Source organism: Diadema setosum, chromosome 1, assembly GCF_964275005.1.
Source record: "Diadema setosum chromosome 1, eeDiaSeto1, whole genome shotgun sequence".
Lineage (NCBI taxonomy): Eukaryota > Metazoa > Echinodermata > Echinoidea > Diadematoida > Diadematidae > Diadema > Diadema setosum.
This window is the reverse complement of record NC_092685.1, coordinates 5120135-5241881: the sequence shown is the minus strand read 5'-3', so window position 1 is coordinate 5241881 and position 121747 is coordinate 5120135. Positions and strand designations below refer to the sequence as shown.

Here is a 121747-nt window from a genome sequence, read left to right as displayed (position 1 = left end):
CGAGATTGAATTATGCGCATGCTTGGTTATATTGTATCAAAATGTTGAATTGCCAAGCAACTGTGGGTTTACAGTGATTTAACAAGAGGAGATTTTCCCCTTAAATAAATACCAAAGTAAATTTATGAATTTGATGTAACGGTTGTTTAATTTTTGTCCTTAATTTAATTTAATTAATATTGCTGATGATGTGGCAGGTGTGTCTATAAATCCGAGTGCACTAACCAAATCCCCTCGCGCCTTAACAGACCGGGCGCGAGCCCAGCCATCCCCTGCCGCTGGTAGCCCCAGCCCAGGGCGGTGAGCTGGGGCGGGAGAGTAGAGGGTTATATATATATGTATATTTATATATATATATATATATATATATATATATATATATATATATATATATATATATATATATATATATATATTGTGACGAACTCGCCTTCTCGTCGTGAAGTAAGAGAGTGTATTCGACTGTTTGTACAAATGTCTCCGCGAGCCGTGTCAGGATGGCCGAGTAGGCGGGGTTCGTTTTGTTGCAGTTTACAACGATCCCTTTAAATTACTAAAACTACAAGTCTGTACGCTACCATGTATTATGTTGTGTCAGAAGCAGCTCACCAACACAAGCGACACACATACCGAGTTCAGCATCACTTAGAGTATGTCACTCCCAAGCGTCACTTGTAGAGGATGTTGAATTGGTATACTTATTTTGTTACCAACTTTTGCTACCAACTCTTGCTACCAAGTTCTGCTACCAAGTTTTGTTACCAACTTTTGCTACCAACTCTTGCTACCAAGTTTTGTTACCAACTTTTGCTACCAACTCAATTACGCTAACGTGGAACACCTTTCACAACCATATGGTGGCACAGGTGTCGTTGATGGCACGGGGTAAAGTGCTGTATCGCGCCGTTACCAACTTCCTCAGGCGACGACTGGAACTTGGATTGGGCACGGACTATGCGACAAGTCATTACCATTATGCCTGAAATCCAACGGCGACGACTGGAACTTGGATTGGGCACGGACTATGCGACAAGTCACATTACCATTATGCCTGAAATCCAATGACTTGCTGGTTGGTCTTCTCAGGAACATGTACCACCACTCTCCTAACTGATGTATTGTGGTAGAACCCTCAAGAAGACACAGTGAAGGCAGCAATAAAGGAACACATGTACATTTTATTACACACAGAAGTAAACATTAACAACACATTGGAAATGTATCATACACGGTCTGCTTGTTGCGGACTATGTCACACAACGGCCACTTTATATGCCTCTCCTCCTATCGCGGAATGAGGAGGCAATCCCGCACGGCCGTGAACGACGCAGAAAATACCCGCAGTAGTCATTCAAATTATTTACAAAGTTGGCGTGGTTATCAAATTCGTATAACGATGATATATTTCGGCAGTATCTCTTGTACATGGTTACTACAATTCGGCATGTATCATCGGTCTAAACCGGAGTTGGTATTAAAATAATCCAAACTTGCCCATCACAAACAAGTAACCACATATTTAATAATAAATGTTAGAACTCATAATAATGCACTACCACATTAAAATGTTTGCCCAACGTTCCGATAGTGCCCCCTTTCTATGCTATAGGCACAATCGATCATAACAAATTATAATCGAAACGGTTAAATCGAATCGGTTCCACCGAATTTCGTTACATGGCTTCCCTCCCCATGCAGGCTTCGTCCCTGGAGCCGAACACATAGAGAGCAAAAAGTGACAACAAAAATGTACTACTAGAAACATTATTGAACGTTTTGCTCCTTTACAAAACTCTACGTACAGTCCATAACAACGTTATGAGACAACTACAGTCTTTTATATTTCAAAGCTGTCCAACTGTCATATACACATTGTTCGTCACAAACTGATCTTTTAAGAGTTCAACAGTCTCTTCGTTTGATTTCCTGACCTGGCTGCTCCCTTGCAGCAGACAGGTTGACACGAAAAATGTCACATTTCACCCTGGCATGGTGTGCCAGAATGAATCCGATGTATGACGAGAGGAACAGACGTGCCTCAACGGAGATCGGCTCCTCGATCGGGGTAGATAATCAGGTGGCCTTCCCGGTGACCGAGAATAGCGTGCAGGTGAGGAAGAGTCGTCACACCGGCGATGTCCACTAGGTAGCTTTCCCGCAACCACTGGTGCTGTTGTGCTGACGCTGACACGTTTTTGAAGTGTTGCCTTTCTTCCTAACCCTGTTCGGCCTGTGGAGAACACCTCTGAGTCGTATCTCAGAAGCTGGCATGCCGATAAATTGCTTTCTGGGGGAGTTCCTGTCAAACTACATTGACAGAAGTCCACCAGATGTGGCGGCACACGATTCTGAGATATGCCTTCGTCGAGAGGCGTGGTCTCCGTGTCGTCCTCAGCAAGGCTGGTAAGGTTGGCTGGCGCTGTCCCTTTTACCAACATCGGTGCTGTCGTTGCTGCACATATCTGTTTCTCATTGTTTATACATGGGAGAGATACCCATGGAGTATGCAGCTGCATGTTCTCGAAATCTAGCGTGGTTTCCAGACCAATCAAGAGATCCAGACCGAGGATGCCCTCAGCTCTTATGTCAGCTACTACCAAGTCAACATGGCACAAACAAGAGCCAAGCTGAAGTTCCATGGTAGCATGTCCCTTTGTTTTCAACCGAGATCCATCTGCTTGACGAACGATGCTTGTCACTGGTTCAAGTGGTGGCTTTCGCTCGGGTCTCATTCGCAGGTACATTCCTTCTGAGACATATGACTGCGATGCACCACTGTCTACCAGAAACATCACCTCCTGCCCATTCACGTTCAACTTCACGTACAGTCCTTTCTGGAACGTGGATGACAGAAGTGAAGCTGGGGAATTAGGTAGTGGTGGTTGAGATGTCTCTGGTTCAGGTGCCTTTCTGGCTGGTGTGCACCCGTCGTCTGGAGGATTCGTACCCTCCTTGGATGTGTCCTCCTTGTTATCAGAAGGCTGACTGTCCTCCTTCTGTTCGCTTGTAGGGAGTGTCTCAGTCTTTAATGCCAAGTCGTTTCTCGCGGCACTGGCGCTGGTTGCTCCTTCTCTCTCTTCTTTATTAGATCGTTCACTGCTTCGATCATGAGAGTGGTGTTATTTTCAGACACCCCCATGGATTTGTCAGCAGTGTCTCCATCCTTCACAGCCACGTCTTGTTCTTCCTCCTGTGACAACAAGACACGGTTATACTGCCGACGGTCGCTCTCCATCCGCAGGAAGGCTTCTGTGTTAAGAGCAGCTTGGATTGCCTCGTCGAGCGTACGAGGCTGAGCCCGGAAAAGGCCGATTCGGATATCCCGGTCAACTATAGCATCGAGAAAGTGACCTCGAGCCAATTTATCTTGGCCCGCTTCCTCAAATTCAGGATATGCCATGGATGTAAGCTCGCGAATACTCTGTCCCAGCTCCTGCAAACTTTCCTTCGGTCTGCGTCGTCTGGTGCGCAGTTCTGCCAGGAATACTTCTGAATGCGAAACAGGTCCAAAGCGATGCTTCAGGCGGTTCACGAGTTCTTGGTACGTCAGTTGACGTCCCGTCTGCTGTGCTAGTACTTTGACAGCAGCTCCTTTCAAGCTGGCAGCCAGGTACTGGAGAGCCTCCACTTCCGTCCAGCGGTTTACTCCAGCGCAAGCTTCGAAATGGCAAAGATAATCCAGCACAGGTCCTTTGCCATCATATCTATCTGGTATGACAGCCGGTTTGCTGGTTCCGTTGCCCTGAACATCATAATGACGTCTCTGGTCCCAGAGCTCTGTTCGACGTCGCTGGTTCGGGCCAAACTGGTGTGGCATTACATCTGGTTGTCCTCCAAATGTAACAGGCTGGATACTTGTACGAGATGAATGCGACTGCTGCATTAGAGTTTGATGCTGCTGAGGTAGTAGCTTTGCCGATGGCGGAGCTGACAACTCCACCTCTCCATTATCATCTCCAAACAGCTGAGGTGACACCACAGGCGAGCGTGACAGTGACGACTGGTTGGGGAGCCCTCCAAGTGTCATCGGTGAGCAGCGTGAGTTTGAAACCGAAGGTGGTGCTACTCCAGTTTGTTTGCGCACCGACTCTGACACCTTAGCAATTAAGTCGTCGATTTCGCTGATCTTGCTCTCCAGCAAAAGTGACAACTCAAACAATGGCGTTTCGCGTGCCATAGTGAAAACACAGTTAACTACATTTATTCATACATAAGTTACAAATAGGGTTCCCACTCCTGACACCATGTGTGACGAACTCGCCTTCTCGTCGTGAAGTAAGAGAGTGTATTCGACTGTTTGTACAAATGTCTCCGCGAGCCGTGTCAGGATGGCCGAGTAGGCGGGGTTCGTTTTGTTGCAGTTTACAACGATCCCTTTAAATTACTAAAACTACAAGTCTGTACGCTACCATGTATTATGTTGTGTCAGAAGCAGCTCACCAACACAAGCGACACACAAACCGAGTTCAGCATCACTTAGAGTATGTCACTCCCAAGCGTCACTTGTAGAGGATGTTGAATTGGTATACTTATTTTGTTACCAACTTTTGCTACCAACTCTTGCTACCAAGTTCTGCTACCAAGTTTTGTTACCAACTTTTGCTACCAACTCTTGCTACCAAGTTTTGTTACCAACTTTTGCTACCAACTCAATTACGCTAACGTGGAACACCTTTCACAACCACATGGTGGCACAGGTGTCGTTGATGGCACGGGTACCGTTACCAACTTCCTCAGGCGACGACTGGAACTTGGATTGGGCACGGACTATGCGACAAGTCACATTACCATTATGCCTGAAATCCAACGGCGACGACTGGAACTTGGATTGGGCACGGCCTATGCGACAAGTCACATTACCGTTATGCCTGAAATCCAATGACTTGCTGGTTGGTCTTCTCAGGAACATGTACCACCACTCTCCTAACTGATGTATTGTGGTAGAACCCTCAAGAAGACACAGAGAGGGCAGTAACAATTTCAATACCATTCCTGCCAGTAAACATGATTGAGAGCAGCTTGAGAGTGAATTCCCCATCATGTTTTAAAGGCTATAAAAAGCTTTAATTTGAATTCATGATGATGTATGAAATCGAGGCAATGTCTGATTCATTCTTTCAAATCTAACTGGAGGATTTATGAACCTGATTAATTTAGTTATATTCGATTTGGAAAACTATTCAAAGCTGTCCATCTGCTGATGTATCTTATCAATGCAGACAATAGTATAACTGACTTCATGAGAAACATTTTTTTTTTCAGAGAGAGAGAGAGGCTAACTTAGACTGTAGGGATTTATATTTTTTATATTTTTAGGGAGAATGTTGCTGCCATTCATTACTGTGGCACACTCGATATCTAGATAAACATGAAAATGTAATTTTAACTTTGTAAATGTTTCTATTGGAGAAAAGACATGACATACAAACAAGAATCAAACAAGGCTTTACACATTAAACATGAACTTAGTAAAGTAGATGCCAAGTTTACTTTTTTAAGGCAATGTTATACTGCTCTCTTATATTCGTGTGAAACAAAAAACAGAGTACAGCTGTATAACATTACCATTACAATGTGAAATTGGGACATTTCAACATAAAGCACGGTGTGTGACCTTGTGTTTGTTCCATAAGGGTTAACGTATACTGTGTTGGAGGTAATCCTCTATGTATTTCTGAATCCTTGTGGAACATATCTTCAGTACGTGTACCTTGGATGGCAAAATCTGCACACCTTTCGAAATTTGCTTGCATTCAATCAGAAAGGAGACGGATTTGTGGACAACGATAAAAAATTTGAGAAGATTGCAGCCGCCGTGGCATCGGCCAAGGGTAGTGAAGATTGATGTAATTCACTGAAACAGGTAAGACGTCTCATCTTACATATTTTTCAGGATCTGTGACATCAGCCCTGATAAGTTGTTGTTTTTCGACATCGCATAGGGAATCTATTGTGCCTTTCTAAATCATAATCCATGTGTTTACTTTCAATATCAGACTACAATATACATTGGACACACTAAAAAATTTTTTTTATCTTATCCTTTGTTGGTTGCCACGATCATTCTCAAGAAAACTTTATAACCCATGCCGTGTTCGCTCTGAGGAAGACAGGGTATACGCTGCAAGAAATAATTACTGCATTGTATAGGGCCTACTTGTCGGATATAGTCGAAGTTCATTATAAGTCTGATCCCTAAAGTTTTACCGACAGCAAGCTTGAAGATTCACCTATAGTGTTATCGGTTTCATCTTCATTTTTCTTTCTTTTTCTCCTCCAATTCTATCATGTCTATATACTTTTTTTCCAGCTGTTTCGTGAAGCTGAACGGCTCCAGCTCGTGCATTGTGGCTATCCTCATCATGACGGATGTAACCCAAAAGTAGTTCCAGCTGCTCGGTTTCATCTCGAACATTCCAGGAGGAGACACCAGATTGTCCAAGCTTGAAAGATTCAGTTATGCATCAACCTTTATGCGTGTGTGTCTGTGTGTATGCATATTCTAGATCCAGTTCTGGTCTTACACCAGAAGAATATACACGAGTGCAAAACAAACTCAATATAGTTATTATTAGTACGCAACCATAATGTTTCAAAACGAGTTCTATAGCTGTGGCCCGGATTCTATATAATTATCGTTATCCCCATTATTTATCTAATGAACTATTTGATGTATTCCATGTCGTAATGAAATATATTGTGTCGATTTAGAGTATAATTATAGATAGAACATTCGTTTTTATTTGGAATATTGTTTCTGCGTTCATGACTGTAACATCTCGGCGTTCTTTAAATCCATTAGAGTCAAAACTGCACATTCGAAGTACGCAGATATTAGGCCCTCATGCCTTTTAAGATTACCTCTTACATTCCATTCTTAAAAGAATTGAACGTTAAAGCAGGTTCTTTCTTACGATCTTGTATTTCGAGTTGTCTCTTGTATTTTTTAATCTCAAAGCTGTGTTCAGGCCTATACATACTATACATATCTATGTCTGCAGATACCCTTTTTTTTTTTCAATAAGGCCAATTTCTTATAAAACAATATATTTGTGGTGGCACTCAGGTATTGGTTTCATACGTTCATTGTCATACTTTAATGTAATATATTTCCAGTATCATCTCATAACATGTATCATGGGAATGTATAAAAGGATGTTTATTTTGAAGGCTTTTCTATCACGGACATTGGTCATCAATATCGATCCCAAGCCATTTGTTCGTAAAGGCATAATTTACCATTTGCAGATGAAACAAAAACCCAACTTTAGTGCTTCAAAGTAGTTCTAAAATGTGAGTCAGGGATAGAAACAACCAATGTAAAAATATGAATCAGTATAATAAATGTTAAGTATTGTTAAATTAACAAAATGTGAACAATAGTTATACAGCTGTAATGTTACTAGACTAAACCGTCTACCGTCCATTTAATTCCACTTACCTGCCTGTGATGGGCAGGTAGTGATCTAGGATTGTTTATTACATGCTTTGATTTGTGAAGAAATAAAGTATGTTGTATAATGGTTTATTGAGAAAAATAATGATATCTCCTTATGTTTTAGGCTTTAAATGCGAAATTTTTGCATGATAGGGTGTTTTGTGATACAACAGCACTGACCTACACAATCATGCGTCAAATGTGATATCTTGACCATTTTTTAAATCACTGCTCCCAATGGTAAACAGTACCTTTAATAACACCATTCAAGTACTGGATTTCACCATGTTCCCAGCAAGAATTCTATTTCCCTCAAATAACCAAACAAATAACCAAAAAAAAAAAAAAAAATGGAAATCTTAATGTTTTTTTTATGCAAATGAAGTTAAATCCAGTGTTACTTTGATTGGCAGATGACAAATAAACACATCAAAGTCATACCGAATTTGGATCATTCCAGCACTTACATACAATCGTATAACCAAAAAATATAACAAAATGCTCAATAAATCTGCTGTCGACTACATTGTGTATGTGTGTTTTGTTGTGTGCGTGTGTGTTATGGGTGTGTCAGTGTGCGCAAGTAGATACACGTACATCGTACAAATATGTTTAAGTGTGTCTTGCTATACTGATGTTTGTATCATATGTACAGGATGTATGTGTCATTCTTGAATGACATGAGAGCACAAAGAGTGTCCCATTGTCCCTTGCCCTCTCCCCTATTTTTGGCAAGGAACGCAAGGGCGAATGTACTGAAAAAAAAAAACCAAACAACTCACACAATTCGCTATACGTATATTCGATGCACACGCATGCACACTTTCCGTGAATGTAAATACATGCACCGCCATCGATACGCTTTTATACATGAGTTCTAACCGTGTTGACTTTATTTTAAGTTAAATTTCATGAAGATAAATCAGTCGCACACTAAAAAAAAAAAAAAAAAAAAAAGAAGAAGAAATAAATAAAATAAAATCCCAACCGATAATCCGCGTTTATTTCGAAGAGAAGACGCGGAACCACGGCATCTCTTCAAGACAAACATAGAATTATTCGACTATGTGAGATAAAAATTATCAGGAAAAGATGAGAAAGGACAACGAGGCAAATGCACTTTCTGGATGTCCTGTGCCATTTCTGCCGCTAGACGGCCGATATCCTTGCAAATCTAGCGTTAACTGTCCTCGCTTTGCTGCTTAATTAAGAGCAATTATCATATTCACAATTATGGTAGACATACACTCTAAAAAAAAAAAAAAAAAAAAAAATCCGGGTCAGAACTAACCCGGAACCGGTTCCGTTGGGGTCACACCCCGCGTTCAGGGTAAAAAAAGACTTGGATTTTGGTCATGACGACTCGGAATGGGGTCACCCTGACCCAATTCATGACTCTGAATGGTGTCATATCTCACCCCATTCCTTGTCATTTCTGACCCGGAACGGGGTGTGACCCAACGGACCCTTTCCGGGTCAGTTCTGACCCGGATGTTTTAAGAGTGTACGTACTTCGCTTTAGGAGTTTGCGAGTTAAAGCTGAAGTATTGGCAGAGGTGATCGACTCCCAAAGGGTTCTATTCACTGAGGGGAGCATGCAGCCCCGAAGTGAATACATGTAGTACATACTTTTGGAGGCACCGAGGCCCATAGTTTTGACTAGAAACTCGAAATTAGGCATACAGAGTATGTTGTTTAGATCAAAGATTTAAACAGAAGAAGGGGAAACATGAGGTGAGAAGTCGTGTGGTGGATACGATGTTATGGAGGGATCTGACAGTGACCGCGGTTTTGACGAAGCATGCATAGGCAGGACGCGAATTCTGAAATAGTTAAAAATACACGAAATCACGTGAAGATCTTTCAACCAGTCACTACAGGATTAATGTTTGATCCAATACATATCATCATAATCATTTAATGAATTCTGACTGATGAATATGATTGGTCAAAACCTTTGTTTCAAATTCAGGTGCAGTCACTTATATAGTTTTCTCTACATGCCCGGCAGTCTGCTAGCCGTTTTTCAAGATGCCGGTAAGCATGGTCTTGCGCGCAATCTATCTTGAATTTACCTTGAATTTACCTTGAAGTGCCACACCTCCATCTTCACGTAGATAGATTGCAAGTGTGGCAGGGTTTAGGGAGCTTTTTAGCCCATTAATAACCCAATTTAGACAATTTCATTTTGAAGGTGAGGAGTGTCTGTGACTGGATGACATCTTCTGGGAGTTTATTCCAGCTGTCTACCACTCGTTGGCTGTAGAAGTGTTTTCTTACGTCCAGTCTAGGACGTGTCTTTGCAAGTTTCTGGGAATGCCCTCGGGTACCTTGATATATTGTTCTCTGGAAGATGGAATTTGGGTCGATGTTGTCTAACTGTGTTATGATGCGGTACGCTTGAATGAGGTCGCCCCTCTTCCTTCTGACTTCCAGAGAGGTGAGGTTGAGTCTTCTGAGTCTGATTTCATAAGGTAGATCTTTTAGGTTGGGGATGAGTTTAGTGGCCCTAGCCTGCACTTTCTCCAGTGTTTTCTTGTCTTTCTCTAGGTATGGACACCAGGCCTGCATACAGTAATCCAAGTGTGGTCTTACAAGTGATTTGTAGAGTTTTAGGATAACTTCTCGACTTCTGTATTGAAAGCTTCTTTTGATCATTCCCAGGACTCTGTTTGCTTTCTTTGCGGCTGCTGCACACTGGGTTGAGACTTTGAGGGATTGGTGTATCAGCACTCCCAGGTCTTTTTCCTCTGGTGTTACTCTTAATGTGTCATTCCCCATGTGGTAGGTGTGATGTGGGTTGTGGTATCCCACATGCATCACTCCACACTTGTCAGCATTATACCTCATTTGCCACCTTCCAGCCCATGAGTGGAGATTGTCGATGTCTTTTTGCATGTTCTCGATATCCTCTTCTGTTCCTACAGGGTGTGCTATCTTAGTGTCGTCGGCAAACATACTAATGAATGAGTTATCACCCATACCACATGGTATGTCATTCATGTACATAAGGAAGCAGAGTGGTCCCAACACTGAGCCTTGAACGACGGAACTTGTTACACTTTCCCAGTCCGACTCAGCTCCTTGCGTAGTAACCTTCTGTTTCCTTCCAGTTAGCCACGCCTTGATCCAGGCGAGCACCTTTCCATCGATCCCATGAGCTTTGATCTTGGCAATTAGTCTGTTGTGGGGTACTGTGTCGAACGCTTTGGCTAGGTCTAAGTACACCACATCTACTGGGATTCCGTCATCAACGAGCCTGGTTAGGACTTCGAGGTGTTCGAGAAGATTTGTTAGGCAAGATTTTCGTTTCCTGAACCCATGTTGTGACCTGTGGATCAGATTTTGCTGTTCTAGATGTTGTGTGATACGATCTTTGATAATGCTTTCCAAGACTTTGCCAATTACAGAGGTAAGACTTATGGGTCTGTAGTTTCCTGGATCTGACCTTGATCCCTTTTTGAAGATGGGTATGATGTGGGCAACCCTCCAGTCTTCAGGGACTACTCCTTCTTCGAGGGACTTGTTGCAGATCCAGGCAATCGGTTCACTCAGTTCGTCTGCTAGGGATCTCAGTATGTAAGGGTGAATACCATCTGGTCCCGCAGATTTTGATGGGTCAAGCTCCTGTAATCTTCTCTTTACATCTTCCTCTGTAACCTCCAGGTCTACTAGTCTATCATTATCAGGTCCCTTGTATATTTGTTCAGGCTCGGGTGTTTCATCTCTTTCCACAGTAAACACTGATGCAAAGAACTTGTTGAGGGTGTTGGCGGTTTCCTGTCCTGGTGGAATAGTGTCACCTGATTTGTTTTTCAGAGGGCCAATGGAATCTTTTACCTTTTGTTTTGATCTCACATAGGCATAAAAACTTTTGGAGTCCTCTTTTATGTTTTCGGCAAGTTTCCTTTCAAAGTCACGTTTGGCTTTCCTCACTTCATATTTGGCTTCCTTTTGGCACTTCCTGTAGTGTTCTTTGCTCTTAGTAGTTTTAGCCTGTTTGTACTTTCTCCAAGCTCTCTGTTTGCGGCGCACAGCTTTCTGAGCTCTTCTTGTTAGCCAGATCGCTTTCTTTTTCCTCTTGTTTTCCTGCTTAATAGGTACGTTCCTCTGTATGAGGAGTTGAATTTCCTCTCTTAAGGATGTCCATGCTTGTTCGGCTGTGCAGTCTCTGAATTCCTCATTCCATTTCTTCTTGGATAGATTGGCTTTGATTTTGTCGAAGTTGGCTTTCTTATAATCTCTCTTTGGCACTGATTCCTCAGGCACAATTAGGTAATTCAGGTCCCATCTCAACATACAATGGTCACTGGATCCCAAGTGCGCCTGTACTAACACTTCGTCAATCACGTCGGGGTTAGAGGTGATGACCAGGTCAAGTAGAGAATCTTCTCTCGTGGGTTCTGTCACATGTTGTGTCCACAAGTTGTCCTGTATAACATCGAGAAAGGCTTCTGCTCTACCAGACCTGGCTTGTGTGCTTTCCCAATTGATTTCTCTGTAGTTGAGATCACCAATAATCATGACATCCTTTTGCTCATCGCCTAGCTTCAGGAGTATTCTATTTAGGCAGTCATTTTGATCATCTGTGTTGTTGGGGCTTCTGTAGACAATACCTAGTAGGAGGTTGAGTTCAGTTCCTTGACACGAGATGTCACACCATAACGCATCTTCGTATTCAGCCAGTACTGGATCACAATCACGTGGGTGTACCTCTATATTGTCTCTTGTGTACATAATTACACCTCCATGAGCCTTGCTGGTTCTGTCACGGCGAGTAACTTGGTAACCTGGGATGTGTACTTCAGCGTTACTTACATCACTGTTGAGCCATGTCTCAACTATACCTATTACATCTGGCGCCTCTTCATCGACGTAGCACTGCAAATCATCTATTTTGTTGACTAGACTTTGTGCATTGGTGAATGCACACTTGAGTTTTTTGCTTTTACTTGGGTAATTCTCCTTCCATGACTTAGTTGGCAGTGTTGCTGATTGGTTGTTGCTATCTCTAAATGCTTTAGAACCGTTCTGAGCCCATCTTACATGTACATCTTCACTGCGGTCCGCTGGTTGGTGATTTTCCTCCTGAAACTGTGCAGTAAGGCTACCTGTCCCCTCACGTTCTGGCTGTTGCATAAACACATGTGACTGGTGCATTTGTGCTGTATTTACATCGTGCATTGTGCCAATGGGGGATGTAGTGGTAGTTATTTCTCTAGCAAGGGGGGAGGTCTGGTCTTGACTATTTTCCCCCTCACAATTTTCAAGTTTTTTTTTCCCCTTGCTCTTTGCGATGCCTCAGTTCTTGCCGCAGGTCTGCGTCTCTCCTTCTCTGTTCATAGGTGAGGTCTGGTTTGAGGTAGATGTCTTTGTACACCGGGTCATCATGTAGGTTCTTGGCGTTGAATAGCGCCTGTTTCTTCGCCGCTTTGGTTTTCATCTGGACTTTCACAAAATTTCCTTTATCGGTTGGGATTTTATCAGCTCTATCAATGTCGTTTGGATTCACCTTGAGCTTGGCTTGAAACAGGTCCTTTACTGGTTTCAATGTTGTACGTGGGGTGCTGGTGTTTGTGACTTCAGGTAGGTTGCTTACAACAACGTTGAGCTGTCTTTTTTCTTGTTCCAAAACTTCTCTGACTGTTCTGTGCAAGTCTTGTCTTTCGGCGGCAGGGGTAGCATCTCTGCTGTTTGTTTCGATAACTCTCAGTCTGTCTTTGATCTGTTTGACTTCGGCTTCGAGGTTATTATGTCGTTTACGCAGATCAACCATTTCTCCAAGTAGTGCTTTGGCATACCTTTTACATGTCTTGCAATGCCATGGTATATCATGTGAGCCTTGCATGCCATATTTATTCAGTATTGCAAACAGATCGTCGGAGAGGCCCCCACAGGACTGGTGGTAGTATGACAGACATATATCACATACAACTGCATCTGGACTACTCTGACCTGGCTTGCAGTCAATAACTTGGTCACACTTGCCACATGTTACAGACTCTTCATCATCATGATCATCCACCTTGTTTTCAATTTCTCCATATTGGTAACTGTCAGACTGCATGTGCTCTTCATCATGACATTCATGCATATTTTGTTTTGATTTTACACTTCTGCTATCTTCATGTGGTATAAGTCCTCCATCATACTGTCTCAATGTGAATTTCAGTGACATTCTTTCATCTGGTAGTTTTTGTTTGCTCACATCAGTCACTCGTTCATCCGTGCTCATACTGGCCATTGACATTTTGCTGGCTGCTGTATGTGTACCAGTGTATGTGGCAGCCATGTACCTTCTTAACACATGCTATGTGTAGTACATTCACTCAGTATGACAAGTTGTATCTCACATAAAATCTTGGGTTATTGGGCCCCCACACCCTTGCCACAACAAACAATAGGCCTATCTACTACGACTTATGTTAGGTACTTGCGTGACTCCTGGTTGGTTTGATTTCCGTCGATGTCGGCTGATGACCGCTGATTTTCGCCGATTTTAGCTTGGTTTTTGCAGAGCTTCGCCAGAACACGTCCTCACCCTACAGCGCCCTCTATTACTTCGACTTGCACATTGATGTGAAATTATACTTTATGTATTTATGACTGGAAACACGACAACTTCACTAAAATGCCGCATGTAACATAAATGTCTTAAGTGATATGGGTTACATATGAAACAAATTGACCGTTTTTTTTTCGGTCAAGGTTAAAACTATTTACCCTCTGTGATTTCTCAACAGTGCTCTGCCCCTCGATTTCGACTGAGGTCATAGCACTGTTGAGAAATCACCTCTGCACGGCCAATATAGTTTTAACCGTGCCCATCGAAGTAGTCGAAAATTTAGTCTATGAATTTCACTTTGGATGGAACATTAATCCTGTAGTGTTTGGTTGAAAGAGCTTCACTTTTAATTTCAACCACTTCAGAATGTTGGCCAGTTTGACACTCCATTGTATTTTTGTACTATTTGGAAAATGACGTCACTGTTCATGACGACATTTTCCAAATACATTTGTGAAATGTTGTCATAAAGCAATTCTGACATGGCGAGCTGCTTCCATATACGGTTATGATATTGTGAAATGTAACAAAGCGATAAAATTTATGACATTACAAAACCATTCTGACATCGCATACTGCTTCATACGGCCACTCAGTGAAATGTAACAGAGCAATAATGTATGATCACAAAGCAATAATCGACATCGCGCTCTATCGGATACTTCATGTGCTCACTGTAGGAATCCGCCACAACATCTCATGCCGATACACCACATGATTTCTCGCCTCATATTTTTCCCCTTCTTTATTCAATTTTGATCCAGAACCGAAAGGGTTTATGCTCTGCGTAATTTTGAGTTTTTGGTTAAAACTTTATGGGCTTCGGTGTCTTTAAAAGTGCCTTCCGATGAGTCTTTGCCTGGACGTGGACATAGTCTCTGCGAGCTCTTTGATGTCGAATAATCAAAAGTTCGACTATATTTGTTATTCTGTATAGAGTCTAGTTATCCTGGCGCATTGGATGTACGCATGAGGATAATACGGAGTAACGGAGTTTATACATGTATCGGCAGACTGAGACTGTTTGACTGTTCAATAAAATCTATGCCACGTCAACTGGAGACTGTCAGCGTCATCATTAACCCGGATTACAACATTTTGAGTACATATAACAATGGGATCAATTTCAACATACCAGGGACACATCTCTAGAAGTAAAAAATAAAACAAAAAACAAAAATCAACAACAACAAAAAACTTTGATCGAGTGTGCCCTTAACATAAATGAACATGATATGATGCAATAATAAGCGATAGCATGATAGTAAACATATAAAGGTAAGGGACAAAAGCAGCGACAAAGAGAGACGGATACAGAGACGAAGACAGGGACATAATAGGGTCTATTTCTTTTTACATTAACGGACTTTGACATTGACGGGGACGTAAACATGATGGACCATTATAATTATAGCCTACAGTGAACAATAAAGTAGGGACATGAGACTTAACAGACGTGCAATATACAGTGAGATAGTCGATGGTGCAGCATGGACAGGCGATTCGTACAGCTGTAGGGTGACAGTGAAAAAAGATAACCCAACAACATAGGCCCAGGGGCGTCACCAGCTTTTTTTCAAGGGGGGTGCGTTTTGACGCCAAATGTAACGATATTTTTTGGACAGACATTTGGAATTCAGGAAGCTCTAAATCCCCAGACTTTTAGGGTTTTTTAGGGAAACCAAGCGGGGAAAGGGCACCGGCGTAGCTAGGATTTCATCTCTTTTTTTTGGGGGGGGGGGGGACTGTTAGTTGCGAGGGAGCGAAGCGACCGAGCCCGAGCGAACGGAGCGAGCAAGGGGGGGGGGGGAGGGTGTGGGAGGGGGTTTCCCCCCTCCCACGGTGAGAACTTTTTGTATTTTGACGTAGTAAATGGTGTTTATTTGATGCATGTTTTTGCTTGTTTTATCGACTTGAAACAGTCCCACTTGTTTAAGCTAGCAGTATATTTTGATGTAGATTATAATTGAACAATTTGCCTATAAAATAGTATCATCTAAACAAACTTCCTGTTTTAATATTTACACTGAATATAAACGCGACCAAGCAAGAGCGAGCGGAGTGAGCAATTAAGGGGGAGGGTGTGGAGGGGGTGTCCCCCTCCCACGGTGAGAAGATTTTGCATATTGATGTTGTAAATGGTGCAATTTGATGCATGTTTTTGCTTGTTTTATCGACTTGAAACAGTCCCACTTGTTTAAGCTAGCAGTATATTTTGATGTAGATTATTATTGAACAATTTGTCTATAAAATAGTATCATCCAAATAAACTTCCTGTTTTAATATTTACACTGAATATCATGAACGCGACCAAGTAAGAGCGAGCTGAGGAAGCGAGGGGGGAGGATGAGAACTTTTTACATTTTGATGTTGTATGGTGCAATCTGATGCAGGTTTTTGCGTGTTTTTTCGACTTGAAACAGTCCCACTTGATCAAGGTATAGCAGTACATTTTGATGTACTAAGGCTTATACTCATTCAGAACATAAAGAAACGCCAGCTCCCGGGTGCCCCGGTCAAGTAACGTCATCATCTTATTGAGCATTTGTCACGGGTTACAGGCAGATGTTCGTTAATCCAAAATGATTTTTTTAAGGTTCGTTAGTCTGAAAATGAACTTAAGGCTTGTTATTCCGAATGTTCATTATTCATTTATTTATTTATTCATTTATTTCCATTTCAAAACATAACGCATACAAAATCGAAATACAATTGCCTTGGTACAATTTATACATTTTGAATGGAGGGGTCATAAAATCAAGAGATCAATAAATATATCGCATTACGTGGGATGATGTATATGAAATAGATATTGCTTGTTTCTTTTCAGGTCATGGTTACAACGATTTGCTCTCGATGATTTCTATTGGTGCTATGCCCCTCGACTTCGTCTTGGGTCATGGTACCGTTGAGAAATCACCTCTGAGCAAGTATAGTTTCAACCAAAGAGTGTGGAAGCTAACCGTGTCCATCGAATACTGCTTAGTGGAAGTAGGACACTGCGCCCTGTTTTTATGCCTCCGCCACGAAGTGGTGCCGGAGGCATTATGTTTTCGGGTTGTCCGTCCGTCCGTCCGTCCGTCCGTCCTTCCGTCCGTCCGTCCGTCCGTCCGTCCTTCCGTTCGTCCGTAATGAATTTTGTGGACAAGGTAACTATCAAAACCTGTTGAGGTATCCTAATGAAACTTGGCATGTATGTGTATTAGGGGGTGAAGTTGTGCCTATCAACTTTTGGGTGCACATGCTCAAGGTCAAAGGTCAAAAGGTCAAGGTAAAATACATAAAATTTCACTATTTCCACCATATCTATTGAATGCCTGAAGATATTTTCTTGAAACTTAGTGTATACATGTATTACCCAATTAAGATTCTCTGGTGAAAGTTTGGGTCATGAGGTCAAAGGTCAAAGGTCAAAAGGTCAAGTAAAAATATCAAAACTTCTTTTTTTTTTTTCTCCGTGCCTTGGAAAATTGTTCAAGGTATCTTCATGGAACATAGTATATACATGTACTGACTGGAAGTGATTATCTAGAGAATGTAGGGTTCATGGGGTCAAAGGTCAGGGGTCAAAGGTCAAGTGCAACACTTCAAAATTTTACTATTTCCCTCATATTTATGCAATGCCAGCAGGGTTATTATTTTTTTGCACTTGGTGTATGCATGTGTAACCTAATAGAAATTCTCTGGAAAGTTTTTTTTTCTTCTTTTTTTGCCTCAAAGGTCAAAAGGTCAAAGATCAAGTGAAAGTGCTGAACTAACTTTTTCCTCCATATCTCGAAGTGGCTCAAGTTATCTTGAAACTTAGTACATATTATGCATGTTCTACCTGAAAGTGATTATCTTATGAATTTTAGGGTCAAGGGCCAGATGAAAATGGTAACAATTTACTATTCAATTCAGAAATTGCACTTTTTCTCCACACCTGTACCTTGAAAATTACTCAATGCCTAAATGTATGAATGGGTCAAAGTCAAGTTAAAGTCCTTAAATCCCTAGATACATGCTCTCCTATTCATCCAATTAAACCTAGGTCAAGGAAGGTGAACATTCAACACATTTGTGACAAACTTGTCATTTCAATATTTTGCCAATTTTGTGAAAATGTAATCACACATTGTCCACTTGTACTATCTAGACCTATTGGGAAAATCATGCATTATGGCGGAGGCATACCAGTCGCCAAAGCGACATTTCTAGTTTATTTTGTTATTTGTACAGCCCTTGTAATTTACGATAAAGTTTCATTTGGGACTCTGACCACGCCTTTTGGCAGCGACATACACTTACTGTAGTACGTCATAATATCACTGGCCAATAGCGTGCGCCGAAGTTATTCTGATCGACGTTGTGTCGGCCCCCGGAGGCGCGTCCCCCGGAGCGGCGGCGCGGCGGCCTTGACTGAAATCCCGCTGGCTGAGCCTCCTACTTCTTGTGTTACGTACGTACTGTGTTCGTTCGGCCGTGTTTACATAACGTAACACAAAATTATATGTAGTATAGTGATATGATACGAGGTTACTTCCGCGTTTTCAGTCAGAGAGCTCCAGAAAGTGGTTCACGTTGGTTGCCTTTTCTTGCTGCAAGGAAACTTTCGAACACATTCAACATGACGGTCACTGTCAAAGTGATTTACTGGTAAGTGCCAGACTGTGCAGGTATGACGAAATGGTATCGCTTATTACGCTTAGTATCATACACAGTATGCTATAGGTATGGCGAACTCTGGCTTTCCGCCAGAACAGTAGTTGTAGTTGTAACTGTTACTAGAAATAGTTGTCTTTACATACGCTTCGTATACCGAGGCGTACAACGTGGGCCGTCGCGGCCCGGAGCGGAGCTTGGGTATGCGGTCCCACCTCTTTGCTGCCATTGCGGCAGTGCTGTGTTGTGTAGGGTGTGGTCTGACTGCTACCGGCGCCTCAGGGTTAGGTGTGGTCCGAAGTGTGGGAGTCTAGTGTTTACTGATAGTCATACTGGTAGTATTATAGTAGTAGTAGTAATAGTACTAGTACTAGTAGTATAAGTACCCAATTTAATACATACAACAAACAACAAGCACAGATCAAAGTTAGCATTTAGCAACATGCAGTCATCTTTTGATTGTGTGTGTGTGTGTGTGCGTGCATTTTTGTAGTCTGAAGACACAGGAATATTTTCTGAAATAGCGTGGAAGACTCGATTCATGACAAAGTGACTTTTGTCAGGATCTCATTTTTTTTTAATATAAACACATCCAAATTATAAGTTCCTGCTCTTTTAAAGACATGATGTTCAATCCTGAGACACAGTTGCATACAACTGCAGAACATTTTCAACCATGTCCATGAACTCCCTCTCATAAAAATCTGATTGATTCTCTAATCCACTTATGCCTCATTTTTTCTTTCCCTCGACAGCGGTGGATGAGGGTACCTCCCCAAGGTAAATCATGACTTCCTTCAATCGAGTATTTTATTGCATAGCTACCCGGTATCTAGAAGTTCTTTTTCATATATCATGCTATTTTTCTTTAGGAGAATGACAATTTTGTGTAAGAAGTAATACAACTGTACTACAAGTAGCAGGTAATACAAATAAGAAACCATTAAAAAAAAATAGTCTCAGAAATGGGAGATGTCTTTTGATGCTACTTTTTATGGTAATAAGGTTGTGTCTTGTGAAATAGGATGAGAGTTCTTCAAATGGTGTTAAATTTATTGCTTGTGTATCTTTATGTCAGTTGTAAATTTTGTCATATTGAATCATTATGAATCATTCTCACCAAAGTTTTCTACCTTGAACTTCGAAGTAGCATTAAAGAAGCACAGTTAGCAGTTTAGTGGACAGTAAGTTTTTTGCTTTTGTTTTTTGTTTTTTTTTTTTTACTGTTGGTGATGAAAATGCAAAAAGGATCTCCCCTGTACATGATCAGTCAACCTCGCCCAAGTCAAAGAAGAAGGAACCAGAGGAAGTTGTCTGACCTAGTAAATGTGAATTTTGACTGAAAGGAAATTAACACATGTACAGTATATGTATGCATATCCAGGGAGTGTAGAGTATTTCTTCATCTTACCTTTTCTTTCTTTTTTTCTTTTTTTTTATTTGTGCAGGATTGACTTAAGTGAGGTTGATTGTGCATATTTTGTTCCATGACAAATTGCATGTTTTTTAATTTTCCCACATTAAAGTGGCTTGAAATTTGGGAAACATTTTTTTTATTTATTTATGTATTTTTTTTTTTTAAAGATAACATGTAGATATTGATACTCCAGTGTCAGGAAATTTGGAGTTGCATAACATCAGTCTGGCTTTGATATTGCAGAGGAATGAGCTTTTAACATTTTATCTTTATTGATCTATGCAAGATGTTAAAATAGGTAGTGTTTGACCCAATCCCATCCCCTGTAACATCTAAATACTTGCACTTTTTATTTTTTTAAAATTCATATTATATCAGATATTCGAAGAAAATATTTTCATGTTGTATTCTACATTTTCACCTTGCAGTATAAACAGTTGGCCTCACAACTGAAAGATGAATTTGGGGCCGATGTGGATGTGGTGAGTAAATTAAGATTTTTTACAGCCTTACAGGTCTGTAAGTGTCTTTGATAATGAACATTTTCAATGATACCTGACTCATAATTTAAGTAAAATATACAATGAGATGAACTGATGCAATGATAAGGAATACATGTAATATTACAGTGACTCATTTGAGATGAATTATGAATCAAAGATCTGGAATTTAACTTACGTTTTTGGCAACGTTTCGCTGATTAATCACAATCAGCTTCATCTGGCATCCTTCCAGAAGTAGGTTGGTCATTATATACGTGAATTCCAGATCTTTGATTCATAATTCGTCTCAAATCTACATCGACTGGATGAATAATAACTTTCATCAACATACAGTGACTCATTGATATGAAAAATGTTTCAACCCCAAGCAAAATGCTAGATGATCAAAAGAGTTTCAGTTCACTGTGGCTGAAATAGATAATACAAAGCCTTTGTTAAATTTGTGTTATTTATAATTGATTGAAAAGTCTTTCGAGAATATTGTTCCTCAGTTTGTCCATCGTGTGAGCAGAATTTCATTAGAGATTTTACACTGTTTTTTACCTTGTATGCTGTATTACTGTAAAAAAAAAAGAAGGAAATTCTTGCATTATTGATACTTTGCTCAGTTGTGCTCAAGGAATTTTGACTGTTTTCAAATTTGATGCAGTGTACTAAATGTTAACATCCATCAATAATAATGTAATTATTGTTCATTCTTGTAAACAGTATAGAGTATAGTGGGGTAGACAAAATACATACATGTTTGATATTTTTGTTGTTGCCCTTGAATTACATTATGCAAAATATGCAAAAACTTTGTGAAAATTCTTTTTGAGATCTATATAACAGGGCTGCACCCTAACCCATTTTTCCTAGTGGTCCAATCCTTAAATTCACTGGTCTTCTGTTTGTTGTTGTGTTGTTGTTGTTGTTGTTGTTTTTCAACTGGGCTCAACAATGTAATTACTGTTATTTTACCTGTTATGCTGGACCAGCAGATTTAGCAGTCCTTTAAAAGTTGCTGGTCTGACAGTGAATTTTACCGGTCTAGGACCATCGGACCAGTGTCTGTGTGCAGTGTTGTATATTTAGTCATTTGTGAGGCAAAATAACATCACTGATATTATTTCCCATTACTCACCGAGTCTAAAATCTATTTTTTACTTTATTCAATTGGTTGCTGCTGTTGTTGAAGCTAATGTTTGAATTTTGGGTACGGATGGAAGACCTAAGTAACTGTTGATTCAAGTGAAAGTTGACAGATAGGCCTATCAAGATACCACAGTATGATATCTAACTGATTGTGGGAATGTATGTGGTCCTGTATGGAAACAAAAATGAAATGGTATTGGTAGAAGTGTCTGTGATGTTGGTATGGCAGTGTATCGTGGAAGTCACCATTCACCAGTCGCCATTTTCATGATTTCTTTCTCACTGCTTTTACACCACCTAAACTTCTCACTCAAGCACTGTGTGTAATACATATCCCTCAGGCAAAGATAGCTTCATAAATGTCTACACAGATTTCTTTCTTGATACACTGTAATTACAATCCAAGGCCGTGCACACAAACAAGTTTGCCCCAGGCTTGTGTGGAAGGTAGCCCTAGCAACCCAGGTCAAGGTTTTCCTCTTATTATGTCTGTGGAGGGAGACAACAGACTACTCATGCAGAAATTTGCAAGTCACGAATGAACGAAGCTGCAAACAATGACATTGCACTTGCAGCTCTATCAATTCTGTGAATAATAAATGTGTTGTTGTTAGCAGTAGGGAGTTACTAGTCTGTCTGGAAGACTCAGTTGCATTGTTTGTGGGTGCAAAGTCTATGAATCCAAGGTGATATCTTTTGTTATTATTATTATGATTTCATTTATCATTTTATTTTTATTATTTTATTTTTATCATTATTTTAATTATTATAAGATTATTTACCTGGTACATGATTTCTATACCCTTTACATTCCTCATCGTTCTTTGCTTGCTTATCAATACTATTTCCATGACTCAGATTCGTTAGTCAAGTAATATCAAAATTTAGTGTCATATCTTAATGATTATCACTTCAGTATGTCAGCATAACAAACACATTTGCATCACAAACTATAATTTTAAAACCAAACTTGATGTACGGTATGTCAAATCATAGCTGCAGAAGATATTTTATTTGTATATTTGTTTATTATCTATCTATCTATATACAGTATGTATCAATATATATTTATATTTGTTTGTTTGTTTGTTTGCATTTATGCTGCAATGGATACTAAGCATCATTCTATATATATAAATTTGCATGTCTGCTTTAATGTGGAATGAATTATCAGTTTATATTTGTGTGTGGATCAGGAAGAAATGATCAGTTACCAGGTAGAGATTCTGTGCATGTTGAAGTTGTGCACTAATTCATCAGCACACTTAAGTTCAGACACTACTAGTGTACAAATGGTCTTGGAGTTATCCATGCCAGCTCTATGAAAAGTTTTTGACAGAAATCGACCATGAAGTTAGAACTTGTATTGTTCCAGTTATGTATTGTATAGATCTGTGAATCATGCACCGAGTAAAGGGGTTGCGGTTGACAAACCAGTGCAGCTGTTGTTGACTTTGGACATGTCAAGGTTTACAAGTGATGGATTATTTAGCCTGTGTTCTTTGAAGTTCTGTTTGATGGGTATAGTGTGTATACACCACCTGCTTACCCATAAATAGCTACATCAGGCACATTGATCAGAATCTTGGGAAATATGTTTGTGTATTGTACATATGTATGTTTTCTCAAAAAACATGTTCATGTAGTTGAAGAAGTTTTCTATTTACTGTGAAAATGGTAACAAAACAACTGGTGCAAAAGAAAATCTCTACAATCAAAGTCTTGTTGGAATTTATTGCATCATGAAGTTTTCCACCAACATAATCCCCTAGAAAGCAGTTGAATCCTATTACAGCATGCGATGCAACAATTGCAAGTATTTTCTAACATTCCTTGATTGACAGTCAGTCTTTAAAATCCACGTTTTCAGACACCTCCAACGACTTACTACCTATTAGCTGAACTTTATTCAATACCATGAGTATTTTACTTTTACTTGCTTCGCATTTCTAGAGTGGAGAGGGGACCCCAGAGGTGACGGGGAAACTGGAGGTGTTTGTGAATGGCACGCTTGTCCACTCCAAAGTGGTAAGAATAATACCAATGTTTAATCTTCACAACAAAGTTTCCCTTTCAACTTGTGATGACTAGAATACAGCACAGTTTGATTTAAATTTGGAATGCTGGCTTATTGAGCAATGTGGATGCTCAGTATAATCTAAAAATGAAGACTCTTGATGGCAGACAGCTAACCTGTCCAAAAGGATGAGCTTCTAGAGCAAAAGCTCAGTTCTTTCTCAACCTTAAACCAAGGAAAGACTAACGTAACAGATCCTATTTGGGCTCACACATGTTGCACTGCAAAGCATCAGTAGCCATACCACCTACCCATTTAAGAACCAACATTCAACAGGCCCAGAAAGCAGGAAACAGAACGACCTGATTCTAAAAATCCCAGAAATCTTTTAAGGTATAACCCCTGATAGTTTGATGTGAGACAATGAATTTTTTTTCTTTCCTTTCTTCATCAAATGACTCTATTACATACAACTTAATTGTTTTGTAGCAGGATGTTAGCCTAAATGATTTGAGTGCAGAGAGCTATGTGTAGGTCTAACTTTCGATATATGCATAGTGTGATATCTGTCACGAGATCACTGTGGAATAAACAAAACTATCCACAGACATTTTTTTTTCCAAGGATGGGATTCCCAACCTCAAATTTCCTGAAACAATACTCTGCCAGATTCCTTGCATGTAAGTCTGATTTCCTGTGTTTTCTGTGCCCTTTCCTTTCTCACTGCTCTCTTCCATCCAGGGAGGGGATGGGTATGTCGACAGCGAGGCAAAATTCAAGAAGATTGCCGACGCTGTGGCAGCAGCCATGTGAATGATGTCTGCATTCACTAACACAGGTATTTACACGTTTAGCGGCTTCTCTCTCTTTTATGATTTCATGAATTCCATATATTGTTTCTGATTTTCTGTATTACTACTGGGCATATCATGAAGACTTCCCTGGATGAAATACACGTAGATGAAAAAGTACAAGCTATTTGTCTGTCTACATCATTTTGTATAAATTGGATTTTGAATGGAAAGTACAGATATTCATGATTATCATTCATGTAGCTTACTCTAATTGCCAATGAGTGATCACTTAAACAGCATACATGTACAAGTATGCTTTTTCCCTGCAATATATTACAGCAAAGGATATTCTGTTTGCATTGGTATATTGTAGAATTAAGGGGTTTCTGTACTTGGTAATTCTAAAAATCTGTGATGTTTGTGAAAATAATTGTTTTCCCTTTCATATTCTTTCTCCACAGCTGAACAGCTCCAGCTCGTGCATTGTGGCTATCCTTATCATGACGGATGTAACCCAAAAGTAGTTCCAGCTGCTCGGTTTCATCTCGAATATTTCAAGAGGAGACACCAGATTGCCCAAGCTTGAAAGATTCAGTTGTGCATCAACCTTTTTGTTTTGTTCTAGTTCAGTTTTCATGGTAGTTCTAATTCATGTCTTTCGTAGTATTCTTTTCTCTTTGTTTGTATTCAATTACACATTTTTCCTTTGCTGTTTGGGGAAGGATGGGATAGTTGCCTCTAAATTGACGAGTACCCGCTTGAAACACAGTGTTGAGTGATATCACCGACCTCATGGCTCATGCCGTTAACAGGCAAGGGACATGGGGTCAGGCGAAGGTACAGTCTTGCATGCATATTAGTAGTGACAGGTTAGGATTTTGTGTGTGTGATGGCAATACAGGGTACATAGTAATTTTCTGCATTTGGGCACAGACTTGAAGACTGAAGTGAAGTGTAGTAATAATGTCATAAACACAGTATTGGCTTCACTTATCTGATTGATTTTCATGCACATACACTATACATGCTTGTCTATTGTTCCAGCGAGTAATGCAGTCCTAATCTCCAAAGAACTGGCTTCCTGACAGTGTTTGTCGTTAACCATGTGTTATCTTTCATCAATTTTATATCTAAACTTTACAGCAGGAATGTTAATAATTTGGAAAATATTTCCTCTTGCCACTGACTAGTATACCAGTTTGATTTGGGGCAATATCAGACATTCAGGCTACACTTGCCAAAAAGTGTTCACACTTAAACTTCCTAGACATTTCAAGCACAACCGAATAACATGAAGACTATCTCTGAAAGCATGCTCATGGCATGTATATGTGATGTTCAATACAGTGCACTCCCGTTATAACGAAATGCTCGGGACCGGCAGTTTTCTTTCGTTATAACGAAATTTCGTTATAACCGAACAAATACATTATATAACGGAAACAAGGAAACCACGTATATATATATATCATATTCTGTTTGCTGAATACTCATCATACACTGGAAAGCTATGTGAAATGTGATGGGATAACTGTATTACAATAATAAACGGAGGTCCCATTCAGAAACTGTGCGTGACACAAGGAGCGAATACACAGTGGTGTGGAGCGTTCACCCATGCAGAGACGCTATAAATGCTTGTTCCGCTACGTAATTTCGAAAGCAATTCGCATTTCGTTATAACGGAGCATATTTCTTTTGTTTTTCTTTGTCTGTGGCGCTCGGAAAAGACTTCGTTATAACGGAAATTTCGCTATAACCGTGTTCGTTATAAGCGAATTTTGCACCATAGACTTTAATGGTGATAATTTTGGGACCAGAAGATTTACTTCGTTGTAACGAAATTTCGTTATAACCGTGTTCGTTGTAACGGGAGTGCACTGTATATCTTTTCTATCAGGGTTTCATATCAGGGAAGTACATGTGAAAGAAATACTTATTAGCTTTCTATGCATCATCTATCTCAGTTACTAGTTTTTCAGAATAAAGTTGGGTTACATAGACTGGTACAAGTTGTCACCTGCTTGAATATGTTTGTGTCTGTGTGTATATGTGTGTGTGTGTGTGTGTGTGTGTGTGTGTGTGTGTGGGTGGGTGGGTGGGTGGGTGTATGTGCAGTGCTGACTTGATGCATAGATCTGATATTTCATGAAAGACTGAGAAAACACTTGATTATACTGTATAATACAAGTATTGATTTAAGTAGGTAACATCTTGCCTCAGAAGGCTTTGTGATGCTGTGTCTCCTTTTACATGATTATCTGATCCAACTACATTTCTTTGTTGTGCTTCCAAACTTTCATAATTACTTGAAGAGGCCATACAAAATCAACTCAACATCGATGTCAAATTTAGATGATTTTTAGATATTTTTTATACCGTACTAAGCCTTTGGCAAATTAAATTTTCCTCTTGAATGTGAGATTTCATGATCTACAATGATATTGATATCGACAGGAGCTGATACAGAGACAAGGTTATACTGGGTAAATCACTTATACTGGTATGTTGGAAGCTCTACAAATAATAAATGAAATGGGGCATTTGAGAGAATGTACCTGTGCTTTGCCGGTCAAAGAAACTTGAGAGATGGAGGGGGTGGAGAAAAGTGAGGGAGAGAGAATAATCGCATTTGACTAAACCTTATATTTTTGTTCATGTGGGCATGTGTGTATAATGGTTTTGACAGTGTCAATGTTTCAGTGATTGCTGTTAGTGTTAAAACCATTATTAGCCTGTGATGTCATCAAACGACACATGTTGCACAGGGTTCCTATGTTCCGGAGTTGATACATTGTATGAAATCAGCAGGATAAAAGTAACGACCCATTGCAATAGCAACCACATGCTAGCAAGCTTTCATGTTTGAATGATGTAATGTGTATATATTTATACGCATTCATTTACACACAGCTACTACAGTCAACATTATTACAGTGTACATGTACTTCAGCTTACTCAGCAATGAACACATTTTCATCCAGTTTTAGTTCACTTTTAGTTCAAGAGTACAATAGCTTATTTCCGTTATACATTCTACATGTATTACAGCATTAAGTCGAAGGCACTTACACACACAAACCCCCCCCCCAAAAAAAAAAAACCACAAAAAAACACAAAAGGGCTTTTCGAGCTCAGCATGAAGATAATACATCATACAACTAACATTTGAATACACAACATTTGGTCCAGCTAGATCATGTGACTTGTATTGTACAAATTGACAAATACAGTGTACAACATGTATATCCAAAAGTCTTCGTTATTTGTGTTGTCAAGAAAATGATTTCACCGATTTGTTCTTCTGTAAACTTTTGGTTGGGCAATACACACAACTACAGTGTACATGTATATGTCTAAACCAGAATTTCATGATGATGATCGGGGCCAGTGGAGCATTTTCAAAAGGGGGGGGGGGGGGAGGGGCACTTCCGGGTTTCATGAGCTAACAAGCAAAAAAAAAAAAAGGCCTTCAGCGCAACTTCTGGTGTCACTTTCGGGTTTCTTCAGCTGACAAGCCAAAAAAAAAAAAAAAGGTCTTCAGCTCGTCTTTCTCATTCCACTTCCGGGTTAACGTTTTCTTCAGCTGACAAGCAAACCAAACAAACACACAAAAAAAAAAAAGGTCTTCAGCTCATTTTTCTCCTTCCACTTCCGGGTTTTTTCAGCTGACAAGCAAAAAAGAAAAGAAGAAGAAAAAGGTCTTCAGTGCAAAAACATAACCTTCCTGCGCTCACACTTCAAAGTCTCTATCTATTATCTATTTCTTTCTAGTGCCATTTACGCACTTCCGGGGATAAAAAAAAGTGGGGGGGGGGGGGGGGGTCCAAGAAAGTGGTGACACCTTATGTATTCCTGTATATTATGAACACTCATAGATCGCACAGAGTTGCCAATAGGTCGACTAAACCTCTAAACTTTTGCAATTCTTAAATATATCTCTCCCCCCCCCCCCCCCCCCCGGAAAAAAAAAATCACTGATTTAGAGCCTACTGCTTTGATATGTCTCTTTGCATGCACACTACAGAAAAAACATTTGATACAATTCCTGACGGTAATCATGTAGAAATGCACACCTACCGTTCGCTTCGCTGTTTGTCAATCAAATTTTGTGCAGCTATTGGAGATGCTAAATTGAACCATATCAGAGAGTTTTCATGGAATTAGAAAGCCGAAAAGGTAAGAAAAATGAGAAATCGGAGTTGAAAAGTACGTCGGTCGCGAACATAGTCTCCGACGTAACTAGTGCACCGATTTCGCAGAAAACGATGTCAACGATTATAATCGATTCTGGTAGTCTCTAATTAGCCGCTTACTAACAATATCGAACTCGACTCGTGCAATACGTGTAGCCCCAAGGCCCTACTTTCTTTTTCGTATTTTTTTTTTCTTATCGTTAGCTCACCCGAGTCGAAGCAGGGAGGCGTGGAACCACCTCCCTGGTCGAAGGCTCAAGCGAGCTATTGTGATAGTTCTTTGTTTTCATTGCCACTATCATGATTACCACTATTCAAATTATTGATACGATTATTCATACCAGGATTTTTTAAGACATCGATCCTTTCTTTAAAAATTGCGGCAAGTGTTGATTTTATCATGAAAAAAGTTGATAATAATTTAGATTAAATTATTTAATTTGAATAGTATTGAAGGGAATAGAATGTGGTTGAAGGAAAAGTGGAAGAAAAATGTTGGGCTATTAGGGAGAGAGAAAGAGAGAGAAAAGAAGATGAGAAGGAAGTTGAATTCAAAGGGGATTTGTTTCTAGTAATTTTCATAATTCATAGGCCTGCCTAATTTGATAAATTAATGAGAATAGTATTACAAAAAGTGTATATGTTATACAATCATGTATTAATATTCTGGACTTCTCATAAAGTGCTCATTTTACCTAAAAAGAAACAGAATATTGAAATTGAAATGGTAATATGTTTTCGATTGATAAGTTCAACTTACAGTAGGGCCTAGAAAGTAATTGTTTTTATGATAGTATTTATTTTTCCATTTCGTTTTTTTTATTATGTATACAAAAACAGCAACCCAGTATTTGCTTTTGTTTTGTAGTAAAAATCCATTTTATTGTGCAATATTCATGATGGATAATTCCCATTTTTTCATAGATCTATATCTTTTACTGTTTTGAACACATATTATCCGTCCATCATTTAGTCAGCGAAAAATGTTGACAGATATACAGTCACATGCAGGAGAAAATTAACTAAAACGATAAAAAACAGACGCATCAAGATCACTTTCTTTTTTCCACATTATACTGTCGAGCCGACGTAATTATTGTGGTTAAACACCAAACATGCGGCTGTATTACAGACTACAACGATCGATTATTCTCGTTATATCGCTCTTCCACATAATCGATCATCCATCATGCTACGCTGAGACAGTCGTCGATCGGCGTACTTTCGGGTCAAAATTAGCTACTTTTCTTCTGTAATTGACTATGAAATTTCATGTAACCGTCAGATATGGTCCATCTTGACATTTCTGATAGCCACAAGAAGTTTTCATTGACAAATTAAGGAAGGAAATGGTAGGTGTGCATGGTGTGCATTTCTACATGATTACCCGAAAGACTATACATGTACAAGGGGTCGGGCTAACTCGGCCCACGGGACATCTCGTCCCACCCGTCGAGGGTGGGCCGAGTTGTCCCACTCGTTGGTATCGATAGTGATCGTGAGCGCTCGTCTGTCTTTGAGTTTATTTCGTCTTTATGACGTCTTTTCTAACCGTAACTTTCATGGAAATGTGCTCAGTGGTTTCTGTAAAGAATATTTGCCAACTTTTGGGGGATACAACGACGTAAAAATGAAATTTCAGACGTTTTTATCGCGGTTCGCGATCCCCATAGGTTCACGTTCATTTCGCGCGGTGGGCTAACTCGGCCCAGCTAAGTTTTAGCTGTTGTTTTGTCAGTAAATCTCCGTAAAAATATCAATTTTATCATGTATGAAGGTGTATTCAGGGTTCCTTCAACTAATTTCATCTTCGAGGGAATTTAATTTTGCACATGTTTGGTGAAATGTTGGATATTTGTTCGCATGATTTCATCTTTGCCATATCCGCACCGCACCGGTCTCGCCACCAGCAGCTCGCTCACGCATCGATCACTGTGGCAGAGCTGAGCAGCGCCATGCCCATGCCCACTCTCGGCGAGGCACGGGGCGGCGCGGGGCACCCGCGCGAACGGCACAGAGGGAGCAGCCAGCCACTCCGTACCCGTATCCCCAGTAGAGAAGAAATCAAATTATGTAGCAGATCATTCGATGTGAACTACATGAAGGTCATTATATGCATTTGATTTTAACTGTTAAATGTTTTGTTGTTGCTGTTGTTGTTGCTGATTTTATGTATAGATCTGCGTTCTACTCAAAAGTTATTTCTGTCCAATTTATGTTACCTTTTTTTCTTAATAAAAACAAACAAGCAAAAGTCAAGGGGTGAGTCTGTTTATGGGCATTACCGTGGAAATTAATAAAGTGTTTGATATCCAGTGCAGTGGTCAGTTATTTGACCTGTAGATATGGATGGTTTGGTTGAATGGTCGATATCATGAAACCGGTAATGAAATGTAGTGCTAGCTAGATTGGCCTTGTTTATGATTGTAGGGCCTACCTTTTGTGTGTACTTTCAAAAATAAAAAGGAATTGTTTTTGTTTTGATGACATTGCCATTTTTGCCATGGGAATCCTTACACTAATTCAAGAGAAAAATCCTCTGCCACCTGTACCTGCACGATAATGGCCAACCGTCAAGTTCTTTTTCTTTTTTTGTAATTTCCTTTTTTATATATGTACTGTATATACAGTGTAAATCTCTCTCCCTCCCTCTACTTTATCTATGTTATGTATACTGTGATGATCTATTGAACCAAACTTGGACTTCATATCTTAATCTTTTCCATGCCTTATCCCTATTATACGTGTTAATCTTTTACATTTTTATTTATTTGTACAAAACAAGGCTGATTATAAAATTCTCAAATCCTTGCTTGTCCTGCACTCATACTGTTGAATTCATGCACATTTTTTTTTTTTTTTTTTTTAAACAAGCAGCAAAGATGAATAGCTTCTCAAATGGTCTTCCTTCTCAAGCACGGTACTCAAAGTGTTACATAATTTGCAGTCATGCAGGGTCACAAAAGAAACATTACAACATGCACTGGTAGGCATCCGTAAACTCTAGGTCACGCATTAAGCTCTCATCTTCCTTCACAAAAGAATCTGTTGTTTTGTGGCCATTGCATCCTTTCGACTGTTGCCCTGCCTGCCCTTGATTACTATGTACCGGTACTGCTCTTTCCAAGACTGCAAGATCACAGCAAATGTTGAATAATATTAATGTGAGCATGTAAAGTATGTTTTGTTTTGTCATTTTAACATCTATTACTTTATTATTTCCTCTCTATTTTTTTTTTCTTGAATAACAGAACATTCTCATTTGACTTGAAATAATACTTTCATTTTTAATTATCACATTACCAAGTATCATCTGTGTACAAAGCTTTCTTTCCACAACTGCATTGTAAAGTTCTGTATTTTTTAATGATTCTTCGTCTGGCTCTATAGATCGCCTACTGCCAATATTTCCGCTTCCTTTCCCTGTCTCTCTTTCACTCTTCCATCAACCCATTCTTTTCTTATGCGTGATCAATGTGTTTGTCAAGTGTCAAATGAGATTTGATTTGAAACACTGCATACTTCATGTGAATTGCACACCAGTATTTTTTTTTCCGAATTCATATTTACATAGAACAACTAGTGTGTGCATATCTACACTGATGTTCAATGTAGACAAATTTGATATCTTTAATAAAAAAGAAAGTCTCAAGTAGCGCTGTACTATGGATTAAAAAACATCATTTTTTTTTTTTTTTAGAGTCATCACACTTCATCATCAGTGAATAGTGTGCATTCATAAAATGTGAATTCAATTCCACCACATTTTATAGTGTGTTATAACGGTAATACAACATTTGTTCCTGTGACCTTGTAACAATTGCTCTGGTGTATCATTTTCTCCAAGGACTTGGGATCAAGGTTAGGATTGTGATAGGAGTAGGGTTAGAGTAATGCTCCTTCGTAGAATTTATGTTTGGTTTAGCATGCAGAATTTCAAGTGAACAATTGTTGCAGGAGCAAATGTCATGGAACCATTCCGACACTGACTTCAGTCCTACTTCAGTTAATAGGCCTACTTCAGTCGATAGTTTGCTTTCTTCTAGATTTTCACCTCTTGACCTACCTGTAAAACATACATGTAGTTTACCAGATAGTTGCCAATTGATGAACTCTGCCCCAGGTGAGGTGCATCGCAGGAAATGAGATTATTGTACATATGTCAATCCAGATACACTTCATGAAATGTTGCATTATTGTAACACTCATTTCGGTGTCCAACATTATGCTCAGTGACTCCGCATAACCAGACAATGTCCTCTCAAAACTGAATATTCACTATAGCTGTAGGGGCTGAAGAAAGCAGATCTGTTCTCGGTCAGTTCCTGTGGTTTTTCCAGGGTAGTTAATTTACATATTAAAATCATAAGATAGACAAATCAACCAAAAACGAAAGGAGGAAAGTAGTTTCACCCGAGGACCGAAGGAACCGATGGAAAATAAAGGTAGGGCCTACAGGTGATCACAAGGTGAAGTTGAACATGAATGGAAACAGATCAAAAGAGTCTGAGGACGTAGGTGTGGAGGTGAGTGGAGAGAATTAGGTTGTGTGGAAAACTAAATGTGGATAATTCATTAGGGGTATGTCTGAAAAGTAAACTACAAATATGGAAAGCTACACAAAACAACAACAACAAACCAAAGCTACACAAAAAATTAGTTTCTGGTCACATTAATGCTCTGACATTATTGTTAGGTGTTTTGTTGATCTTTTTTGTATTTATTGGTTTTCCACTGACTGCAATACAGTATAAGACAAATAACCATAAATCAAAATGATTACAAATAGTCAAAATAAGAATTACAGTAAAGATTAAAAAAAGAGCAGCTTACAAGATTGAGGCATGGCCATGGAGACTTTGCAAAACATATAAGGGACTGAAAGGATATCCAAAACACACCAGAGACAGCCCCACAAACCAACAGGAACTTACTCCATAGCTACACAGTGTAGAAGCCAGATCCCATTTATTATGAAGTTGGAGGTACCGGGTACACATCAGTGTTTTGTTGATTTTTGCTCTATGAATTTGCACATGGATAGCTATGTAAACATTAGTCCTGCATGCTTCAAGTCATAAACATAATTTACATAAACTTAACATATCTAAATTAACTAATAGGACCAATATCCAACATGTCAGAAGGATGCATATCACCTTCCATGTACCCGAAACAATTTACGCAAAACACAATAAAACAAAACAAAACAAAAAATCCATTGTGTATTATGTTCACCATGGGCCTAGTTATTGGAATGAACTTCCCAATATGCTGCACCGCACCACCTTCTTTCAAACATACTCTTACAGTCTTAGGCTGCGTTCACATAGGAGTATACTATTCGGGTATACGGTGCTCGTTTTCGAGGGCACACAAATATAGCTTGAATCGAACGACAGGATTTCGCAACACCGGTTCACATAAAAGGGCACTATTCGAAAATGCCGAATAGCATAGAATAGTATAGTGGGAATCGTGCTTGTTCGATTTTCGAACAGCGTATACCATTTCTCGTTTATGAAATGATGACGATTTTGGTCTCAATTTGCCCTTTAGCAAAAATAAGCATGTAGACTGACATTCTGATGCAGTTTACAAATTTTTAATAAGATTGCTGGGATGGTTGTGTACGAGGAAGAAATCCGGATGGTGCAGGTGATGGTGTACTGGGTCGACTTGACGGCGCATAGCGAATAGCAAATAGCGATTAACGAATACTTCTATGTGAACGCAGCCTAAGGCTGCGTTCACATAGAAGTATTCGGTATTCGCTATTCGCTATTCGGGCACCGAGTACCGGTACACCATCACCCGCACCGTCAACTCACCATCCCATGCAGTGAGGATTTCTTCCTCCTACATCCCAGCAAATCTTATTAACAATTTCTAAACTGCATCAGAATGTCAGTCTACATGCTTATTTTTGCTAAAGGGCAAATCCAGACCAAAAGTGTCATTATTTCATAAACGAGAGATGGTATACGCTGCAAGAAAATCGAACAAGCTCGATTCCCACTTTGCTATACTTTTCGCAGCTATTCGGTACTTTTGAATAGTGCCCTCCTATGTGAACCGGTGTGAGGAAATCCTATCGTTCGATTCAAGCTATTCGCGTGCCCTCGAAAAACGAGCCCGAATACCCGAATAGTATACTTCTATGTGAACGCAGCCTTAAAGCAACATCTTATTAGCATCTACGGCACGCAAGTGCATACCGGGTACCTGGTAGTAAACTTGTTGCTTTTTTTCCTTGTCTATTCTTCTACTCCGGAGGGATCCTAAGCAGGAATGCAGGTATTGATCAGCCTGCCTGTTACATTCCACAAGTCCTTCATTATTGTACCTGATTTCAGAATTCTTGTACGTGGCAGCTTGCCGGTTACCATGGTCACACAGTCTGGTTCTCAGTAGGAGCCCTGCTGGAATGTGACTCCTGATGAGCTTATTCTCCATGTATAAGTTGCAGCTGAACAAACTTGCTGGTATGTATAGGCCCCATCATATTTCTAGTACCATAGCCCAATTCTAAACTCACCTTTGACTTCATGCTGAGACAGACTGCTGTACATTTTTATTTTGTCTGTACTATTTTCATGAGAAATATGAAAATACATGTAAATTGAAATTGAAATTGAGAGTAACAGGAATGGAAGAGACCAACTAAAATGTAAAAACCCAACTTACTATGACTACAAATGAAAATAAACTGGACGAAGGTGTCAACAAGCTGAGGTGAGAACTTATTTCTTCTTTTTCTATGTCACTGTCGAACATCCCAATGTAGTGGCCGACTGGACAAGGGAAGTTAAGTTCGGACTACCGAACTTAATATGGAATGTTAAACAAAAGAGTAGTCCGGTGTGAAAGGGATGAACACATGAATGGGAAAGGAATGAGGGCGACAAAAAGAAACAGCATACAGGTCAATGGGAATGTGTGTCAACCTATGAACCTATACAATTACAAACTGAACAAAATATAATGATCTGAGATTGAAAAGAATGAAATAGCCAAGAAGCTCAACAAATTCAAGTTTGCTGTCTTACCGTGGGCCTACATAATAGCAGGCCATCATAATACAATTTTAGGCGCAGGTAAGAAAAAATGTGAAATATTAGCAAATGTTAAGCTTTGTCGAAAGTTATAGGTGTTACAAAAAAAAATCCCACTTTTGATCTTTAATGCAATGTAGTTCCAAAACTAGTACTACATTACAATCGCAGAGCTTACCTGGTCATATTTTCCCCTACCAGGCCCTACTACTACTTGCAGTATCCATCCTGCACAAGTCTGCATGTAATTCAATACCACAGAGTTTACTGAATTCAATACCACAGAGTTTACTGGTCTATCCTGCCAGAGAATACCTGGTACTTGGGCGTAAAAGAAAGAAAGAACATACATGTACTAATGTAAAATTAATTTCAGGGCCAATAGTATTCATTGTTAGTAGCAAGGTGCAGTCTATATGACAATTCAATGATAAAGTGATAAGTTAGGTTGCTATACATAGATGTACTTCGATCACAATGTAATTTACTATTGCTTTATCTGCTGCTTTCGTTACAAGGTTATATATTCCATTCATTTCAGTACTGGTATAACAGTATTTCTTCAAATTCATAAAATTCTTCCGACGAGATGTTTTTTAATGCAAGTGATTGACAAATTGCCCTACATCGATGTAATATTTATCTCTATAAATCATCATATTTACATAAACATTTATATCGATGTACGTGTAGGGCAATTTGTCAATCATTAGCAGTAACAACAGTATTTCTGTTAGCAATTATAGTACATTGAATAAATATCACTTTGAAAACAGACTTCACCATAGTACTAGTAAATAATTTCAGACACAAAAAGTGACATTTTCACATATTAAAACTCGTATTATTTCACAAATGTTACATATTCGTAAATTAAGGAGCAGTGTCCCAACATAGCGAATAGTGTCATCCGAGTCACGTGATAATTGCCAACAATACAGCATGCATCCAAATCGTTATTTTATGTGTGTGTTGTGTGTGTGTATTTTTTTTTTTAAATTCAGTATCAATCATTAATAATAATGCAGCTGTCATTTGTATGACGCACCTCTTGACCCCCGGGAAATGTGCGTCATGGTCGCGTCAAGTACCACCAATTTGATGACGCGTGGTGCCGTCACGGGAGCAAAATGTCCGTCACAATACTGACCCATTATGTGCGTCATAGTCGGTCATTTAACCAGAGTGTGTCAAAAGGTTCGTTAATGGGACCGTCATGGTATAATTTTGCGAGGCTTCTTGCATGGGGCATGGTATCCCTCCGTAACATCTAAAACAAACTCGCGATCGCGAGTCGGCCGAATTCACCGGCTCCTGGAAACGCGAAAATGACACAATTTTCAATCAGTTTTATTATAACATACTGATACTCACTTCATTCTCGTATGTCTTCTTTTTCTATCTGATGTCAGACTAAAGGTCTTTTCAGAAAGTTTGAGTACAAATTTGCTCCAAAACCACTCTACCAAACACGATTTGTGATTAAAATCATCACATACAGCCCGCGGCATCGCGAAGCTCGCTATCCTTCAATCGCATTCACTGTAGTGTAGCATCGACCGTCGACCGTGGAACATGCAGCAAAACCACGTGCGTGATGTCGACCATGTGGTACATGTATACATACAGTACACGCGTACATACGTATACAGAAGGCGAGGCATATGGCAGAGGCCAGGCCCCAAAACACATACAAACGATTATGGAACTAACATTACTGAGAGTCTATTAAAACCTGCATTAACTTAAAATAGTAAATTCTATTTAAACACTAGCCATATAAACCATGTACCCAACTTGGGTTTAATAAGGTTCGTGTTTAAATAGGCAGGGGCTTCAATCAAGCTGTTTTCGAATCGGGGAAGGGGAGGCGGGAGGTTACGGAAAAAATTACTGTGGCCAGGCCGTAGTTTCGCGAAACTAGATAGTTTGCCATAGCAACGTGTATATCAAAACACGCGTTTCTATGGGATGTCCATGAACTAGGGAACGGTTTAGAGAAATTCGAAGTCATTCGAGGTTGAAGTGGTTTTTTCCTACGCATTTTTTTTTTTTTTTTATTGTTGTTCATATCTAAAAAATTCGATTTCTTAATTTTTTTCGACTGGTATTTGGGAGTCTTGTAATATATTTAAAATGTTGATAGAAATTTCTGAATATATTCAGAAAGTACGCCTAGGCGCCTACTGTTTGGATAAACGATAAACATGCAGTCTACGTTCGATACGAAGAAATCATTACGTCTTTCACGAGGAAAAACATACAAAACAAACAAAAAACACCTACGAACGAATGTTGATAGCCAAAACTTTGATAAGTAATAAGCAGTTATCATGAGCGTGAACTGAAATTAATTGTCATGATTTTGTTGTCTAACCAGGTGATGACTGCATCTCATTGAACCTACTCGTAGTGAATTTCTCTGGGCATACGAGACCTTTTAAGTATTTCTGGCTCAGTTGCATTTTTAATTGACTGATTAATCGATCTTTTTTTTTTATTGTTCAGGGAACATAAGATATTCGATCAAGTACATTATATTCGACTGTTTGATGTTTCCTACTATGCGCCAAAAGAAAGGCTATAGAATCACGATATCTTTGCAATGATTCCTTTAATTCAACTAATGAGCTGGTTCTTCGATCGATATTTCCATGATATTTACACGCTGTTTATTCCAGTGCGCGCATTCTTCCGTCTGGCACGCACCTGGGTGTGGCACCTGCTTTTGTGGAAATTTCCACAAGGGGAGAGGGGTGGGGTGTCAAGTTTCTTCGAGCCGAAGAGACTGCATGTAAAACAATCTCTTCGCTCTAATTTATTGTCATTCGTGCTTTCCCCTTATTCTTTGCTGATATTGAACATTTAGATTTAACTTTACGAAGGTTGGTAGCACGTGGTTCTATTTTGTTGTGAGGTGTATGTAATTTCTTTTTTTTTATCATTCTTGGAAAGGAAAAGAAGAGTAAGGGGGAAAGAAGAATAAGAGGGAAAGTAAAATGGAACGAACGGCACGTACGCTCAGCATTCACAGTAAGCCGTCTTTTTACACCAGCATAGTATCATCACCATCAGACATCACTCAGACCATTTTAGCCTTTTCCTATCAACATTAAGAAAAATAAATAACAAATACAAAGTATCAACACCTCCCAACAACACAAATATTTAGAAAAGACAACACACGGCACACTACAGCGGCTGGTATCAAACTTCGTCGCTTCGATTCGAAAAAGTATTGCAGCAAAGCGGAGAAATCGCCGTTACGAAAATAGCAGTGCGAGACACTTGAAAGAATTACGTCAAATACTTCAAAGTATAAAGGGAACGGATAAAGTGATATAAAATGGAAGAAATCGTACCAAACGATGTGTGAGAAACGACAGTGAAAAACGTTGTTTAGTAGTAGGCTTAGGCCCTAGCAACAGTTTACAGCACCGAAAGCTACGCGAAAATAAGGTGAAAATAAATACACATTGGAAACTCGGTATTGCGACAAGATCCTTAGGATCAAGTCAATAAACGATACAAAACAAAGGAAATCAATTCATTTTGACCGGAAAATAGTTTGTTATAAGTATTCTGTCGTATGAGATCTCCTTTGATAGGCCGAGAAATACATCGAGCTTCCACGATACTCGGGAAAGACAGTTCGAACGCTTTTCACCTGCACATACTGCAGTGCACATCAATACACGAACAGAAACTCACCTCTTCCTTGCAGAAAAATGATGCAATAACGTTACAAAAAACACACACAACACTCTAAAAATCATTTCATACTTGGGAGGCAAGGGACAAGCGGATGAAGAAGAAGAGAAAAAGAAGCAGACATTGCACAACGGAACGCTTCTACCCCGATTCGAATCGAAACAGGGTACTGTCGTGGCAGCTGGCTACAGTGTGCAGCTAAGCTACTATACTAACGCTCCCCAGCCGCCCACAGCATGGGGATACAGTACCACGGCGATCGAAGTAAACATCCAGGGTCCGTAGGCGACAGGGATTCACGCGGGCGAAGTTCCGTTCGGTGTACACAGTTCGCAGGCAGCGAATTGCGTGAGCGCACACAGAGCTCTGCAGCATTCCAGTCTGGCACGTACTGCGAATAACATGTGCGTCAAGGGTCAGTCATTTTCACGAAGAGGTGCGTCACCATTTTGACTGGTTAATGCGTCAATGTCTCATAGAGGTGGGTCACTTTTTGTGACGGAGGGTACGTCATGGTACCTAAAAGGTATGACGCACATTGGTACTTTGACGCACCTATCCCGGGGGTCAAGAGGTGCGTCATACAAATGACAGCTGCATAATAATAATGCTGATGCTGGGGGATAGACAGAAAAACAGCAAAATGACAACTGCAAACTGCATGAGGTTGGAATACATATCATTGAGTCATTCTGGAAAAAAGATATCAGAAAAAAATAAAAGACAAAAAAAAAATCAGAAAAAAAAAAGAGTCAAGCAACCCCCTATATGCCCCCAGCCTTTAGCAGAAACCCTTGCCCTTCCACCTTGGCATTGGCGCTGGCGGTAGCACACCAGCTCAGCCCAATTCACGCGACGTTGCAGCAAAACACAGTTGAGTTGAAACAAGTTGCTCCCTCTCTAGCTCTCAGCTCAAAGTTCAAGACAATGGATTGGAAAATGCCAACTGACTACTGCATAGAATTTAGTACTCACGCGAGAAAATTGGGAAGTGCAGCAAATGACGCCTTTTCCTCCAATTTCAACCACCGCCCGTATCCGTAGCGACGTTTACGGAGCGGCTGGCTGCTCCCTCTGTGCAGTTCGCGCGGGTGCCCCGCGCCGCCCCGTGCCTCGCCGAGAGTGGGCATGGGCATGGCGCTGCTCAGCTCTGCCACAGTGATCGATGCGTGAGCGAGCTGCTGGTGGCGAGACCGGTGCGGTGCGGATACGGCAAAGATGAAATCATGCGAACAAATATCCAACATTTCACCAAACATGTGCAAAATTAAATTCCCTCGAAGATGAAATTAGTTGAAGGAACCCTGAATACACCTTCATACATGATAAAATTGATATTTTTACGGAGATTTACTGACAAAACAACAGCTAAAACTTAGCTGGGCCGAGTTAGCCCACCGCGCGAAATGAACGTGAACCTATGGGGATCGCGAACCGCGATAAAAACGTCTGAAATTTCATTTTTACGTCGTTGTATCCCCCAAAAGTTGGCAAATATTCTTTACAGAAACCACTGAGCACAATTCCATGAAAGTTACGGTTAAAAAAGACGTCACAAAGACAAAATAACCTCAAACACAGACAAGCGCTCACGATCACTATCGATACCAACGGGTGGGACAACTCGGCCCACCCTCGACGGGTGGGACGAGTTGTCCCGTGGGCCGAGTTAGCCCGGATCCATGTACAAGCATTACAGTAAAACTACACAAAGAAACGGCTAGCAAAGAGATGGTATAGTAGTTTTGGTAGAGATGGGGATTTAGGTTTTGACTTTATGCAAAATAGTTGGAAACCATTTACAATTATACATGAAATACAGTTCTATGAGGAATTTAATTGTGCATTGACACCTTTTTGTACTAAGTGCGACAATACTCTGCAAGAGGGATGCACTAACTTGGAAGAAGAAGACACTCCATACTTCTCTGTCCGTTGTTAGAAAAAAAAAAAAAGTAACGCACGCATGGGCACCTCGAGCTCTTCGCGCACACACAATCATCTCAACAGAACAACAATGACAACACGCCCGTTCATGCCATGGCCATACCAAATGCATGAATATTGCATTCAACAAACGTCGACGTGAAACGTAACGTGTGGGATCAACTGTTGAGAAGGTTCTGATGGATCGCGATACACCACCGGTAGCTAGAAATCTAGTGGTTCTACCTTGTATTCCTACCTGTGACAGGACAAAGAGTGTGCAGTGTCAGTAAATTTACGTAAGTATGATGTCTGAAAATTCAGACTTCTACTCTAGTTGTTGTTTTTTTTTCTATATTAACCACAGGCACAGCACAGGCACAGCTACAGTAAAACTACGCAGCAGGCGCAGGCACAATCACAATGTTGGGACCAATGTCAAATGACATGTTCTGTCTGTTGTTGTCACAGATTAACTATACACAGCCCAGTCGCTGTACATGGTACGTCGCGACAGGGCTGTACGAGCGCGACCACCAATCACTAGGAGAGCGACGTAATCGTATCACGATAGCTTCGACTTTTGATACTTACGATAATTTTTGTCACCTCAAACTCATCGAGTATACTCTTCAATATTTACTCTACATCTGATGCTATCAGTATTCAAATGTACGTAATGAAACTTACCGAAATTGATCATCATATCCAGCATGTCCACACCGTACACAATCTTTCAATCTTTGTAGTTGTGTTGAGGTTCCTCACTTCGAGGCTGCATGCCGTGCTCGTCAGACGCTGTTTTCGCATAGCGTAACAGTGTCTGGTCGGGCTAGTCACAGATATGAAATTGACTTGATTTCTGCCTGGCAGTAGTCTACTAAAATTACTACTTGTGACTTTGTGTAAATTTCTGGTCTAGACTCTAAAGCCCCCTCCTACCAGCTACCAAGCTAGCTACCGACTTCCCTAGCAATTACAAATTTTCTTCACTGCCACTGGTCAGGCTTTTAAAAAGTTTACTGCCAAACAGTGGTATGGACATTATGGTTAAACCGGTTAGGGTAAGACTAAGTCGGTCAGCTACCGGTATTCGGTCACTTATCACTAGTCACCAGCCAGTAAGTTCAACTGTCACAACACATGCAAATCACATCAATTCACATAGGTCTAGATCTATTTACACACTCATTCACAACAGGAAACTCCCTTAGCCCCCTTCAAAAATCCATCCAAAATCCCAAATTTTAATGTCAAAAGTGCAGAATCAGAGCTACTTTCCAAAAATGCGCGCGGATAAGGCCCAGAGTACGGGTCGCCGAAAGAGTGCACATATTTTTTATTTCATACGCGAGAAAGCCATTGCGCGAGGGTGGTCGATCTGAAAAATAGGTGGTCGATGAGTAGTAGACTTACGTACTCACTGGTAGAGATCTGACATGAAAATACAAATGTGTGTGTTGCATAAAGCCTCAGACTACTGCTGGTAAGCGTACAGCTGGTCGGGTCAGATTAACCCCGGGGGTTAACCAATGAAGCGTTGGGGCTGGTCGCAGTTAGGGTCAGATCAGCAATGTCATTTTACTATGGTAGTGCCAATGATCTAAGGGTTAACGGTCACATAGAAAGTTAATGACTTTGAATGGAGTAATAGTGTTTGCTTCACTTCAAAGTGCAGTGAAAAAAATAAAATTGACCTAGGTATCGACCCTATTTTCATGGCTCATCATTACGTCAATACTTCTTTTTTTTTTTGCTTATTAAAATTGTGCAAAAGTTTTGAGGGAAGTCCAGGGGGGTGTTTCATAAAGCTGTCCGTAAACTTACGAACAACTTACGAGCAAATGGTGATCAGTTCTTGTGCTGAATTAAGGATATTCTGATATGTATAGCACATCAGAACGGATCACCAGTCGCTCGTAAGTTGTTCGTAACTTTACGAACAGCTTTATGAAACAGGGCCCTGGGGTGCATTTCATGAAGGAACTTGTCGGATAAAATGTCCGACAAGTCAATTATATCCCACAAGTTCAGAGAAATCAGCCAATCAGACTAAAAAATTTCCCAAAACTTGTCGGATATAATTGACTTGTCAGATATTTTATCTGACAAGTTCCTTCATGAAATGCACCCCAGGAGGGTATTTCATGAAGTGTTTTGTCCGACAAATTTGCTTTCAGGCGATCAGATGCAAGGATTTCAGTAGCTTGTATTTTATAACAGTTTGTCTGAATAAATATCTGAGAAAATGCTTTATGAAATGCCTCCTTGACTGACAATCTGATAATGGCCCATCATCAAACATCAAGAAGAAGAAAAAGACTTGGTATGGGTACCTTGGTACGTGTTTTATATCTTTAGGCAAGTCTTGTCACTGAACACATCTACATGAATGTTTGTAGGGCCTACTGCAGTGCTATACAGCAAATATGTTGATGCATGATGGAGGGTAGTCACTGTGTGTATGCAGCCTCCAGTCCAGGTGTAATTTCTACAAACTGATTAAAAAGTGACTATCAAATTCACCAGATTGCTAAAGTCTTCAACAGGAATTATCAATTCCAGATGAACATGGCCTTTTCCCCTTCCACATAGATGAAACAACTTTTATGTAGGAGTGCTTATTTAATATTTACCGGTAGTCGGGGGAAGATTTGTTTAGTGCCAAATATAATTTGCAGCAGTCCAAACATGGTCACATTTTTGTGGAAGGTTAGATTTGCTTGATGATCGGATGTCTAATTTTTTTATGAATTAAAACTATATTATAAAGGGTTTGTGTTTCTTCTCATCATCTCTGTCTGTCTGTCTGTCTCTCTCTTATGAAGGCTTTCTTTGTGAAACAAGATGCCATCTTGTGAGCTCGGAATTGATGACATTGAGGACATTGTGTCCGTTGGTGATGTGACGCCAAAGGAGCGGTTTGCAAACAAGCCTGCTGTGGTACCCAAGGTACTCAAGAGGAGGAAAGATAGAGGGCAAAAGACTGAGGAGCAAGTGTGTGCAGAAAGGTGAGTATCATTCACAGATACCATTACAAACATGATAGATCATATAGAGGTCTGAATAACTTGTGCCTGTCTCCAAGCGATGACGACCGTACGCTCACCGTGACAATGCTGTACTTGATACTGAGTACACTCTAGCTATTGCTTTCATCCAACAATGTTGTAGGACAACTCATGTTCATCATATTTCTTCCATATATATCTTGGATAATCATCAATTGGCAATGTTCAATGCAGAATGTCACTTCTTTCAGTTATTTTTTTTGTTTGTGTTTTATCTTATTTGATAGCAACAAAATACTTTGCAGAAACATCTCCCATTTAGACAAAATCCTAGTATGTAATATAAGGCAAAAAGTTGTAGGAAATTATGACCAGTGATTACACTTATTGATATAAATTCCAGAGACAAATATTGTACTGGTGATAAGCAACAAAACAACATAAGACAAAACAAAACACACACAAACACACAATACACAATGTATTGTCTTTAAGCTAATGTCTACTATAGTGAGTGGGCACTGTACAATGTAATTGCCCAAGATTGTGATATGTGAAGACAGTAATATCACACTCATTACCCCATTAATGCAATCCAGTGAGACTAATAGTACCTTTGATTATTTCATATAGTTTCTCTGCTTATGGAATATATACATATATCATTAACATCAAATAAAATCAAGTTGTGTAAATTTCCATTAGAGTGCAGTTTATTACATTGCAAAAGAACAAAATCTGTTCACTTTAGAAAAACAAACAAACAAACATGGATCCAAAATGAGTGAATGGTCTACAGTGCTTTTCCAGAGCACCCTATTGTATATTTGATTGCTCTGGGAAGTGTTTACCTTTGCCCCATTTAACTGTAATTGGTTGGGGCTCTCATGTTATAAATGATGGACTCACACTAAATTGGGACTAGAATTGTATGTAATCATTTCCGAGTATGGCATGTGTATGCCTCACTGATAATGATGAATTACTATCACTGAATTTGGATATGCTTCCAGTATCATCCCAGGGACACAGAAGGTATTTGTGAAGACCTGGGGATGCTCTCACAACAATTCCGATGGCGAGTACATGGCAGGGCAACTGGCTAGCTTTGGCTATAACATAACAGGTTTGTTTACTGTAGAGAGTCCAAAAACTGTCATTATATCAGATGTGAATTGAAAAAGGAAAAGTAGCACTAAGTGTATACCCACTCTAAGTTTGTGTAAAATCATGATTTTCCTGCTGAGGACGGTTTGATTTTGTACAACACACATTTCTCATAGATGCTTGCCCGAGTATACTCGGGACTTGTCCTCAATGGGTTAAAAAGTAAAAGATTTGTTGGAACTTGACATAACTCATTGACATGTCTGTATACATAGTATCTTAGTTGTGTTATATTCCAAGGCTCAGAATAACATTATATCTATCTAATTTTAAGAGTCAATTCATCCTTTTCCCAGACTTACTAAGAAGAGAAGACTCCTATATGCTTGCTCTTCTGTAGCAGGGGAATGTTAGTTTGTTTGTTTGTTCTTGGACAGATTGCCAATAAACAGGCCTCAATTCAAGCAGAAAGAAAAACAAATTGTGGAAATAACACGCTTGCTTCCATCCTGATATGGTATACAGATGACAGTGATGGAGCTGACCTTTGGCTACTCAACAGCTGCACAGTGAAGAACCCTGCCGAGGACCACTTCCGCAACGAGATCAAGAAGGCTCAGCAGCGGGGGAAAGGCTTAGTCCTGGCTGGCTGTGTGCCCCAGGCACAGCCCAGGGCCAAGTACATCCAGGGAGTCAGCGTGGTTGGGGTGCAGCAGATCGACAGGGTGGTGGAAGTTGTGGAGGAGACGCTGAAAGGTGAGCAAGCTTTTCAAAATACGGGTAGAATAAAAGCAATCAGTGGGAAATCTTCATGGCAATTTTGCTGATGTTCATAAGAGAGCATGTGTAAAAAAACTCCTTTCTCTTTCTAAGTATATTGTGAAACACTTCACGATGATCCCCAGCAAATTAGCCCTCCCTTTTTGGTAATGAAGAATACTTTCACATCTTCCTTTTTTTTTTTAAAGAAGTGAAGTTTGTTAGATTGTTGTAGAAATAAACTCTTATCATATTTACACTCAGCATATTTGGGTTTACATATTTACATGCGTGACTCCCAGCATTTCTGTTTTATTTTCAGCTCTGCTGTTTTATATATCTGATACGCCAACAAACTATACAAAGATAGCCTGGCTTTTTTAGATTGAGATATAACTACTGGTAACAATACTGTGAAATTTCTTTAAGAGAGAAAACACAAGATTAAACTAAAAAGAATAATACACATTTGTTTTTTATTTTATTATTTTTTTTTTTGTAAATTGCTTCATCATGAACATTAGAAGAGAAAGTTAACTGGAAAAATGTGAATATTCATTCAGCCCTTTTCTACTATTGGTGGTTTTCCATATTTGAATTATAATCCCAGTTATATATCCTGTGAACTGTTTTTCTTTTTCTATTGCAAGGGAATGCCATCATCTTATCAAGCCCTTGTGTATCTTCAATTACTTTCAGGTAACACAGTTCGTCTGTTCAGTCAGAAGAAGAGGGAAGGGAAGAAGATTGGTGGAGCCCGCTTGGATCTACCCAAGATTCGTAGAAACCCACTTGTTGAAATCCTGGCCATAAACACTGGGTGAGCTTGTGAATGTGTGATTGTCCCCTTTATATACAACCTTTCTTCCTGACTGTTCATCTGAGAGAAACACAATTTAAGGATGTCTTGTTGGAAACAGGAAATTAGATATTTGGCAGTCACTGTCAGTTATTTCATAACACTTGGCTAGTGCTCGCTTGTACCCTGTTGGCTACCTGCATATATCTATTTTGTTCATTATGTTACTGAAAGCCCAACTGCTGTCGTGGTACTACACCACATTGGGACCCAAAATCAACAGGTTGTGTATTGTTGGATGCACTTTATATCCTGAAAAGTGATTCGTAATCCCAGCTATCATGAAAATGGTAGTCACCTGGGGATTTTACGATGTAACTTACCTGTTTTGTATGAAAATTCAAAAATCTCTCTAGCATTGGATGAATGTATTCAGTCTTTTGAAAAAATGCAGTGTGCTTTTCAATCATCATCACATGATGATTTTTCAGTTGTGTTGTTGTTGTTGTTGTTTTTTTTTTTTTTGGGGGGGGGGGGGTAGGGGGTATTCCTGTATCTGTGCCACAAGAGTGTTGAGATGTATCTATTTGTTTGTTCATATGTGGTTCACAGCTGCTTAAATCAGTGTACATACTGCAAGACCAAGCATGCGCGAGGAGAACTTGGGAGCTATCAACCCGAGGAACTTGTTGCCAGAGCCAAACAGTCTTTTGAAGGTATTGAAGACAATTTTCCATCCTTTTATTTCTCAACAAGATATACATCTTTATTCTTATTTGTATAGAAAAAATTACTTTGCCCTGGTCTACAGGGGATGGCAAAGTGAGCATCATAGATAAATGCCGATGACAGAATTTTTGGTTTAATTAATGTGTGCACAGCACAAAACTTTATATTAAGGAAGACAATTATTTGCTTAAATTTCTGAATATTTATTGGGTCTCTTGTGTTTATCTGATGCATTTCATGAAAATCTTATTTGGTCATCATAAGTACTCTCAGTTGTCATGGATGTTTTGATTTTATGTGGATGAGTCATTGATGGTTGGAATCAATTGGCATATCCCTGACTCCATTTTTTTGTCCCCGCCGAACGAGTTCGAGCTGGGGACTATGAAACGGGCTTCGTACGTGTGTGTGTCCGTGCGTCCGTCCGTGCGTCCGTCCGTGTGTGCGTCCGTGTGTGATCAAAATGTTCAATTTGCTACTTCTCTGTCATTTATGAGCCAATTTTGATTCTGTTTGCTTTATATGATAGCACTACATGGGAGCTTTAAAGCTTCTACACAGAATTTCAGTTGTGACCTTTGACCTTGACCTTTGACCTATATTGTACATTTTGCTACAAAATGCTACTCCTTCGCCATTTCTAACCCGATTTCGATTCCGTTTGCTTTATGTGATGGCACTAGGTGAGGGCTTCAAAACTTCTACACAGAATTTTGACCTTTGACTTCTTTGACCTTTGACCTTGATTTTTTACCTATATTGCACATTTTGTTACAAATTGCTACTTCCGGCAGGGACATATATTACGCACCGCGTAATTTCTACTTTTCCTTGTTTTATAGGCTGTTTTGTTGTTATTTTTTGTCAGAACAATTCAGCTGCCAAAATATGGCCTATATTTTCTCAGTATTACCTAAGAGACAAGCAGTTTCTAAATGTTAGAACAAGAGAGATACAGTTGACTGGAAATCCCTATTAGAGAATCATGATATTTGCAACAGAGGTGTCGCGTGACATCTGTGTTACTAATGGACTCTCTGAATCATGATTCCTGTGACAGAGGGGGTGCGGGAGATCTGGTTGACGAGTGAAGACACAGGAGCGTACGGTATCGATATTGGAGTGACCATTGTAGATCTACTTGACCAGTTGGTGGAGGTCATCCCGGAAGACTGTCGGCTGAGGATAGGCATGACCAATCCACCCTACATACTGGATCATCTAGAGGTGGGTTAGAAGTAGCAAGTTAGAATACTGAGATGGATGTTGTTACATTGTCTTTGCAAACTGATTCTTGTGTTAAAAAAGAAGTCCTGCCAGTTACAGCATTTAAATCATATACTGTATTGGCCTCTAAAGGGGAAAAAATAATTACAATGTCATTATTCAAAGTGTGATTGACAGAGAAATACAAATATTGATTTTATTTTGTTTTAAGTAGGCCATACTTCACGCTAACTTATTTCTCTTTTGCAATTTTATAGAACAAAACCATAGTCAATGACAGCATGTAGAACATAGAAAATGTAACACATTGTATCTCTAAAGCCAAGTCTGTAAATGCAAGTCTACGTGAGAAAATAAGTAGCCTGCTGCAAGCAAAGTGAAACATTACCAAGTTGTATGAAATTATTTGCCCATAAAGTCCAGAACTCAAGAGTGTATGTACCAGCAGAAAGCAATGTCATATAATAAGACATTCCTTAAAACGTGGTTAAATCTGTGCAATTGCCAGGGTATTGCGAGAATCCTGCGGCATCCAAGGGTGTACTCTTTCCTGCACATCCCCGTCCAGTCTGGCTCTGATTCTGTCCTCATGGACATGAAGAGGGAGTACTGCACAGATGACTTCAAGAAAATTGTCCACTTTCTCCGGAAAGAGTAAGTTCAAGCAACATACCCATATTCGGAAATGATAACACAGTGTTATGAACCTTCAGATTTGGTACTTACAAGCTTTAGCAAGGCTGCAAGCTGTAAATAATGAATATCTGATTTGTTTAGTGTTGTTTCACAGTGTCATCCATTTAAAATTTAAGCAAAAATATAGTACCGATATGCCTGAATTGTTCCTTTGTGAAATCTAATAACAAATTTGTACTATTGGCATCTGTTTAGAGTTTGTCTACGTTCCAGACTTAGAGACTGTCATATTACATAACAGTCAAGTGCACTGATAAACAAGGAGAAAACATGTTCATTGGCAGGGATATGGCACTCATTAATCTTCATGCATACAATGCCAAATGTTGATCTGAGTAGAATGTCTGTATGTCATCTCTAATTTATATCTTTAAAGAGTACCTGGAGTCACCATAGCAACTGACATCATCTGTGGGTTCCCAACAGAGAGTGAAAAGGTAAGAATGTGGACTGTATTATGATATACATTCATTTGTTGTATCACAATTCTGGATAGGATCCATTTATTGATATGCGATCTTTTGTAACAAAAGCAGTGAAGTAGAAAGAAAAACAAATTAATAAACATGATGGAAAGACCCATCCAGTAGCTCCCACAGCTATGATGGTTTAGTGAAGAAGATTTCTATGTGGCAATGATATTTATACTACCGGTATGTTGTGGAAATTAACTTAGTGTTTAAGTGTGTGTGTGTGTGTGTGTGTGTTTTTTTTTTTTTATGTTCATGTGATTAGGGTTCATGGTTCAGAGGGTGGGGTTCTAACACATTTTTAATGATGTGATGGAAATTAAGTTATATCAATTAGATAATCTTTTTACCAGGGAATTCGTGACATGTCTGATGATCCATAGAGTTACAGTGTATGTTGCAGCATGTGTGATGAATTGGATGTTTCTTTATGCACTTGTATTAAAAGAATAAGTTTATTGGAAAAGGCCAGAATGCCTGTAAGTTTATGTGGTGTCTCTAATTCGTACATAATTCTGTCTGGCCATCCAGTCAAGTCTAATTGTCATTGTTATTTTCATTTTCAACAGGATTTTGAGGAGACATTACACCTAATAGATGAGTTCAAGTTCCCCAGTGTGTTCATCAATCAGTACTTTCCACGCCCAGGCACACCAGCAGCTAAATGGGCTCAGGTACCAGCTCCAGAGGTGAGGATGTTAACCCATTTCAGACTAGTACTGCCTGTACTCAGACACATGTCTATGGGAACTATGTGTTATAGCAAAACAGCTTGGTGTCGACAAGTTAAATACTTTTCTTTATTCAGGAACAAGGAACCTATCCTGGGTGGCAGTCTTCATGGTTAAAGCACTGAAGACTACCTGTGAAACATATTTGTGTGTCTGTGCTGTAGAAATTGAAAGTGATGCCTCATAACATATGTGTACAATATTTATGCCTTGTTATGGCTTTCTTACTTTTAAAACTTAGGGTTGAGAGTACATTATATTTGTCTGTCTCTTGATGGGTAGATTTGATTTGATTTGATTTGATTTGATTTGATTTATTCTCTGTACGCCATTTTTTTCAAATACATCAATTTTCTGCAATTTCATTAACACAGCACAAAATAACAGTAGTATACTTTCAACAATTATCATTTTCATCAATTATACAATACATCTGTAAGATTGAGATTATCAATTTTACATTTTTTTTTTATATGGCAAGTTTGAAATGTTCTTATGAAAGTGACATTGGAGGTATACCTAGCACCCCAGCACTAGCTTGAAACTACATTATATTGGAAATATGGCATTCTCTATCAACATGTTATGGCATTGATGTGATGGCAAATTCAGCTTTCTGGAATTTTTGATATGTATGTCAGTGACACTTACCAGTATTGACCGATTCTGTGACGCGCTATGTGTATTTTTGGCATGGGCGCAGCCATAGTGGGTGTATCAGCCGACCCCCCCTTCCCACTCCCCACCCCTCTCCCTACATTAGCACGCGTGCAGAATGAAAAACTGCTTTAGCCAATAGGCGTCTCGTACTGAGTGCGCGAATGCTTGATAGTGCGCGAACCTTTGTTACAAGTGCATGATAAACATGTTGCCCGGGGGTGGGGGAGAGCAGGGGGGGTCGGCTGATACACCCACTATGGCTGCGCCCTGTGCCGTAAAATGTCTGCTGCCCTCAACGAACCCGAATCGGTCAATATACAAGTCTGTTACAAAGAAAGAGATCTTGATTACATCATTGGAAGGTGATTTGGGACTGTAAAATGGTGTCATTGCATGGAAATATTACAACATTGTCAGCATGATTTATGCACTGTTGTATCATCATGCACCATTGCTTTTCTCAGTGCAGTGTACTATTATCTTTTACATATTGTGTTTGTTGCTCTAGAAAAAGCGAAGAACCAAGGCCTTGTCGACACTCTTCAAAAGCTACCAGACGTATGATGACAAGGTGGGCCAGAGATTTGAGGTCCTGGTCACTGAAGCGTCCCATGACAAGCAGTATCTGGTATCACACAACAAGTTTTATGATCAGGTGTGTATTGCAATCCTCCCAGAGCACTCTACATACAACCAAATTTGCCTATCCTGACCTCAGACAAGGCAAAGTGCATGTAGAAGTCAAATAGACTGTCAGTTCATATCAATCCAGAACTTTCCGTTTGGTAGACGGCTACGGAATACCACTTCATGTGGAGGATGTGCTAGCAATAATTTGATGTACTTTGTAATAAAACTCCAGTGGACAAGACTAACAGGAAGGTGATTGTCTGTACCATTTTATTAAGCGTCAAAAATGTATCAAATTATACATATTGCTTGCGTTTCCAGAATTCAAACTGATTTCATGATTTGTGTGTATTTGTACAGTAAGATATGGGCAACTCATTACTTCCATGCTCTTTGTTTGATTCTTATAATGCTCAGTTGCATTCATAAATGCTGAACCTTATTTTCTTGTATTTTTTTTAACAAGGTCATACCATAAAGTAGCCCAACAGAACACTGGCATTGGTGGGAATGATCATTTTAAGAATTGTAGTGTGTGTAATAGAACCAAAAGTAATGATTGTGTTGGATTCTATAGCCTTGATTCCTAGCTAAGAAGTTTTATGAATCTTTTTCCATTATTGTTGGGCAGGTTCTGGTGCCACAGAATGAGGAGTACCTGGGCAGAATGCTAGACGTGGAGATCGAATCTGTTGGGAAACATTTCCTGATGGGGAAAGTCCTACGTGTTCATCCGTCAAAACAGACACCACTCAAACTCCATGCCAATGTAAGTCTGTATGTGGATACAACCAAGGTAGAGGAGTATATTGGCATTATGTGGAAAATGCTCATGACATCTAGTAAAATGTCGCCCTGTTGCTTGTAGGCTCACAGTCACAGTTTATGCAATGTCTCAAAGCATATTTGATGTTTAGTCATCAGAGTAGTAGATGGAGAGAGAAGTACAGTTCAATCACAAGATGAAATAATGGGCATGACATTTTGATGGTCAATACGGTTTTCTTGTAAAGCAAAGTACTGAACATGAAGATTGGTCAGAAGTGGAATGAAGAAGACTGCATCATGTATTGATTTTGAAAAGCATCCTGTCTACTCATATCTGGAATGGCTCTTTTCTCTCAGTTAAGAGAAGTGGGGCTATTGCAAATAATTCACAAGTAAAAACCAGAAAACTGGTGATATAATGAACTGAAATTATTTCGTCAAAATTTACTCCATCAAAAATCTCTTGGGAGGGGGTTGGGACAGGTAGGGGAGTTTTTACTACTTTTTTTTTCTTTCTGACAATAAGCCATTAGAGGTGAAACAGTCACCTGAAGGGTACATCCCAGAGCTGGGTCCTTGCCTACCAACAGCGTGACTTTTGTCATGTCTAGCAGAACAATACGTGTACAGAGTGATTTCTAGGAGTGTATTGTGCACACATACAACACAGCCCACTTTAGATCTCTAATCTTTGCTTCCTGGTCTTTCATTGATATTGAATGGAAGGATTAGGCAGAGTTTATTGTGTGGCCAGCCCAATGGTCAGGTGTGTTCCATGCACTAATGCCTTTGTGAAGGCTTACTTCTAGAACAGGATTATCCTTTATATTTTATCATACCTGGAGAGCTCATCAAGTACACGTCTCATCTCACCATACCATATCATACCATACCATAGGCCTACACCAAGAGTTGAAATTTTTAGAAACATTCCCCCTTCTGTATCTTAGAAAATGTCAGAATTGCAAACAAACTATGTGCAAATCATTCATTGTGTGCACAGAATCAATGTAGTAGCACAGCACAACACAAGCAGTTGGTTAAAATGCACAGTATAATCTTTGTATGTTTCATAAAATCATTTCAGTGTGGAGTTATTGAAGAAATCATGGTAACAGCATAAATACTCACAACTATTTGTTTCCTGGCTGCTGCCGTGATAGGTAGTGCAATTATTGAAGCCTACAATAATTGCAAACATCTATATCAAATGTATGTCTGCCCTTGCCTTTTTGCATCTCATGAAGATATGAATCAAAACAAATTCGTCTTAAAAGTCACAAATTAAGAAAATGCATTACTGTTAGACTTTCTCCTTTTGTTTCTCTCTCTTTAGGTACAATCAGGCAAAGTGGAGATCACTTCCCAGCAGAGCAGATGGTCCTGGATGCCTGTGATTGTGGCGGCACTCTTTGGCATTGTGTTTTTAGACATCTGTAGAGTCATCAATCACTACATCTTCAGATAGTATGTCATCCCAGCAAAGTTTATGTGTTACAGTCTTCCACGCAAGCTGCCAATGAACATTGAATGTAATGTAAAAGCACATTGTGCTACTCTCGGACATGGAAGAGGCATCCCACTCTTATTGGAAGTTCGGCCCCTTCCAAGCAGACATCGCTTAACATCATTATTGGCGTGTTAGAACCTCATTGAACAAACACAGGACAAGTTTGTCTTGCATGGTGGGCCAGAAAAGCTGTTGTTTGTGTTGCTCTGCATTGACTTTCAACATATCTTGCCCCAGATGTGTCGGCACTCATTCATTACCAGGCATTTCCAGTAGTACAGTATTACCCTTAAGACATACGCAAACTTTGTTGCCAACTGAGGCAAAGATCACCTGTGCATGAATTCCAATGAACAAACCTAATGCTCCTCAGTTCTTTGAATCTGGGCGGCATCAGTGTAGTTCACTGATTACCCTGGTACTTAATGGAATTCTCCTTATATTTTCATCTTCACAGATATGCTACAAGAGAAGGTTGTTGATACACAATTTCACAGGTCCAGATTGAGACTGTCTGATGTTCAAAGTTCTTGACATTATGTCACAGAAATAACTGCCTAATTTAGTAGCTCATTCTCTGTCAATCAGAAAGATGTTTGTTATTGATAAGAGAAGGACATGAAGATCAAATGTCATGTATCAAGCTTAAAACCCAAACATATTTCATGACGCTTAGCTGCTAGTAGCCAGAGCAGTCTCAAGAGCAAGAACAATTATGGCTCAACACAAAGAAGTTCATAAAGTTGTTTTATTATATCTCAGTAGTAGAAAAATTTTGCAAAACTTATGTGTTCTACAAGCAATGTTGTGCTCTTGACACACACACACACACACACACACACACACACACACACACACAAAACAAAAACAAAAAACAAAACAAAACAAAACAAAACAAAAACTTACCAAGTCTACAGCAGAGGTTGTTGTATCCATTCTTACAGCAGCACTTTATTCAAAGTTTTAAGTGTACATTGTCTCATCAGCTGCACAGGCAGGATGCCATGATTTTTCACGCAATGGGGTAGATAATCAAATACATACTACAAGGAAATTACAAGAGAATAGAAAATAGTAAGCTAAATAGACTGGTTATCATGTTTGACTGGACATGTCTTTCTTCTGCGGTGAGTCTCATCCAAGAGAGATGGTAACTCTCAATACCTGTTCAGTGATTGTTAGTATCATGTGACATACAATTATTTCTTCCCCAGTGCTCCCTTCCACCACAATGACTTGGGTGTGGGACTGGTGTAAACTTAAACAGACATCCTTCTTTCATGTTGATGATTAATTCTTGCATTTCCTTCATGCAAGGATGCCACTATGTATGTGCAATAGACATGACAGTGTTGCCTGTTAGATATATTTTATGTTCTGTCATGTCTTTCCATGAAGTGCAGGGGGCTATTTCAGACTAGAGGATTCAGTCTGTTATTTTATTGCTTTGTGTACATCTACTGCACTGTAAAGATAAAATCTTCAGGCTGATTTTACTCTGTACACCATAAAGATTTGATAATTGTGTACAATTTACTCTACAATGTAGAGGACAGACAATGCAGTAACTTGTGAGGCAAAAGGTAGATTTAATTCGTCATCATTCAATTCAAGGTAGTGTGAATAGTACAGTGTGATTAATTCCAGAACTAACTTCCCACCAATGATTACAAGGCTGTCAGCACCTATGACTCTTGGACAAGTGGAGTAGTATTTTTCGAACCTGAAGTGAACATCTTAAAGCAAATATTTTGTGCCTATCAATGAAGAAAATTGTGTCATTGCTGTTCAAAATTTTAGAGGTGTGAAGAAACAAGAAGAACATTCATCAGATACCTTAATTGCATGCTATTCCTCTTTGATATTCATTTGCAGTGGTCCATGGCCTGAACTTGTGATCGAAATATTTGTCCTTTTCTTTAGTTGGATGTTTAATTATTTTAGTATTTTAATTTTTCTGTCTCTAGTTATTTTTTTATATGCTTGTAATGTTCTTTGATTCCTATCAAGAGGGTTTGCAATGTGATAAATCGTACTCGAGAGATCTGCTCTGTAGTAACTCCCCATAAATATCTTTAGATGTTTCTGAATACAGGCAACTGTATATAACTTGATTATGATAAGACTGAAATGAAAGAGGTTATCCATATTAGCTGTCTTATTGTGTCATTTTTGCTGCACATTGTTGGTGTAGATACAGAGGTTTTCCTGTAGTGTGGGATATATATTTAACATATTTTCCATTGAAATTGTGACTGAATTGCTTTTGCAAGCCAGGCCAACAAAGGCCACTCTTGTCAAGCTCTTCAAAAAATGTCGATTATGAGAAAGAATCCTGTTTGACATATAGATTGGAGTATTTGCTTACATCATGAGACTACATAATACATGTATGTCATTAGTGGCTGCTTTATTTGTGCATCCTTATATGCTGTGGTCATATTGCAGCCGCCATGATTAAAACAAACAAAATAATTTAATGTGTCTTGTTTGCTTTTAACAAGAAGTGTATTTATTTGTGTCTATCCCATAGTTACCTGGTCTTACCTAGCCTATGTGACACAATGACCATGGAACTGATAGACATTATACTGTTGTTCTTTGTAGTGCTAAAAAACTCAACAGAGATATATAATTTTAATTACAGACCAGTGGTGGATCCAGGGAGGACCGCACTGGGCGTACGCTCTCCCCCCCCCCCTTTATTTTTTGTTGAAACAAAAGAAATAAAAAAATGGGGGAGGGGTGCGTGCGCCCCCTTTAATTTTGTAAATGCGCTCCCTCTTCACGGAATTCCTGGATCTGCCCCTGCAGACATACATGAAAATTGATACAAGAAATGAAGTTGCATTTGACAAAATCACACCATGAAAGGCATAACATGCCCAAGATGGGGACACATTTGCAAAAGTCATGGAACCAGATATATGTCAGTCACACCAGTGAGACTGAGCTTCCCTTGATATGTGATGTCAGAATCATTGCAGATTGATGTGTTCAGTAGGTAAGATCATGGACTTGTAGTCGTGAGGTCTCTAGTTTGAGTCCGATGGTAGAAATGGTGGTGTCTTGAGTGTTAGCAAGGCACTTTATCCTCATTGGTTAGTCCTTTTGAAGGGACTAACAACAATCAGCCCCATAGTAGCTTTAAGTAAGTTCTTCTTTCTAGTAGTCATGTGAAATGAATCCTGAGACACACATCCACAAGTATAACAATAAAGAAGAGCCTACCACCACTTATACGTTTTCTTCATTTTTCTGTGGCAATAGATACCAGGGAAAGTTATTAACAACTACATATTAAAGGGGCATAGTCCCGGTAGTATAGATGGCGCTGTTCATGATACTGCCGATCACCGTTAGCATTGATACGAAGGTTACCGAAGTTGAGCTGTCATCAAGAGTAAAGTGCGTAGGTGTTGCTTAATGTTGCCTTTGTTGTCTTCTTTGCGCATCGCGCAGTCAGTAGTAATGCCAGGGTGCGTGCATATGTGCTTGTTATTATGACATCACAAAAGAAGTTTACTTAAGCTGTCATCCTCTTCAGCCGAATCATGAGCCGAACTGTGATCGGACCACTGACTACAGTGAATCTTCTTCGGACTCGGGAAAGTGGGCCAAAGCGTAAGCGCCAAAGAGAAGTACTCGATAGCGTAGGTCTCTATAGGAAACTTGCGCCATGCGCCCGCGTACACATTTGACTAAAACACTGGGACCATGCACCTTTAAGCACTCTGCACTAAAATGTAATTACCGGTACACACATGTGTACACATTGTGTAAACTTGATGCATATTCCAGAATCTCCCGAAAAATTTACCAACAGACTACATTATTTGAATGCAATGTGCAGAAGCAGTAAGAACAACGACATGACCTTATTGCATGTGATTGTGGTGAAAGTTGTGCTTTGTACACCCAGGATGTCCAGACCTTTTCTGATGTCAAAGATCCCAGGCAATGTCTTGCCTGAAGTAGCAGCATGAGACATTCTTGCAGTGATTTGTTTCGGCACAGGCGTCTCAGTAGGGTGAATCTCCATTAGATCAATTTGTAAGGGAGTGAATGTGTGTGTGTGTGTGTGTGTGTGTGTGTGTGTGTGTGTGTGTGTGTATGTATGTAAGGGGGGGGGAACTTGCATGTTGTTGATGGGCGTTAGTGTGGGAATCACACCAGCACACTTAATAATTCTCAACTTTACTTTCCATTTTTTCCTTGTCCAAAAAAAAAAAAAAGGCGAAATGTATTTTTAAATAAAATTTTAATGAATTTCATCCAATGTCAAAGAGTTCTGTTTTTTGTTTTTTTGTTTTTTTCTGCAAAAAGCAAATTAAGTGCATGCCAGTAATATCATAGTCTTGCAACCAATACTGCTACTGTAGATGCATATTATAATGATGGTGCTGGGTACAGGTGTAGCGACAATTTGTCATTTTTTGCTTGACTCCAGTTTCCATCGACCTCAATACCCTCAACATTTCTTAAAGAACTACCTTATTACTCATGGACAAACCATTTCAGGACTCTATTTTGGATGATGTTTCTACCAATTTTAGTACCAGGGAGGTGAGACATTACCTCCCTGCAAGTAGGGCCTACCAAGTACGAGTAGATAAGCATGAACAGCAAGATGATCTACTAGACAGTCTGAAAATCAGACTACTTTTCATCGCACACGGCTCAACCAACAACAACAATCGACATGTGTCACGTGATCTTTGCCAACGACAACTACCGACGCGTTCATAACGCCTCACTGCACAATTTCCATTTGGTCCTTTTATGAATCACCTGTCGTTTTCATGCCATGCCCACGTACTATCGCTGCGCTGCGCCACAGCATGCACTGCATACATACTAAGTAGCTGACGTTCTGTGTGCCGTAAAGCGTCATCTCGCCACTAGCCTGAATAGATGTGATCGTGGTGATGAACAGTTGAATGCATCTACTGCTGAAGAACATCAATATTTTCCCAGATATCCGCACGCAGGCAGGTACGCCGTAATGTAAATCTACATTCATGGATGGAAAAGTGGACAACGCAGCTCAGCAGTCGGCCACATTGATTTATGAATGATGGACTGGTAGCTGCATTTCATCGGGCGAGTAAGATCGTGAAGATGCAAGGTGGTCCTTCACATTCTGGACTTTGGTATGTAAACTGTAAGCTGAAGTATGCACTTCTAACGTTACGCCTCTAACCTTATTACTTAACGTTAGTAATTGAACAGTATCATTACACACTATGCAGTAAACTTTAACTGATCAGTTAGCTAGGTATTGACGTATTGTAAGGTCGAGCGACCGAGTTTAATATTTCTTCGGATGACATTAGGTATCTTTTATGTCCTTGTAGATATCTAGTAATACTTTCTGTCACCGTTGGGGATTGGGCGTAGCGTTGCCGTTACCGCGTTGGCAAGTTTGACTTGCATCTTCTCCTTTGCTTGAATTCCTCCAGTTGAGAGAACTGATTGATAATGTTGCAGAGTTTTCTACTTCTAGGTCTACAACGTGAGGTTTTTGAATGAAGAGAAGAAAAAGTCACAGGATTACAATGATAGTTACACACTAACAGTAAACACAGTTGTGCGTTTGGTATGTATGGTTGAGGGGTCTAGATATCGCGCACGAAAATTTGAAATGCTCTTATAATAGAAGTTATTCCATAATCGTACCTGAATTTCTCAATGAATATCACGAAAATGCAGACAAATCACCTCCCAGAATCTCCTGATGATACGATGACGGAGTAGTGCGCTGTCGCCGTTTGTATGTCAGACTTTTTTTTATGCGTTCACCTTCTCGGGGTATGTAAAGATCGCGCAGCTGCCCTATGTAGTTTCGTGCGTGAAAGTGTCTGCCCCTCTAGTGCTCTCTGCGGCTGTAGCGTGCTTCGGCTTTCGTAGAATATTATCAACGATCGATCGAACAAATTACGAATTCTATCGGCTACGATCATAAGAACGAGACAAGCGAGACGACACGTCTAGGCTACAACATCCTTTAAAAAAAAAAATTTAAGCTAAGGTAGGTAAATTATAAGGTAAAAAATTGGAAATTTAGTGAAAAATTTGTTCCCAAAAATTGGAAATTTAGTGAAAAATTTGTTTGAAATCAAAATTTCTTACCTGCTTTCTTCTCATGTTTAGCGTTTGTCAGGTATTTTTATTCCATGGGCGTATCGGCAAATTTTGCGCTTAGTCCTACGCGTAATATTGCTTGCTATACGCAGTTACGCTATGCGCGATCATTAAGTCCCTGCGCGAGACCTAGTACCCTTACTATACATGTATCATGTCAAAAAAAAAAAAAAAAAAGCTCAGAGATACTATTAAATAGACCACTAACGTTAGAAAAAGATCAGGATAGATTATGAAACAGAGAGGGGTTTCTCCAGTCTGAGAGGGAGATAGTGGAGTTGCAGCAAGATCCTCCAAGAAGAGTGTGTCTGGTAAAACATGCAAGTGGTGTTATTCTAGTTGTGCTTTAGAGCTCTACTAAGTTTAAAATAAATGTTCATATTGCAAGTCAACATCTCATGCTGGTTTGGGTGTTAATTTTTGTTTTGTTTTTGTTTTTGTTCATTTGTTTTTCTTAAGCAGGAGAATGTAAAGTAAGGTTGATTTTACATTATACTGAAATAGATGCTCTAGAGACCACTGATAATTTTAGTGCAGCAAGGCCAAGGGTCATAAACACTAGTGATGGGTTAAAGTTCATCATATAGAACATCTATAGTTAGGCCTAATGAAATTTCCTAACTTGAAATTTATTGTTCATTAGATGAGAAAGGTTTTAGAAAAAAAATGCCCCCAGAAGAAGTTTGTTTTAATAAAATTGAAAGTGCATAAACTCGTGTCCACAAATTTTGAGGAAAAAAGGTTAGAACCCTATAAACTTTTTAGTATATTGTTGCATGGCAAAGCCTCATTGATTAAGGTCATTCTCAAGTGGTCATTTTAATCCTGTGAATGTGATACACAGTGTACCTCCTTTATATCCTTATTCTCTCTTCTTAACTTCAAACAGCAGTGGCTGTATCAAATTTCAAAGTCAGTAGACGCACCTTAGAGAGAGAAAGAGAGAGAGAGAGAAGTATCAATATTTTCTTGAGCAGACTCAAAGTCATTAGCCATAATCTTTCTTCTGAGGAAAAAAGTTACTCTTACATTATTTCAATTTAACATTTCATGATCACAGCAAATAGAAGTGTCTTCAAAAATGCAATTATGATCTGACAGCCATGTGAGTGGCAGCTGCTCAGATACAGCTTTTGACTCACTGCCATTTGAATTGTGTAAATGTATAATTTTCTGTTGTTCTTTCTGATTGACATATACATTGCTTATATGATTCAGTGCTGTCATTGCAGTGTAGCTTTCTCATTTAGGAAATTCTCATTTGATAAAGCAACCATGCCAATCACACACACACCCACACACACAAAAAGGCCTGAGATCATTTTACCAGCTAGTTGTACTATGTGTAGTACAGTTAGTTACTACCTGCAATGAAGTTGGATAGCATCCCCATGGTGGGTTAAGCCTGAGACGTGTATGTTGTGTTCAAACTTGTGATAGATTGTTGTGTCTACCTGGTGCTGAAGTTTCTTTTTCTTCTTCAATTCTTTTTTCTTATTTTGTCCCTGTTTCCATTTAACCAAGTATAATCCTCTTTGTTACCTTGTGTTGAGAGACTTTCTAGACCAGACCCAGACCTCTTTGTAAGCTGTTCTTTTTCACTGGTGTCACATTCTTGACTATTCCTGGATATTTCCCAAGAAGGAACTAGCCATGAAAGCAGGTTGTGCAATCAGGCGTGACATGAATTCAGGACTCAATGGAGCAGTGAAGAGGAGATTGCTATTGAATGTTGTTGATTATTATCAACAGAGCGTCCATCGTGGCTGTAAAGTCTGAGCTCTTACAAGTGGCCAGCAGTAACTGATGGACTGTATGAAACAAAGCTCCATGCTTAGGACATAATCCATGTAGTTGGAATGGGGCACAAATGGCTCACAGCCTCCTTTTTAAAGGCAAAGAATGACAAAAGCCTTGGGCTGGGGCTCATGCACGTCCTGGTTGTCGTGTTTGTAGTATCTACCAGGCACAGCATGAACTGCAGATCAGATGGAACTGATTGTGGTGTAATTAGACCTGTCTTGTTTTGTAGATTACCATTATTACCTATAGAGTAAGATGCAAATTATTTTACAAAGTTAAGAGTAATGTGTACAATACAGTATGCTGTTGTATATACAGCGTGTAAGTAACGATTGCATGTGGTGTGAGAGGCATAAATTGTTTATATTTTTAGACATTTGTTGTAGGGTCAGTCCAACTTACCACAGCTGTTCATTGCTATGATTAATGCATACTTGTCGTGTTGATTTGCTTTCAATTACATGATGGCAATATTCATCCTTGTAACCGCTGTTATTTTGGGAAGTGTTTATTCAAGGGAAGGGCATGTAGTTTATTTTTCAATAAAAAAAATATATATTTTCACTTCCTAGATATTTCTTTCATCTTTATCTATAGGTAGTAGTAAACTATGCAGTGCACTTTCCATTGCAAAGTATTTCCTGCATTCAACATGTGTGGCTAGATGAGTGCCATGATAATGACTTACAACTGTAGATTGCACAAGAAACTAGTCTCAATAACTGAAGATAGAATTATTTAATGCATGATCACAAATACCTGCACCCCTTGTTTGTCCTTTGCAGAGTGTAACAAAATCAACACACCTGTAACACCTGTAGACCTTGAGTGCATAAGAAGCTAGCAGAAGAGTGATTTGACTGGCAACCATCCACCATGGATGATGCCGATGAGGATGTGTATGTGACCCAGTTGAAGGACCTCTTCGCCTCTTGTGACACCGATGGGCGTGGTTACATAGGCAGGGATGCCCTGGTGGACCTGTGCAGTAAGCTTCAGCTGGAGGGACAGGTGGATCTCCTCTTAGAGCAGCTCATCGGCCATGATGATTCCAAGCTGGTGTGTATCACTGATTGATACAATGTCACTCACAAAGTCAAATATGTGGAGCCCTTGTTTATCACCTTATGGTGCTTGTATGCCAGTACTACTATTTTCATGCTTCTGTGTCATGATTTTCATCTTAAAGTCTTATTTCATAGACATACAGACACATGCGGTATTTATAGCTGTAGCTTGAAGTAGAAGAACTTGCAGATTTGAACAATCTACCAATTAATTTGTACTAGGTGTGACACAAGAACGAAGTGTTCATTATAACTATTTACGCCAGTGACATGCCAATGTGGTACAAATATCAAGAAATGTACAGAATACATTTTAAGTATAGCAAATTCATTTAGTCATACATATACATGCTGAAAGAGGTAATTACATTGAAGGCTTAGAACTGAGGAACCCTATCTATGGTCACCTTTAACCTGTGTGGCATACAACTTTGTTACATTCCTAAACTTATTCTTGTATTTCAAGGTGGACTTTGACACATTCAAAGAGGCATTTGTGATGGTGCTGTCCTCAACAGTAGACCTTGAGGGTCTAGAAGGGGATGCCAGCCTTGATATTGACCAGGAATACAGCCTGCAGAGTGTGCCAAATTCAGGTTTGTAACAGGGTTTCATGTGATGGAACCTCTCTCTTGTTTCATTGTTAACATAATGTATTTATGGTAGCGAGATGTAGTTTCATAAACGACGTCAGTACTTCTTATTTGGTTTTGCTAGCATTTGCATCTGAAACATTATTTGATTCTGTGCCATCCTGGGAGAGTCTGAAGTGCAGTGCTATAACATTCCCCAATTGGACCTCGGAGGAGGTTGTATCATCTGGATTGACAATGATTTATGATGTGGCATAAAGACAAATTGCACCAATGTTACATTGAACCCAGAACCAACTATGTCTATGATGTCTGTAGGAAACACTTTATTCAACCATTTGTATCTTTAATGATTGTAAAGAAGTTCATGCACATTCAAGTGTTGTTGTTTTTTTGACTACAATAGTCATTTCAATTTCCTTTGTTTCTTATTAATTTGAATTTATATATTGTTTCAGTGGATATGATTGAAGAAGTTTCACCGAAGTATGTCAAAGACGGAAGAAGGTACGGGAGGAGGTCAAAACCGGACTTTGAGGTCACTGCCGACTACTCGGATGTGGACGCTGATCTCCTCAGCAGTCAGCTGGATGCAAAGTCTCTGGCGGAGGAACTTGGGGTTCCGACGAGATCAATTTACGAAGCGAGCGAGAACAGCAGTAGTAAGAAGAGCAAGTCTCATACAGATGACAGGCCAGAGGTATGGGAAAAAATCTCTGTTTATGGAATGCTCTCCAAACCATATGCGTAAATATAAGATTTTACAAAGGTTATACGAAATTAATCAAAATACTTTAGTATCAGTTTGAGATTTTTTTTTATTTTTTTTATTTTTTTGCATTGATTTTTCTTGCTGGAAAGCATTGTGATTTCATATGTATTGTTTGTGTGACCATTTTTTCACTGCAGGTGGATTTAATTTCTGTACATTTGCAGTGGCTTTCTTGAACAAATTTATGTCAGTGTGTTTGTGAGATAATCTTTATACTGTCGTTTTATGTACATCTAGATTTTTGATTGATTTTGTAGTATTTCATTTTCACTTCATCAAAATGAAATGAGTAATAGGACAGAACAAGATATCAGGACACAGTACAGAGGGTATTGATATCAAATATTAAGCATTGATGCTTTGAAGACTTGAAATGTTGCATGCAATATGTGACCCTGTGGAAAAACTTATCTGTAGATATATATGTGCTTCATTCAGATTAGCCAGTATTTTTGTGTGAAAGGGGTTATTCACAAGCTACCCATCCTTATTTCATCTTTTCACTTGACCAACTCCTTGTCACATGATTTCTTCATCTACTCATTTACTTTTTCATTAATCCATCTTATATTCTGATCTTCCTTCATCCCGTCCTCATCATCCTCCATTTTCTCCTCCTTCATTCCTCCAACTACTCTTCTCTTCTTTCTCTATATTCATGTACTCACTATCACTCAATCCACTCATCATCTTTCACATTCTTGTCCATCTGTTATCCCTCTTGTGGCTCCTCTCTATTGATACTCCCATTTCCCTCTTCTTTTTCTTCTCCTGCTGATACTCATTCTCAATTATCTCCTCATCATCATCTCCTCCCAATCATCCTCTTCACAGGTGGACAATGCATTGGATCAAGATGACCGGTATGGCCAGTCCCTTAATCAGTCAGGTCCACAGAAGCAAATTCCCGTCATCCGTAATGAAACTTTTGAAGCAGAAGGTAAGAAACAACTCATTAGTGCTTGCTTAAGCACACTCCTCAATTATTTTTTATACCTTTCTATCATTAACTTCTCTATGCAAGGAGGGTTGTACTCTAAGCCACAAAAAGACAGTACTGATTTCCATCTTACTTAAAGCATCAAACATAAAAAAAAAAAAAAAAAAATTGTTTCATTTCCAAATTTGCCGTACATGTCAATGACTTCTCCATTTCTTTTACAGAGAGAAGTTGTATTTAGATGAGAAACTTTGGACCTCATTGTAGGATGAGTATGTTTAGCATTTTATTCAAGGAGATTGATATTTTTAGTAGGGGATTTATGGAATTCAAGAACACGTGAATTGGCTTCATGGAACTATCCTTGATATTCAAAAACTGGAAGTGTTTACTCAGGTGTAAACCAAAGTGTAATTCAACCAACGACTTTGCTAGAAAATGCAGTTTCAGTGAATCTGTTAATCAAACAAAGCTCTGAAGCAGGTTTAATTCACTTCAAAGTGTAAACTCATCTAAGGTGTAGATTACAACCATATGGACCAGAAAGACATAACTGCTTTGCCAGTAAACCACAGAAATATTTTTGAATCCAGACATTTTTGAAGAAAGATATATACTTGTTTATATTATATTTCTGTGTCTTTTATGGTATCTTCTCATCATGCAGGTCAGCTAAATGCATCTATGAGTGTCTATGAACAGGGTCCATCGGAGTCGGAGCAAGTCCAGGCAATTTGGGAAGAGGTTGGGGTGGGGAAGGATGGCTATCTGGATATTAATGAGCTGGCTGTGGTGTGTGAACACATCGGTATGGAGGACATGGACAGAAATGTGAGTTTGAGAGTGCTGTTTCATCTCTTACAGCTGGTCTGCAATGTATTACAGTAGACCCCAGTATCACAAAGTGCTCGGGACCCTCAGTTTTCTTTCGTTATATGAAAATTTTGTTATTACCAAACAAATAAACAATAAAGAACATAGAGCTAATAATGTTGGAGACTGAATTTTTACTTCATTGTAACCAGAATTTCGTTAAAATCATGTTCGTTTTAATGGTAGTGCACTTTATAACAGTGCAGTAATATAATGACAAACAAATCAGAATAAATCAGATTTTATGAATCTAAGTCTGTGATATAGTATCTGTGGAAGAACTACATACCCTTTGTTTACCATATAGGGAGTGCCTTTCCTCAATTTTTGTACTTTTGTACTACTGATTTTGTGCAGGAACTGGGTAATTTATTCAACAAGTTGGACCGCGACCAGGATGGCAGGGTTGGCTTTGAGGAATTCCTCGACGGTCTCTTCCGGACAGCGGGCATCCGCACGCCGGCTCCGCTGACTCCGATGGCACCCACCCCAAGCTTGCTGAATGCGCAGAAGGCCAAGTGGCGGATGTCCGTGATGGGTAGCTCCATGGATGACCCCATCTTTCGGACGGCCACACCTTCCCTGCTCCTCAACCAGTCTTACGCCAAGCTGTTCAGCATGCTGGATCCAGAGAACACGGGGTGAGTTGTCCCACAGTGCAACTGTCTGTGCTGACATGAGTGTGTATTCTGTTTTTATTAGATTATATTGCATCTAAAGAATACACATTTTCTGACCTTTATGATCTCATTCACTATGATTGTTCCACGTCGACTAGTAGGTAGATTACACTTTATGTCTTAAAATTGGAGGCTAGCGCAGCACACTAACTATTGAGGCCGAAGATGTAGGCAGAAGGTGGCTGATAAATATGCAGCATTCATTGTGCCTCTGCACCATACATGCTGAAGATCATTTCATGGTTCATTGTCCCTTTTTTAATCTAATTTTTTTTTATTTTTATTTTTGTTCTTACAGGTTTGCTACCCTTGATGCTGTGGCGGAGCAGCTAGAGGATCAAGGAATCCACAATCCCCATGAAATTTTAGAGGTAAGCTGAGAATGTGCATTTGAAAAAGGAGCTTTCCAAGTGATGATAAACAAAATTCAAAGTAGTTTAGCCGTAGTAAAATCTTTGTCAGGTATCAGGCATCTGTCTGCTTCTCATTGCCAGATATCAATGAAGTGTTTCCATATTAGATGAGGGGTTAATTGATACAGTGATATGAAAAAAAGTGATACCATTGAAAGTGGGAATTTTGGATTTGCTGAAAAGAGTCACAGTGTTTCATACCTCTTCTTATGTTGCTGCTCCCTTCACATTGTCATGAATTAATTCTTTGGTCTATTTGATATTCCTCTTGATAGTTTGTATTTATTTCTCTGTGCAGATGATATCCTAAGTGTATCTCCACCACATGCTAAAGTTTTTAATGTTAGAATATGCCAGTAAGTTGAGATCAGAAGATTTATTTCTCACTTACAATCCTGAAGCCTATTCAATACAAACATATTGTTCCTTTACCTGACTACGTAATCAAGGCACTGGAGATGGACACTGATCCAAGTGGGCGGGTCAACCTCCAGGACCTCTCCATGGCGCTGGACAATGTTCTCATGACGACCGGTGAAAACAACGGCGTCTACCAGGCAGCTCTCACTTCCTACCAAAGTGAAGTCAAGTACCTCAAGTGAGTGTCGATTGCATCCCTTCCCTTGGTTCGCACATCTCTCGGTAAATCAACTACTGATCAAATCACATAAGAGATGTTCTATGTTAAACTCATTGAGCTGATTGTATACTGCACATACATGTGCTTGATACCACCAAACATAGGGTAAGATTCTATTTCTGTGCATGTCAGTCATTTCCAGCAAGTTTTAATGACACTCTGATGTTAGACTAGCATCCTTTCTCCATGTCACTCTTCATCCAGATCCCAGACTGACCAGCTGACCGCAGAACGAGATAAGCTGAAGCTGGACATTGCTGAAGCCAACAGGCAGAATCAAGCTCTCGTTCAGGAAATCGATGACCGCCATGCCACCATTGAAAAGACCAATGAGAAAAAGCTCAGGTTAGTTTGGCTGTTATTCATTTCTGCTTTCCTTTTTATTTTGTCTGAATGTGGTTGTTCAGGAGTTAGAGTGTTCTCAGTTCTTCAAAATTAGAATTAGACAATATTTCAATTAATGTGTATTAGTTTTCATTTACTGGCTCCAAGTCATTTCTTGTAGAATTAAGGCATATGCAATTTTACTTAGGATTATAATGAAATAGATTCATTAATGAATAGAAGAGTGAGAGAGAAAAAATATTGATATGATCTAATTATTTTTTTCTGAGTTGAGCACCTGTAGGACTGATAATTTCTGATAAAGTTGAGGGAAACTTCATACCAAGCCTGCTGTGATCTATGAAGTACAGGAATTCATCTGTGGGGTAGGAATAAATTTATATGTGTGTTTGGGGCAGGAATAAATCTGTACGTGTGTGTGTAATATGTTAGTGTGTGATGCTGCCCTCAGGGAGACAGAGAGGAAGTACCAGGAGAAGATCAATGCCCTCCAGGCTCAGGTGGAGAAGGAGCGAGAGATGCTTTCCTCCCAGGCCTCCAACCAGACCTCCAAGCTCCTGGTGGAGATGGACCAGCTCAGGTCCGATGAGGGACTCATGAAGGAGCGCTACCAGACCATGTTGGAGGTGAGAGAACCTGGGTGGCAGTGGGCTTGATTTAATATCGAATGGATTCTCAGAGATTGGATTCACCCATTTACAGCTACCAGTATCATGTAAAATTGATTTAGATGTTCGCTTTTAAAAGCCACATCCTGATAAATAAAATAATGGACAAAAATAGTTATCCTGTATTCCATATACCAAGCAGTATTTATCTTGTTACAAACATTTATATAGTTTCAAAAACACATTAAGAAACTATTTAGCCAGTCTTTTTTTGTGTTTTTTAGAATATCTGAGATTTTTTTTTATACCAGAAATTGCTTGTCTTGGGAAGTTTTATTGTTGTTGTTCTGGTCTTTGTGTGTGTTGGGGGCTTGGGCGCAGCAAGATGGCCAAAGAATACAGTGAAAATAAAAGGTTGCTGCTAAAGCAATCAGTGATGCAATGCTCATTTCCTCACAGTACTCTGTAAAAATGTATTGATTCTTACTCACCCAGATATGAAGACTACACCAGTAGATGAAATGTGCGGCCATTTCATCTTGCTGTGTACGATAATTGTCTGTTCCTCTAATCGCAACTGTGATATGTATTCAGAAAGCATACTATTTGTTGTCGCCAACGTAGGATAATAATCGGATGGAGCAGGAGCTGAATGAAGCAGCTGAGAGACTTCTTGAGAGTGAGAAGGTCATCACAAAGCAACAGAGAGACCTTGATGGCTTCGCTGAGCTGGAAGAGAGGGTGAGTACTCCTCAAGATTTGATTTTTTTTTTCTCGTGATGAGTTTTTATGCCTCCGCAACGAAGTGGCCGGAGGCATTATGTTTTCGGGTCGTCCGTCCGTCCGTCCGTCCGTCCGTCCGTCCGTACGTACGTCCGTACGTCCGTCCATACGTCCGTCCGTCCCGTTTTGTTTTTGTCGATATCTCAAGAACCGTGTGGTGGTTTTACATCAAGCTTGGTATGAGGGTATATCCTTGGGGGATAATACTTTGTGTGGATTTTAGGGTCACAGGGTCAAAGGTCAAAGGTCACAGGTTATTTTGTGAAAAAAAATTTGAAATTTCATGTTTTTCTCCATATCTCGCAAATGGTTCAAGGTATCTTCATGGAACTTAGTATATATGCTTGTACCGATGGGCAGTGATTATCTAGGGAAGTTGGGGGTCATGGGTCAAAGGTCAGGGGGTCAAAGGTCAAGGTCAACTCTTCAAATATCACTACTTTCCTTAAAATGAAATATGCCTGAAGGTTTTTTTTTTTTAACTTGATGTATGGCATGTATTACCCAATATATATTTTTGGGGAAGTTTCTTGCCAAAAGGTCAAAGGTCAAAAGGTAAAAGGTCAAGTGAAAGTGCTAAATTGCACTTTTTCCTCCATATCTCTAAAGTAACTCAAGGTGTCATCTTGAAACTTACATATTTATGCATGTTCAACCTAACAGTGATTCTCTTTGGAACTGTGAGGTCAAAGGTCAAAGGCCAGGTTTAGATAATGCTATTTTCCCATTTGATACTGAAATTATACTTTTTCTCAATACCTTGAAAATTACTCAATGCATAAACTTATAAAAGGGTCAAAAGTCAAGTAAAAATCATCAGTTCCCCAAATACCTGCACTCTGACATTTTAATCATTCATCCAATTGAACCTAGTTCTAGGAAAGTGAACATTCAGCACATTTGTGTCAAACCTGTCATTTTAATATTTTGCCAATTGTGTGAAACTGTCATCACACATTGTCAAGACATTGTACTATAGACCTATTAGTAGAACCATGCATTATGGCGGAGGCATATCAGTAGCCATAGCGATATATCTAGTTGAGATATTCTTCGAAGCTCTATTAGTAATTTTTTACATACATGCCTTAGTAGATTTTAGACGTTATTTTCATTTTATTTACCTGTCGACTGCATAATCCCTTGTGAAATATCCATTCAAAATCTGCATTCAATATGATTAAACCATAACACTTTCTATAGTCGACTTGGCTGATCATCATATTCTGCATGGAAATCATAAAATGTATATCATTCTCTCAATTGCCATGATATTCTCTTTACAGTTGGCTGACTTGGAGACTAGCAGAGATGGAGTTTCTAAGCAGCAGGCAGATTACTATGAGCAAAATATCAGAGATCTGCAGGAACTTACAAGGGTGTGTACATGAATTGTTTTGTTTATCCACTGTTCTTTGTGTGTGTGTGTGTGTGTGTGTGTGTCTTTGCTACAGTGGATCTAATAGTAAAGCAGCCTCTAACTTGTGAAGATGTTGAAGATGTTGTAGCCTCTAACTTGTTATCAAACTGCCCACATCACATCTTTAAGACCACCTCCTGTGGTATTTGCTGCATAGAGATATCATGCTCGATTTCTCCTTTTTAGTAATGGTAATAGTATCAGTAGCAGTAATGGAAGTAGTATCAGTAGTAGTAGTAATAGTAGTAGAAGTGATACTACTACTACTACTAGTAGCAGTAGTAGTAGTAGTAGTAGTATTTATTAGTAGTAGTATTTATTAGTAGTAGTAGTAGTAGAAGTGATAGTAGTAGTAGTAGTAGTAGTAGCAGTAGTAGTAGTAGTAGTAGTAGTAGTAGTAGTAGCAGTAGTAGCAGTAGTAGCAGTAGCAGTAGTAGTAGTAGTAGTAGTAGTAGTAGCAGTAGCAGCAGTAGCAGTAGTAGTAGTAGTAGTAGTAGCAGCAGCAGCAGCAGCAGCAGTACCAGTAGCAATAGTAGTAGTTGTTATTGGTGGTTAATAATTGTAATAGTTATAAAAGTAACAACCCTAATAGTGGTTTCAGTGATAAAGGGAATGATTTTGATTTTTAGTAGGCCTACATTAGACTCCACTTGATTTTGTATTCTGGCATCTGTAGTAAGAGAATATTTCATTTAGATATGTCTGCCCAACTGACTTATCTCAGTCTTCTTGACTTGGTTTTTATCATCAGACCCTGCAAGACCGTGCTGACGAGCTCACCCAGGAGAATGAACTCCTGAAGCACCAGGCCTCGGAGAGGAAGGTGCGTCGCAAGGGAAGCAAGCTGCAGAGCCAGCCCCGAAGAGGAGGCTCAGTCCTGTCAGACTACACCAACAGGCCAAACGTCATCAAGCGCCACCAGAACTCTTCCTCGGGTGAGAAGAGGGGCATTTCTGCAGCTGAACTGTGTTATAGGGGAAAAAATTTGTTGTCATAGTCATTCTAAATTTATGTTATGAACTTAAAAAGATGAAGCAAAAGCATTTGTGTAGTGAAATGAAAAGCTGTAAGAATTTCATTGTACATTGCGAACTTTGTGGTGTTTAGATTGAGATACCACTGGAAAGAATGAAAACAATGAAATGGGAGTATTTGAAGTGACTTGTAAAATATTTTTGACATTTGTTCCTTTCCTCAGAAAATGACTCCGACCTGGAAGAGCTGGATCCAAAGTCCAAGAGACGTCTCCCAAAAGTCAGTGGCATTCCAGAAGAGGATGAGGAAAGTGAGGAGCAACTGAAGCGGTTTGAAGTAGAAAGTAAGCATGCATTTCAGGAACTATTACAAACTTGATTGTGAATGTGATGTGTAAACTTTTTGTGATATCATGTACCTGCTTTACCCTCTTGATATACCATTACTTTAAAAAACTAATATATAATTTGTATATAATCCATACAAATCCATATCTGAACTCTCTTTTATTTTTCATTTTGATTTCAGGAATGTACCTTGATTTAAATCTTCAGTTGCATGTGCAATTACCAGGATGCCAGAAAGAATATTTCTCTCTAAATTTTCCTCTTGTATGACTTGGTAAGGATAATGAAACAAATGCCCAGAATAAGTATCTGCTTGGCCATGTGAAAAAACAGAACTGATATAAAATCGTGTGATGATCGTATAACATTATTTGATGCTGTCCGTGGCTTTGACTACACGGAGGTGCAATAAATATTATCTTCACCATCATTGTGTGCAGGTTCCTGTCAGTTCTAGTACCCTGAATATATCATGTTTATAGTTTTGCTGCACCTGAAAGCAGGATCTTACATTATCTTCTTGAGTTAGTCATGATGTCCAATGTGCTATACTACTCTTATCTTTCTCTCTTCTCTCTAGAAGCTAAACTTGAAGCCAAGATTGAATCACTGAAACAACAGCATGCAGAGGAGCTTGAAGAAGCCAGGGAGGGTTTTGAGAGAGAGTGTAAAGAGATTGAGAAGAGGTACCGGGATGAGATGAAGGAGATGGAGGGTAGACTTGGGCTGGAGAGCGAAAAGCTGGCCCGAGATCTCGAAGAACAGGAGAAAGAATTCACGGATGAAAAGGCAGGGTTGATGGAACAGTTTGAGGAGGAGAAAACTGCATTGAGAGATGAATTTGAACAGGAGAAGGAGGCACTTGAACAGGCGTTTGAGATCGTGAGGAACGACCTGGGAGAAACACTGAAGAACGAGTTTGCCGATGAGCTCGAAAAGCAGCTGGCAGAGATGAAGGCGAGGTTCGACGAGGAACGCTCCTCCCTTGAGAGCGCCCTCACGGACGACAAGTCGACGCTAGTCGCAGAGATCCAGCAAGTGCGGGACGAGAGCGAGTCACGTCTGCGCAACCTTCGGACCGAGATGGAGGTGCAAAATCTGGAGGAGAAGGAAGCTTTAGAGGCGAAGATGGAGGAAGAGAGGGGTGAACTCCGGCGCCAGCTGAAAGAGAAAGAGGAAGAGCTGAATGGTATCCTGGAGAAGGGAGAGGAGAGCCTCAAGGGGCAGCTAAGGGAGGACTTCCACGACCTCCTTGCCCAGCACAAACTGGTGGTGGAGAACGAATATCAGATCCAGCTGGAGGAGCGGAAAGAGGCCATGGCTGAGGAATTGAACAGGGAAAGGCAGGACCTGCAGGAGGAGTTTGACAGGGAGAAGTCTGATTTCTATGATGCTCTCAGCGGTGAGAAGTCAGATTTGATGGAACACCTGCAGCAAGAGATGGCAGAATTGAAAGAGAAGCATGACAGAGAGATGAACGATGCTGAAGATAAATACAAGGCAGAAAAGACCAAGCTGGTTGATAAACATCGCAAAGAGATAGATGACTTGATGAAGATGAATGATGAAAGTTTGGAGGATATGAAGAAAGAACATGCCAAGGTAAATATACATGTACATGATTATGCATGTATACAGATTACTTTTAAAGGAAAACTGGTTATCATCTTGTAAATAATCTTAACGTTATGTGAGGTCATATCAACATTTTTACTCCATTTGACAGTATCTTGTCATCATTTATTGAGATTATATTTATGCATGCCATTTTTTTAATCATTTATGCAGTGATGTTGCAGTACAGTTTTTTGATAACCAGTGTTTCGTTTATGTTCTGAAGAATAAGGAAGGCTGAGTGCCTTAGATCTCGAGATTCACCCACTCAGTGATGCATTATTTGTATTATCTTTTATACTCGTGTCTCTAATCAACTCTGATATGTGTATGTCATTATGATAGGCTATTAGCAAGCTTGAAAAGGAGATCAAGAAATTGGAGGAGAAGTTGCAGAAGGAGAAGAAGAAACTGGAGGACAGAATGAAGTCAGACAAGGAGCGATGGGAGGCAGAGAACGCTAAGATCAAGACCCAGTTTGAGCAGCGGCTTGAGCAAAATCGGGAGGAAGCGGAGAGAGACATGAACATGCTGGAGATGACAGTAAAGGTTGAGGTGGAGAGAGCTGTCAAGGTAAGATTGGAGTTTTACTTGATTTCAAGAGTCAGCATCAATCCCTCCGTAACTTATTTTTCCCATTTTAAAAGATAGTCACATGATGCTCTAACACTAGATATCTTCTCTGCAAGTGCAAACTTTTGTAGTCTGTAAGTAATGAATTTTACCATTTCAAATGTAGTCAACTTTCAGCAGTTCATCACTCTGGTTTTGCCAGTAACAACTTAAATCAATGTGAAGCTTTTGCTCTCTGATGATTTGCAAATCAGAGTTGAATGGGTCATTTGGATATGTTTTGTTGTTCATTTAAAAAAAAAATGTGATTTTTGATATAGATATCTGTGAAAGAGGAGCAGAATAATGCCTCTTGTGTAAGTTGATATATCAGTTGTCTTCAATGTTGCTACTTGTCTGTTTCTGCAGAAGGAAGTGACTGAGGAATACGAGGAAAAGATGGACATGATAAAACAGGCACATGATGATGAAAAGGCAGAGATTCTCGCCGAGAAGGAGCAGTTGGAAAACAAGCTTAGAATGGTTTGTAAACATGCTTGTTTAGGTTGGTTGGGTTACTCACATCCTCCATACAGAATCAAGTCTGTTGTGTAGCACTCGGTCAACCATGAAGAACAGTACAGTGCAGATAGTGCAATGATGGGTTTCAGATTACCATGCATGAGGGTCTCACGAAAGGGAAGAGAATTCAAGATTTGAGATGAGCCATTGGATATCAAGTATGCATGGGAGATTTACCAAATTTGTAATAATAGAAGATGCTGACACAAAGCATGGCAGCAGGAACATTCTGTGGCTTGAGAGATTACTGTGCTCATTTATTTCTCCAGTCGGAGAAAATTAATGTATGTTTATAGTGTAAATGAGACAATTTATATGTAGTTATGATGATCGAGTAAATTACACTCTAACTCTTCTCATTCATGGTATATGTGTACATGTTCTCATATTTTGAATTCCACATGAGTTGAAGTTTTTTGCTTTTATGTGATACACTATCAAATTCCCAGAGGAGAGATATGTTTCTGTGTTATTGGTTTTGGGGTTATTTTGACTCTGCTATTGAATATGGAATGAAGATAGTTGTTAATGTTTCATAATGTATTGCCTCTCAGTGAGAAAGGAATGTTGTCTATTAAAGCATTCACTTCCTCGGCAGGTAGCAACTGAAATATGAAGGTGTGGAAAATATGTAATCCTTCACTATCTGATGATTTCTTACATTTCATGAGAGAACGTTCAAAAGCAAAATGGAATAGTGGAAATGCTGACATAGTTTCTCATGCCCACCACCACACTTCTCCCATCAGGCTGAGGTAGCGAAGGAAGAGGCAGTGATTGCTGTTCAGATGCAGACCCAGGAGGCTGCCATGCAGGAAGCCAGGCCAGACAAGGTAGGAAGGCTACAAAATGTCAATGGTCATAACTCTAGGAATGAGGGCCACAACACTACTTCTAGAAAAGAACTTTAACCTTTCACCTATTGCATCTGCTATCACCTTCAAATGTCTGTCAAACTGCACTTCATGCAGTCACTGTATGCTGTGTCTTGGCACTTTCTGTTTTGTGTTGATATTTCTTTTTTCTTTCTTTTTATAGTAAAAATGCTTGTGCGTAACTAGGCAATGTCTTTTCTGCGGTGAAAGCATTGCGTGAAAGGCAGGTTGCATACGGATGTCCTTATATGCAACTGTATAGTTCACATTGTAATGGATTACAAGGTGTGGCAAGGCTTTTGTATGTCAATAGGAGACATCTGATTTGTGTCTAAAATGGAAGATATTCCTGCTTCTATCAGCCAGACAATTTATTAATTGTCCAGAGAAGTGGGCATATATGTACCATAATTCACAAACTTTTTTTTTCTGTGCTAGTTGTGAAGTTAACCACAGCCCTCGAGTTCTTATATGGTCAGGGTGAAAAAAAATTCTGGAGTAAACTACTGCACAGGCAAAAAAAAAAATTAAAAAAAAATGCCCAATTTAGACAAAACTGAAGGAGTTGTGATGATTCAAATATTTAAAGAGTCATTAAGAACAAATGCCTGTACCTTTGAAGTGCATACAAACCCCCTGAAGCAGGCCCTGTGTGTGTGATCAAACTAAATGATACATTCAAATGATTTGCATAGTATTTCATGAGGACATACACTTGAATGAGGATTAGAGTACAGTAACAAATGTAGGGTAGTCTTGATTGGACTGCTTGTAGCATAGGATTTGAGCTCTCTATGCACTGCTTAGGCATTGTAGAACCTTCCCTTAGGAGAACAGTGCTCTATTTAACATTTCTTTTGTGGAACATTCCTTTTGTTTCTGTGTGTATGTCTAACTGCTACATAGGCCCTACTGCCTTCTAGTGTCGATGGTTCTTTTGCATACTGTCGCAGATTGGTGTGGCTAGTGGGGTAGTTGTAGGTGCTCACTATCTTAAATCTTTGCAAATGAGCGCTATCTCTTTCTCTCTTTTTGGTTTGAAATTGGTCTTTGCACTTTTGTTACTTCTTTCCTAACATGATCTGCACCCAACTTTCTCTCTGCCTGTGATTGCCGCACCCAGTCATTGTTTGATGCCGTAGCCACTGAACGTGACCTGCTCAAGTTAAGTCTGAGTGGCGCTGAAGAGAAGCTTGAGTTGCTGCAGGAGAAGGCGACATCAGCCAAGAAGGAACAAACTGACCTGGAGGTTGGACACACTGTGCCCTTGTCCTTTTCACCATCTAGCCACCTGTTTTGTATAAATTTTTGCTCTGTTTTCATAAGCATAGTTTGCTGCTTTTTTTTCTCTCTCTCTCATGCCAGAATGTCCAGATTTTGTGAGTGCCTTTGAAGAGTCTTTGCGCAAATTTCTACCTTTTATTTTTCTAGTTTGTAGTGCTGCACTTGTTAAAACTCTCATGATTTGCATAATTGCACTACCTTCCATTTCCATGACTCAAATATGTAGATATCATTATAGTCTTCCCTCACATGAAAAAGAAAAGATTTTTTGAAAGAGATGTGTGCTCTCACCCCAAATGATGTGAGTGACAATTTAGTCATCATTCAACCTTAGTAATTCAAACATGTTGCAGTAATGTCATCAGTCAGTGACATGGGAGACGGGTTTCTTCAGCAGGTGACTGCAGACACTTCAACAAGAAGAAGAAAATGGAAACAATCACAATTCCTCTGTAGACCACATAATACTCAGAGAAGGGTTTCATAGCTCTATTGGTTTGAATGTTTTGTCAACATGAATGTATGTCAAATAAATTTCAGCTAGGGTTGACTTCAAAGCATTCATAATATATATGTTGAGAATGACTGATGCACCGTTCACCTTGATCGGCAGTACTATTAATTTGAGGAAATGGAAACCGGGAAGTGTATTCAAACCCATATAAAGTAGCAGGCACCAAGACGAGAAACATTCTATAAGCATACTTTACATTCATTCTCTGACAAGATTCAAATATGCCATGCATACTTTGAATCAATAGTTATGTTCAGATGGTGATCCCTAACCTTGAGGATAGCTATCCTCAAGGATAGGCTCTGGCCCCCTAACTGCGATGCACTTTTACACAACGAAGCTTATCCTCAAGGATAGGCTCACTGCCCCCTTAACTATGCTTATCTACAAGTTCTGAGTCCCTTTTTATCAAAAGATGAAATCTATTTTACATTTCCTTACCGCACAGGCTGCCATAGACTTATAGTTGAAATCAACTATGTAATCAATTTTAACCCTTCATGAAACAGGGCCCTGTCCACACAATGCCTAACTATGAGTGGGGACCCCCTGCAGCTCGTTGATAGTGTGCTAACCCTGAGATATCTCGTGGATAGGTATCTTCAAGTTAACTTCAAGATAGCTATTAACGAGTGCATCCACACGGTGCCCAGCTACGAGCCTATCCTCGAGGATAGCTATTCTCGCTGGTAGGGATCACTGTCTGAACGTAACTATTGCTTATCAGTTTGCATTCAAAGTAATGCAATTCTAGAGTCCCTTCTAGATTATGTTAATGTTTCTTCTGGTTTTATTCAACAGACAAAACTGATGACATTGGAAAATGACAGGCTTCGTCTTCAACATGAACGTGATGATCTCAACAAAAAGGTAATACAAATGAAAGTTGGTCAGTGGATCTTCTCTTGATTATATGTATGTACAAAACAATTCTAGATGACTGTAAAATATCCTAGTAGATTTCCTTATACCACGAGCATTAAGGTTATATGTCATGACATAAGACTCTGCAAGCAAAGTTGTTTATATCAACAAAGCTCATTTATATAGGGGATGTGGAAGGAAGAATTTTTTTCTTACATTTTTTTTCTTTCTGCCAGTTAGTGCCATGAATCATTCCATGGTTGCCTAACACAAATACTGCATTATTGTTTATGAAGATGCCAAATTGGGGGAAGTTTTGACGACTGTACTGTACGGAAGTTTGTTTTATTTGTACACATGCAACACACTTGCAAATGACACAAGCCAGTACATAGACCTTGTATAGTTTGAATTTCTCCATATCAAAGAGTGAATGGGCACATGCACATAAAGGCGGAGCCTGAACAAGACTTGGTCCAGAGCAACTGTTCAGCTTGCTGAGGTTTTAATAGAAGTTCATCCAATCTAGCAATGCCTAGTGGTATGCCACATAGAATCAGGCAGCAGGAACAGAGACCAAAGAGCAGGTGAAACAGAAAGCCCAACACAAGACATGTAGGTCCTTTGACATGCATCAGCTTCAGTGTAGAAATAAGCTATGAATAAAGGACGGCATACCTGATGTCTTTATCGCTTTTTATGCTGTTGTTTTAGTACTGTTTTTGTTTTGTTTTTTGTCGTTACAGTGATTACAACCCACTCCTGTTATAATGAACATGGTTATATCAAAATCCTTGTTACAGCAAAGTAAAAATTTGGGTCCCCAAATTATCATCCATATTTCTTTACATACTTTGTTGTTTGTCTATAACAACATTTAGATATAAAGAGAAAAAAACTGCCAGTCCCGAGGACTTTGGGAGTTGTCTGTATCTCATTGTTATCTTCCTGTCCATCTTGCAGCTGATGAACCTACAGATGCAGATATCTGTTGCCGACTCGCAGCACTCTCGTGAGCTGGAGCGAGTGAAGCAATGCCAGGCGGCCGACTTCCAGAAAGAGATTGGTCACCTGCGGGAGGAGCTGGCCCAGAGGGACGGGAGATTGGGGGAGGTGGAGCGGCAGCTGAAGGAGAGGGGGGAGGAGCTGAAGAGGGCACGGTCCATCAGCAAGGACACGGAGGGGTCAGAGGTCAGGAAGATGAGGAAGGGGAAGGAGGAGGCAGAGAGAAAGTACGCCAAGATGAGGGCCATGCTGGATGAATATATGAAGAAGCTCAAGGAACAGGTGAGACATGATGTACCCACAGTCATGTTATGGAAAGCAAGCCTGTTATTAAACGTAGAAAATCAGTCAGCTAAAAGACACAAGATGCTTCATTTGGTCAGGCGTCACATCAATAAAGCTGATGCATTATTATAACTCTGATTATTCTATTTCACCATTAGTCCTTTAAGATGTAAAGTATCCAGTTATTTTGCACGTCTTCAGTGTCTTAGTGGATATCTATATAATAGGGTGATGGAAATGATGACTTCAATGATGACATAATTTCATAGCAAATCCTGTGTTTGCTATATATTGAAAATAGCTATATATCTAATGTGCCTGTAGGGGAAATGGTCATATCACTAACCAATTTGACCAATTTTATTCTGTTAACAAATGAGAGAAAACATTTACATTCAACTTGTGGAGATGGGTGCACACAGTAACATCACACCAACGTGAAAACACATTCTTACAAAGCCTTTTCTGTTGCCAAAGACCAATTGCTTTGATAATCAGGGCTCCGCCTTTCTTATTTAAAGAGAGTTATAGTCTGTTGAACTTGTGTCTTCTTTTGCATACATTCAGCTTGCGAAGACCACTCGCCATGACCTACTGCTCAAAGAGCTGTACGTGGAAAACTCCAAGCTGCAGAGGGTGTTGCAGCTGACCGAGGAGCGGCAGAAGACGGCTGAGAGAAACTGTCACAACCTGGTGGAAAAGAACCAGGCATACCTCAACATCCTCCGCAAAGTTTGCCCTGCAGCAGTCTGAGAGAACAGGGTGGTAATTGGGCGATTGGGCGATAGCACCTCTGCACATGATGTATTATGGTAGATTCTTCCAATGCATGTCCAGCATGCGCTGTCCAACACAGCAGTGCTGGGTGATGTCAATGCTGCAGATGAACTGTAAAGGGCGTTGTTCTGCAGTAGTAGATAAGTTCAGAAAACACTGCCTTGCTTGGTGCATTTAAACATCCAGTGTGATATCAGAACTGGATGTGCCCTAGTAGGTGACTGTACTCACCTCTGTTAAGATGAAAACCAAAACCAAAAAAAAAAAAAAAAAGATTGGCTGTGTTAATTCACAAACATGAACATGTGAGAATGTAAGACATTCCCCTGATCAGTATAATCCAACACTAACTGTCTTGTGCAGGCTAGCCTGGATGTGGGTCATAGAGAGCATTAACCTGTTGAGCATGAGTCCTGAGTATACTTTGGCGAGGGTTTACGGGAAATGTGTGTTGTAGCAGAATCAGCCTGTCTTCAACAGGTTAAGAATAAAAGTCATCTATGAGAAAGGAAGAGCTATGATCTATAGCAGATGATCTAACTACTTGATGATGTATTCACCTTGTAAAGATATGAAACCAAAGATATCACAACGGCATTGTGAAGAACATGGAAGAAAATCTATTTTCTATGCTTCATGGAATTTTTAATTTCCCTGCAATATGTTTCCTTAAAACAAGAAATATGTAAATATGTACATATTTTTTTAGAATCTGTATTTAATTGTAAATGCTGCATATTTTTTTTATCTGTATATATTTGTATCATACAGGTTTTTTTTTTTTTTTAATTTGCTGAACTGTGAATAGTGTGTTTTGTCTTTCATATCTTGTCTCAGATATGATACTATTATACACTGTATTGAAGCTGTTTTCAATTGAATACAATATAACCTTGCAGTTTATACTAAGAATCTAAACAATTCATCAGCTTTTGGGTGTGCACTATCCATTTGAAAGCAGTGATAGATATCAAAACATAACAGTATGTAAATGTTGAATTGTCTTTCATATTGATATTTGTGTATGATTCCTTATCAAGAATGTAGGTCCTACATGCTGAAGTCATGTAAGACCCAGCTTTTTGTTTTCCATGTTTACAAAAGCAGGATCATCCTGTTATTGAACTGATGTTTTGTTTTTGTTGTTTTTTGTGAACAACAAAAAGATACAATGTCAAGAAAATTAATGAAATAACTATCAGAAATCAAAATATTGAATGAGATGATCAGGTTTGTTTTGCAGACAATTATAAAACTCACATTGGAAGTAATTTTCTTTGTTTTATTTGAATAATGCACTGTGAGTTGAATTAAATTGTATTACTAATGTACAACATTTTTATTATGTACAAATGTGGTTTGTCCAATCATGTGATAGTAAAGGCTATCTTTCTAATCATGAGTTTATGCCTCTGAGCAAGATCAGTTTTACCATTTTTTAGTGAATGGTGTAGTGGTCAAAAGTGACTGATTCCACAAAAATGTACTCATGAAGATTTGATGCCAAAATTTTGATAACATATTTGTAAACTATTTATTATTGTGTGATGTGGTACAGAGTACCTGTAATAATGACAGTCATTAAAAAAAAAAATAATCCTTTGCGCAAAGGAAAATCAAATTTGTGTCAGTTCAGTCTTGTATTTGTAATGAATAAGATGTATGTAAATATAACTACACTCATCAGTACATATAATATGTTTTATTTTGATAATAATAATAGTAGACATTTATAGAGCGCCTTTTCCACTGGATACAAAGCGCTATGGCATGTCATCCCTGGTCGCCATAGGAGATAAAATATATACAAAATACCAGGCAGCGACAGTACAAGTCCAGTGCACATACGTATAGGGACATCAAAATAATACGTCTTCAGGTTTTGTTTGAAATGATCAAATGTTGGTGATGATTTGAGAAGAGGAGGGAGCTTATTCCACAGCCTAGGAGCAGAAGAAGAGAAAGCTGCATCGCCAGCTAGTTTCTTCATGTGTGGTTGAGTGAAGGTAACGGATGATGAAAGACGAGTGCGCCTAGAGTGAAAGTGTCGTACCAGACACTCCCCAATGTACTCTGGAGCTCTATTGTTGACTACTTTGTAGACCAGTAAGAGAAGCTTGAAGGATATTCTTGCTTTGACTGGCAGTCAGTGGAGTTGACGTATAAGAGGAGTGGCATGAGAATGTGAACGAACATGGTACACTAGTCTAGAGGCAGCATTCTGAACTCTCTGTAAGCGATCCACGTCAGCCTGACTGATTCCGCCAAGAAGAGCATTACAGAGCATTACGCAAAGTAACAACACAACTAGCTCTATATACATATGTACGGTATAAGTGTATTATTAAATCACATGTCTCCTCTTGCTCGTCAGAAATAAGAGTGCATTATTTGCTCTCACCAAATACACTTACAGAAGGTTAAGTAGGTTACAATGTATGTTGTATATGATATTTAGTACAAATAGTGTGTGGTCTTGAATGCACAGTATTCAACTGCATACCAGTACACAAAGAAGACATAATTAGCCCAGGCACATTTCTTTTTCAATGGGCTGAAGGCTATGGTAAAATATACTTGTGCAAGGGCTACTTATGCATTGAAAAGTCTTGTAAGGTGCATGACAGAGCATGGACCATTTCTTGCAAGTAAACAAAGTGTAGTTATAACATTGATTGAATCATTTCTTTATTCAAGAAAATGTTTATACATAACCAGGTCAATTATCCCTTAAGATAATTGCAGGTATACATCGAAAGTTACAAATCACAATTTTAAGAACATACAATACAAATAACATCTGTGAGATTAATGCACCAGTATCAACAATAATATTTAAAACTAACAAACATTATAACATTTATATCAATTGTATATATATGTATATATATATATTTATATATATATATCGGACATTATTTTATGGAACCTTCCTACTCCGGACGAACCAATAATTGGTCGATGTTCTGCACTTTTCTTTTCTTTTCTGATTTCGTTTTATACAAAATCAAAAACTCCATTAACTTTCCCAATGAGAAAATATCCGTGGTCCTAAAAACTGCAGTGGGCCTTCTTTCAATATAATCTAATTCCATATCACATTTACCAATATAAAATATTACACTTATACACTACTAATTAACAAACTTTAACATTTTACATGCTGTAGGGAAAGACCCATGCACTAAGAAGTTGAGTTCTGATAAATGTATATCTGTATATACTTGTTTTTACTTTATTTTAATAATGATGTTCAATCGTCTGCATAAGGGGTACTGATGACCTTGCATCCGTTGAGGTCATAACAACACTTACATTAAGAAAAAAAAAATCAAATATTCCAGGAGAGGGTTGAAACAAAGAAGAAATATAACTGGGGATAGAGGGTCGCCTTGAAAGGTACGTTCCCACAAAGGGCCTGAAACAATTATGTAGAAACAATAAATGTTACATAATGCCAATGCAATGGAGCACAAACACTCTTACACATACAAAATAGTGTATATCATATCAGATGAAGTGTACTTCCTCTAAAACCTTTACTTATTCAGTTTCTTGTACAGTTACAGGGCAAACTCTTCTGCTATATGTTTGTGTGAGTTTGCATTTGCATAACATGTGGCATGTACATATCAAGACAAAGGAAATAATATGGGAAAACCCCTAGATATATACACACATAGATACATGTATATTATGCGGGATAGTGCGAGAGATAATTCCCCTCCCAAATGTACGCGGTGCCAAGATCGAGAGCAACGTCTGCCTCAGTCCAATTTCTTTCAGTATATATATATGTATGTATGTATGTATATATTTCTAGCGGCAGCAATGGGCTAAAACTCCCAAACATGGCGGGGTGGTGTAAGGTACCATATGTATTGACATGTATACATGTATATACTTATATATTTACATGAATATACATATTTATAGACGGAATATGACATTTGCATTTAATTCTGCTACTGCACTGAACACAAATCTCCTCCAAAACTAAGTCTCTGTGAATCAAGTTAATGTAAATGATTTGACTTTCTCTATCTTTGAATTTTGATTTCCTCTATATTTGCTAGTGGAGCAAAACATACTCTTATATCGTCGAGTGGCTAGAACAGCTATTGAGTTCCTCAGCTCAGAGGATATGGTGTGAAATTACTCCCCAAAATTAAGATTACCACAACATTCTATTTGCTACTTGTTTGTGAATTCATTGCTCATCAATTTTGCTCAGTTTTCTTAGTTTCATCGGAAATGATTTTCCCCACATGTGACATTTACAAGTGTGTGTGTGTGTCAAGTCGTGGGGTGGAGAGAGTGTGTGTGTGTTTATGTGTGTCAAGTCGTGGGTGGAGAGAGCTGTCTTCTTGTGGAAATATCCTAATTGATTCCTGTGCTGATACAAGCAATCTGTTATGTTTTTTTCTTCTTTAGATATGGTAGGGCTTCTTGTACACAAAAAGGGGCCTTTGTTGTGTTACCCCATGGGTGTATGCAAGGGGGGGGGGGGGGGGGGTCGGGAGGGTCGTACGACCCCCCCCCCCCAAAAAATTTTCAAAAGGTCCACTTTTTGTAAAAGACATTTTTGTTTTTTGAGGGCTTTTTACTCTATATAGGCCTACAACAGGAAAAAAAAAAGTGACCAGGTGGTGTAAATTTCGTAACTTAGTTTTAATATGCCATAATTTACCTTGTTTCTAAGCCCCACTGCCATGCCGAAAAAGTCACTTTTGTATGCACCAAATGGCCCCATAAAATTCAAAAACTCCCTACCGTGGGAGGGGGGGACACCCCCCTCCCACACCCTCCCCCCGCTCGGTCGCTCCGCTCCCTCGCAAAGGTAAAGGTCCAAAAATTTTGATTACAACCCCCCAGAAAAAATCCTGGATACACCCCTGAACCCACTTTTTAATTGTATGTTTTCCCTCTCAGTTAATATATATTTATATCCTATCAAATCAGAAAAAAATCAAATAAAACAAATACATGATGACTAGTGTCTTTTCTATCAGAGACATAGCTTATTGAAGTGGACATGAAAAAGGTGCCAAAACAACGAAAAGTATGACTTCGCAGACTCAGCAACAGGATGGTAGAATTAAAACATGACAATTGAGATTTCTATAATGCATTTAAGATATCAATAATTCTCTACATGCCTTAGATGGAAGTGATAGAAGTCATAGAAATGGAGGAAATGGAGGATGCATCATTAATTTCTTTAATGATTTTAAAGTAAAAAAAAAGGAAAAACTACTAGCATTTTACATTTGTGAAACAGGTAGGTTTTATCAGCATTATTTACCATTTGCAGATGAAACAAAACCCCAGCTTTAGTGCTTCAAAATAGTTCTGAAATGTGAGTGAGGGATAGAAACAACCAATGTAAAAATATCAATCAGTGTAATCAGTTTTAAGTATTATTTAGTATGCAAAATGTGAACAATAGTTATGATAAAATAGCTTTTAGAATAAACTGTCTACAGTTATGATTTATTGAGAAAAATAGTGGTACGTGTATCTCCTAATATTTCAGGCTTTATTGCAAAATTTCTATGTGGCAGGATGTTTTGTGATACAACTGACCTACACATATGCATCAAATGTGATCACTTGAACATATTTTAAATCACTGCTCCCAAAGATAAACAATAGGCTGAATGCAAATGATTATTTTCCTTTAGATGTAGGCCTATATAGAGGCCACCTACACTCAGGCTACAGTGTACGGCCACTAAAAACAATTCCCCCGAGAGAAAAGCCATGTTAATGACCCTGTCTGTGGGCCCTGTCTGTAGCAGCCACCTCTCTATAATTAACGGCCACTTTTTCGTCCCCCTTGGGTGGCCGCTATAGACAGGTTTGACTGTGGATGGTACATTGTTAGGTTTTCAGCTGCACAGCAGGGCCCCGTCTTATAAAGCCTTCAAATCAATCACAAGTCCCCAAATCAATCGCAACTTGTATTGCAACACACACAAAACTTGTGATTGATTTCTATCACAAGTCTTTATAAGACAGGCCCCTGATCTATACTCTGTATCAAAGTACGATCCTGATTCGATGGCGTTTACTGAGTCTGCGTGAGTAGACTACGTTTTATTTTATGTGTCACCCATTGGTATGTGAAGCCACACGCCTGAGTGATGCGTAATGATCATCCACCTGGTAGTGTGGTAGTCTTGCGTGGGAAGGGAGCTAGCGATCAGAACCTGTGCGTCGTACATGTACTTCACATTCCACTGACGCTACCACTGTGTCGCCTATAAAGTTCCCGTAAACGCATATCTGCCGTATTGTTATTTTACGGTGTGTGATACCTCGATACATAATGTGCATACTAGTACCGTACTCGTATACTCAGTAATGCAGTACACTCCTACGCCGCGATCGGTCGCTGTGCATGTGTAAAAATGATGCTGGTCGCGTTGGTCCTGCGATGAGGTGATCAGAAGACAGACAGACGTTGAGGAAATTTACGGAAATACTCGATAGCAGTGATTCCTAAGGATCGCCTCCCGCCATTCTGTAAAATAACAACTTAGCAGTTCATTCTATAAAGGAAATTTCCAACCGTCGTGTTTTCTCATAGGTGGGTCTACTATCAACCAGTGGCAGCAGAGTGGATCGTATCTGAGAAACAAGTGTGATGTGAGTTGATACCAACCATCAAGGAAGAAGTATTCTTCACCTGTGGCTGTTAACATCGATGAGATTCAATACATGAAAAGCTATTTCAAAATTTCGGTTTCTTCTAGACAAATCTACTTCTAGATTTCTACTAGTAGACTAGTCTAGAAGTAGATTGTCCAGCCAGAACCATTCTAGCTAGCTAGATCTAAATTTATGTTCAGTCAAAATGTAGTCAGTTGTGAATGTATTGTGTTTGCATTTACCTGGTAGTGCAGTGGTAATACAGTCCAGTGGTATACTGACCATTGGGATCCGGATCTAGGACATTGTCATTGCTATTATTATTAACACTTGACCGTAAGATCGGTCTATATCTGGTCATCGGGGATATGTTCCGCGGCCGGAGATAGTGTGTCTGGCTTCACGAATCCCCTCCTTTACACGGAGGAGAGCAATAACGTCAAAAAAAATAAAAGACTTCTCCGGACAGACGGATCTTTCTGTCTATGCTGACACGACATTGCACTGCACTGCCACTGAATCAATCAAAAGTAATGAATTTTTAGACTGTAGGTCTACTTCTGTGCCCACAATTAAGTCTGCTCATTTTTTTTAACGTTACCCAAATTTTTTTACACTAATGTAACGTCAACTGTTGACTGAAAGATCAGTCTGTATCTGGTCGTCAGGGATATGCTCCGCGGAGACTGCATCCGGCTTCATGGAATCCCCTCCTATCTAACAGTTCGTTGTGGTTGGTTGATAGATCTATACAGAGGAGAGCTGATAAATTAAAGATAAAAATAATATTAAAAGACAACTCCGGGCAGATGGATTTTTCTGTCTACGTCAACTGGTACTTGATAGGCATAGGCACATTCTCAGTCGTATATGACTGAGAATGAGGCTGACAATGGCGACCATGTACAGCAATGTGAACATTTGGAAAAAGTACAACATATGCTTAGACGCCGACGCCTATATTACTTTGCTTCAGCAATTTTTTTTTTTTAAATGCACACTATGACTGACACTTAAAAAAAAAAAGTTTACACAAAGTGACAAACACATTCTTGTGACTTGGTGCTATGCACTGTAGAATTGGCCAGTTGGTGGATCCTTTCATAGGGTATTTCATTGTATAAACTACAATATACATGTTACAAACTACAAAGTTACAAAGTACAAACTACATGTTATGTAAACGAGTGATATTAATCTTGGTCTGTTGATAAATGAAATGCTGCGTTGTTTGTGCGAAACTGTACATTTGGTCTCAATGTTATCCATCTCAAATTCCACTGAGTACTCCTAGTCTTCCATCATATTAAACAAACTCTGACTGGCAAACATCAGACTCTTGACATGCACAGTTGTACTAGACTTGTAGCATATCCCTAAAAAAAAAAAAAACCCCATTGTTCCCTTCCTTCTAACATTGATGCTAAACTGTACTCCTGACAACAGAGCAGGAGTGAACTTTTGACCTCTAGCTGTTGACCTTAGGTGACTGGGTCTCTGCCTTTGGTTGTGATCTCCATGACTGACTTTTTTTTATCCAAGTCACATTCTTTGATGTGGCATTTTACAGGAGACTGATTTGCATTGTTTTATTTATTTCCACCACAAAATGCTACCAGTGTAAAAACAAAAAATGACATGTTTGTACAATGTGTGCAGACATGCATATTACATTTTACGTTAAAAATGTCATTCTGATTTAATTTTGCTGTAGATTTTTCTTTTTCTTGTTTTCTTTCTTCAGGGTTTTAGGACAGTAAACCTTTTATGACATAGTCAGTGTATGTGCCATTCGTGATCTCAAGAAATTTGTTGTATTTCCACTGATTGACCATAACAAGTATGTTTTTAAATTGTACAAGGTAAGATCTGCATTTTCTAACTCCATACTGGTTGCACTGACTACTCTTACTTAGCAGATTTTGATCATCTTGGGAAAGAAATATGACCATACTGTCTTGTAAAGAAGAAATACAACCCAAAAATAAATAAACTTCAAAAGAAAAGGAAACATATTCCCTACAGAATGATAAAAAATTATAACAATCGGATGAAAAATAATGACATTTTGAAATTTCACATTTTCTGGAAAACATTTCTTGACCAGTCCTTATGAAGAAAGTGAGTGGGTTGATGATGTCATCCCCTCACAATTTGTCATGTTTACATGTTAAATGTAAATTATGAAAATTGAAAAAAAAAAATGTTATTTTTAGCTAAATTGCAAGTAAAAGCATGTTCCCATACCAAGATATATCAGAGCTTACACACACACACACACACACACACGCACGCACGCACATATATATATTATGGCAGGGCTCCACACTAACTTTTATTTTTGGTGGCCCAAAGGCAAACATCCGACCAAATTCTTCATTTCTGAAATTTTGGTGGCCCGACGTGCATTTTTGGTGGCCCTGGGCCACCGGGCCACCATTAGTGTCGAGCCCTGATTATGGTGTTAGATATGTTCTTTTTTATTTTGGATGGTTTTAAGACAAGTTTTACAACTGAAATATGAGATTTTTGTAATTTCTGTATATATTAAGAAATGAATAAGAAATTGTGAGAGCATGACATCACCACCTTGCTGATTTGAATATTTGTAAGGACCAGTTAAGAAATGTTTTCCAAAAAAAATGAAATTTCAAAATGTCATATCTCCCTCTTTTTTTTTTCTTACTCAATTTTTGTCATTTTTGTATTGTTCTGCAGGTAATATTTTTCTTTTTCTTTTGAAGTTTTTTTTTTGGGGGGGTGGGGGAGGGATGGATTTCCTCTTTATTAATAAAGTACTTTGTTCTTTGCAAAATTGCTCCATATGTGAAGCCATGGTTTAGACTGTTCTAAAACCAAAGTGAGCCCCAGAGAAGTGTTCATAATATCATCAGAAGAGGTTGTTTCCACATATTCCAGACATTTTATCTTAGAATTGGTCCTCATAAATCTCAGAATACAAGTATTTAAACTTTGAAAATGATATTGAAACTTGTTTTATAAAGGTACAAATGTAAATGTCTGAAAAATCAGTTTGCACTTCTGATAAGTTTGAATAGAATCTATAGAGTGCATTGTCAATTAGTAAGCATCTTTTACATATATTTGTATTTTGTGAATGGTTTTGTATACTATATAGTAGGCTTACTTCAGCAATTTCATTTCCTAAGTAGAATGTCATGTGACATATTTACATTTACAATGTATGAATATACCTTATTTCCTTTGAGTAGATACTACATTTTATGTGCAGAAACTTTTTAGGCTCTATTACCCTGCTTCTCAATCAGTGGTTAGCAAAGCTTTTGCAGGTGAACCACGATGTTGGCCAAATATGAAATTTAAAAATTTGCAGTCGATCTTACTGGGCCTTGAGAAAAATTGTAGGAGCCAAAAGGGGCCTGGGGTTGAAAAGGTTGAGAAGCGCAGTTTTATGAAATCCAGACCCAAAAGTGCAACAATGCCTTCAGAATGAGAAAGGTTTCCTGGTAGCAGATATTATGCATGCCAATAGAATGTCGTGGGTTGGAGAATTCCTGTGTAGAGGAGTGTTAAAAGAGTGGTATGCTATGTATATATGTGCATGACATGTACAGTACGTGTGTAGCTAAACCACCATTGGCACACTAACAATACCGGTACACAGTCAACACCTGTACATACCACTTATATGTTCACGACATTGTGGGACATACCTGCGGTATGACATAAAGCACTGAGCAAACATTAGTAATCAATGCGGGAACACCCCTCTAAACAGTTATCAACAGTGCAGTACAAAATCATATTTGTAGATACCGCAGAACTGGCAGGCCTACGTATTATTTTGTCCATGAACAAGTTGATAGGTGTGTCTGGTGATTCAACAAATCTTCTCTCTTTACTGGGTGGTGTGGTCCAGTGTGAGTCACTGACCTTCTCAGTGTAGAATACCAGTATACCCAGGATTGCCAAGCATTCTGTCCATGCCCCCGTGTAAGCATGTGACATATTCTGCAGAGCAATCAACACACACACCAAGCTATTGTTATGCCAAGCTTGCCACCACAATGGGTTCCACATTATTTACATTATATTTACGGGGTATCAATATTGAAATACCCATCTTTGCTCAATAGTCATCAGGTGTGAAACAAGTGGTGACGTGGTCTGATTATCCACGGTCATCTCATTATTATACAGATGATCAAAGGACACAAATTGGTAAGACAGTTTGTCATTGTTTGTGTGTGCCAGGAATAGCCCAAGCAGACACTATTTGTAAGGGGACCTAAGGGTTTTTAATTAGTGCGCTGCTGTTTTTGAAGAAACTATAAATATAATCTTTTGTGTCCCTTGTGGAAAATCATCTTGACTTGCATAAGCATGATGATAGACATAACTCACTGGAAGACAGTGGATTTCAGATATGGACTAAGTGTACAAGTACAACTATAGCATTATGCTGGTATGGTTGTGGTTATGGTGCAAATCATATTTTGTTCTTATGTTGACAGTTTATTTTCTTAACTCCTAGTGATCAAGCTTTTGTGTACTAGCAGCTCCAAATTTCTGCCTGCAAGTGCAAGTATTGCAAATCAGAATGTAGTTTGCATGGCTGACATGTGGACATGTGCGATGGTATCCAGTGTTGTATACAAATGTGTGATTCAGTGGTGTTGTAGTATTGCCAGCTGGGCTGGGATCAATAACAAGGCTATTGATTTGTACTTTAGTTGAGGTTTGGAATGCTTTTGTTGGAAAAGTGTGAGATGATGCTTCCCACAGTACTCCAGTATAACTATGCTGTAATTTTGGCTTGCAGCGTACAGATGGGTGTGTACAATGTACATCGTACATGTGAATGTTGCATAATATGAAATATTTGTGGAGTACATTATTCTATTGTTGTCGTATTCATATCTTATTAACTCCTCCACTGACTGGCATTAAAAAATCTTTTTGTGTACATTCTGAATGGCTTTTTTGATGACTCTGAAAGGGTTATTTGTCATACTAAATTTACGTCAGAAATGACCTTTAGCCCTCTCAGTGTATTGTCCTTGAAGTAAACAATGCAACATATGTCATGGCTAAGAGCTGAAGCAAAAGCGTATTTGCATGAAGACCATTTAAAAAGCTGGATGCCAAAAAGGTTCACAGCTGAGCAATGCATAGATTGCGGTACAAGGTTCTTACAATGTTTTGGGTAGTTGTGCCTACTGGCAAAGGTATAGGATCACGGCACTCTCCTTCTTCCTGTTTTTTTAAAAAAAACTTATTATTTGTGGCTCGACCCGACAAGCACAAATGTTCCCAAGGCTTACTCGACATACAATGTAGCAGCAACTACACATGTAAATGTGTACTTGCTAAGTTAGATTCCAAATATTGTAGCGCATTGAATGTACAACACATGTAACATACATGTAGGGGTATTTCAGTGGAAAAACTTGTTTTTAAAAAACGGCAGAGTATCAGGGAATCATGTAGGCCCTATAGTATAACCCTTAGAAACTTTTACAATCTACATTATACAACTGCTCTGGGAAAAACATATGTGTATGTAATGTACACTTTTGTGTGCAAGGCTTGGATGGAAGAGAAAGTCCAAATTCTCATTTAAAACGAAAAAGAAGTTTGTCATCAACTACAAAAATGATTAAACAGAAATTTTATGCAAAGCTGCTGTCACCTAGAACATGAGAAATGTTGCTGTTCCATCTCAAAGTCACTATTGTTCAAATGCTGTTGATGTCACTAACAGGTTGCTAGGAGTGATTATGGGTCGTGGTTTCATATGTGTCACATTATTCAGTGTAATTGTGTGCATTAAAGATCAGTAAAGTTTAGGGGATTTTTACTGCAGAAATTATCCTTTTTTCATCATTGAATTGGCTCCTGAATTTCTCTGCATAATAAAAGCCAGAAAAATTTGCTTCAAATTGGCCTTATTTGCAGCATTAAACTTTCGCAAATTGCCACTGGTATTTGATGCATTATGCTAATAAAAAAAAAAAAATTATCATGCATTGTAATTTCTTAAATCTTGGCCAATGAAATTTGCAAAGATTTCATGCATGCCAAAGTTTGTGGTTAGGCCTATACAGTACATGGCACAATGTATCTTATTATGGAGAAAGATTTATAGATGGACCTTGTTGAGTTTATCACTAAATGCTAAATGTAGCCAATTTGAGAGGAAAAGGGGTCATGTGAATTTTTTATTTTGTGTGTGTTGCCATTTTAGAGGCAAATCCAGCATTTGAACTGTTGATGTCCAGTGTCATGACATATTTTACTTATTGATAACATATTGTTTATGATGTTGGAAATGTGTTGGCTGTTGCCCAATAAAAAGTATGAAAAAGATCTGTAAATTCTATCTGAAACAATCAGCCATGAATGACAAAGTATTCAAATGGGAGATAATTTTGTTTTGTTCCTCACAAAGTACTGGTACAGTCAATTATAGTAAACATTGTAATGAAAAGACACTGCAGTAAAACACAAAAATTTTGGTTTCTGAGACCGGATGGATTTAAAGAACAGTTGCTTCCTTCTTAGTTGAACACAAAAGCACCATTTCAGAATGGTGTGGATACGTAACAGTGTTCCTTGTGACCTACTAGTGCATGACAATAAGTCCTGAGCTGGAAGCCTAAGTTCCTGCCAGGTAGAAACCATGACATGGTGACTGTGGTATTTACAGCTTAAAATATAAAGTCTTAAGCCCAAAGCTCTGTGTTTACATGTACAGTGTACTCTGCCACTTTTCCTCTCTCCATGCAATGAGAAAAACTGGCGTAGAGTAGACTGACATTTGCACAGACCTTTGATGGTCTCATGGGTCAGCATCAGTGTGAATCAAATGTGGTAAATATTAAAGATTTAATTTGTCCAGTGGTATCAGAGTTGTACAGAAAAGATTGGAGAAACAGACATAATTTGTTACAGGTGTCATGAATGAATGAATAAAAGAATAAATGAATTACGTTATCCACTGCGATAATAATATTTGAATACGTAAAATTTACAAAGATTCATTATAGAAAAAAGTAGGGATAATAGGAACCAGAAAATAGCACGAACGCTACATGTAGTCAAGTCTGGCCCTTTGCAATTCAGGCAATTAGGCCTACAAAATATGTTTCATGGTCAACCATTTGACTCATTTGTAATAGAAACATTATACTTTTATTGTTATACCCTTGCAGATACAGTCTGTATGTAGTGTTTTCAGTATATTTGCACTGTATATGAACTGATTTGCTGTGTCCCACACTCTTTGTGAGTGATATACCTTTGCATGCAATCGCATCTTGAAATATGGCACCCAGTGTGAGACAGCCATCCATGCTTGTGATGGAGTCAGAATACAGGTCAAAGTTCACAGGTTGTCTAGCAAAATGGGCAAGGCTGGAAGAGAACATGTACACATTGTATTATGGTTGGCTTGCGACATAGTCACATAGTTTGCTCTTTTTTTCCTCTCTCTTCCTTTTTTTTTTTCTTTTTTTGTTGGTCGTGTTTGTTTTCTATAATACAATGTCTTTCTTCATATTTTTGTTATTTTCATCACACACAGATTGCAGCTTTGTAAGCAGTCATCCAAGAAGTTCAATCGGCACTCTGCATACCACAGCAGCACAAAGCTGATATCTAGTGGAACGGAATTCCTTCTACTCGGATGCCAGGCAGTTAGGGTAAAATGAGAAGAAAGTCTGGCAAAACAAAGATGGCAGGTCACTAACATGGCATGCTGTGTCACAAAGATCGTCTCACTGTGTAACGAAGGCGGACCAATCTGCACGACGCCACAGCTCTAGCTCCCGCCAGCGTCGCGCCCGTAGAAGATTCATCTCGTACGCGGATCCGTCGTGTCGCGTTAGATTGAAGCAAGATGCCATTTGGTCTGCGTCTGAAGAAGACGAGGCGGTACAATGTGTCGGGGAAGAACTCTTTTGTGGCCAAAATCCAGCTGTTGGACTGCAATGTCTTGGAGATCACCCTGACACCTGAGAGCCTGGGGCAGGACTGCCTAGACACCATCGCACAGAAACTTCAGCTAGAAGAGGTACGGTAGGGTGTTCCTTTGCCACAACTGGCACAAGGAGTGGTGTCTGTACGTGTGCATAGTTGGTATGGTCAACCACCTGTTCAGTTTTGTAACGCTGTCTTTGTCTTCTGCAGCATATCACATACAAGTACATTCCAGCTCCCTTTTCTTCCCCTTGGTCAAAACTCACTGTTCTAACAGCTGTATGAAATATTTTTGTTTTGTTTTGTTTTGTTCAGTAAGCTTTTCATTTCCCTCTCCCTTCTTCTCTCTCTCTTTGTCTCTCTATACAAATATCTTGCTCTGTCATCTATAAATTTTTGTGGTGTCATGGTTTCTATGCCATATCATTTATACAAGTTGTTGGTGTGTTTGTATATTTTGTTTACATGGTATTTGTATTTAGAGACTGCACAAGTTTCATGAGTGTTTTCTGTGTAGTTAGAAAGAAAAGATCAAACAAAAAAGCATCCAACTATCAGAACAAAATTTTTAATGGACAGTTTTTTGTGACTTCAGTAACTTTACTACTTGAGAAAGTTAGGAAGATTGAGAGAGATGTCCCAATAAAACACATGAAACATTGTCATAAACAGTTAAATCAGGCATCATGTTATTTATCAGGATTTTGTTTTTGATCCAGGGGATGGCAATCAGTGCAAGCAATATGTAAACATTGTTCAGTAGCCAGATACATTCATGTTCCCTTTTTCTTCATTCCTGCTGGTTCAATTGGGATTATGTATGGGATATAACACTTTGTCCATGCACCTTCAAAGAGTGTTATTTCAGCGCCTCACATTTGCTTTTTAAGGTGACATTTTCTACAATTGATTTGATATATCGGAAAATTGCTTATAAATCTCTTTTATTTTGGGTGTATTCCATCTACCGCTGTTACATGGGTTGCAAATGCTACTTGCCCCATGGTTCTCTCCCCCCCCCCCCCCCCTCATGAATATGCTTTCAATTTCAATAGCTCATTCCAATCCTGACCTTACCGATAACCCTCCACATTCCATCAGGTAAGCCTGATGGCTGGGTGATATACATTACACTTATAGCTATATTTTCCCCCATGTGTGTATGTGTACATGTGTTTGTGTGTGTGTGTGTGTGTTCAAGTGTATGTTTATGTTAGTCGTATTGGTATATTTGTATATTTGTGTATTATATGGAAGTGTTCATCAGTGCACTTACACTGTCTGCTTCAATCTCAACCTCCAAATGAAAGGAGAGACATGGTAATAATTCTCTAAGAATGGTAATGTGTGTCTTTCAGCGGGTCGTGACCCCATTTAGTTGGCAATCACTGTGACAATCTATCTCCCCTGAGTTGCTTGATTTTTTTTTTGAACTGCCCGAAGGCTGCCAAGGACGCTAGTGTTGACATGTTTAATACTTGACCTCCTTTCAGTAGTAGTGCCTCTTCCGATTTCAATCAATTTGTAAACAGTAAAGGCTCACAACTCACAATGTATGACAATACATTTCTGGGAACTCCTGTTTTGGTCCAAATATAACAATCTCTGTAGACTGGTTATTCTCATTCTCACGGTTGAAGTGAACAATATTAGGTGTTTTCTTTTTTTTTTTCTTTTCAATTCCAAGCCCACTCCCACATCTTAAAATATGTGAACAAAAATTGTTAACAGTTTAAAGATTTATCCATGCATATTTCAGTGTGTTTATGATCTATAATGCATTTTAGTGGTGCAGTAACCATACTTTTCCCCAAAGAATGTAACATCTGCAGAGACTCCAACCCAAAGCACCTTCTGATCTGGAGATTCTCCCGCCTGAAACCCCTAGCAAACGGGAGACTCCAACTTGATGTGTGCGAAGCGCGAAGTTCCTAGGGTTCTAGATGCTCTCTTGTGCTATCTAAGGCTTATTTTTTCAACATACGATAGAAATAAGTAAGAAATCCCTTCCAACAGGAGACAAAGAGCCAGGGCGGGAGAAATTAAATCTCAAACGGGAGAACGGGAGATTTTGCAAAAATGGGTTTTCGACGGGAGATCTCCCGTCGAAAACGGGAGAGTTGGAGTCTCTGCATCTGTATTGCATGATAATTTCTCACAGTGTGTGTTCCTGTTTGGTAAACTTACAATCTATCCTAGACATACATGTACTTGTCTGTGAGAACTTACATAGGCCCCTATATCAAAGAAGTAGGTGTTGTGTTCAAGGCCTAGGATGTAAATTAGTACAGATTGGTAAAGACTTTAGAGAAATATGACAAAAGAAAGGGAAGTTGTGATCATTTTAATGTCTGTAAATTGTGGAGCATGATACCATTTTATTTTGTTTTCCCATTTCCTTTTATGTCATACGTACGGTGTATGTCATGATTCTCTTTCTGATGAAATTGTAGCAATAAGCTTTAAAGCATACGCTATCTTTTGTGTGATGTCATCATATTTTTTGTATGTATGAAAGAATGTTGGGGCTACTGAACAGTATAGCCTTCAGCTGTACTTGGTAAATTATTTATCATTTTGGGCGAGATCTGCGTGTAGGCCTACACTGTAGGCCTACAAGTCAGTGCTGATTTTACAAGGGTACATTGTAAGAAAGTCTGTGATGTTGAATGGTGTATTGTTTCTCGCTAGCTGTGATAATCATATCAGTCTTGGCAATGCTGTAGTTTAAGAATAGTGTTATTAGCCGTAAATTCATGGACTTCAAATGGACTGAATGCTAAAGTTTGAAGACAAAGCACTAATGATGAGTCACTACAGATGAAATTTGTGCATCATCAAAATAGTATGCTTAAAGGGGATGGCTACTAACTGATCAGTGGGAATCAGTGGGGATGCTGGGGGATGATTGTTCCAATCCTTGTGGGATTCATTTTAGAGTACATTATTTATCTATTGTGTGAAAATTATTTGCTTCAGAATGGTCTCATATTCAAGTAATGTGCAGTTTAATGTTTCCAGGTTAGCATGCCTGTCCAGTGACGAGGCGATTAAATTGCACATTACTTGAATATGAGACCATTCTGAAGCAAATAATTTTCACACAACACTAGATATATAATGTACTCTTAAATGAATCCCACAAGGATTGGAACAATCATCCCCCAGCATTCCCACTGATTCCCACAGATCAGTTACTAGCTATCCCCTTTAAATACATTTATCTAATTTGGTCCGTATGTGCATTTCTTTTCCAGAGTATCTACTTTGGCCTGCAGTACAGCAACAAGAACTATAAGCTGCGATGGGTGGACCTCGAGAAGCCGTTGAAGAAGCAACTTGACAAGAATGCTCATGACTCTATGCTTCGCCTTGGTGTCATGCTGTACACAACCAATGTACAGACGCTGCAGCATGAAATAACCAGGTAATTTCATTAAATTTGTTCTCATGTCATGAAACCTTTGTTTTTAAATATCAAAACAACAAAATAGTGAACCATTTTTGTTTGTGGTCTTTGAGTGGTGGGGTAGTTTTATGATGTTGGTCTTTCTCAGACACCAAGAGGACTTTAAATTCAAAACTGTCATTGAAGGCAATTGAAGTTTAGTCAACTCCAATATTGAAATTTCATTTAGATCTGTTATCATTGGTTTATCATCAACATAGATTTTGACTTATTACACTTTATTCTGTAACCAAGATGATGTTTCTGTTTCCAGGGAATGTGTTGAAAAGGAAGGAATGTTGCAGAAAGTGACAACAGATGGAAATGTTATTCTTTTGTGATGAAAAGAATGGTCATACCAGTTAGATAGAACTAGCAATTTCTTGAGAATTGACCACAACAAGACATTTTTGCTTCATTATTGCTATGAAACAAAAATTGTTTCATAGTGATTGTTACTTGTATGTCAGTAAAGTCATTAAACATTGAATTCAAGGGGCTGTTAGTACAAGAATGTTGCAAATCATAATGTATAAAAATAAAACTTTTGAAGAGTTTGAGCATTTTTTGAAAGTGTCTTTTAAGGGGCAAAGTGACAAAAATGCAGAATGCACTACCACGTTGTAACCCAACAATGGCCAGCATCTTCAACTGATGAGCAGAAGAGCCAGTGTAGTGAACATTCTTCTGTTTTTCGGGTGGTGATTTTATAGTGTCGTGTGTGTGTTGCACAGACGTGCTCTGGCACGTTTTCGCCCACAGTCATTCAGTTTGACTGATCCATACTCGTTATAGCCCGAGGCAATCACAGAACAATCTGGGATCAATATGCAGTCAGTAAATGCTGTGGCCTTTTTTTACTGTGTCATGCCTGTATGCACTGCAGGCATTTCAAGTACAGCCACAATCTCGAATGCTCCTTTAATGTGGAGGAGTTTTATACACACACTGATACCTTTGGAGTGATGTCTTGTGAGTTTATCTGACTTTTTTGATGATCTGAGATTGATGAAATGGTCAGGATACATTGTGTCATTTAAAAAGAACACATTGTTTAAAGATGATGAGAGGTAGAAATATGGCCACTGATCTTTCATGGTACCTTTCCTACTCTGAAAAAAAAGTAAAAGAAATCAAGCCATGCCAAGGTACATGTAGTTATTGTGAACTTTTCAAAAGTGAACTGATAAAACCTCACAAGTTGTCTTACAGTATGTCCTTGTTGCTGGCGCAAGTGACTAGGTATCACCCCAACAAAAACCGAATGCCTTTGTATTGTTCCTTTGTAGGTACATGTATTATTTGCAGTTGAAAAGTGACATAATTGAGGGAATCCTGCCCTGCAGCGTTGACCAGGCAGTCAGTCTTGCCAGTTTGGCAGCACAAGGTAAACATATTGACATCCTGTATTATCTCTTCCTGTTCATCAGCTGATTGATCACAGTTTCGTCATGTTTCCACATAAATCTACACTAGAGATGGAATGAAATGTGTCTACATAGCTCTCTTTTATTCATTTATATTTACTTACGATATCTACATTTTTTGTGCTGTTACAATGCATCAGCTGCAGTTGAAACAGGTACAACCATCATAGTATCTCCTCACTACATGTTCGGTACATTTTGCTATACCAGGTACTTCTGTTGAAAGGATAATTGCGCTATTTTTTTTTTTTATCACAAAAGCACTACAGTTCAACAGTTTCATAGTTTCCAACATGATATCTGGAATCCCACTATTATGACATTATACACACGTTGCATTTACATGATTAAGTGTAGATTTGTGCTAAATTAGTCCTTTGTTTCAAGATCTCTTTTTACTCATATTTAAGTTTGGTATTGTTAGTAATGGTAGTTGTTTGCATTTGTTTTAATATTTTTGTGGATGTTGGAGTTAGATCATTTCAAAGGTTTAATCCAAGTTAAATAGTAATCATTCCAGTAGTGATCTAACTTATGGGGAGGGGTGACTAGTGGCAATCTCCTTCAGTTTGACTATCAGAAGCTGGAGTTCTTCGTCCATGATGTGCATTGCATAGCATAGTTTATGTCCCTTTGAAGTTTCTCACCCATAAAAAAATATGCCATCTATGCATAAGTGAGTTCAAGGATGTCCTTCCATCAATAAATTTGCTTTTTTTTTTTTTTTCCTGCTGGCATTAAAATCATGGCTGGGGGAAGAACCATATGTCAAATGACCTTGCCCTGGAGCTGTAAATTTGCCTGTATTTGAGGCCGCCTGTCTTTTATTGGAGGGGAGAGTAATTTCACAATTTCCACAGGTTTTTCATGTTCTCTACCTAAGTAACACACATTGCTCTGTTTCATAGTTATAATCAATAAAGCAACTGTGGATACGTAATAGACGTCATGGTACTATTATGTGGAATAGATTTTTTTTTCTCCCTCTTTTAGCGTCACTGTGGTAGGTAGGCAAAATTCATGAAATGCCCAGGTGCAGGAACACAATTTCAAGTTCATCTTCATTCAGATTCATGACATAGGCTGTTTTTTGTTGTTGTTGTTGAAGTATTGAGAAATAGTAAAAGGAAAAAACCCAGTGAAACAAGGGGCATATCAGGGCATGGGAAGAGTGTGAAAGACATCACAAAATGCTGAGAGTTTGTTAGAATGTGAAATGAGTGAACCCATATAATTCATATTCCTCAAAGCACTGTCATGGTATTAATATTTCAATAGGTTTTCTACCAAAACTGATAAAATCAAATATATTGAAAAATGTGGTTCAGGGGTATTGTTGCCATTCCTAAATATGTGGGTTTTTTTTTTTCTTTACTCTTGCCTTGTGATATCACACTAAAAATATGTGGAAAAACCTTTCATTTTTTTTTTTTTTTTTTTTTTTTTGCTTGTGGTTGTCATTACTCGGTCAGCATATCATGGTTATAAATACATTCCGCTTGTGGCATTTATACTGCGCCTGTGGTGTACTTTGAACATTATAAATAGACAGCTTGTGGCATATTTTTATCCATTATAAATACATTCTGCTTGTGGCATTTACACTGTGTTTGTGGTATATTTCATCCACACAGCCTGTGGGCTGCGTTTCAGTACTGATGTAAAGCACTATTTGTGGAATTCAGCTTCTTTTTCTCTCTTTCTTTGTTAAATCAAACCACCGAATAGAGGGCATTTCTATTTGATTGGTGACTAATGTTTCACCCATTTGACCTCTAGGTACAATGTAGATATCCCTTTGTGTCAACACTATTGTGAGTAACCAATGTTCAATTGTCTGACCTTTGCCCATATCCTATATTTGCTATGGGCAGCTGAATTCGGAGACTATGACCCCACCAAGCATTCTGTGGAATTTCTGCAAAACAACTATGTGCTCTTGCCAAAGGTTTGTGGGGCCAAAGTTCATTTTTGAGCCTGTTTTTTACAATTTTCAAACAGTATGTGGAGTACAAAGTTACATGTTTCTGTTTTTGTGTTTGTAACTAAAGATTATTACCTGTGCCTCTATGTGATTATAATTGCCATTGTTTTGGTACTTCTGCATTATTACCCACCCTAAAGAAAAATGGTTTTCAGTTGTTAATTGAGTGATCCTTGCATTCTGCAAAATCGCTGAAGTGCAAACCAACTGCATACTTGAAATTCTCCCTTTTTAGCATTCAATGCAGTAAATATACGTCAGATGTTTACGTGAATAGACACTGGATGTGGAATGCTTGTTTAGCTGTTTGTTTGGCTATTTGTTGACATTGTGCAAATCCACAATTACATGTGTGACTGTCATATGCGTGTCGTAAAGAGGGTCTAGACAGCTTTTGTCAGTTTGGAAATTTCAGTCAGGGCATACTAAGACTCATTACACTTAGTCAACACAGACAAAACAGACACACACACACACACACACACACACACAAAATATACATGTGTATGTATAATATTGCTAATGCAGCTTATTGCTATGGGTAAATGAAAAAAAAATGAAAGAAACAAAAACAACAAAATGTATGATTTTTCCTTCATACAGAGTTTAATTCAGCAAATACAGGAGCACTAAATTCATTCCATCGAGGTCATTTGAAGTGACACTGAAGTCCTGTGCTTTTTGCGTATGAAGATGCAGTCACCTGTCATCTTTTCCATTGAAGCAAATAATCCACCACAGTCTGGCTGCCAAATCCTCGATGCCATGATCATAGTGCTGGCAGTAAAAACCTTAAGATTTTCAGATTAACATAACAAATTGATATTCTTAAGTATTGGTATAACTTTGATTTTTTCAAAGAAGTAGTATGGTATATCTGTGATTGGAATCCATACTACAGTTGAAAAAGTCACACACACAAAAAAAATGTTTTATTTTAAAGTAGGGCCTATATCTAGCTGTGATAATAATGAATAATGTGCTAATCCATGTGATTGACCATCCCAGTCAAGATTACTTGCCTTTCTGCCAACTTCATATAGATGCAGTGCATGTACTGTAAAACGAGGAATGTTCACATGCATTTTAATTTCGCGAATTTCGCGAGCGCCAAGATTCGTGAAATTAATATGCACGCGAAAGCTTTTGACTACACTATATGCAGTGAATGTCAGTGGCAGTCCGCAAAAATTTCATTCCGCAAAAAAGGCTGTCGGTTCCAATTCGCGAAAAATTCATGCCGCGTATATATCATGTTTTACAGTAGTTCTCTACCAAGCAAACAAATCCAGTGCCAATCTTTGCTCTTGTTGTTTCTAATATTGTGATTATATTTCACATTGTAAATCTTTGCTCCAGAATCTGACCACAGATAATGAAACACTGTGCAGCATGCTAGTGAAGGTGGTGATTGAGTTCCAGGCCAAGAAGGGCATGTCACCCGAGGTCAGTGAGCTGGCCTACATCGAGGTCGCCTCCAAGCTGGAAGGCTACGGTCAGGAAAGTTTCCCTGCCAAGGTGAGTTTAGAGGATTTAGCAACCCTAAACCAGTTTTGGCAATGGGATTTCAATCTATGTGGTGTTTGTATGTGTTTTGTCCATGTGCATGTGTGTTTTTGCGTATGTCCATTCATGTGTATATTGTCAGTTTGGACCCAGTTTGACTGTTAAACTATGAAAATTTGTGTCTCAGCTGATGTTATTTTTCACATCTCAATGAAGGCAGGGAGGTTGCTGAAGTTTTTTGATGGAACGATTTCCTGGGGGAAACCTTCAAGAATTTGATGTGACATTATTGAAATGCTATATCAATCTACATATGTAGGTCCTCCTGAGAAATATTTGAACTTTTCTTTCTTCCCTATTTGTCTTGGCATCAGTCAGTATTTTCAGTGAATCATTCCCTTTAAAATTTGTCATGGCAAAGCATGCATTATACTGATGCAATGTAACCAGGAGCCATTTGTTATATCAAGGAGGTATGAGAGAACACCCTTGGTTATATTCAAGCCTTTAAACACTTGCACAGTTTTCAAGGTGTACAATTCTGTTTCAACAGTATCATGATCATTTTCAAATTTCCACATGCAGGGCTCAACATAAGCGGCGGCCCGGTGGCCCAGGGCCACTAAAAATTGGTGTTGGGCCACCAAATCAATATTTTGGTGGCCTGATCGGGCATCTAAGATTCAAAGTGGACTGTTACTTTTTCCTTTATTGTGAGCCACTGCATGTCTTTCTCAGGCCACCAAAATTTCACATTCTAAGATTTTAGTGGCCTGATCAGGCCACCAGGCGAAAAAAGTTAATGAAGAGTCCCAACATGTGGTGGGTTTTGTCATCATCATAATTATGGTATGTCAATTTACATTACTTCTCACTCACTAGGATGATTCTGGCAATGAACTTTTCATCGGTGCATCCTTCAGTGGGCTGACTGTCAAGCATCTCAACAGACAAGAGACGGCTTACATCCAGTGAGTGCTATCCCACTGAGATGCCTCCGCCACGAAGTGTCGCCAGAGGCATTATTTAATCTAGTTGATCCATTACTGTTGTATTCCGTACAAAAATACTTCTATCATTTTAGTAAAAAGGAATTCTGAACGATCACTTGATTATAAACAGTCTTTCAATAGTTAGTGACCTACACATCTTATTATTTGAGTTCCTTTCTTTAAAACCTCTGTTGAAGATGGATCTTTATTTATTTGCAACAGATGTGACACTTCTTTTTTTGTTGAAGATAATGCTTGGAAAATGCATCTAAATGATTAGATGTGATGGTTGTAGGGTAGATGTGTAAGTATTGTCATAACTGATTTTAAGAAGAGAGGCAGTCTCTGTATATTCAGATCTCAGAATACCTTAAAATATATGCTAGATAGAATGAATGAATGACAAACTCGGCAAACATGACCTGATAAAGATAACATTTCTGCCAAGCTTACCTGCAGATCTCAATCTGATACTTAAAGCTCACATGTATGGTCGTGAAATGAGATGGTGTAAACAAGTCAACAACAGAAATGAGGACTACTGGAATGTAATCAAGTTGTACTTTTTGAACTTAGTACCTTGAGATGCTAGCCTGACAACCACAGATACCAACAATTCTGTGTAAATATGAGACTTCCAACACATGTTTATTACTGTTGTATATGAAGTTCGTTGTCAGTGTTTCTTGGTGTATGTTGGGTAGTTTTGTTTGATTTCAATTTTGTTTTTCATCCTGCTCATTATAGGTGGCACGAAGTTCAGAGCATGGGTCACAACCGCCGCGTGTTTGGAGTAGGAACTGCACAGTCGCAGGATGTCATGCAGTTTCAGATGGAGGATGCCGAGACAGCCAAGTATGTCTGCAGGATATGCCGGCTGCAGCAGCAGTTTCACAAGTACACCGTGGAGACTGTCAAGTTAGTTACAACTCTTTTAACTTGTCATACTTTTTCATGTCAAAAAAAAAAAAAGAAGAAGATGAAAGAGAGCAATTGTCAAGGTTCTCTTTATGCTGGAATGAGAAAACACATATATGAGAAATGAAAGAGAAGTCGTTTCACTTTAAAAAATGCAGGTTAATTGAAATTCAAATTAAGTGATTCACAAGCTGTTGCAAGGAGTGTAGTAATGTGTCAAAACTAATGTCATCATCTTAATGCCATTTCAATCTCAAAGATATGATCTACCCTTTGAGACATACCAAAGTATAAGACAGGGAAATTGCTATTGTTGAGTATTCTCCTTGAGAGCTACATAACCTCCCCCCCCCCCCTAACACACACACACACACACACATCTAGTCATACAGTTGATGCTTTTCTTCATCTTCTTTTTTAAACCACAGAAATAGTTCAAGGCTGTTGAGATGAATGAATTCACTCAGTGCTTTTGAATTTCATTTACAAGGAACTTTGGGTTTTCAACTAACTACCATCAGGCCTTCTTTATTCGCCTGTTTTACATTTTAAAAGCACTTTGCGAGTAATTCTCAATTTTGATGCTTATTACTCATAGACTTGGAAGTCGGGAGGTATTGGTGGATGGCTTCCCAGAAGACAAGATGATTGGTGGGATGGATCCCGACCGAAGGCTCTCCATGGAGGGACAACCACTGCCAGGGATGATGGGAAGCAACAAGGACCACCTAATCCCAGGGGAGGGAACTTCATCTGATGGTAGGTTTGCCATGAAATCATTATGGATGGGTATGAACATGCATCTTTTACTGTGGATCAGGATTTTGTTGTTGTTCTTGCATATGTGATTTTATACTGTGTTTAGCTAAACTTCCAAAATGTTCTCTTTTTTATTTGAGTTAAAGTACATTTACCTATTATATAATTTTCTTCATTTTTTTTTTGTTTGCTTTGCAGAGAGTCTACCCCACCACATGCCCATAGATGGACATCCAGGAAATCAGCGCTTCATCATTACCGCCCAGGGTAACGCCAATTACACCACATCTCAACAGAGCCTGGAAAATCAGCATCCATACGACATTGGACCATTCACTACCTCGGAGTTGAGCCTGGACAGACCATCCATGGACTACAACTACTCCAACGGCAATCTGGTCACGTTGGAACAAAATGGCAGCGTGTACAGCGCTCCAAGTGTGAACTCGCTGAATTATGGACTTCACACGCAGGTGTCACCAAACTCATCAAATCCTAGTCTGACAAATAATGAGATGTTCAGATCACAGCTGCATACGGGGCTGCCAGCGTATAGGCCAAGTCCAGACTACGAGTCATTGATTCAAGCGAGGCTGAAACAGAGGTTGCTCACTGTTAGCGAGCAGAGCCAAAGTGTTGGGAACTTGGGGAAGCAAAACAACTTTGGGGCGATGGAAAACGTTATGTACGCACAACCGGAACTACGGCCTCAAAGTCGAAACCACAACAACCACTATCGGCAGCAGTTCAGACTCAGCTATGGGGGCACACCCAATAATTACTACAATTCTAATAATATGGACTACTCTCTGGAGTCACTGCAGCATGGACTGCTCATTAAAACACCTCATGGAAACATTGTACATACCATAAGTGTGCCTGAACTGACCTCGGAAAACATCCAGACAACGGAGGAATACATCACCGCCAAACTCTTGAAGAATAAGTACAAACCGCCACCCCCCTACCCTAGGGGAAGTGCCAGCACGCCAAATCTTGCAAGGCAAGGCATCAACTACCTAATGAGCAGCAGCAGTCCAGACCTAGTCGGCAGGAGGTTGCAGGCCATTGAAGCTGTGCAGGAGGTTAATTATCATGGGAGTGGTAACGTTCATGGTGAGACGGACTTGACCCAATCTTTGCCCATTGAAGCATTCAACCAACTGAGGATACAGCCCCATCAGGACTACCATCCAACAGTTGGCATGTACAGCAGGCATGTACCAGGTGGCTTCCAGCAGCAGCTGAGCCCCCAGCAGCCAGCTGACTTCAAGCCTTCCCTGACTCTGAATCTGGCTGATAAAGCTGCTCCTGCCGACATACCGATGAGTGTGCCTTCTGGGTATGAGGACAATCTCCCCAGCCCACCTGTAGACCATTCCTTGAGTATCAATCCATTCCACGACTACGCTGTGCCTTTAGTGAGTCCACCGAGTGAGTTTGCTGACCAGAGTGATATTGACTCTAATCTGTCCCCAGGCAGCTTGGGTAGCCCTTCACATCACTTCCTCTTGCCTCCCCAAGGCCATGGTGACATCTTCTTGTCCAACTCGCAGCCCTCACTCCCAGAACATTCTCTCTCATACATGCATACAGGTGCAGGAATGGGACACATGAGTGGTGGTGGCCATCCAGGCTCGCCAACCAGGGTGTATTCCATGCCCCAGCTTCATCCAGAAATGAGGGAAGTCAACCCTGGCCAGTATGCTATGCTTCATGTGGATCATGCAAACTTTGTGAACACGTCGCAGGGGTTCGCGATGTCTGCTCATAATTTGGATGTGGAGACCGTCCTCACGGGGATGGGAAGCCCATCTAGAGGTAGCCCTGGTGGAGTGATGCACAGTGTCCCAATGGCACATTTCAGCCCAGAGGATCACAGTCCAGTCAACAGCGGTGGCTCGTCTTTTGGCTCCCCACAGCATGAGCATGCAGGACAGACCCTCCAAGAATTGCAAGAGGGAGTGTCAGAGGACATGGTATTCAGCAAGGCCAGTGGATCTTTGATTGCCAGCCAAGCAGGTCTGCCTGATCTGGCCAACACTTCCCCATCAAATAACTCTAGCACAGACATCCACCCGGACCTTGATGTGTCGACGTCCAGTACCATCAAGCCGGGAAGTAGCTGCGATGGGGATCGCTCCGTGACTCCGTCAGCAGAAGGAATGAGTGAGCCAAACTTGCCAGTATCAACCAAACTTCCTCAGCCTGCTGCTATGCAGGAAGAACATTTGAAAGAAACTGAGAGATACATCGGTCCTCTGAAGATGGCTGCCATGAGTGGACTGACCCTCCTGAGGCCAAGGGATCTACCGGATGATCCGGAAGAGGAAGCAAAACACCCGAGAGATGCCAGGGTGAGTCTTTGGGGTATTCTATTTCAAAGCAGATTAGTACAGACACCTCTTATGTCCTTGATTTCATTTACATGTCATTTGTGTCGTGTTTGTCCCATCTCTTTGTCGAAAGGAAGAAAGTATTGTGATACACCAAAACAAACAAAAAGTATGAAGTGAGGGGAATGTGTAAGCCACAAGAACATGTAATGAAAACATTTGAAGTTTAATGTAATGTCAAAGTTGATAGAAGTGGATAATAAGAAATTACATGTCTTTCTTATCATGTTCCCAACTTATTGTCATGATGTGTTGGAGAACAGATTGATGAATTGATCCACAATATGATTCTTATATGTGATCATGGTGTGGAAGTACAAGGAATCATGTATAGAAATAGTGTATAAATAGTCAACACAAGTACTGTATGTGTACTAAATGTTTGTGTGTAGAACAGTTTATTCAGCATCCTGCATAAGTCAGTGCTTGCAAAAACTTATTTGCTGTCAATTTTTAGTTCTTTTGATTGGAAAAAGCTAGAAACTTTGTAAGATGAAGTTTTCCATATCAGTGATATTTGATGATTCTGTTCTTCAAAAATACAGCGGAAAATTCTTGAGAAGCAGCTCAGAGAGGGTCAAGTATTCACCGAATATGAGCAGATCCAAAAAAAGAAGGCGGGGGCCATCTATTACACCTCCAGGCTACCGGAAAATGCCAAGAGAAACAGATTTAAGGATGTGTTGCCATATGAGGTAAGTAAACAGCCCTCTAGGACAAGCCAGGATTTAATTCTGCTTACTATTAGTAAGGTGAAAGGATTTCACATGGGTGCATTGTGTTATCTAAATAAATGTCAACCAGTGACATCAAGGAGAATACCCAGTAAATTAAACAAGAATTTATTTGTTGCATAAGGGTTCCAGAGGTATCATGTATTTGGGTTATCTGTACATCAGTCTGTAGACCACAGATCTTGCTCTGAAATAGTTTACAGATTAGCTGCTTTCTCGCCAGCATTACAGAATGTGTATCATGTGAATGTCACGTTCTTGTCATAAACTCAATGCTGGTTTTATACTATAATTGATGAGATTTCATCTAATTCTGTTGTATTGATTTCATGCTTGTATTTGTTTATGTGCATGCGTGTGTTTAGCAGATGATAGGTACGATTTAATGGAGTATATGAAGACGCCTCACCATTAAGTGTGCGTTAAATTTGTCTCATCATAGGACTGCAGGATGGAGCTGTCGTCCTCAAAGGAGAATAGTGGTGGCTACATCAACGCCTCCCCAATCAAGGTACCCATAGCCGGGGAGATGCTGCAGTACATCGCAGCCCAGGGCCCACTGGAGTGCACTGTTAACGACTGGTGGAGGATGGTGTGGGAGCAGGGAACACGAGTCATCGCCATGCTTACTAAACTTGAGGTAGGAGCCAGCCGAGTGTAGATGATGTCATGGCATATATCATGATTCATTTTCTCAAACTCTGAAAGTGATATGAGTATGTAATGCTTAACCTTGGTTTCTTTGTGTTGTGGTGAAATAAAGAATGTGATGTTATGCCTTCATGATTGAGCTTGTGTATATCATTTATATTATATCATATCAGCAACTTTCTGTAACACTGAATATTGAATTTAGAAAAGATGTATAATAGGGTACAATATTTTGTTGTGTTTTTTTCCTCCCCATTTCATAGTGTTGATTTGAAAAAAAGAAAGCAAATAAAAAGTCGACGGGAATTCCCATTTTCACAGCGGCCTGTACTGGTAATTTGGGTCTTATTTTTTTCTTTTCTTTTGTTAGATTGTGTTCGAGAATGCAATAAATGTCACCTTTCTGTGTGAAGGTAATATGGGCTAATATGTCGACAGCTACCATATTCATCCGCTGTTTTATGAAACTGAACTTGTGTGTGATATGAGGGTTTTCTTCTAGATTTGTTTTGGAAATTTACAACTTTGAAATGTGCAGATTTGCACTTGACACAGAGCACCGTTGATACTATTGATCCATATCTTATTTTTACTGAACAGGAGGGAGGAAAGGAAAAGTGTTTCCGGTACTGGCCTGACTGCAAGACACCCAAGAAAAACATGGCAGAGTTTGGACCGGTAAGTTCAAGATGTTTTAGAATATTTTTTTTTCCCCCTCACTCTTTGGATGTAGTCATCTCAAATAGAAGATGCTGCTTTGTCTTAGCAACGTGTGATCTTCAGAGCACTCACTCAGACCACTTTCTGAAAGTGATGAATACTCAAAAGTTATGAAATAGGGCCATTGAACATGAAAAGAAATATGGACAGGAACAAATTACAATTGTTTTCTCAGGAGGTCACCACAGCTAAACAGTTATTGAAATGTTACAGCTATCTGTTGTCATTGAGTAGATGTGAGTGCATTTGTTATGGCATATGTTTGTTGAAGCGATATTCTATGTCATTGAGACCTGTGCTCCTACTGTGTTAATGTCTTTTTGATGTGCTCTTCAGTTGGCATACAGGATACTAAATAAGCAATACTTGGCAGTATCCAGTGCAAGATGACTGTTGGCATGTGGAGATTTCTGTATTTTCTGGACCACAGTGAAAGAGTGCTTTATAAGTTCTGTTTGTAAAGTGTTGCATGTTGCTATGAAGATTTTGATGTGTGCACAAACTTGCATAACACCATTAACATCTTTTTGTTGCCTGAGAAAGATAGGATTGTTTTGCTAGAAGAAAAACAGAAATTTTAGGAGAAATAACCAGAGATAGTCCAAGGAAGTAATGTGCAAGTTTCCACTTGTCTCTCAACAGTTCCGCGTGATTGGTCAGTTCAGCAATGACTCTGGGTGCTACGTGACGAGCGGTCTAACCCTGCGTCATGTTCCATCCGGCGAGCAGAGGACAGTGTGGCATTTACAGTACAACGACTGGCCAAACCAGGGCTGTCCTGATGATGTCCATGGCTTCCTCTGTAAGTTAACAGTCCATTCTTGGCTCAGATACTTAAAAGACCCTTTAAAGCAGGTCTCATTCACATTTGGTGTCCAATGATTTTTGTATTTGTATATTACCAACATGTGTGATAGTGTGTAAGTGTGATGACAGAAGAAAAATATATATGGTATTGGTTAGTGTTAATGTTGTCCCATGTTTAGAAAATGTGAGAGTGTATTATTCTGATGTAAAGGCAAAGATCTAAGGCAGCATGACTTTGATAAGTAGTGTCAGCATCTTTTTTTCAAAATATGGAAATTGTGCATACTACTGGCATACAAGAGGCTATAGCCTTTCAAGTGTCATACAAGCCCGATGATATTATGAAGGGGAATGCTTGTCTAAAGACAGTTCATATTTTCTCTTTATTTTCATGTGTATGATTATTTCAGTCTTTTTTTTCCGTAAGTTAAAATATGAATGATGTTTGCCCATGAGCTAACTTTTGCCCATGAGATATCTAATGAAGTACAGATTTCACTTCTGGTGGGTAGAAGCACTGTTGAAAATTAAGACTATGTTATTTATAGAAAAATAAATGGGCAAATATCTTTCTTGAAGATCACATATAAAAAGTGGAAGCCTGTTTACCTTGTGTATTTGGCATTCCTATATGAAAACAAAGTCATCAGTGTCTGCTATTCTGATCCACAGCCTTCCTGGAGGAGTTCCAGTCTGTGTGTCGCCATGCCAACAGCATGAATGAGAATGAGGTGGGGCCTCCGCCCATCGTGCATTGTAGTGCTGGAGTGGGACGGACAGGTGTTCTCCTTCTTGCTGATGTTATGATCAGCAGCTTGGAGCATAATGAGGTGAGCAGTCGGTGCTGTGTTCTTTTATCCACTTCCACAGTCAGTACCTCTCTCGGTTATAATGTAGCTTTCTAATTACCTGAAAAAGTGTGATTTCATAGCTCAGTTGACCTGCCTAAATTGAGTTTGAAGAAGTCATCTGATGAAATTGTCAATAAAACAAGGAATAGCAAATGAGGAAGCTATTCAAATGTCTAGAAGCAAGTGGTGTAGAACTTAACAATAGGTGGGAACCATTATTCATCTCATATCATTTTCATTATTTATAAATGTTGCAATCTCTGTGCCTTTCAAAATGAGGTTAGTACTGATGTGATATGATCAGAGTATGATTGATTAACAGAGAGTGCTGGTGGTCATATATTATGACTACCTGAAGCTGCATGTCACGCGTGCATAACATATCTCTCTCCACACCCTCCCCCCCCCCCCCTTTACTTCAGGAAATCAACATTCCAAAGATGCTGGACATTCTGCGACAGCAGCGCATGCTGATGGTGCAGACAGTTGGACAGTACACATTTGTCTACAAGGCGCTGGTCCAATTCCTCAAGAACACACGCCTCATATAAGCCAGGGATGCCATGGGGATTATCTTCATGGAAGCTTGCTCATCCGGGAGCTGCTGTCCTTTCATGAAAGGGGAAAATGAAACATCCACTTTATGATTCAGTGCTTCATAAACATGATATAGACTTTTTAGAGGTAAAATCTTGAACAGGTAATTATAGGGCTATTTAATAGGTAACATGTTCTGTGGATCAGGTTGCACAAGTACTTAAGAATACAGAAATATTGAACTGAAATGTGTGTGTCAAGTAGAGTTTATTTTGTTTAAAAAGCACTGCAATTTAGATGAAAGGTAGATATGTAATCTGTAAAACTTTTCTTGGAGGCACTAACCACATATTAACAAGTCAAGATACTTAACCGGGCAATAAATTATAAGGCTGAGTGCTTAGGATCTGCAATATCATGATGGTGAAAACATAACTTACTGATAGACCATCAAAAATGTGCACAAGTAGTTGTGCAGGTATATAATCTCATGACACATGGTATTCTGTTCATACTTTGGCGGTTATTGTATGCTACAACTGCAAGCATTTAGTAAAAATATGTTTCCAAAGGAAAGTGGTATGATAAAATATCTTGATACCTTGATAACCTGATACTTCCAGTGCAGAGCAATAACTTTATGGTTATGTTCAAATGTGATCTAGTTATAGAAACAGCAACATTCTTTCATTATTCTCCACTGAAACAAAGAATAAGTGCAGATGTATTCAGAAGTTTTTCAAAGACTCTGAAATTTGAATAGACAGATTTATAATATGTTAGCACTATAGTAATGCACTGCCGACTGTTTTCCTCCTCTTGCTTTCTTCATACCCTTGTTTCATTGAGGTAGACAGGATTTTTGACACCAAGTATAGCAAGTATTCGTAGTTCTTTAGAGCAATTGAGTAGTAATGTGGAAAAGGGAACATTTCTTTATCTCTTGTATGTTTCCTCAGAAAAGTGTCTCATGTCATCCTCATCTTGGCACTGTATTTTTCAATGTCACCAAGCCCATCACTGTTGTGATTACAGGTGCCACCACAGTTTGTGTTGATACATTACTTGCACTTCAGAGCCACATGTGTTGTAGATCTTAATGAGTTTGGGTATGAATATTGAATGAAATTGATACTGTTGTAATAGTCCATTGACCAAATTATTTTTACCATGAATAAGGTAGAGGTAATTTTCTGTATAAGATGCATGGTGTCAAGATGGGGAAACATCATTCAGGACAAATAGTAAAGGAATATGTTAGGCATCTGTGTATGCAGGTCATACCTTAGTGTACATGCTCCAGTAGGTTGTCCATTCATCTGATTGTGTGACAAAAGAAAACAAATTTGTAACACACATACACACACACATGTATCCTATCAAATATGTGTACAAGAATGACAGGTTTTTTTTTGTTGTTATTGTCGTTTTGCAAACCACAATGATAATTATTAGACTTCGACTTACTTTGTAGCCATGAGTTCAAAGCTGCCCATATTTGTAATTCATTTGTTTGTCGACATCATTTTAATTTCTCATGCAGTACCTGTGTTCACAACATCTGACAAATAGAAAATTCATACCAGTACTTAGATTCACTTGTTTATTTTTTTGATTCAGTGGTACAATATATCATTTGTTGCTCTCCTATATTCTGGACCGAATGGAACATCATGTTAGTGTCAAAATATCAAAACTGATTTGTGGTTTGCATTTCTTCATAGTGTAATTATGTGGTGAAAGAAACATGTCAATGTTTTTCTTGTGATTTATTGTGATTATCTCTCAGTGGCATGAATTCATTGAGCAGCTTCAGTAAACATACTTGATTAATGCTGTATGTGATTTAAGTTTGATGTTTCTGATTATTTTGTCTTTTATAGTGCGTAGGAATGGAGACAAGAATAGTTTGAACTTGCCAAACGTTGTAAGAGGTCAGAATCCTCGTAGCTCTGGATGTGAATGGTTGGGCATTTTATTGCCGCTGATCAACTTATTTTGACTTTTTTTTTTTTTGCACGTGTTTCTGTAGACTGTATTCTCCTGTGTATTCATGCCATTTATGAAATGTACATAGCCATCATGATTTGAATTGGTGATTGAAGCCGCTTCTTAACCCATCGACTAGCAAGCCTTAGGTACAACAGCAAAAAGAAGAAGAAGAAGAAGAAGAAGAAGAAGAAAAAATGAAGGCGAGGGTTGACTGACGTGGGTCGCTGAACTCGCCTTGCACCTTCGCTCCCAAGATTAAAATGTACCAAAGGATATGCGCTGTTAGTGTGTCAAAAAACCCCAAAACATGATGTAATGTTGTGCATTGTAATCAAGTCAAAAGCTTAGAATGAGCATCTCTGATCTGAGAGTCAGACAGGAGATATATTGTGTGCAGGTCAGTCAGCAAATATCCAAGTGCCTATGTGTATTCAATATACATTCTAGCAATGAGTAACCAAAGAAAGTGATGAATTTCTATGTTCCTGTCTATCAAAGCATGTGTGAATACATACCTGTGATAGTGTACCTGAGCCAAATATCTGTGCATGGATTTAGTCCTCGCTACATATGGGGTTATTTCTTCACACTATTTATCAAATCATGCTTTTATCCTGCTATATCAATTACAGCCATCAATGATTCCATGGCCACATGTTTAACCCATCAAGTCCTGGGGTAATATTACTGCTGATATTATTATTTTGCCATCCTCAAATAGGCACCTGTGAATTTTGCTGTGTATCCTACATTAGATTTGCATAAAATCAGAAAAGAAATATCAATAACCAATACGAGAGAGCAACAGGAAGGTTTATTGTGTTGCCAATTGAAGGATAAAAAAAGATTGCATCTAAAATAATCAATTCTATATGAACATCAAAAGATTCAAATTCAAATGATAATAATACTGTACTATATTTGCCAAATATTTTACAAGATTTTATTTTTGCGAATTATGCAAATCAGGATATTAATCACAAATTTAAAAACATGTTTAAGTATTAACTCTGATCCCAACATGAATGTGACGTGCACGCATGCTTTTTTCCATTCAGTACTGTACTTCTAAATCGCGAATTCAACCTCTTTCAAAATTTTTAGGAAGTCAAGATTTGCAAAAAATTAGACTTGCTAAATGTATGGCATATATGATGTTTGAAACACATACAATGCGTAGTAACAATAATTATTAGAAAAAAAAAAAAACAAATACAGCACCAAATCACAGGAATATGGCATTGTAGGACTTGATGGGTAAACAGGCCAATGGCTCTATGAAATCTTATAACTTTTTCAGATCCATTTCTCTGTGTGAAGCATGCTCTTTTCAATTACCAACCAGTATTAACCAGAGTGGTGTATTTTAAAATAGTAAATTTGATGTACAGACATTGGCAGAGAATAAAGACAGTTTGTAAATAGCTTGGAGAATTCTTGGTTAAGTGTACAATTTGTTACCTGGCTAGACTTCAAGCAAGACTGTGTGAAATAAAGATTATGTGCTGTCTCCTGTAATGATGATCTACTTTTTTTTTTATAGGCTATTTTTCTAATATTTATTTGCAAGACATTTTATATTTGACCAGAGCGGTGTGCTGACACCTGTCGTTGAACTGTGTCAGTGTGTATAGTGTATATGTAAGAAGTTCGTAAGTTGGCAAAAAAAAAAAAAGAAAAGAAAAAGAGAAGACTTTGTATTCCAAAGAATCATATTGTGTGAGAAAGAAAAATTCTCAATCGAGATATTTTATTCTAATTTGGTAACCGTATTAGCATTTTATAGCATTTTATGTTTATGAAACTGAACTACCCTGCTATGCTTTATTCTCTATGGCTTTTGATACTACATGTATTGCTGATATGTACCTTATGACATATTTGCCGTCACAAGATTTTATGGGTGTTTGGCTTTATTTATTTCCAGAAAGTACACATTGCATCGTACAATGATCAACTCACTACTTTAAAGAAGAATTGTGATGTACTGGATATCCATTAAGATCTATCAAGTTAATAAGAGACTGTAACAGGCAAAAACAGAGCTCAAAGTTCAAGACCTGTGTATTCCATCAACTCTTTGCAATTGACAATATTTTGTATTCATTGTTTATATATTAAAAAGAAAAAAGGCCTGCTTGATGAGAGCACTTTTTTTTTCCAGATATTGTATTTGTGTGAGCAGACTCGTCAGGTCTGATTTTGTGAAAATGATTTTTTTTTTTAAAATATATATATTGTGTATTGTTGCATACTCTGCATATCAAATAAATGAATGCAATACACTAATCATTGTCTGAATGCTCATCTCATGTGCTTGCATTATACCCTTCTCAATGATAACTTAAAAATAATGAATCAATCCAAATACAATTTCAGGGTATGAAACTATATAACTCATTGCCCACATCTTACAGAAAACCCCATTCAATTTGCTTCAGTGGTCAAAGAGAAATGAGGAATTTTGTAGAGCATGTCAGGAATCTCTTCCCTCCAAGTTCTGTCCATTGTGTTCACACATTCATATGCAGTTCGAAGAGCATCCAAGTGCTAAACTGTGGAAGAATCGGACTCATGACATGCTTTACAACAATCCACATTTCTGTGTGACCGCTTAACCAAATTGAATTGGGTTTTCTGCAAAATAGAGCTAAGATGTTATATTTTAAGACCCTAAAGTAGCATTTAGACAGTGTAATCATATTGGGAGTTATCAATGCGAAAATTTGATTGTAATTTTTTGGGGGACATACTGTACTGTGTATACACGTACAACAATCCAGAAAAGCTGCTGCTGAGAACAAATGTGCTTTGTGTTATCCAAATCAACAGCAGCAGCAAACAGTCCCAGCTCCCACCAACAATGACTTAAACTGCAATGTGTGTGTTAATGTACTACTGTTGTAGTAAAGCGACCATGGGGTAATACGCCATATTTTGTCAGGTATGTTTGCTGAGTGTGCGAATGCTTGTGTGTGAACTCTTGCTTCAAGTGCAAGTCATAACTTAGTGCAGTCTTCTTTAAATTGTAAAAGTCTTTTACAGTTTGTGCCTTCTCTCCAGACTATGTATATACAAATGTAATGGTAATTATATTGGATAGCCTTATTTCATGGAATACCAGGGAAAATGGCCAATATATCTAATTTATTACCATCCAGTATTAACATAAATTTTTGTAGAAATTCCAGTGATGATTACATCAGGGGGGTGTTTCATCAATTTAGTCAGTGCTGACAAGTTGTCAGTCTCTGACAATTTCAGCAAAATCCTTGGTTTTGATTGGCTGAGATGCTCTGGTCACTGACTGTTACTATGGTGATTGTCAGAGACTGACAACTTGTCAGCACTGACTAACTTGTTGAAACACCCCCCAGAAAAAAGACAAAGCAACAATAAAGGAAACATATGGAAGAATTATCATCAGTATGAAGAAATGTGCCATCAGAGCTAAAATTCTGCCAGGAGTCAGAAAATCCAGTGTAGCTGTGTTATAATCATATTATTAGTTATTATAGTTATCATCATTGATTAAGAATCAAATAGCTAGGACCATATAGGTAAACCTTGTAAAGAAGCCCATCTTAATATTCCATCTATTTTGTTTTCTCACAGATTGTCATCATACCCTCAAGGAGTCTTACTCTTACTCATTTCATCATGTTCCTTTCTCCAAATATGTTATAATAAAAAGTCAATATAACCCACGTGTAGTATATGGATTGAGTATGAATGACATTTCAGTACCAAAACTCTGCTAAGTTGAGGCAGACAGCAGTCCAGTAGGGCCTAATTGTTTGGATTGATGTACTTTCTGAAGAATTTTCATTTTTCCTTCACAATCAAAATATAGGGCCTATTACAGATTTTGCAGTAGAATTAGATTCACACCTTGATAAGAATGATGCCAATAATGGTTAGAAATCATATAAACTAGGATCCTGTCAGTTTCTGATACTTTGTGTAGTTATTTTGTCATTGGATGAAATGTATGCAAAAAAAAAAAAACCCACACAATATAACAATATGATCATAACAACAACACCAACAAACAGTTTGTATAGATCGTGACCCTATGGGGTCGGATGTTTTACCAGTATCATTCAGTGTTTGTGTGTGTAGAGATGTGTGCGGTGATGGCGCTCAACGACCTAACCGCCGTGGGTAGGGGTCGATGTGCGGAAGATAAGGGACAATCGGAAAACACGGTAGAACCGAGTTGAGTTCCTTACACTGCACTGCGGCGGAAAATAAAACGGATGAATTATCGATGTTAGTTCGCTTTCCCCCCCCCCCCCCCCCCCGAATCTGACAGAGAAGTGATAATCAGCCTGGAACACTGCTAAGCTTTGTGACATCAAAAGTGAGGTAATATTAATGGTATTGTGGTATTATGAGTCAATTTGCCGTTCTGTTGTAGGTTTTCTACAGTTCGCCCACGGTAGGTCCTACGGGATTTCATTTGCATTCCACACGGGGCAGCGTAGAGAAGTAGCGTCGCACCGTTGCCGTTGGTAATGGACATTCGCACGTAGTGAGCGTATTAACAGCGTCTGGTGCTGGTCGGGCTAAGTCATCATGAGACTTTACCGATATCCAGTAGGGCCTAGGCCTACCATAAATATAATTGATTGCACAGCTGTAATAAACAAGAACATTTTATACTGAGATATTGAGTCTCTATACTCTATTTAGTATTTACTACGAACTTGCCCTACGCATGCAAATAGTAGCTGGTGCAAAACTGAAAAGGAGTCAAAACAAGGGGCCTGAGGCTGAGGCCGAGCTTTCACTCGAGTCTCGAGCTGCCATGCAGTAGGGTGGGACATCCAATTACCGGACACTTTTTTTCTTGGCTTTTTGATTTCCGTACTCAGTGGATGAAATTTCGGCTAAAAATAACACCACTTATTCACAGACTCCTGGAAATTACGAATTCAGCCAACTTATGTCAATTCTTCGTTCCAGTTTTTAGAAAATATGCTTCAAACATAGAGTAAAATATCCCGTTTGCGGCAGTTTAAGCATAAGAGTTTTTCCAACTTGTAAACGAATCAGGCAAATTAATTTCAACCATTTCATATATCATAGACAAGATTATTCATTAACGCAATTGTTTTCATGAAAGAAATTTACCATTGACCAACACAGTTTTCATGATTTACCAGGGCAAAACCCGGCACAATTTTCGCCGATAAGGGCGATATGCGACGTAGTATTTCTGCTTGCGGCACGATGTACAATCCCTATGCAATACGCGCGTGCTCCGTGATCTTTAGCTGAACGCCTTCACACGTCTCGCGAACATTGCGCAAGCGCCAATTCCCATTGCGAAAGCATGTGAAAATAGCGTGCGCATTGGCCGCAAACAAGATCGCACTTCTGGCGGTGTTGTTGATGTCTTTCTCGTGTTTTTCTTATTTTTTGGATGGTAACATCCACTTTCTGAAAAAAATGGCGGCCCACATCGGCTCGCGAAAATTCTATTTTACGTGAGGATATGTTTTCAAAATCCATGAACATCGAGAAAACGAAAAAAATCCAGTTTCTTGGACCATTGTTTCTTAACTGTTATGTTAAGAAGTACCGAAAACTTCATTTTGGATGCGATATGTTGTCATTTAGGTGAGAAAATTTCACTTTTGTCAGAGATTGTGCCCATTTTATCGATTGGTTTTTGTTGGTTGCTAGTGTGTTAGTATAGTGTGCATGTAACAGTGCAATGCTGTGTTTAGCTGTATATTACCGTGTATGTTGTACCTGCCGCGAACGGCTGCACGGCCGCTTACTGACGCAGTTACTCTACCCCTCTAAAAATAGTTGTTTTTTGCGCGGTGCTAAATCGCATTGTATTACCGGACGCGATATTCGTAATCGAATAATCGAGGTCCTTCGCACCTAGTCCTTGCACCAGAATCATAATTTATCCCACAAATCACCGTACACATTCTCACTGAGCGGATGACAAAGAAAAAATCGGCAAATGAGGCTCAAATTTCGTATTTTACGGTAAAATGTCTGTCTTGAACATTTCGAACAGTTCACGCAATAAAACCTTGTGAGAAATCGACAACTGGTTAGACTCTATCGCTCTATACTTCTAGTTTACGTGCTTTGTCTATAGGAGCTGCACGCGCGGGTGATGAGCTGCAGGCCCCTT

The 121747-nt window shown here is 39.1% G+C and overlaps 3 protein-coding genes and 1 long non-coding RNA gene across 4 annotated transcripts; all 4 read left to right on the top strand.

The window, feature by feature from the left end:
• Positions 1-18368: 18368 nt before the first annotated feature.
• Positions 18369-26512, top strand: LOC140246902 (uncharacterized). Its single transcript, XR_011902566.1, has 6 exons — positions 18369-18638; positions 19400-19424; positions 20490-20543; positions 23652-23726; positions 24457-24553; positions 24971-26512. It is a non-coding gene; the product is annotated as an uncharacterized lncRNA (long non-coding RNA).
• A 17719-nt stretch (positions 26513-44231) lies between these two features.
• LOC140246893 (threonylcarbamoyladenosine tRNA methylthiotransferase-like) lies at positions 44232-55327 on the top strand. Its single transcript, XM_072326221.1, has 12 exons — positions 44232-44408; positions 45422-45534; positions 46041-46271; positions 46974-47094; positions 47686-47789; positions 48863-49029; positions 49538-49683; positions 50102-50162; positions 50765-50884; positions 52095-52241; positions 52848-52985; positions 54321-55327. Exons 1-12 carry the CDS (start codon positions 44245-44247, stop codon positions 54450-54452), a joined length of 1644 nt encoding a protein of 547 aa, XP_072182322.1. The 5' UTR covers positions 44232-44244; the 3' UTR covers positions 54453-55327.
• A 7947-nt stretch (positions 55328-63274) lies between these two features.
• Positions 63275-82864, top strand: LOC140246882 (uncharacterized). The gene is made up of 22 exons (XM_072326209.1): positions 63275-63500; positions 63975-64104; positions 64560-64801; positions 65708-65813; positions 66481-66644; positions 67044-67327; positions 67665-67737; positions 68229-68377; positions 68624-68764; positions 69216-69390; positions 69997-70113; positions 71442-71534; positions 72327-72510; positions 72774-72893; positions 73478-74499; positions 74857-75084; positions 75493-75606; positions 76395-76478; positions 77644-77769; positions 79120-79188; positions 80146-80469; positions 81040-82864. The coding sequence occupies exons 1-22, from the start codon at positions 63318-63320 to the stop codon at positions 81223-81225; spliced, it is 4314 nt and encodes a 1437-aa protein (XP_072182310.1). The 5' UTR covers positions 63275-63317; the 3' UTR covers positions 81226-82864.
• A 4782-nt stretch (positions 82865-87646) lies between these two features.
• On the top strand, positions 87647-114860 carry LOC140246874 (tyrosine-protein phosphatase non-receptor type 21-like). Its single transcript, XM_072326201.1, has 16 exons — positions 87647-87900; positions 95471-95959; positions 99123-99292; positions 100603-100700; positions 102615-102688; positions 104084-104242; positions 105113-105201; positions 105970-106140; positions 106739-106899; positions 107098-109256; positions 109841-109990; positions 110472-110669; positions 111281-111358; positions 112043-112202; positions 112880-113037; positions 113481-114860. The coding sequence occupies exons 2-16, from the start codon at positions 95786-95788 to the stop codon at positions 113607-113609; spliced, it is 4128 nt and encodes a 1375-aa protein (XP_072182302.1). The 5' UTR covers positions 87647-87900; positions 95471-95785; the 3' UTR covers positions 113610-114860.
• The last annotated feature ends 6887 nt before the right edge of the window (positions 114861-121747 follow it).

Coding starts and splice junctions, on each gene's coding strand:
- LOC140246893 (XM_072326221.1), top strand. CDS start 44,245: ATGCCATCTTGTGAGCTCGGAATTGATGACATTGAGGACATTGTGTCC. Junction 46,272..46,973: donor TGTGGAGGAGACGCTGAAAG/GTGAGCAAGCTT, acceptor AATTACTTTCAG/GTAACACAGTTCGTCTGTTC. Junction 47,790..48,862: donor AGCCAAACAGTCTTTTGAAG/GTATTGAAGACA, acceptor TTCCTGTGACAG/AGGGGGTGCGGGAGATCTGG.
- LOC140246882 (XM_072326209.1), top strand. CDS start 63,318: ATGGATGATGCCGATGAGGATGTGTATGTGACCCAGTTGAAGGACCTC. Junction 69,391..69,996: donor GCTACCAGACCATGTTGGAG/GTGAGAGAACCT, acceptor TCGCCAACGTAG/GATAATAATCGGATGGAGCA. Junction 76,479..77,643: donor AGGAAGCCAGGCCAGACAAG/GTAGGAAGGCTA, acceptor TGCCGCACCCAG/TCATTGTTTGATGCCGTAGC.
- LOC140246874 (XM_072326201.1), top strand. CDS start 95,786: ATGCCATTTGGTCTGCGTCTGAAGAAGACGAGGCGGTACAATGTGTCG. Junction 105,202..105,969: donor CAAGAGACGGCTTACATCCA/GTGAGTGCTATC, acceptor TGCTCATTATAG/GTGGCACGAAGTTCAGAGCA. Junction 106,900..107,097: donor GGAGGGAACTTCATCTGATG/GTAGGTTTGCCA, acceptor TTTGCTTTGCAG/AGAGTCTACCCCACCACATG.